The sequence below is a fragment of the Phocoena phocoena genome, chromosome 9, assembly GCF_963924675.1.
Source record: "Phocoena phocoena chromosome 9, mPhoPho1.1, whole genome shotgun sequence".
Lineage (NCBI taxonomy): Eukaryota > Metazoa > Chordata > Mammalia > Artiodactyla > Phocoenidae > Phocoena > Phocoena phocoena.
In genome coordinates this window covers 54,926,500-55,052,326 of record NC_089227.1, presented here as the reverse complement: position 1 = coordinate 55,052,326, position 125,827 = coordinate 54,926,500, and the positions used below count along the sequence as shown (strand labels likewise).

General features: G+C 37.1%; 1 protein-coding gene and 1 pseudogene across 1 annotated transcript; one reads left to right on the top strand and one right to left on the bottom strand.

Moving 5' to 3' along the window:
- Positions 1-9,606: 9,606 nt before the first annotated feature.
- On the bottom strand, positions 9,607-111,812 carry PALS2 (protein associated with LIN7 2, MAGUK p55 family member). The gene is made up of 12 exons (XM_065883743.1): positions 111,713-111,812; positions 59,068-59,186; positions 43,670-43,822; positions 39,818-39,970; positions 38,564-38,791; positions 27,318-27,449; positions 25,362-25,461; positions 24,957-25,025; positions 22,631-22,792; positions 17,180-17,382; positions 16,083-16,211; positions 9,607-9,783 (listed from the first exon to the last, which is right to left on the bottom strand). Exons 2-12 carry the CDS (start codon positions 59,182-59,184, stop codon positions 9,607-9,609), a joined length of 1,623 nt encoding a protein of 540 aa, XP_065739815.1. The 5' UTR covers positions 59,185-59,186; positions 111,713-111,812.
- Positions 62,779-63,867, top strand: LOC136127913 (protein C1orf43 homolog pseudogene; annotated as a pseudogene).
- Positions 111,813-125,827: the final 14,015 nt, after the last annotated feature.

The window sequence follows — 125,827 nt, the reverse complement described above, 5'->3', positions numbered from 1 at the left end:
AAATGGGACTGAGTTAAACTTAAAAGCTTTTGCACAGCAAATGAAAACCATCAACAAAACAAAAAGGCAGCCTATGGAATGGGAGAAAATATTTGCAAATGAGGCTGCCGACAAGGGGTTAATATCCAAAATATACAAACAGCTCATACAACTCAATCATAGAAAAAAACCAATCAAAAAATGGACAGAAGACTTGAATAGATATTTTCCCAAAGAAGATATAGGGATGGCCAACAGGCACATGAAAAGATGCTCAACACTGCTAGTTATTAGAAAAATGCAAATCAAACCCACAATGAAGTATCACCTCAAACTGGTCAGAATGGCTATTATCAAAAAGCCTACAGTAACAAATGTTGGAGAGGATGTGGAGAAAAGGGAACCTTTGTATACTGCTGGTGGGAATGTATATCAGTACAGCCACTACAGAAAACGGTATGGCAGTTCCTCAAAAACTAAAAATAGAACTAACGTGATCCAGCAATCCCACTATCTGGAAAAAATGAAACCATTAATTTGAAAAGATACATGCACCCCAATGTTCACAGCATCATTACTTACAATAGCAAAGACATGGAAGCAACCTGAGTCCCCATCAAGAGATTGCATTAAGATGATGTGGTGTACAGATGGAGAGATATACTATGTTCTTGGATTGGAAGAATCAATATTGTGAAAATGACTCTACTACCCAAAGCAATCTACAGATTCAATGCAATCCCTATCAAATTACCAGTGGCATTTTCTACAGAACTAGAACAAAAAATCTTAAAATTTGTATGGAGACGCAAAAGACCCCAAATAGCCAAAGCAGTCTTGAGGAAAAAAAACGGAGCTGGAGGAATCAGACTCCCTGACTTCAGACTATACTACAGAGCTACAGTAATCAAGACAATATGGTACTGGCACAAAAACAGAAATACAGATCAATGGAACAGGATAGAAAGCCCAGAAATAAACCCACGCTCCTATGGTCAACTAATTTATGACAAAGGAGGCAAGGATATACAATGGAGAAAAGACAGTCTCTTCAATAAGTGGTGCTAGGAAAACTGGACAGCCACATGTAAAAGAATAAAACTAGAACACTCCCTAACACCATACACAAAAATAAACTCAAAATGGATTAGAGACCTATATGTAAGACCAGACACTGTAAAACTCTTAGAGGAAAACATAGGAAGAACACTCTTTGACATAAATCACAGCAAGATCCTTTTTGACCCACCTCCTAGAGTAATGGAAATAAAAACAAAAATAACAAATGGGACCTAATGAAACTTAAAAGCTTTGGCAAAGCAAAGGAAACCATAAACAAGATGGAAACACAATCCTCAGAATGGGAGAAAAGATTTGCAAACGAAGCAAACGGACAAAGGATTAATCTCCAAAGTATATAAACAGCTCATGCACCTCAATATTAAAAAAACAAGCCAATCCAAAAATGGGCAGAAGACCTAAATAGACATTTCTCCAAAGAAGACATACAGATGGCCAAGAAGCACATGAAAAGCTGCTCAACATCACTAATTATTAGAGAAATGCAAATCAAAACTACAATGAGGTAGAATGAGGTACCTCACAACAGGTAGAATGGCCATCATCAGAAAAATCTACAGACAGCAAATGCTGGAGAAGGTGTGGAGAAAAGGGAACCCTCTTGCACTGTTGGTGGGAATGTAAATTGATACAGCCACTATGGAGAACAGTATGGAGGTTCCTTAAAAAATTACAAATAGAATTACCATTATGACCAGCAATCCCACTACTGGGCACATACCCAGAGAAAACCATAACTCAAAAAGACACATGCACCCCAGTTTTCACTGCAGCACTATTTAGAATAGCCAGGTCATGGAAGCAACCTAAATGCCCATCGACAGACAAATGGATAAAGAAGATGTGGTACATATATATAATGGAATATTACTCGGCCATAAAAGGAATGAAATTGGGTCACTTGTAGAGACGTGGATGGATCTAGAGACTGTCATACAGAGTGAAGTAAGTCAGAGAAAAACAAATACCATATATTAACGCATATATGTGGAACCTAGAAAAATGGTCCAGATGAACCAGTTTGCAGAGACACAGATGTAGAGAACAAACGTACAGACACCAAGGAGGGAAAGTGGCAAGGGGTGGTGGTGGTGGTGTGATGAATTGGGAGGTTGGGATTGACATGTATATGTTCATGTGTATACAACAGATAATAAAAACCTGTATAAAAAAATAAAATTCAAAAATTCAAAAAAAAGATGTGTATATATATATGTAATGGAATATTACTCAGTTATAAAAAAGAATGAAATACTGCCATTTGTAACAATGTGGATGGATCTAGAGAGTACTATGCCTAGTGAAATAAGAAGGACAAATGCTATATGATATCACTTACATGTGGAATCTAAAAAATACCAATGAATGTATATACAAAACAGAAACAGGCTCACAGACATAGAAAATAAACTTGTGGTTACTAAAAGGGGGAGGGGGAGGGACAAATTAGGGATATGAGATTAACAGATACTAACTACTATATGGAAAATAGATAAGCAGTGAGGATTTACTGTATGGCATAGTGAATTATACCCATGATCTTGTAATAACCTATAATGGAATATAATTTGTAAAAATACAGAATCACTATGCTATACACTTGAAACTAACAATATTGTAAAGCAGCTATATTTCATTTAAAAGACTAAATGAGAAATACCAGAAATACACTAGACTAGCAATTTCTGAAGTATGAGGTATAGAATCCTGGAAACTAGCTTGGGAAAGAGTTGCCAAAGTACCTTTTCTGGAAACAGGCTTCCTGCACTCACCCACATTCACGCCTCCATCCCTTGGCCAGTCTGGTGGGTCCACCTCCCTTTCTCACCGAAGGCTTCAGGGCTGAGCTGTGTGCCACAGCAGGCATTGTCTTTCCCACCAGGGTTTCTCTTTCTTGGCTAGCTGGGAAATGGTCCTAGTATTCCATGCCATCTAAGCTTAGAGGTCTTTTCTTGATCCTGTATTTTAACCTTCCCTGTCTCTGGAAATCTTTCCTTGAAGAAGTCATCTTTGAAAGCCACGGAATCTTTGGGCTGGGATAGATGAAACAATAATTAGGATTTCCTTGTGAAAAAAGGGAGGCAGGTGAAAAATTGATCTATTTTGGTGGGAAAATCTAAAATAACATTCGAGGCTTTTAACAAAGACTATTAGCGTTTAAAAGAAATTGGTGAAGCTAATCTGATACTCTCTGTATTTTATTATCTCCAAGCCTTAGTTCTACCTATAAATGAAACACTACATTTTCCCAATATTAAATATTTATTTCTTTACATATACAAAAATATTTTACCAGGAGTATGCAATCTCACAGATTGGACATTTCAGTAACTTTCACTTTGGACAACATATGGAAATAATGTGAAAAGAAAAATTTATAGGGACAGTTTCTGAGAAATCAATAATTGTACTGCAGGAAAATTTTATTTATACAAGGACAGCAATAATGTTTCTTTTATACAGGAACGAGTAATACAGTTACTTGGAAAGCAGTAGCAATTTTATTTTTAAACTTTTTCACCAGAAACTTACTTTGGCAGCTTGTTCAGCTTTGATTTTTTGGTTGCTAACAAGCATTTTGCCCTCCATTAAAAAACAAACAAAACCAAAAAGGTCTCTTCTACAATCATTTCAAAGACCAGAGGTTAAAAGAAGCATGCACATGTGTTCAAAATAAATATATACCAAGAGAGATGGAAAAAAAGTCCCCCAAGGTCTTCACATCAGTTTCTCATCATGGGCTCTAACAGAGCTAACAACGTGGAAGTTATAGCAGCTGCTGAACCCCAGTGCTCATTCTTCTATAGCAAAATCCAAGACACCACTTTCTTAAAAATCAATGTTACTGAAAAAACAGGAGTCAGCAGCTGTTTTTTAAAGTGGACACACAGCCAAAGGAAATATTTATCTTGTATTTCAGTTACAGTTGGAGATCAGCTATTCCTCGAATCAGGTTTTACTGAAAAGACTTAAGGCATCTCTCAGTTGGACCATGTTTACCAGAACAAGGTTTATGTCTCCAAAGTAAGGTGACTCATACCACTGCCTGCCTCTCCTATTTAAGAGTAAGATGAGAACCACACATTTTAACTGGTAATGACTTCTGGGTTAGTAATACATAGCAGAGGAGTCTCCCTCTTCCTCCAAGCTCCCAGGCCACCTTGACTGATGTGAGGAAGGTCAAATTTCAGACATGGCTTGTCATATTTGTATGTCTCTACCCCTGGCATGCTATTGCTGAAGTGCAGTAAAGACATCTATCTCCAACTTTTAAAATAAGACCTTTTGGCTTCTACTCTGTGGTAGTGACAATACCTGTTCAATGGGACTCAAGACAAGTCCCATTGTCTTGAGTTGCAAGACACTGCAAGCACTGAGGCATTTAATCTGCCAAGTTGTAAATGGCATTTACATTACCTGTAGATGTGTTCATTCAGTTTGTGCCAGAGATTAGAAACAGTAAAAGCTGGTAGGGAAAAAAAAATTGTCACTTCTGACCGACTTTGGCATGTGGAGGCAAGTCAGGTTTATCTTAGCACTACAGTATCAGCCAATGGCCCTGAAGCAATTAGAGAACAAATCTAAAATGCATTCATGTTATGTTGGATTCAAGGTCCCCTAACTGGACCTAACAATGTGTTTCCCCTTTTAAAGAAACAGATGCCTTTTAAACTTACACTAAACAATAGGGCTGCAGTGATAAACTTCAGGCATAAGGTAGGGCAGCTTTAAGGGGCAAACATCAGAGTGTCTTTGGATGCTTACTTAAATTGTGGACTGCCTACTTAAATTTTGTTTGACTTGTGAGTGGTCAAGGTAGCAAGGATTTGCTAAAGGTTTGGACTTAGAGTAGGATTCTGAACTCAAGACCTCCTGACCAGGACCACTAAGAAAGCAGAACACATCCTCTTCCAGGCTGGAACTATCAATGCATCCTCAGAGCTGTTTTAAAACTGAAGGTAGAATTTCTGAATGGTGTGCACCAATCACTATGTTACCTCCAAAAGAGGTACATTTTAAAAGAACTAAAAGATAAGCAACCTCAGGGTAAGTGAATAAACAGATAAAGTAGCTTAATAAGGATTTTCCAATTTAGCATTTATCACATCAGTTATAAATTACTTCTTGTAATTTAAGGTGAAGACAAATATTAAGTTAGCCTTATTTAAAAAGTATAATATTAAAACTAAAGGGAGATATAAATTTTATCAACAGTCACATGGTCAGGAGTCAGAATTAGGATCTCAACCAGTAGAAGTACACCAGCTCTATTTTTATCAAAAGAGAGACTATTTTAAAGAAAGCAGTACAGTGTATTGCAGAAGTAGTGCAAACCGTGCTTTTAAATTCTTACCTTAGAAATGAGATATCATTCCTTCACTTTCTAGTGTTTTTAAAGACTCATTTTTGATTCTGTGCATTAAATCATTCCATGAACACACAAAGTAACATGACAAACTATGGGAAATATTAAAAATGAATAAAACTTGAAGCTAACAAAAATGGAGTTAAAAAATAATCTTACCTTAAAAAAAATCATAATTGTTATCTTCCGCAGATACACAATGTATACGTAAAAACTCATGAATTAGTCGACTGTATTCTTAAAAGTCTGTGAATAATATTAACTTGTACTATATACAATAATCCTATTATTTAAAATTCTGAATTTCTCCCAAGAACTCCAAATCTATTACAGATGTTATTACATGAATTCTCACAACAAATCCAATGAAACAAGAGGAGGGCAGGTACCATAATCTCTTAAGCCTGAACCATATCACAAACTCATTTGAAGGTTTAAGTAAGTATTTCCCAAGAGGCTTCCATCTAGGACTCTGTCCTTTTTCCCTAAGGAAACTAAGTTATAATAACTTTTTGAGCTTAATTCCAAATATATTTTTCAGAAAGGGGATTAGTATCTGCCTCAAGGTAAAGCCACAGCCTATGAAAACAATGTGAAAAAAGTTTCATAATGTCTAAGAATTGGGAGTAATTAAAAATGTAAAAGCACTAGTTATAATTACATGGGTGAACAGATTTAATTTTACTATTCATGTATCTTGGGAGAATTTTTACATATTATACACATAGCTGTGTATATATAATATATATATTATATATGGTGACTCAAACTTTTAAAAAATGACCTGCTATCTATATACATAAAACTTCAGGATTGCTTTTTCCATTTTTAGTATAAAGATTCATTACTATAAAATTATTGGCTCCCTAGCCTGTGATTTCTGGAAAACGGGGTGTTTCAGAAGCCGCGTAAGTACAATGTTAAGTAGATCATTATTTTGACCAATTTTCAAAACTTTTATGTTCAGTGTTTACAAATTTAAAATAATTGTACCTAACTCCATGGCTATCCATCATAAAAATCAACCCCAATTACTGGATCATGACACTTACTGTTATCCATAAAAATAAGTACAAATTTAAATGAATCTTTAAAGCCACGATCATCCTCTACTGTCATTGGGATATTACGGTCAAAGCAGTTAGTATCTGGCCAGTCTATAATGCTACACTAACATATTTTATTGCTAATTTACATTATTTTCTAAATTTGTGTTAATATCCAATTTGCTCTTTTAAAGAAAACTTGTCCTTATAAGCTATTATATTAAATTTACTAGATTCTAGAATCTAGGGTTCAGGCTACTATTGCTGTACTGGGTTTATGACATGATTTCTACTTTAGAAAGCTATCTTCAGCAATGGTATGGTTAGACTTGGCAAAAGTAAACAAAGTTCTGATGTACTGGATAGTATTTTATTTGATACTATCCAAATAAACAGAAATTGAGACTGCATAATCGAGGCATGGCTGTAATAAAAGTAAAATTCTACTTGAGCGCATCACATATATTCTACTACTTACGGTTAAATGATTCATCCAGGGACATCAACTCTATGGATATGGGGTATTTGTATATTTAAAAATAAAAAATATATATACTATTTAGCTGTATATAAACAGTCATGCCCTGAATGCTGAATGTGGATACTCACCTGTCCGCAAGGAGTCCTCAGGTGCGTTAGTGTACTGGCACATTGTTTCCCAAAAGCATATGCACGTGCATGTATATTTTAACTATTACCAGTTGTTCAACATCACTTTTAAACTATTTTCTCATTAGTAAAGCTAATTATCTTAGACCTTTCCTACAAGAGAGGTTCACATTTCGTTGATCACAACTCTACTCTCATTGCCTTGGGAGAATCCCAGCACCGCTGGGACTCCTTGCCCCAGCAGAGCTCTGCTGGTTCCTGCAGACCCAGATGGGACTTGAGTTTCAAGTTCAATGACTCTTTACTGAGATAAACGAACTTTTCTAAATTTATTCTCTTCAGCTCTGGTGTCTCGACTGAAATGAAATCAACTGCACTGTTCCATTTTATATTAGGAGGCATCTCATATTAACTAAGTAGTTAGTCATGAATACCATTTATAATAGAAATAATTCCTTTAAGTGTAGTCTGTTTTCTAAATAATGTGCATTTTATACCATATGATAAGGCTTAAGATATATATGATGTAAAAATCATCTCTGTTGTGTCAAGATGGGTAATATATTTTGTGTATAAACTTCTTGAGCTGCTACAATGATTCCAAAGAGGCTCCACACAGCAGCATGAAGGCACACCGCAGAAGACAGCACATTTCCTGAGAATGTGGAAATAAAATTTCTCTTAAAGCTTACAGTGTGTTGAGACACTAAGTCATGGGACATCATCTCGACACTGTGCTTTGATTCATGTTGCTTTGAGAAGCCAAGAATTTGATGTAAATATATGTGGTTTAAAAGTTACCAAAGTTATTAAAAGGGTGTGATCCATTCTGACACCAATTTCCTATCCTAGGACAAAGAACATGAATTTGTGTTCTGGATATGAAATGCTGGATGAAAAAAAACACCTATGGATTTCCAATCTTAACCATACAGCAACTTGGGTGTTCGGTCTCATTGTGAAGAACAGTTGTGTGCATGCTGCTTAATGCCATGTATTTTCTCTTCCCTCTGAGTCCTCCCGGCCGCATTCCATGTGACAGCTTTGGTGAGGGGAAAACAAATTCAGCAGCCAGGTGTCTGGTGCCTAGCACCAGACAAAGATGACCACCAGTATTTAAGCACCTAACCCTTTAAGTGTGAATACTGTTTATGTGAAAAGCTAGCAGCAATATAAAATATGGCTAACTTAGTTTAATGATGACCTGCATCTCTGAATATGTTTTAGGAAGAATTTATACCATCTAAGAATCCTAAAAGAATATACTAACTGAGATTAATTTTGGAAATTTGTATATGTTAATGCATCTAAAGACGGAGAACTGTTTTCCTAATCATTAAACAAAAAACTACATTTCCTAACAGAAATGTAAAAAATATATATAATACATTATTTAATATATATTATATAATACATACAATGTACATATTATATAATGTATATATTATATTGAGATAAAACAGCTGACAATTATTTCCAAATTTCATAAATCGTTCAATGGATTTGGTTCACAACATAACAAACCGAAAAAATACCCTAATGATCACATCACACTTCAAAAGCACACTGTTCACAAAACCCCCCAATTGCAAACTTGGAGGCATTTTTCAGTATCACAGAAATTTTCAGAGGTGTGATACATTTGCTGACTATATCCTAATAAAAAAACTGTATAAAGCAATAGGTTTATTTTTGTTAGTTAAACTTTTACATGTACAAATAAATCAACTTTCAGAGTCATTTTGCTGTAAGGTTTTGCAGGATAAGGCACTCTCTCAGCCGGCACGGCCTTGCTTGCTGTGTACATGTTAACGAAGCATCAGCCTGTCACTGCAACAAATGAGAGTGCAAAGTATTGCTCTTCATATTTTCACGAGAGAAAGAATGAAGGGAAAAAACTAATATAGCTGCGTAAATTAAAGTGGACAGCCATACATCTCTGTAATAATGAAACTACGTAGCATTGAGCAGACTTCTGATGTCAGTATTGGATGGTAGTAGACTAGCTGTAGCACTGACATTAAAATTCTGCTTCTGTAAGAAATTATACATATTAGGAAAGAAGGCCAATAAACCATTATTTTCTCCTAATAAGAGTAGCTGACCCTTCACTAAATACTGAACTCAATGACAGCTTTACAAAACTATTTCAAGTATTCATTATCACAGTGAAAATATGAGACCAATGTTAGAGTGAATGATTTGAAAATTCCTTTGATGAAAAAGGCAAGGGTACTAAATCAAAACATATACAAAATGCTTCAACGCATTTCTTTATGTGATATGAATAGAAAGATTATTCATAAAAAGTTAGAAAAATTAAGATAAATTATATTTTAGTACACCTTCCCAACCACATTTTTCTATAAAAATCCAGAATAGTGTACTGGTACTTCAATCTACACAATAAAAATGCCTGGACTTGGCAGATAACTTCTATCTGTGCATGTATTTTCTCAGTAGAAGGTTTATTTGTTGCAGTCACTTTTTGAAAGTTTTATTTTAATTGTGAACCTTATTGAATCATCAGTAAACCCAGCTGATTGGGACCCACTGTGGCTCCATTCTCAGTTTCTCTATGGCAGTTTGTAGTTTCTCAAAGGCTTTGTCTAGATTGTCATTTACAATGATCAGATCAAAATAGTGGTTGTATGCTCTTTGAATCCGTGCACTTTCATCCACTGTTTTCTTCAAGTCAGAGTCCTGTCAAAGAGTTTTAAAAGGAAAAGTTTATATAATGTATATTTAATTGCTCAAAACCAACTCAAAGTGAAATAAGTAGGTTGGATATTTGTTTGTTGTGATTCTGATACTAATCCTCAAAATCTAATCTATATAGATTGTTAAAAAAGACATTACCATCTGCTCATATCCTAGTCTTTCCAGCTGGCACTCATGTTTGAATTTATGAGTATTCTGTATCTTCTGTTTCACTGATACTAAGGTAAGATTCCTGATTAAAAGACTGCTGACAATATCTTGGGGTGACACCCAAAGTAATAAAAGAATTCTTGTAGGTGACTGGTCTCTAGCCCAACTGCATCACCCTTTTCAAAACATTTTTATCGTATGGATTCTGTAACTCATGGAACCCAATCTGCAGCGGCTGTTAAGCTCAAAGCCAAATTTGCTGCCTTTCTCTAAGAAAAAGAATCTCAGAAATGTAATTTGAAGGCTGCCTGTCCATGCTCCCCACCCCCAACAACACACACACACTTTTATCTATCTTTTTAGCTAGTACTGTTTGTATTTCATAAAGTATTTCTAGTCATTTTGGAACAATGTGGGGGAATAAATAAGTAATGGGTTTTGCATGAGCAAGTAAAGCTTTTCATTAAATTGCAAGTGTTATGAAATTTCATAATGCTTCTACATGTTCTTCAAATACTGAGTTCCTATTAAACCGTCTACTATATTTCATAATTTGTGGCTATAAAAATGAATAAGAGAGAATGGGCTCCTACCCTCCAGTGTAGGAGACAAATAAAGGGCAAATAAACAAAAACCTGCAAGTTGTAACAAGTACTATGAAAGAAACCAACCAGGAACAAAGAATTTTAAGAGATCTACTTTAGACAGAGTGCTTACAAATACTCTACAAATGAAGAAATGATATTTAAACTGAGGAAATGACATTTAAACTGAGAACTACAGTGGGAGAAAGACCATTCCAGGCAGAGGAAATAGGAATGTAAAGTTCAGGAGGAAAATGACCCAGATGTGTTTAAGATACTGAAAGACCAAGATGGATGGAGGCTTAGGGAGGGTGGGTAGTAAGTTGAGATAGCCCAGGCTAGGTGATGGAGGACCTAGATGCAATGGAAAGACATCTCTGGATTATGATGGTGGCAGAGGAGATGGAAATGACACCAGACTAGAAATATACTTTGGTGATAAAATCATCAGGATTAACTGATGGGCTGGATATGAAAAGTGAGAAATATGAATGAATCAAAAATAGCTCGAGGGGCTTCCCTGGTGGCGCAGTGGTTGAGAGTCCGCCTGCCGATGCAGGGGACACAGGTTTGTGCCCCAGTCCGGGAAGAGCCCACATGCCGCGGAGCGGCTAGGCCCGTGAGCCATGGCCGCTGGGCCTGCGCGTCCGGAGCCTGTGCTCCGCAACGGGAGAGGCCACAACAGTGAGAGGCCTGCATACGGCAAAAAAAAAAAAAAAAAGAAAAAGAAATAGCTCGAGTTTCTAGCTTGAATAAATGGGTGGTTGCAGAAGATGCAGAGTTGAGGGGGTGGGAGTGTGAAAAACAGGATATTGGTGAGAGGAAACAAAACATTCTACTTTGTTTGTACATGTTAAGTTTAACACGTCTGTGAGACATCCAAGTGCAGATGTAATGTTAAGTAGGTAATGGTTATATAAGTTGGAGCTCTGAGGTCTGGGTTATCTACATATAAATTAGGAATCATCAGCATAACAACGATATGTAAGTCAGTGGATTTGGTGAAAACACCTAAAGGAAAGTATATAGAGAGAAATGGGTTCCCAACTAAGCCTGAGGGATACTAGTACTATAGTTAATATTTTCACTAAGATTTCGAAATCAATTTGAAACAACTATCTTTTATTATAGATGTATAAACAGGCCCCAATTCAACTTGTAAACAAATCTTACCTAATACAGTCATTAGCAATTTGTCTTGTTAAAAAAAAAAAAAGTTCTTTTCTGACAATAACAATCCTGTAACAATAATGGAGTATACCATATAGATGGAAAAATGAATTTAAAAATTTCTATGTATGGCTCTAGAATGATCTCCAGAATATATTAGTAAGTGAAAAACGCAGGCAGACTACTGTATGTAGTAAGTTACCTTTTATGTAAGAAATGAGGGAGGGAGGATACACATACATACTTGCTTATATTAAAAAAAAAATTGTAAAAATGACTATGTGGGTAGGAGGTAACAGAGTAGAGAGAATAGGGAAAGGCTAGATTTTTGTGTGTTTGTTTTTTGCGGTATGAGGGCCTCCCACTGCTGTGGCCTCTCCCGTTGCGGAGCACAGGCTCCGGATGCGCAGGCTCAGCGGCCATGGCTCACGGGCCCAGCCGCTCCGCGGCATGTGGGATCTTCCCAGACCGGGGCACAAACCCGTGTCCCCTGCACCGGCAGGCGGACTTTCAACCACTGCGCCACAAACAGGGAAGCCCCTGTTTGTTTGTTTTTAAGATTTACTTTGAAACTATGAAAATGTATAGAATTATATTACAATAAAATCAAATTCAAATAAAAATAAAAAGAGCAATACCTAAAAAGCAAAATGAAACAAATCTGTGTTTCAAGTTGATGCCTTAACCACAGAAAAGAATTATTTTAGCGACTTTAAAATAATACTCAAGGGATATATCATAAGAACAATTTTTTTAAAAAGTTTAAGTCTGAAACTTAGAACTTTTCAATAATCATACTGTTAATGTTAATATTGTTACTCAGAAATTATATATATAGTATGTGCTTAGTTTACACATGTAAAGTCAGAAACTATGTTAATGTCATCAGGAACCAAGACTTTCAGCATAGGAGGAAAAAAAGATAAACATAGTCCAGGAAGTAAAAATGTAAAATGTGAGTTGGAACTATCCAACTGAATTAATGATGTATATTTTCCAAAAGGGGAAAATATATTTCCTTCATCTGGCCACTGAGAAGACCTAGAAACAATGACAAACTAAGTTGAATGCACACCTTTAGCTTCTAATATTATCTCTAAATACCATTTCCCACTAAAAGGAACCAGGGCTTTTGGAAGGCTGGTTCCAGATCTGGGCCAAGAAATGTGTAAGGATAACCTGGAGCAGCTTGTCATACCAGGAAGCACATCAAAGTTTATGGGGTTGTGTTAAAAAGACTCAGAAAACAAGATGAATAGGCTCTTCTTAGCTGAAGACAGGACAATTTAAACATCAGAGAGTAATAGCTGACCTAAGTACACAGAGTATTCCAAGTGATTTTAAAACACGGCGATTTGATTTGACTGTATATACTTAGTGAGATAAACCCTAAGGATAAAGGAGAAAGAGACAGTTCACAGTAATCATACCTGGTAGTATTTGTACACTTATTTTCAGACTGTTGTATGTGTACTGTGAGATGAATCAAATGAGCAATTATGTGCTATATTCTAACATTCCTGGTGTTTTTGAGAACTGGGATACTCAGCCTAGGAGAATGGAGTTATATATATGAAAGAGGTTAAATAAAACCCTGTAATCCTGAATTTGATTGGGAAGTATCAATATATATTCATGATTTAGTTTCCTTCAAACATACAAACAGAAAAGCACATAACCAAACTAGTTCTGTCTACCTAAAAGGTGCATTTAGCTAGAAACAATGATCAATCTTGGGACAATGTGCACCCCTAGTATTACGGTCCTAAAATACCATTTACTCTAAAAGGAACCAGAGCTTCTTGGAGAAGTAACTGATTCCTGGCCTGGAATAGAAAATGTACAAGATGACCCTGGAGCATTTGTCATATAGCTAGGAAGCTATCTCAGACGATTAGGCTCATGAAATAGGTCTCAAGGGCCAACTTAAATAAGCCCCTGTTGGTCAAAGATGGGGCGATTTGAACATCAATAAGAATAATAATTGCAAAAGAGTAATAAAACACATCAAGTAAGTTTAAATCCATGTGCTCATGATGAAACTAAAAAACCCACAAACCTTATTTGGTCACCTGTCGCCTCTGGAGACTGTTACTGAACAAACCCATTATTCTGAAAACTGACCCTTAAAGGGGAAGTATCAAGCATTATGTTCTGACTTTCCTATATATACTCTACTTCAGAGTCATCAACTAGTTGATAAGGAAAAATTATTTAGAAGAATTCTAGTTTATAAATGCAGAACAAATGACAAACTTGGAATAACACCACTTCACAATTCCTAAAAAATTAACTGAGCCAGGCAAAGATCAATAAAAATTGCTAAAATCATTAGGTGAAGAGCTACTGAGGAACTTTACAGATCAGGCCCCAGTTTTTCTATGACCCAGTTTTTTTAAACAACTAAGTTAGAAGGTTAAAAGAGAGGGAAGGGAGGCAGTGAAGATTTACAGATTAAAACAGTCTAAAGGGAGAGGGTCTGCTTCCAGCTAATATGCAATCACAGATATCAGACTAACCTTCCTGCCTGACAACTAAGACAGACCAAATGTATGGAACACTTTTTAAGACACTGTACATCAGGTAATGGAAGACAGGGATTCCAGAGAGACAGGAAGCAAATGAGACGAGCCCTACGATTACCCCAGGTTACTGGCTTGAAAGAGTTTCCAAGCTGCAACACAGTGAGGTGGAGCCCAGGAGGACACTACTGGACTCTAAGTTGGGACAGAGCTGAGAGCCCAGGGAGAACAAAGTAGCAGGAGTTTGCAGGACAGAATACTGGATAGAATAGCAGTATGGAGAGAGAACTCTCGAGATTTGTAAAGGTCCCCCTCCAGCATTCAGCTGAATACCAATCTGTGCACGTTACCACTACCCAGGGTCGCCAAAGAACCACCAGAAAGGATGAGAGGTATTCTTTCTGAGCCAGAAATAGTACCCATGCCCACCAGGCAGAACAGAAAACCTCACGTCACATGGGCCATCTGGGAGAGTGCTCAAATGGGTCTTGCCTCAGTAGTGAAGAATAATTGCCCCTAGAATGAGAACTGCTCTGGTTCTACCAAACAAATTTTTAAAGCAAGATCTGAAAGGAACAAACTGTTTCCACATTACTGCATCCTAGGACAAAGCTCACAATGTCTGGTATCCAATAAAAAATTACCAGGATTGCAAAGAAGCAAGAAAATAAGACCCATGAGGAGCAAAGTCATTCAGTCAAAACCAATCCAGAAGTGATGCAAACGTTAGAATTCGTTGACAGTGATATAAAAACATTGATAACTATATTTCAGATATTCATAAAGTTCAGTAGACACATGGAGCAACCTGCAAAAGAACAAAGAGGATTAAAACTACCTGATCTCAAGGCTTATCACCTATAGTGTAGAAGAGGTAGAAGAAGGAGGGAGGGACTCTGAAGGGGCACAAGGAAACTTATGAAGACGAGGGACATGCCTGTTATCTTGACTGCAGTAGCTTCATGCATGTATACATATACCCAAGCTTATCAAGTTGTATACTTTCAACGTGTACAGTTTATTGTGTATCGATTATACCTCAAGCTGGGGGAAAAAAAAGAGATTTAGAAGACATCAGGTAAATGCAACATGTTAATCTTGCTTGGATCCTGATTTGAACAAACTGTCAAAAAAAAAGATAAATACTGAGGAAATTCAAATACAGACTGTATATTGATGATATTGAGAAAAAGTTGCTCTTTCTAATGTTTGATATGCTAATGGTGTTATGGTTATGTCCAAAAAGTCTGTCTTTTAGAGATAAATACTAAAGTACTTATGGTTGATATGATATCAAAGATTTACTTCAAAATAATTCATGGTAAGGGAGGAAGTGAAGAGAGGTCTAAGTGAAACAAAAATGGCCATGTGTTATTGAAGCTAAGTGATGGGTACCTGGGAGTTCATTTCTTCCCTCTTTTGTACATATTTAAAATTTTCCGTAACATGAGAAAAGAGAGGAAGAACAAGAGAAAAAGACATGTAACAACTAAAAGTCAGAACACCTAACTCTACCAATAGTAAACCTTATGATGAACATACTTGTTATTGGTCTTCGGGACCAGTTTCCACATTAGTAAAATGAGGGAGTTAGATTAATATGCACTTTTTAACATTGGTCCATTTCATTTACATAGGGGGAGTAAACTTGTTTTAAAATAGAGTGAACAATGGTTTCTAAGTAAAAGCAATATGGTTCCAAATCCTAACTACATCTAGGGAACAAATTTTTATTCTCCAATACCCTATACAGTGTGTTTATTTCATAAATATGGATGGAATTAAACATGCCCAAAAGAAAAAGGAAAAATTTTAGGAGGAAAATAGTATTGTTAGCCTGAAAAGAACTGCTTACCGTCAAAAGCTTAGTAGTGATACCAGCATCCACTACAGCCTTGTGCATGGCACGTAACGTCTCTAGTTCGGGAGCAGCAATAAACACAACGTAGGGCATGAACTCGGATGTCCTCAGCACTTTCAGGGCCTGTGTAGAAGAACAATTACAAACCAGTTTATACAGGATTAGAATTTGAATTATATTACCCTTTAGTTTATACTAAATAATCAAAGTCCATCTGCCCTCTTCCTCAAGATAAAGGACATAATTTAATACTTGCTATCTGCCCCCCCTCCCTTCTATCCTTTTGATTCCATACAGTACTTTCCTAAAATGGTGATCCATTAAATTTTGTTCTGACCTCAATCTCACTACTTTCTGGTACCCTTGAACCAAGGAAAGTATTAAACTTAATGATCCCCAAATCATCAAGAATGATGTAAATGCTTTCCATGTTAATTGTAGAATTCTGTTAATATTGAAAAAGCAGAAGTAATTTCAGTGTCCATTAATTGGAGTGGTTATATAAATAAATATATATCTGCACTATGAAATACCATGCAGCAATTACAAAGAACAAAAAAATCTCTACAGTACCTAACATGAAAAGATCTTCAAGAAATACTGTTTAATGAAAAAAGGTTAAAGAATCTGTATAAAATTTTTCCATTTATGTATAAGAGAAACAACAAAAATAGAAAACCCACTGGGTTGAGTGTAGAATGGTGAGAAGGGGTCAATAAGGGAGACATGGAATGAGAATGAAATGAATGGTGAGTGGGTGGGTGTGTGCTGGGTGGAAGGGGTATGACTTTAATTTTTATTCCTCATGTTTCAGCCTTGTTCAAATTTTAAATTTAACATTTCCTAACACATGCATTTATATATTACTTAAGCATGTAAATAAATACTAAACTTCTATCAAGCTTCTATAGCTATCCATGCCTCTGTTGGCTAACAGATCAGAGATTTATTTAACTAGTTGTTGATGCATAATAAGGTTCTCTATTGTCACAAGTAACAGAGGGAAAGAGCCACCCTCATAATCTGAAGAAGAAACAAAAACTCCACAGGAAATAAAACTTAAAAAATATCTTTGGAATCATGCAGCTTACTTGTGGGTTGACATCCAAGATGCAAGTTCGTCCAGTTTGGACAACTTCAAGAATAGAGTCAATCTTGGTTCCATAGAGATTTCCTTCATATTCCCCATGTTCCAAATATTTTCCAGCTTTAATATCTGCTTCCATCTCAGATCGTGACACAAATTTATATGCCTGGCCATCTTTTTCATCTTCCCTTGGTTTCCGTGAAGTAACTAAATAAAATAGCGTTGAGAATTTGTACAGAGACAGTGCAGGGTATTAAAAAACAAACTAAAAGGCACAGGGTAGCCTAAGTCTTTTCCATTTAGTGCAGGGGTTGGCAAACTATGGCCTATGACCAAACCTGGCCTGCTTCCTATTTTTGTAAATAAAGTTTTATGGACCACAGCCATGTTCATTCATTTTATGGCCTATGGTTTCATTCGTTTTACAATGGCGGAATAGTTGTGACACAGACTAGATGGCCTGCAAAGCCTAAAATATTTACTATACGTGGCTCTTGAATAAAATTGTTTGCAGACCCCTGATTAGTAATGTTTTAAGAGGTAGTCTCCAATATACAACTTATATCCAAAAAATGTGCTTTATAAAGTCAGTTTGAAACTCAAAATATATTTATTTACCTAGAAGCAGAGCCCTAAAGTTAAATTCTTAACTATGGTGAGAGCTAATAAGTGTGAGGTATATTGCAAGTGAACATCTTTTCCAGCTGACCAGCACTCCCCTTCTCCTTAAGGAATATCAATTACAGCCTTTCTTCACACTTCTCTGAACATTTCCTAATTGAGTGTCCAACAGATGAGCAAAATTCTATTCTTAGTTGGTATTATCAATTTTCTGAAGTGTAGTTTTACCCATAAATTATCTATCCTTTATCTTGCCCCAGCACCAAACTTTTCTTCTAGCTTCCTTCTAATTAACATTCCCAAATGCTAATTGTTTTGTGTTGCAACTCGGTGGATCTAGCCACCTGGATGTTATTATGGTCTAGTAACTTTCTCTACTCTGACCTGAAGTATTCTGAGAGAATGAGAGAGAAGAGACCAAGTCAAAAACTTAAAACATCCTTTTGTCAGGTATTTTAGAGACATACAACTCCTTTGCAACTTGGCTGTGCTAGGAATGGACGATTATCACTTTTCAAACTGTTGCAAAGGTGCAGAGTTAGGTATTCTCTGCCAACTTGCTAGCACTCCCTAAGAAGAAAAGTAATTTGTGTATGTGTGTGTGTTATTTTCAAGTTTAGCAACTTCATCTGAGTTTGCCTAGATCAGATATAAAACAGTATTCTACTTCTATTAATCAAGTACTTATACATGCAGAATATCTGCCAAAATCATTAACCACACGCAATTAAAGTTACAAAGTAATCAGATGAAAAACTGACAGAATTTTGACTATTTGAAATAAGCACAACACATCAAGAAAACTTTTATAAGAAAAAAACTTTAAGTTCAAGCTCAATAATAAGGGCCTAATTCATAAATAAGATTATTATGTACAAGAGGATTCCCTTTTTCCCCTGCTGTTTTCTGGCTCATTCCAGACCACTGTGGAGAGATTTATAGTCACTTAAAGAGCTTCAAGATGCTATGATGGCTTTTCATATTCAAAAATGTGTGATCTCTAAGGTTTCTGGGATTATTCACCAAAGGTGGTATGATAAAACTCCTAAGGCAATTTTAAACTCCCCAAATACATACATACTAGGACTTGGCTTAATATCCATAAAGATAATTTTAGAAGAGCACGACTTTTGGGGACGCACTACAGTGAAACCATTTATGGAAACGTGCTGCTTGAAATAAATATGTACAGGCACACACACTGCCCCCCCCAACACTACCTCCAACATGTGGAGGGAATCTCAAATTCTTGGTGAAATGTTTTTCGTTTACAAGCGAATTTTAACCGCAATACCATTCTCTAGTGAAGACTCAAAAAAGAAATCTACATTGGCACATAATTAAGCCCCTTTCCATTTCTAGAACAGAGAAATTAGAACAGGGTGGATTGACTACAGCTGATTCCTTAGGCTTATATGCTAAGCAACTAAGTAATGCGATTGCTTAGAATTTAAGTTCTGTGATTGACAGGCAAAATTCTAATCTTTAGTAGCTCTTCAAATAGTTAGGAAATAATCAACAAAGTAACATTTTATTTAACTATCCCAAGATGTATTAAAGGGAAAACATGATTCATAAGGTAGCTTGTCCACCTGGATTAATAATTTTTTATATTTTATTTTAGGACCATTTCACAATATAAAGAGAAAACTAAGTCAATTTAATCCAACACCAGCATTTACGTCCTTCACTATGAGACTTCCCCAACCAGCCCACCAATGTGTAGCACAAGACTGTGTATCAAAAATTAGGCAAACTTGTCACATTTCATCAGTATTATTTTTGTGTGTGTTGATTCTGAGGCTTCAAACAAACAAACAAACTAAACACTATATAAACATGAATGATTTAAGGAAAAGTAAAACACCACCTACATTATATGAAGAAGTGATACTTGACAATGTATGGATATACATAAATCTTTTATATATAAAAATTCAGACTTGAATCTTTACTAAAAATAAGTCTTGAAAGGTAAAATAGTACATCTTCTGGAAATTAATTTGGCATGAAGAAATATAGAAGTTGAAATAAATATATGTAATACTTCTATATTTATAAATCTCTCTATACATCCTTTGGTCTAATAATTTTACATCTGAGATTTATGTATACACATTTTATCATCTCTTTATTTATAACAAAAAAGCCACCCAAACCATATAAGTGGGTGATAACAGTAAAGCATGGTGTACTTATATGCTGGAATATAAAGAAGCTAACACAATTAACTTTTTTAGTGTTTTTAATCAGGATAAAATATACATAACATAAAATTTATCATTTTAACCATTATTAAGTGCACAATTCAGTGGCATTAAGTACAGTAACACTGTTGTGCAACCATCACCATTATTCATCTCCAGAACCCTTTTATCATCCTATAGAAAATAAAAAATCACACTCACTGCTTAATATTCTTAGAGATACAGAAGAGATAGCGCCCACAAACAGATGATGCTGTGGGAAAAAACAGGAAACAGAAAATAATCCTAAAATGAAAAATATGACTACTTATGATAAAACATTGATGAGATAGAAGGCAAAGAACTCAAGGTAATCTTTTAAAGAGTAGAATAAAAAGAGAAAGGGTTGGACAACATGATTTTAAAAAGTAAGAGACTGAGGAGATGAATCCAGGATGTTCAACATCCAGCTAATAGAAATTCTAGAAAAAGTGAATAGAGAAAACAGGGAGAAATCATCCAAGAAATAGTAATTCCCCAGAATTGAATGACATGCATCTCTAGTCTGAAAAGCTCACTAATCATCAGCACAATAAATAAAAATAGATGCGCACAAAGGCACCTCATTATTAAATTATAAAATAATGAAAACCAACGAAATAAAAAGACTGAAGGAAACATCAGGTCATGTATGAGAGGACAAAAATTAGAATGACATTAGACTTCTTAACAAAACTGGGTTAAAGAGTAACATCTTTTGGGTTTTACAATCTAGACTTTCTATTCCCAGATAATCAAATAGGAGACAAAAAAATACACAACTTCAAATACAAAGATGCAGAAATTACATCCCATACAGCAGTTTTTTTGTCAAGTTACAAGGCATGTGCCGTAGCAAAACAAGGCAATAAACCAAGAAAGAAAAAGAATGGGACCCAGGAACAATAGCTTCAACCCAGGACAGCAACAAAGGGAAACATCCCTATGTGAACGTGTGGCAGCCAGAGTGGAGAGTGTGTAGCCCTCACTGAAGCAGGAAGGCTGAGGGTTGTGGGACAGAGGTCTCCAAGAAAAAAGCATGACTTACTAAATAAGAGGTTCTTTGGTTTAATACAAAACTATACGCATGAACACATGAGACAAGATAAAGAGGGGAAGAAAAAAACGAACTCTAGAAATTGCTGGGTTGGGGGAGAGGAAGAGGCTGTTCAAGAAAGTGAAACTGAATTAACTGAAACTAGAGCTATCTTTATGCTGGGAGGATACTCAGGAAGTCAGGAGGTAAGGCCTACACTGGACAGAACAAGAAATAGCAGAATGAAGACATTATTAAGAAATATGGAAGACTAACAAAATAAATAGCAGAAAGACTGAAAAGTGACTGTTTCTGGTAAGTAGGCCAGAGGTGGGGTAGAGGAAAATGGAGTTATTTTTCACTACATATTTTTAAGAACTACTTGATTAAAATATGCTACATGTATTAATTTGATAAAAATCAAAAATACTTTAAAATACTTTGATCACAGTGAGATTTTTATTTTGTTAACTACTTAACTATGATTTGTCTGATTTAGTGATTTACAGTGCCTACAACGGAACTCAAAGTCTTACCCTGAAGGGATTACAAACAGCACATGAGGACAATGACAGCGTTGTTGGCCCAATACACCCCTATACATGTTAGCAATAAGATTACTCAATGAGAACTAAATGTCAAAGCATACTGGATGAAAGCAGAGAAACTCTAAAACTCATCCAAAAGAGATGGAGTGATGTTAGGCTAGGATTTGACATGGAAAGCTTAAAGGCATTAAAATACCTACAGAAATTCTGTGTTAATCAAAAGGGGGTTTGGTCAGCAATGGAGGCACAGAAAGGGGACTTAATAAAGGCAACATTGACTTGTGTTCAGGGGAGAGCGCATGTAAGTTCCCACAAGTAAAGGCTCATATATCTCCAAAATGAATGCTATCACTGCCTTATTATAAGGACTAATACACCTTTGTATTTAACTCCTTGCTCTAACTCCATTCTCATCAAGCATGCTTCTGACATTATTTAACTTTCCTTGTAAATGTGCAAATAGAGAAAGAACACAAAGATCATAAAATGAGTGTCTGGTTCATCTAATGGTTATATTTCCCATCAGTATTATTGTATTTTGTATATAAATAAATGTGACCTTCATTAATGCTGCCTGCTCTGGAAGAGGAATCTCTCTTGATGTGCTATCAAAAATCAGGTTTAGGACCTTACAGGACTGAAAGCGACAAGCCAGATCACGAGTGTCAGAGGATCCAGCAGGTTTCCCCTGCTGGATGAAAATGGGTGAAAATACAACTTTTCAGATACACATCAACTGTACAAGAAAATGCAAGGTTAATGCTGATTTTGCCACAACTCTTAATACTTGCATTTAACGAACACTTCTGGATTGAAGAGTTTGGAGAAGCGATTGCCACCAGGCAGCCAGGTGACAGGGCCCACAATGCTATTTCAAGACAGCTGTAGAGTCGCCAAGTTTTTCAGTATCATCTGCTTGTTCATTTTCATTGGCATAATTAGAAATTACTTGGGAATAAAATAATAATAATCTGCCCCACCCCCACTCCTTTCCAATTAAATAGTAAAGGAAACGGAAAACTTACATGGCACTGTGGTTCCAAATCTAGTGGGATTCAACACTATGAACCTGTTTTTCAAGCTTCTTCGTCCCACACCTTGAGCTCCTATCAATACTAATGTCTTTCTCTGGAAGGGAGGCATTTTGGCTACCTCCTCATATATCTGGATTTCATGACGATCAAATTCTAAAAGTAAGGGAATGGGAAAACATCATATTCAGTTATCTTTTATTATTATTTTAAAATTAATTAATTTTTGGCTGCATTTGGTCTTCGTTGCTGCGCGCAGGCTTTCTCTAGTTGAGGCGAGCGGGGACTACTCTTTGTTGCGCTGCACGGGCTTCTCACTGTAGTGTCTTCTTTTGTTGCGGAGCACAGTCTCTAGGTGTGCGGGTTTCAGTAGTTGTGGCACGTGGGCTCAGTAGTTGTGACTCGCGGGCTCTAGAGCACAGGCTCAGTAGTTGTGGCACACAGGCTTAGTTGCTTCGCAGCATGTGGGACCTTCCTGGACCAAGGCTCGAACCCGTGTCCCCTGCATTGGCAGGCGGATTCTTAACCACTGCGCCACATGGGAAGTCCCTCAGTTATCTTTTATATGGGTGAAAAACCTCTGCTATTCTGTTCAGTAATGGCTTAGTTGTCTTGATAGTTAAGTATCACTTTAATTGTACTGACTTAGTACAGATTTTTAAAAATAAATTTGGTAAAGTACAATAAATTATTTTGTACCCTGATTTAAACACCTGCTTTTATTCATTTGCCTTAAAAAATTGTCTAACAAAACCAGAAAAATACCCTTACTTTATCCTTATCAGATAATCTATCCCTTAAAACCTGTTTCTTATTAATTCATCAGTAGAAATAATTACTTAATATAATCAAATTGCAAATTAGTTTATGTAATCTATTCCACTAAAAAGTGAGTATCACATATGGAGGATAGCAGTACACTTAGAGTGGCTGCTTAAATAAGTTTCATAGAATGAGTATCCCCTTCCAATGATATAAATGAATAAATACTGTGTGGTGAACTCTGCAAATATTAGTTTGATTAATAAAATGCATATAGACAACATACTAACATTTAAATATTAAGATTCTAAATTTATGTATAAAATAAAATGTTGGATCTTAACTATTTTCAGTAGAAACACATTCCAAAATTATGATCAATGGGAAAATTAGAAATTTTCCATTTTGCAAGAAAGCTTTAAGAATATATATTTAATGAACAATAAAGCCAGAGGATTTGAAATATTATATTACCTATTATTATGGCTATAACTTTCAATCTATAGTAATAACACTTCTTCCTTAGGTTATTATCTTAACAGCAACACTTTCTTTGCACAATTTCTCCACAATAGATTAAGGGAGAGTCTAATTTCCCCTTATTATATTATTATTATAGTACATTATTAGATTATTTCCTTTCTAATGTGCTATTTAGTTTATTACCAATATAGAGGTAGCTCCGAAGTCAAGAAAGCACTTTAAAATTATCAATTCTTTTGAGTAAGCCTCCAGAGCCTTCTGATTCTAAGAGCTGCATTTCACTCCTATCAGCCTTTATAACTGAAAAGAATAACTGTGGTAGGTGTCATATTTATCTTTATTTAAGTCTAAAAGATTTAAGAAAGAATCCTACTAGATCAGGCTAAGATTTGTTTGGTCCAGTATTATTTTTCCAAAAGTATCATGGACAATGTTATGGCAGAATACAGTTGCCCTTAATCACAACTCTTTCTTTTATTATCTTTAAAAAAGACATTCCAGGGGCTTCCCTGGTGGCGCAGTGGTTGAGAGTCCGCCTGCCGATGCAGGGGACACGGGTTCGTGCCCCGGTCTGGGAGGATCCCACATGCCGTGGAGCGGCTGGGCCCGTGAGCCATGGCCGCTGAGCCTGCGCGTCCGGAGCCTGTCCTCCGCAACGGGAGAGGCCACAACAGTGAGAGGCCCGCGTAACGCATAAAAAAAAAAAAAAAAAAAAAAAAAAGACATTCTGTTCTGTAGAAATGACACAAGTTTCTATCAAAGTTCTTGAACAAATAGTTTCAATTGTCACATTGTTCCTTCATTAATACAAGCATAAATCCTAACCAATTCATTTTCTTATAAACTATGAGTATAAAATAAAGCACACTAGTGATAGTGCAAGTATATATATCAGGATTTAAATAATGCCTGTATATTATTGTACCAAGTGTTCACATGGCAGTCCCTTGCAGCTGGGTACTAATCTGAATTAATTCATTTAAAATTATACATTTAGAGTGTATGCCACATTGAGAACGATATAAAGCTATTTCATACTACACTTGGATTTCTCAAAAATGTATTTAAAACATACCTGCATTTCTGGTTGTGAGATACATCATCTTTTTCTTTTTTTTGCTACTTATGGTTCCACAAAAAGGTCCTGAAGGATGACAAGGCAAATATAACTTAAACAGTATGTCAGACTATATACACTGCCCTGTGGTGTTCTATAGGGGTGGGAGAATTATCTTCCCAGTGTTGCATCCTACAAAGCAGAAGCAGGCAGGGGTGAGTTGAGCCACTGAATTCTGATACAATACCAGCAGGTGGCAGAAAGGGAACAAAAAGTTTACTTTTGAGAGCAGTACACTAAAGCAGATGAGAGGGATTAATTCCAGATATATTTTAAATAAATTCATCAGCTAATTCAGATGAAAGAGGCAAAGAAAGGTGGCCACAAAGGACTACCTGTTACTTATTGTATCGAGTTCATCACCTGAATTGTCCCAGTCTCTTCTAACAAATGCCTTTCTCTTCTCTTCCAGGAACTGGCTTGGAATGAGACCAGCGCTTCCTCCCTCTTTTACATGGCTAGCCTAGAATCAAATTAATGAATTGTATATCTCAGTGATCAAAATTTGAGACCACATTCTAATAAGTAGGACAAGCAATAGTCAGTTAAAAAAAAATCACGTTTGATCTTAAGAAACTGACCTTGATATTTAAATGCACGGCATTGTCAGGATATTGAAACACTTTAGTACTGAGGAATCAATGGGTACCTAACCAGTGTGCTATTTGGTAGTGAATTTTTAGACCAAAATACAAAGGTATAAGGCTCTTTAAATTACTAAAACTTTTTATTTATAATACTAAACTAATGAGAATGGAAAGGAATAAATGCTGTTATGTGTTGGCACCTAGTTAGGTGTTTGTTATCCAATAATCCTACTACGTTGGTATTTCCTGAGGCCAAATCAATGGGAAAAAAAAAAAAAGAGACAGCACTGGGAGAACAGAGTGGAGAGTTTAGTTCATGCTACCAGGAATCTGAATATCCTGAGGGGGAGTAAGTTTAAAATAGGTAAAACCTCACCTACTGTCAACAAACTAACTTAAAATGAAACCCAAAGAAGTGCTATTTCAAAATAGTGGCTGGAGAACTGGCTGCTAATGGCTTATCCCACAACATTAGTGACTTTATCCTTACAGCTAGCACAGAAAAATCCAGTATCATTTTTAGCAATTAAAATCCTGAAAAATACAATTAGAGTAATAGATGACAAACATGCAGGAAGAGATTGAGATAGATAATGGTGACAGGTGATAGAGAAAACTGAGAGATGGCATTCACAGAGAAGGGAAAAAAGAGAAAACTGGGAAAGTTTAAAAAAGGACACTGTCACAGAAAGATTTTTTTTAGATGAGTTCTAAGAAGTTCAGTGGAAACCTCTTGAAATCATGGATTCCATTTAAACTACTCATTTCTTAGTTCTCTCACCACACTGTGCCCTTATACATCATAATGTCTTAATTTAAATTTAAGGACATATTAGCAAGACTGTTCTTATTCTTGTAATTCATTCCCCCTTAGAAGTCAATATAACTTATTAGAGGTAATGTGAGTTACTAATGTCTCCATTTAATTCAGAACTTAGTGCTAGGTACCAGGTCCTTTTCTTTCACACTTTGTTCCTTAATGAGACTCTCTTTTGCTTTTACAGTTTAAGCGATTTTAGACTTTGTTTCTACAGTTCTGAATACTGTGGTTGCTAGTCAATGTAAACAAGTACAAAACCGGACTTATTACTTATGCTAGAGTTTTCTGAAAACTGTATTAATGGAAAGGAAAAGGAAGACCATCGCACACATCTTCTGGAAAATGGAGGGCGGAAAGACAGTGATAACACACATCCCTTTCCATACAAACAGATTTCAATCCAAGACCAAACAACACGGATGATAAAGCAAGCCTTCATTTCTCAATTACTGAGAAGAGGTGGGCAAATGGATTTAAGACCTTAAGAAATTACGTTTTATTTGTCATGAATGTATACATAGAGGAGACAAGAGGAAGATTACTCTACCTACAGTAAAAGACTCCTAGTTAAGAGGAACAAACACTAAAAAGGGATGACCCCCAAGTGAGTTGTTCCTACCCAATACTATATTTTACTGCAATCACATGTGGAAGAACTGACTGGTCTAGTCTCTAAACCAAGGGAAGAGAACCACAGGCTAGTTAATTCTGCATTTATTAACAGCTACTCACAAATTCCCTCTCAATTTGGTCTTCTGTCCACAAAATTAGCAGCCATGAAGCAGGAGCTGTTCATGCAGGAAAAATCATTGGAACAAATGCTAATACCTTCTTCCTGAATATTCAGATATTGGCCAGATCTAAGATTAAAAATAAAAAGGCAGTTGAAGAGATTTTGAGAAGCATACTAACCTGCCACCAGTTTGGGTCTTCTCTGTTTACAATCTGAAGAATTTCTCCTTTTGAAAACTTCAATCCTGCTTCTTTGCAGGGTATCAGGTTATCATTGTATGGATTATAATCAAAATGACATTTCACAAATACCTAAAACACAGCACAATTAAAAATACTAGAGATGTATCATTTGTCACGGGATTTCTGAAATCTTTTTCAAAGCACTGTGATTTAATTGTAACTGACAATGTATTTAGTACTTCAACTAAGGAACTTGTTTTCCTTAAATAAGTATATAATTATTAGAACATTAATAATTTGGTATCAGAGAAGAAAATAAGAAATAAATGTTAGTACTACATTAAGTTTTTGTTTCTATTTTTAACTCCTAATTGTAAATCAACGGAGTTTGACAACTGTTTTCTCCCACCATTCTTACACTTTCTCTCAATCTTTTCACGTGATTTTCCAACCAACACTGCGTAATTTTTACGCAAGTAAATACTACTTTTTAATTAACATTCTGAATTAATATATGCAGCTGATTTAAGGCATGTATTTCAGATATAATAGGACTGACTTAAGTTTCCTGAAGCAAAAATTAAATACTAAAAGTTCATATTGAAAACAGACCTGAAATATATTTATTAAACTTAAAAAACAAAATACAACCCACTTTCATCCCTGGTAATAACATATATTTTTAATCACACAGATTCACACTAGCCAAAATTAGTGCGGAAAATACTTTTCTGGAATCATCTTGCTTTGATGTAAACGATCAGCATTAAATTAATTGTAAAACAAATACTGAAAAAGCCTTGAAACTATTTTCCAATTTAAATTCATTTAACCACACAAATTTCCTTTAAATCTGTTTTATTAATAAAAGTATGTCAATTATCACTATTAGTTATGATCTCCAATATCCAAAATATTGTTTATTAATTTTAATTTTAATTAAGTTAAGCATTTTCAGTATTTGATGGCAAGTTCAGAGCAATTACTTTCTTAATACAGACTTTTTTCAGGCATATTTATAGAAATTCAAATTTTATCTGCTAAGGAACTGACTTAGTATTAATCAGCAGGTAAACTAGCAGGAAAGCACATAATTAGTCAAATAACAATGTTATTTTTCTATTTATCATACTTCTATAAATATAACCAAACAAGATATTCAAATAACACAAGCAGATATATTACATTATTAGTGTACTAAAATGTAATGTGATGGATGCACATTAAAATAATTTAAAAATAAATTTGGGAACATGACAAAATTTTAGTTACTTACAATTAGATGATTTTGACACAAAGCATTCAGAATATTTTCAATAACTTTTGAAAGGCTAAATATTAATGCTTAAAAAAATCAGTAAGCCAATAATTTTTTTCCTGATATAGAATTTTAGAAATATCTCAAAGGCAAGCATACAAACAGTATTAAGATTGCTAAAATGTGACAAGTGGCTAACTTGACAATGGCATGCAGCTCAATGTTTTGGCAATGGAAAATACCCAAAATGATTAAGTGTAATTAAGGTAAATTTATCTGGCTGATAAGACAGAAAAACAGAGTACAAGAGAATCTCCTGGAATGACATCATACCTGATGGACGTGTGATGGATGCCTCTCCATATTGATGCAACTCTAAAAATATATTTTTCATTGCATAAATAAAGCCAAACTTTAAACTGATAATAAATTAAAAAAATACAAACTACTGGCCCATATTTACTTCACTCATTTTGGTAAAGCAACTACTTCCCTAATTAATTGTCCACAGGCTATAACACCTGAAAATGATACACGCAAAAGTTAGAGGTGTTTGAGGCAAAGAAGGATATGGATGTGCAAAGTTGTAAAAATACTTGGATACTCCTTACTTCTCGAGAAAGCTGCACTGAATTAATAGTAAGAGGATCCTGTCATCTAATCATGAATGTGTTTATTATTCTTATCTGTGGGACAGAATATATCTTATAACAAAAGGCTCAGACTTTCTGAGTTAGTCCAAGTTTCAAATATTCATTTCCCTACTCTCATCAAATTGTTCTGGAAATGTCATTATTTGTCAAACAAACCACATCTCTCCAATATAAAAGATTTCTGGAAGAAGCAATTCTATTTTTTCATTAACCAAATTAGTTTTGGAACATTACTCTCAAGCTCAAAAACTCAAATTAAACTAGTTTTGCTCTGAACTTTGAAAATTTGTCTGAAAAATCAATGAACCCAACCTTTGATCTAAACATTTTGTAATGACCTTTAAATCACAGAGTTTTGACTAGATTTAGTATAATTGTATTTTGTTAAGTACATTTTAAAGTGTTTCATTAATAGGCTATGAATGTTAACTGTTCATTGGTTATTAAGAAGTTACTAAATACAACTGGCTAATATATTTCAATCTCATATTCTTCTTATCTCTAACAGAACTGAATAACCAACAATCTAAAGTAGAAGGAAGAGAAAAAAGAAAGTACAAATGGCTTTTAAACACAGGAGGAGATGTTAACCTCACTCAGAGTAGAAATACAAATTAAAACTATACTATAATAACATTTCCTTCCTGTCATATTAGCAGGAATCCAAATATTTGATAACATTCTGTAGATAGGAAAATGCCTATTGGCCCATAGTCCTAACAGGTTGGTGGAAGAACTGGTTTAATCCCTTGGGAGGACAATTCAGCAAAGCTATCAAAATTATAAATGCAAAAAACCTCTGACCTAGTAATCCACCTCTGGGAATGTGTTCAACGGCAGTGTTACTTAGATATATGCAAAATGACTTATGTAGAAGACTATTAACGATTGAATATGTCCTAATCACAAAAGATTGGAAGCAATCTTAACTGTTTAACAATAGGGAGTGAGGACTAGACTGGTAGTAGATTAGGAGGGAGATTTCAGCTGAATACATATTCCTATTTCTTGACTTCTAGAACCATGGGAATGACTCACCTATTCAAAAATTAAATTCTTATGGTAATGAAAGTAGAGATAAAATGACTCCCACTGACTAAGAGAAGTAACAAGGACCCACCCTCTAAACTGAAACAACTAAAATACTGGACAAAACATATGAAATGTTGTCAAGACATCAGACAACGAAGACAGTGATCCCTAAAAACTGGAAATAAACAAGATGAACTATACAATTGCCCCAATTAACTGCACAGAAAAAGTTTCCAGGCTGTAACCCAGGAAGGGGGACGCTAGGTAGAGCCTGGTGGTCTACAAGTTGAGGAGATGAGCTGAGAGACAGGGAGATCAAGGGGGTTACAGTGCACAGAACAGAGTGACAGTGAGGAAAGGGTTACACAGAGAAAGGGCTCAAGAACTAGAGGACTCCCTCCAGCGTTCAGCTGAATACTGGTCAGTGCATGTCATGAGTACGATCAGGTAAAGAATCAGCATTATGGGGAACAATATCAGGAGGTCATGCAGGGTCAGAAATAGTTTCTGTTATCACCAGTGTGAGTGGAAAAACCTCATAATTCATGAAGCATTCAGTATTCGGAAGGGTTTTGCCCTAGATTTAATCCTACTCTGGTTGCACCTAACAAAGCTTAAGCACAATCTGAAAGGATCTAACTGCTCCCACATAATGTAACTATCCTAGAACAAAACCTGAGAGTATTTCTAAGAATACAAAAGTATCTAGCACTCAGCAAGGTAAAATTCATATCTGGCAGCCAATCAAAAATAACCAGACATGCAAATAAGCAGGAAAATACAACCTAAAATATGGAGAAAAATGAACCAATTAAGAGTGACCCGGAAATGACAAATGGGACTGATTTAGTAGGCAAGGACATTAATATAGTTATTTTTAACTTTACATATTGTAGTCATATGTTCAAGAAGCTGGAGGAAGGATTCGGCATGTTAGGTAGAAACACAACAGATATAAAAAGGTTCCATTCAAATTTCTAGAGATGAAAACAAAAATATCTGAGATGAAAAGTACACTGGATATGATAAACAGACATTTTAGAAAAAAAATAATAAATGTGAAGACAAAGCAATAGAAACTGTCCGACATGAAAAAGTGGGAGAAAACAAGACTGAATAAATGAAGAGAGTGTCAGTGAGCTATAGGACAACTTCAAGGAGCCTAATACGCATAACTGGTGTCACCAAAGGACAGGAGTAACAGAGGAACAGAAAAAATATTCCAAGTAATAACAATCAAAAAATTTCCAAATCTAATGAAAGAGTCTTTTTAACAACTGAAAAGAAACTGGAAAAATTGGATACCTACATGCAAAAACAAAAACCCCAAACCAACGCTTTGATCCATATCTTATACCCTATATAAAAACGCAGTGTAAATGGATCACAGAGCCAGATGTAGAGTGTACAATTATAAAACTTTTAGAAGAAAACATAGGAAAAAATCTTTATAACCATGTGTTGTACAAAGATTTTTTCACACAGGACAAAAGCATGATCCATTTTAAAAAATGGACAAATTAGACTTCATCAAAATTAAGAATGTCTGCTCTTTGTATTACAGTGTTAAAAGAATGAAGACAAGCCCCTTCTCACTTGGAGAAAATCTTTGTAAATCATAATTTCGATAAAGTACTTGTATAAAGACATAAAGAACTCTCAAAGCCAAATAATAAGGAAAAAAACAACTCAATAAAAAATGGATGAAAGATTTGAAGACATCACCAAAGTAGTCATAAGCATGGCAAATAAGCACATGAAAAGATGCTCAATATTAGCAGTCATTAGGGAAATGCAAATTAAAATCATGATGAGACACCATGACACACCTATTAGAATGGCTAAAATTATGAAGACTGACCATACCAAATGCTGGTGAAGATGTACAGTAATTGCAACTTTCCTATAGTGCTGGTGGGAATGTAATTAGTACAACCACTTTTGAAAACAGTATGGCCATTTCTTTACAAGTTCAACATATACCTACCAAATGACCCAGTACTTCAACTCTTAGGTATTTACCTGAGGGACTTACATGTAAATGTCCATAGCATCTTTATTTATAATAGCCCCAAACTGGAAACAACAAAAATGTTCATTAGCCAGTTAATGGATAATCAAACTGTGGTACAGCCATGCAATGGAATACTACTTGTTAATAAAAAGGAATCAACTACTGATACACATAAAAACATGGATAAATCCCCAAATAATTAATGCTGAGTGAAAGAAGTCAGATTAAAAAAAAAGCAAAATCAAAGGATTCATGTTGTACGAATCCATTTATATAAAAATATATAAAATGTAAGCTAATTTATAGTGACAGAAAGCAGAGCAGTACTTGCCTGGCATGAAGGTTGGGCTGGGGGTAAGGAGCAGGCGGGGAGGATTACAGTGGACCCAAGAAAACTTCTGGGGGTGATAGATACGGTCACTGTCACGACTGTGTTGAGGGTTTCATGGGTACATAATAGATATGTCCACATTTATTAACTGTATGCTTTAAGTATATGCTATTTATACAAACTTTATCTCAAAGATACCTTTAAAAAGTAAAGCTAAAAATAGTCAAAGTACTGACAAAATCAAATATTGCACAGGAGTATGCTGTGCCTATGCAAAGGATAATAATTAGCAGCAGAAGAAAAATCATCAAATGGATAAAAGGCTGGAGAAACATCTCCAATCATGATCTTTGTCGTAAATCAGAAGGAGGCTGGTAATTTGTTTGGGAATGTGCTGGCTGAACATGGTACGAGTGCTCCGTACACACTCTCAGTCTGAAACCATAGTTTCAGGTCCACCTGAGTTTACACATCAGAGTAAGTGACAAGGTAGTGAATACAGTGATCAGAGTTGCTAAGAAGTTCTCTACAATAATAACAGATAATTAAGGGAGAATGTTATTTTTCTAAAGATTTTCAAAGTGTATGAACTCAGCCTATTCAAATGCACACACACAAACAACATATTTTGAGATCAGCAAGGAAACTAGATTATATATTTGGTTTAAAAAGCTTTCAGGGGCAATTCACACTTCTGTATGGTAAATAACCATACATGGGCCACAAATTTAAGCTTCTGTTAGTTAAAAAAATATATTTTTTAAAATTTATTAACCTGGCTGCTCTGAAATCATACTACAAATAATTCTTAATTTACATTACACTTGAGTCATTAGTTCATGCAAGGCCTGCTTTTATTTTTTTATTTTGTTAGTTTTAACAATATAATAAAAGCCATGAACTTGCCACTCAAAGCAGAGGCTAGAAACCTACATGGTCCTCCTGCCCACATTCCATCCCACCACCCTCGCTTCCCCAACAATGAAGGTAACCCTCATCCTGAATCTTGTGTCCACAAACTCCTTGCTTTCTTTTTTGTATAGTTTTATTAAACCTATATGTAATCTGTTAAAGTATATATATTTAGTTATTTAAAACAAAATAGATAGTATCATGCTCTGTGCATGTACTCTTTTGGGGAACTGACATGCTTGTTAACATGTTTCTAGCTGTACATATTGCTCTAAGAAATTATGTGTCTTAGTATGTGTAAACACTCAACCCTAATAATGCTAAACCTTTTTCCTCCCAACGTGGTTATACCAATTTGCACTGCCACCAGCAATGTAGAAGAAATACTCTATATTCACAGCTACATTTTTTGCCAACTGAATGTTATAAAATGGTATCTCACATTGTGACTTTTAATATCTCTTCATATGTTTACTGATCATGTATCCCCTTTTACTTGATTTGTGTATGTAGAGTTTCATATATTATCCCTGTGAATAACCAGTTTCATTCACTGAATAGTCTTTCTCACTGAAAGACATATCTCTGTCAGATATCAAAGAAATGTATGTGTGTAGGTCTCTTTCTGAACTCTCTCTTCCATTGTTCATTCTATCTAGTCCTAAGCCAATAATACCATATATCTTAATTCCTACACATTAATAATAAGCCCCTCTTCCTGCTTTTCTGCCTCAAAAGTGTCTTGGCTATGCATCTTATCAAATACCATGAAAAAACTTATTGAAATTTTCACTGGAATTTAACTGAATCTACAAGTCAATTTAAGGAAAACTGATATCTTCATAATATTGTCTTCCTGTCCATGAACATGATATATCTGTTTACTAAGATCTTACTAATTTTTTGTGCATGGAGGTCTTGAATATTTTTGTCAGATTTATTCCTAGACATAAATGTGACATTCTCTGACTCTATTATAAATGTCCTAGTTAATTTCTAGATGTTTACTTATGGCATATAGAAATGCAACTGACTTTTGTATATTAATCTTATTTTCAAGTATCTTGCTAAATGATTTCTAATAATTTATACTTTGGGGGGGTTTCAAATAAAAAATCTTACTATTTGAAAATAATATTTTATTTTCTCCTTTCCAAGTCTTTTGCTTCCATAATTAATTTATTTTTGTCTTCATGCGCTTATGGAACTTTCCATAAAATATTGAACGTAAGTGGCGCTAATGAACATCCTTCTCTAGTTCTGAATTCTTTTAACGATGCAATGACTTTATTAATCCTTGTTTTAAAACTTTATGTTCTGGCTTCTTTGGCTTAATGAACTGCAAATAAGTAACTGTATAAACAATAATTTATAAAGCAGCAGTGTCCAAGAGCCTCAAAATTTAAAATATTACAGGTTTCGATATTTCACTATATCCTAAATAAGATTTTTTAGGAGTCAAAATTCTTGAAGTTTCATTTTTGTTTTTTTTTTTTTTTTTTAAAGAAGTGGTCAATTCCCTTTGCTTCACTGTTGGAAGCCTCATCAAAATTCTGAACAAGATCACCCTCCTCCCCAATAGCAAGTGGAGCTTTTCCATCCAGCTTATGCCAGGATCTTGAAAGCTTGTTGACACCAAGCTGGTCTAAGATTGGGGTGACCTTTCTGTCAAGGGCTTTGTCTCAGCATGGCTGGTAATGGTGAAAGTGTTTGCTGCCAGAGACCTCTGAGCGTCAGGACTGTTAAGGTGGATCATCACTCCCTGGTTTGCAAATACATTTACCTATTTAAAAGTCAGAGATACTGTTTATTCCTAGTTTCTTTAAGGAGAACTGAAGATTTTTTATCATCTGTGGTAACAGATATTTGTAATATCATCTGTTACTCTATATATCATCTGAGGGTGGTTCCTTTTTATCCTCACAATTATGCCTGAAGTTTGGCAAGGTTTCTCTTGGTTTATGGTGGGTTTTTCTCATCTTAGGGTGGAAACTGGGCTTCACAGGGGCCTGGGGTTGGCACTCAAGTAGTCTCAGGCAGACCAGCTTAGACTCCAGTTTCTGATTTTAAAGAGAAATGCTTCTAACAGTCAACTATTGAGAATGTTTTAGGTTTTTTTAATTAAAAAAAAAAAAAAAGATTAAGGAGGTTCTTTCCTGTTCCTAATTTACTAATCTTTTTTAAAAACATCGTAAGTATTGAATTTTATCAAATTCTCTACTGATATTTTTCTCCTTTAATCTGTTAATGTGTTTGGTTACATATATGGATTTTCTAACATGAAACCATCCTAGCATACATAAATCCAACTTGGACATGTTGTAGTATCTTTTTAATATATTGTTAAATTTCATTTGCTAATATATTACTGAGAATTCTTACATGTATATCCTTGAGTGAAAAAAAACTGTAATTTCTTTTCATAACATTTTTGGCACCTGGGTCATAATGGCCTCAAAGAGAGAATTCCCATCAATTTGGCCTTAAAGAAATGGAATTTTAAACAGCTTTGGAAACCCAACATACATGTAAATTGGAGAACTTCAGAATTAGCTGCAACTTCTAACCCATTCTGATCTTCAAATTAAAAATATAGATTCTTAGGTCTCATGAAAGATTTTGGAGTTTTAGTAAGCACCTCAAATGTTACTGATAAAGATGATCCACTGACCATGCTTTGAAAAACAGCACCCTGATATGGAGACTTCCTGGCTTCCATCTGCTCTCACGGCAATAAGAGAAAGAGTTAAGACAGGCCCAACAGGACTACATGGTGGAGCTTCCAGTGAGTGAAAGAGGGGCAGAGTTGGAAAGGCTGGAAGCCCTTGATTCCCATTAGTGTCTCTTAGTAAGAGGACCACAGTGTGCCCAGGACAGTCATATTCCAGCATAATTAGTAATCATTCCCCCTCTCACTTTAAAAATGTCCCGGTTTGGCTGTGTTTTCTCTCTCCTGTTGGAAGGCTCCATGTTAGAGTCTTCTTTTTTATGGTAAGATAGGTCTGAGACTGCCTCAGGCTTGGATGGAAGCCCTCTCCTTTCCCCATTTCAATGCCCTCTCCCAGTTCTGAAGGCTAAATAAAAAGCAGAGTTTGAGAAGGCACAGGACGGACAAAAATGTATGCCTAAGATAAGGCTAAATACCCTTGCATTTCACATCATTCAGACCATTCACCAGGTGCACAATCTACAAAGGAATTTGGGCCAAAGCCCTAGCTACTAATATCACAAAAATTACTTTTTCCCATAAGAGTCCATCATAGCCATGGTGAGCTGGTAGGATTTCTGAAGTGTGAACCACAGGGGAAAAAGAAAATCTTTCTATCACAACTAACATATAATTTAAAAATAAATACATAAATCTTAAGTTCTACTTTTCCAATCTACTCAGGTGCCAACTGAGGAAAAAAGTAGTCTGAGAGGTACTAGTTATTTAAAATGTCTAATCTCTAACACCAGTTCTTTCATGATTCTTTTCCTTGAAGACAAGGTTTCTACCCTTCATTTGAACCAAAGTTCACTATAAGCCTCTGTATTTTCAGAAATCCAATTTACATACTAAAATTCATGACTGACTATTCTTTTTTTTTTTTTTTGCGGTACGCGGGCCTCTCACTGTTGTGGCCTCTCCCGTTGCAGAGCACAGGCTCCGGACGCTCAGGTTCAGCGGCCATGGCTCACAGGCCCAGCCGCTCAGCGACATGTGGGATCTTCCCGGACCAGGGCACGAACCCGTGTCCCCTCATTGGCAGGCGGACTCTCAACCACTGCGCCACCAGGGAAGCCCCATGACTGACTATTCTTATCCTCCAAAGAATATAAAGCAGGTATTCAACACACATTATTTCAAAGAATTGTATGTAAATATAAACACTAGTCTTTTAAATTATATTATCAATATTAAAATAAAATATACCGGCAGTATCTTATGTAAAAGACCTATAATTTTATTCACACATGAAACAATAAATTTATGGAATAAACCTGAATAATTAAAGGCATCTAAAACACTGATAGATATTTCCTATGTCTTCAGTATCTAGATTCAACAACCCTCTCTCTCCTCAGTTCCAACATGCTTACCATAATTGTCAACTGTTCCTTCGCCATTACTTTATTACTTTTTCCTTCTTTACCACTTCTTTACAATCACAACACCACCACCTCATCACCACCATCACAACAATAGCAGCAACTACTTGCTGAGCACTCAGGATGTGCCAGGTGCTGCTGTGAGACCTTAATGTGAATTAACTCATTTGATCCTTACAACAGTCTTTTAAGAAAAGAAATATCCCAACTATATAGATTAGAAAACAAAAGCACAGAGAGAATAATCTAGTAAGCAGTGGCACAGGTATCTGAGCCAAAGCAGTCGTCACAGCCTTCCATTAGAGTTGCCTTTCACAAATTACCCCACACCTTCAAAAATCTGCTTCCTGACTACATGATCTCATCTCTCTCCTTTCTGAAATTCACTCAACATAATGAGGTTAGATGATCACTGTCATTAAAACATTCCTCTGCTTAATAATCTATTTTACCTAAAAATTAGTTACAAAATGTAGACCAAATGCGTACAAATCAGGTGTTCAAGATTCTTTTCATTCTGGACCTATCCTCTCTCTATGGCCTCATTCTCTATTTAGCCCATCAGAGGAACACTAAGCTAGAAGTGATCAGGACTACATGCTTATTTTCTCACACAGCCTGGAACATAACAGGTGTCAAAAACATTTGCTAGATTAATGACTAAAAGGGTTTATGGTTTTTCTCATACCTAGCTGTAGGTTACTGAAATGTTAGGGTTCATGGTATTCACAAAGAGATTTCTTTCCTAATTCCTTTTGAATAGTAAGATGATATTGTTTAAAAATCCAAAAATTCACCCATGACGAAATAAGGCACTTCAGAACAATTAAACCAGATAGTTTTTTCTCTTCTCTTCTCTTTAGCAAAAAAGTAGCAACTGGTGGCTCTACCCAACAGTGTGATTAAAGAAATAAAAGCATTCTTAATATTACCAAGAACTTTATTACTAACCTGTTGAGGAATAATGGTATCTCTATAGCTTGGTAAAATTTTCAGGGTGACACTTCCACTAATATTTTTCAGTAATTCTTGTAATTCCTTTGGGTTGTTTCCAACCTCATGGCCATTGACTTCTTTAATGATATCTCCCACATGAAGCAGACCCTGTCGATCTATCATCCCTCCGTGAAGGATTCGGGCAATTACCAGATCATTATTTTCAACCCTAAATGTTACACCCTAAAGGAAACAAGGAATGGAATTATTGATTTTAGGTTGTTAGGAAGAAATCTTAAATAGTCATGAACATGTATGTGTAAGAAAATAATTCCAAAAGTAGGTAAGTGAATCATTCCTACTTTTCCCACGTTCTCTCCTGACTCAATACTCTAATCTCATTAAACCATGTGCAACTGTGATAACATATACCAGGGGTCCGTGGCCTGTTAGGAACCAGGCCGCTCAGCAGGAGGTGAGTGGCGGGTGAGGGAGCAAAGTTTCATCTGCCGCTCCCCATCGCTCCCATTACCGCCTGAACCATCCCCCCCAACCCCATGGAAACACTGTCTTCCACAAAACCGGTCCCTGGTGCCCCAGCGGTTGGGGACCGCTGACATACCATCCCTTAAAAAAGGACTTCCATGGCAAGGGTAACTGAAAATGAAACGTATCTTAGCTTGCATTCCACAGGATGAAAGGAAGCTTGAAGGAGCAAGAAAACATATTTGTGCATTCTGATGGCCTTGCTCCCAGCTTTTCTCATTTTTCCACTTCACTGTTCTTATAGTCAGAGCCCAGAAATAAGCATGTCAACAGGAAATTGTAAACTTCATTACTTACAGAGTCCTACCAATGTTTTCAATTTTTGTTAATTAATTTTTATTGGAGTATAGTATAGTCACTTCAATTTTTCATAACAACCTTCTTCTGTGTTTTGATACTATAATTAGCAAGCAACCTGAGTTTATTTCTTCAAAGGGTATAGGAAAAAAATAGTTATCTTTTGAAATTTTTGCTACTCGTCGGCAAACTTCTTCTCGCCTCTATTTCAGTTTAACTTTTAATTTTGGTTTAATTTTGCATGCTAAATCAAGTTGAGAGAGCATCAGCTGTGTATTTTATACACAGGCCAAAAAAGACTGATAAAACAAACATGAATGAAGTTTTTATAATGATACAAATTATGAAAGAGAAAAAAAATGAGATAGAGTAGAGACTCAGCCACAAGTATGTCAGATTTAAGAGGGCACTGACTTATCAACTCACCAGTGGTTCCCCAGCTCTTTTGTGAATACCAAGAATACGAATGGCATCTACTGGTAATAACTGATTATTCATAGAAGAATTATTCATTTCTGGGCTTGATGGAGGTGACTCATAACACTTTGATGCCACAATATCATGGGCCTCCAAGAGTGACTAGAAGGATTCAAAACAGCCTGTGGTTATTAATTACAGATGGAATAAGTTATTAAAAATAACTTAGTTCATTATCCCAGTAGAGTACTAAAAATTTCCAAGGCACAATTATTAAATTCCCAAATATGAGTTAAATCAAGTATATACAGGATCTTTTTATGACATATAAGCATGTATCATTTTATTTATTATCAAACAATACTGCATTCCTTGTTTTAAAAGATCTGAAGAGACTGACAGTTTTGTGACTTTTTTAGAGACTGATAGTTCTGTGACTTTTTTTTAAAGCCTTATGTTTAATGGAAACTGAACCTAGATGTCCAAGTGTGATGCAATAGAGGCAATGAATTTCATTGCCACCACTGTCATCACCATCACTCAATATTTATCAATTCCTATTTGTTAGCTATCATACAAATTCAAATGGCAAGGACCGTAAGTTTTATCCTAAGCCTGTTGTTAGCAACACCACGTATTTTTCACATGTACAAAATGTCTGGATATCTTAAAAAGATATCCAGTGAATAAAAATTAGCATCTTATATCAGTGATAAGAAATTTCATATTACTAATAAAGGTATAAAATTTACATTTTTTGGGGGGAAAAAAGAGCCAGTAATGGTCCTGAATATAGTACACTTTTACCTCCTACATTTACTGTATATGTGCTATCTTCATGGATGACTTTGCTCTAGCTTTCTAGGAATTTCTTATAATTTGGGGGGTTATATTTTATTTATACTGTAATTGTGTATACTCAGCTTAAACCTAAATTAAAAAAATTTTTTTGAATGGTGGGAGTGCAAATTCAAACAAAAAAAAGATAAAAATAAAAGGGGGAAAATGTCAACAGGTTCAGAACAGAAGCAATCAGTATACGGGCTTAATTGCTAATTTTTGGTCATTTCATGAAAATAGTATAAGAGACTGAAGAAAAATATTCACAAATCCATATATAAGTATTATTCCTATACATGCTGGAAGTTACTCAAATCACTAATCTGGGCTGCTTAGTTTTTACCGTATATACTCTTCTTAGGCAATATTATCTACTCCTGTGACTTGAACCACTGCTTATACACTGAGAACTCCTTTGGTCCAGAACTCTCATGAGCTTCAGATTCATATACTAAAAATCTGCCCACAACTGGCCAAAGTCATGATAATTTGACAAATCAAAACAAAACTAAGGATTGTAGAGGATTGAAACATACTGAATTAATGAAAACTCCGTAAGTCCACAATGCTATTTAAAAAACAGGACTGAAAAAACCTCCTTTGTTACCATTTGAGATTGCTATTTTCAACAATTCTTTACTTTGAAAGTTGGTAAAGAAAAGAATCTGGCATTTCCCTAACTTTTCAGTAGGAAATGCATTATAGGTTAACTAAAACAGCTCAGTTGATGAGGAAAAGCTCTACTTTATATAAGAACACCAGCTAATAAATGTAGAATGAGAGAATTTGAAAAATGTCATGTTGCAACCTCTAATGAAAATATTGATTCAGGCAAGGATTATTAATTTATGTTTGTCAGTAGGTAAATGGTTGAAAGGAAACAGCATTTGTATAATGCTAGAATAATAACATACTAGATTACTTCCTAGTGGAAAGGCTTTCAAGGGTAGGATCAGGCTGTCATTGCTCTTAATCAAGGACTAATCTCAGCAACAAGAGTGATGGACCAACCAGGTATTATACGTTGTCTGATGTAGATTAATTTATGTTGTATCACCTTACTTAAGATGCATTCTAGTTCCAAATAATTAATTTGAATCATCTTTTAGGTAAAACTTCTGTTTATAAGAAATAGAAGGGATAAATAAACAACACAGCAGGAAAGCAACCAGCTAAATCCAGGGAGTGGATTCTGCAGGAAAATGGCCTGGTCTCTTCCATGGGTCAACATCATAATCAAGGGAAAAAGGGATGGTCCACCCAGATGCCTCACATGGACCTAGGTTGAAAACTCATATGCACAAAGCACCTATAAAGAATATTTTGGGGGAAATGGAGATGTGTGAATACAGAATGTGTACTAAATGAGACAGAGGTCCACTGAAATGAAAAAGTGGAAATCAACAACTGAAAAAAAGGGTAAGTTACAAAATAGCTTGTGCAAAATGATTGCAATCAGTAAAGGAAAAAATATGTATGTACATTTATGCCTAGAAAAAATATGGAGGAATATGCACTATGGTAGTACAGTAGTGGATTGGGTAGTAAAAATGCAATGTCTTAATTTTTACTTGTTGCCATTTCATAATTTTATGTATTTATTAAACTTTATATAAATTTATGCATTAAATTTTAAATACTTATATAAAAAATATAGCGTGCTTGAAAAGCTCTACCAGATGCTTCTAAGGTATTGCAAACTTAATATGGCCTGTTACCTTAACATTAACATGTCCAAAACAGTTCTCCTAGAGTGGATGCCATCAATTGTCTGTCAGAAATCCTGTCCTTATCAACTTCCCACATTTCTCTTCTGCAGCTGTCACATGTAACCACTCACTAAGCCCTATTGATTTTGCTGCTTAGAACTTGAAAATCCTCACATTTCCCACTATCTGCACTGCTGTCACAACTTCTTGCCTTGGTACAAAACCATCTGGCTCCACAATCTGACCTCTCCCTGTTTAATAACCACCACCACCCACCCACCCCCGCAATCCCGAGCCAAAGCTTCCCAATGTCCTCAGGATAAAGTCCAAATAACTTAGTATGCCTTATAAGGCCTCAACTAACTGGCCTCTTCACAAAGGTGTCTTTGACATGTGTTTGTATTTTTTGTACCTAAGATACAGATTTACGTAGGAACCACCTCACTATAAATGTACATAATTTTTGCAGTAACATTGTTAGAGAGTCACAGAAAGTCTCTGAGAAAAAGCAAAGGGGTGTTGCCATTTGATTTTTAATGCTAAGATTTGCAATGGCAAGCAGGTGACACTTTATCCCAGGACCATTTATTGAACAGTCCATTCTTTCTCCACTAAAATGTACTATCTCGGTCATAAATCAAGTTGCCATTTGTCTGTGGATGTATTTCTGGGGTTTCTATTTTTCTAATACTGCCCCAATACCACACTGCCTTAATTACAGGTTTATAAGAAGTCTCCTCGACCGCCTTTTCTTCTGAAACTGATTCTTCTTTGGTAAACTGGTAAACATGGACAAATGCTTAAATTGCATTTATTATTATTTTTTTTTACCTATGGAAAGTATGCTATGTCATAGTTTCTATCATCATACAGCTAGCTCTCTTTTGTTCCAGGGTCATCAACTGCACTCCAGTCTTAGAAGCAATACTGAAAATGTATACAGCTAGTCACAAGGAGGGCTGGGAAACAGTGGTAGTGAGGAAGAAAAATGCACTATCACAGGGAGAAAAACGTCCCCAGCATGTGGTGTGATGGTGAAGCAGGGTTGTTGTTGTTGTTTTTTTTTAATTACACAAAGAAAAATCCATTCTGATGTATTTCTGTGACAGACCCTATACATCTGTATAGTATGTGTGTCTGTTTATGTAGTCCCAGCAGAATGGGATATTAAAATATCTAAGCTGGCATTTGCAAAATATGGCCCTAAATAATCTTTAAAAAAAACATCATCTTAAACTGAAACTTAACTACTAAAGGAGAATATCTGGGGAATATAGGGGACTTGGAAAGAAGAGCAATAGGGAAAGTTTACCTGGAAGTGAGGCTCCTTGAGTATACCAACCAGTTCTGCCACATTTTCATCCACATTTATTAGAGGAGTGATATCTTCAAGAATTTCATTGACTAATTCCAAGTTATTATCACTGACAGCTTCTAGTTTTGAATCTTCTAGCCTCTCGTGAGCCTGAAAAGACAACAGTATATTAATAACACACACTGTTTTGCTCCAGACCGCGGTTTTCTTCTTGATTTGTTTCCTTTTTATAAAGAAAGTTTTAAAAGATATTACTTGAAAGTTTGATTCATTGCAACCAAATCTTTCAATGAGAGGTAATATATAGATTTCAGAGTAAATGTTATCATGCAATATAATAAATCTTGGCCTCTATTCCTACCCTAAAAGTAATGGAAAACTCATTTTTATAACTAAACCATGAAAAAACTGAATAGGCCAATGATAATTTTAAAAATGTATTAAATTTCCTACCTGACAGAATTTCCTAATGACTTTCTAGTCTAGACTCAAACTCTAAATGATACTGTTTATGCTTTATTAAATGATTAAGCATAATAAAAATAAAAAATAGGAATGTAATCGTTATATGGATTATCATTAAAAAATAATGAAAATCATTTTGAGAACCCCAAATGATAATGCTAAAGCTACCACTTTCCAATTTTGAAAATTCAGCAGAAAAAGGCAATTCAGGGAAGGCAAGTCTTGAACTGAGCCTTGAAGAACCATATGATCTCATTAGGGGAATGATCCCCTTATGTCTCCATATCTTAAGCTGATCTGTTTTTTTTAATCTCACAACATTTTCCACAGAAAATGAACCATGAATCATACTGTCACAGGAAATACGTACTCCTAACTAAATCCTTTAATAGTGGGAGTAAAGCAGAGTTTTAAATTCAAACTTAGAATGAACACTAAGCAGTCTCTATCTTTTAAGTGTTGTTTTTCTGATAAATGGTTGCTGTCCGATTTTGAAGAACAGGTAGAGCATAACTATAAAGATTTAGTTTATAAATGAAAACATGCAAGATGACAAATCTCACACTTAACATTTTAAGATTCAATTCTGTAAGTGACGAAAAATCCAAATTTCAAGCGGCAACAGTATCAAACTTTAACTTATCCCTATAATCCTTTAGATGTTATTTCTACCATACGGAGTAGATCCTTCAGAGTTCTAACACATCTTCTAATTTTTTTAATTTTTAAATTATAGTTTATTTAAACAAAAGTATCATTTCACATGTATCAATGTAAAATTGTTAATGAGCTAACAATCTTGGTTTTTGTATGTCATCTTCTAAATGATACACTTTCTAATTTTAAAAATGCATTTTTACATTTAAATGTATTTTTCCAGGTAATTCACAAGACTGAAATAAGTTTAAGTAGAAGAGAGGGGCTATACATTAGCAACATTTTAAAGAAACACCTCTGAAGAAGAAATTTTAAGTCATATGAAATAAACTGATACAGAAGAAATTGTAACTGTTATAAAACAAAGAAAAATGTCAAAAGACCAAATATAATTTAAACAGAGGAATGAGTTTCTATTAGATTTAGATAAGAAAAAAATTAAGAAGACTAGAGAATGCCACAAAGAGTGAGAATAGGTAAATTTATAATTTTCTTAAAGTGTAATACAAGCCTAATAAAGACAGGATGATGAAGACATTCAACATGTATCACGGAACAATTATCACCATTGGGAAAAAAAGTAATGTACACAAATACTTAACTCTTATAAAACAAGCTAGAATTGCTAATTGTTTTAATACAAATATTCGTTGTTAATAAATCTAATGTAGCATTGTTAACCTTGCAAATACTTTTAATACTCTTATGGTAGCATAAGAAATCTTTAAAATTAGGAAGAAAAGTACTTTAACATTTACTGAGGGCTTTTGTTTTGTGCCAGGAACTATATTCTCAGCACATTACGAGATTGTGTGTGTGTACTCAGCAAAGGTAGGTGTGTTATTATCATCTTCACCTTATAGACACAGACACTGATGATGCAAAATGAGATACAGTGATTGCTTGAGTTCACACTACTAGTAAGTGGCTAAGTCAGGTAGCCCAACATCAAGGCTTGAGCTCTTACATACTAAAGCTTATTCGACTTTTATCACTATACAGCCAGCTACTCTATCATCATCTTGCAGTTAATTATTTAATCTAAAACATTATGCATTACTCTCACTCATTTAAATGTCTGATATATGCTCTCATTGACTGCTAGTTGAGTTGTTGCTTCTTAACATGGCTCTTCCAGTCTAGATGTGTTAAGTTATACTCTTATGGTTCAAGAATACCACTCACCCTTTCAACCTTCACCTGTTTGCTCAAAGAGCTATAAAGATCACCTGTTTCTCCAGGGAACAGATAATGACTGGCTTAAAATTTTCAGGTACTAAGCCAATATAGTTTCTACAATATCCTATGTTACTTTACATATTGGTAGACTTTGATTAAATTCAAGTCTTTGGGAAAAGTAAAGGAACAGAAACGATCATTGACTTGAAAACTCTTAATACACTTCCCCTCCTTTCTATGTCCACTTACCTTATTGCTCCCAAATTCGGAGAGGACAGGAGGGAATGTGGAAAGACTGATGGCAAGAGAGAAAGAGGAAGTCAAGTGGAGGGCAGAATTATGCTATAAAAATAAATATACCTGAAGGTTTTTGCACATCAAAAACCTGGTACAGGCTGGTTTTATGGTAGGAAAAAAAATCTCACTACACAATACATAAATTCTCAGAGGAAGAGAAAGTTTTTAAGTGAAACTGCAGCTATAATTATATTAATACAGAAAATTAATTTCTGAGATATAGTTGAGTTCAATCAAGATCAATTTTAGTTTTTCCAAGAAAGCAAATACAGGTCCATATTTGTTAATATGTAACTTTTTAAGTTCTAGGATAATGTGAAAGAAGTTGAGACCTTTATTCACTTTTTAAAGTCAGAATTTCTTTAGTAGCTCTCAAGAGGCAAGTACCAAGCTGAATTTAACTAACCAAACAAAAAAGACAAAGGAAATACTGAAAACGGACCAGAGAAACAGATATGAATCACATGCTATCTGAATAAATGGGTCTTGCTTCCTTTAAGAAAAAGCATTATTAGAAAGCTAGCAGAACTCAATAAAAATATATGTCACCTGCCACAAGTGCTTGGAAGAACATGCCATGACTGGCTTTCTAGACTTGGAGTTGATACAAATATAGCCTAAGCCCTCTTATATGTCCAGTTCTGAGAATCCTTCACCACTGCACTTTAGAAAAATGAACTGCAGAGAAGAAAAGTTCTTTCAAAACTTCTGGGTATTTTACCCAAGCACAGTCCATCTATGCTTGCAAACAAACAAACAAAAAATTTTAACAAAAGTTATGCACTATAAGTGACAAATACCTGGTAATGATAACGGTATTGCGATTATGTGTAGTAACCTTATCTTTCTCCCTTAAAAACAAAAGTATCATAAATTTTGTTTCTGTCTTCTTAGAACATGGCCAAGTATATTGTAGTTGCTCAGTAAGTATTTCTTGAAAAAGCTAAGTAAATAGGAGATAAGATTGACTGTGGTCAAGAGACATCCTCTTCTTTTATTCTAGAGACTTTTGAACAAAAAAGATAAAGAGAAGTTCACGAGTAACCAAAAAATAAGAATTTGAGCTGAAAGTAGAAATGAGACAGAGAGAACGGAGAATTCAATTTTTATTTTGCTTCTGCATACATGATATAAAAAAGGATGAGATCTGTTCTGTTGAAAAAAATGGATGAAATAAGTGTAACTAAATTAAAACTGAATTCTCTAATGAGTAAAGAACTTGTCATCTAGTTAACCAAAAAAAGTTCAAATTCTTAGATTAGATAAACTATGTCTCAAGGCATTCAGGGAGCTGAGCCACTCTTAGAGATACCTGTAGAATTAGGAGACCCACACAGATGTCAAAAAACTAAAAATGGGAATCTTATACTTTTTAAAAGGAGAAAGGGCTTTTTAAAAAGCTTGGCTTTAATAGTATTCAGAGAATATATAAAAGAATGTTTTTATAATCACTGAGTGGGAAAGACATAACTATGATGCCAAATCCAGAAGCTATAATTTAAACAAACAAAAACAAGCCCAATAAAATAAATGGCATTGAACATTTAAAATTGAACATTTAAAATTTCCTGTCAAAAATCAGCAAAGTCAAAATGCAAATGACAAACTAGGGTCAAAATACTTATGAATCATATTGCACACCAAAGGTTAATTTCCATTTATATATATATATATATATACATATATATATATATATATACACACACACACACACACACACACATACAGAGAGAGAGAGGGAGGATTTCTATAAACCAGTAAGAAAAAGATCAGCAACACATTAAGAAAAAGGGGAAAAGAATATGAAAAATTCACAAAGAAGGAAATTCAAATACTTCTTAAACGTATGAAAAGATATACAACCTCCTTCATGATAAGAGAAGTGCAAACTAAAACTACACTGAAATACTTTTTTTTAAAATGAGATTGGCAAGGATAAAATTCTGGTAACATACCATGTTGGTGAGAATATGGCAGAAGACAGGCATTCTCGCACATTCTTTTCTGGTGGGAACACACTAGTGAGCAGTTTGACTATATCTACCAAAATTACAACAATTCTTTTAAGATTTATCCTAGAGATATACATACATATGCAAAATAACATGTAGCAAGACTGCATATTACAGCATGACTTGTAAGTGAAAAAGTCACCTAAATATCTATCAGAAGTTTGACTAAAAAATTTTTGTTATATTCATGCAATGGAATATTATGCCACTTTTACAGAGAACGAAGGTTCTCTGTAGGTACTGATATGGAATCATATACAAAAAAAATCAGAATTTAGAACAGAAAGTATAAACCCACAGCTACTATTATATTTAGTAGTGAATAATATTATATTTAACACATGCTTTTCCCCTAAGATTGTGAACAAGATAGGGATGTCTGCTCTCATCATTCTGTTGAACATTTGTACTGAATCTTCTAGCCAGGACAACTAGTCAAGAAAAAAACAAATAATATAAAAAAGAATGTATATGTACAACTGAGTCTCTTTGCTATACAGCAGAAATTAACACAAAATTGTAAATCAACTATACTTCAATTAAAATAAATAAAAAAGAACCAATGAAGAAAGTTTCAAAGAAAAAATAAATAAATAAATAAAAGGCATTCAGATAGGAAAGAAGTGTAGAAAGAAGAAAACTTACCAACCTAGAATTATATCTAAACAGTCAAATTATCCTTCAAAAGTGAAAGAGAAATAAAGACTTTTTGTCAGACAAACAAAAATTGAGGGAATTTGTTGCTAGTAGACCTGCCTTAAAACAATGTTAGAAGAGGTTCTTCAGAGAGAGGAATATAGGTTCAAAACTCAGATCTTCATAAAGAAAAGAGCATTAGAGAAAAAATAAATGAAAGTAATAAAATCTTCTTTAAAATTCTTAATTAATCTAGTATATTAACTCTTCAAAAATAACAGCAACAGTGTATTTGATGATTACAGCTTATGGATAAATGAAATGACTGACAGCCTGCTCTAACGGAGAGATTGGAAATACTCTGTTATGAGGTAGTTACTTCAAGTAACTACTGTATTGTTTTACTACAGTGAAGTAATATAGTGTTATTTGAAAGTGGACTTCGATTAGCTGTAAATGTGCACTGCAAAATCAAGGGGAAACCACTAAAATCTTTAAAAAATATAACTGATATAAGTTAAAAGAGGAGAAAAAAATGAAGTCATATAAAATGCTCAATTAAAACAGAGATGGCAGAAAATGAATAGAAGACCAAACAATAAGAAAATAAGACTCAAGTACATGTTCTCTACAAAAAACCCACTTTAAATATAAAGACACGGGTAGATTAAAAGTAAAGATAATGAGGAAGACATACCATGCTAACATTAATCAAAAGAAAGCTGGAGTAGCTATATTAATTTCAGACACAGCAGTCTTCAGAGCAAGGAAAATTATCAGGAACGAAGAGAAACATCACATAATAAAGAAGACATAACAATCTATAACGTAAATGATCCTAACAACAGAGCATCTAAATATGTGAAGAAAAATTTCATAGAACTTCAAAGAGAGACAGATTAATCCACTACTGTAGTTGGAGGCCTCAACACTCCTCTATCAGCAACTGACAGATCCAGCACGCAGAAAAATCAGTAAGGACAGAGTTAAACTGAACAGCACCATCAATCAACTTCATCCAACAACAGCAGAGTGCACATTCTTCTTAATCTCACATGGAACATTCACCAAGATTAACCACAGTATGGGCTATAAAACACACCTTAACAAGTTTATAAGAATAAAGATTATAAAAAGTATAATAAAAATCCCAGCTACATTTGTTGGAGACAAATCAACACACTTGTAAATAAGACATGAGTCAAAGAAGAAATCTCAAGAGAAATTTTGAAAAAATCTGAACTAAATGAAAATGAAAATACAACTTATGAAATTTTGTGGGATGCAGTGAATGCAGTATTTAAAGGGAAATTTATAGCACTGAATGCATATTTAGAAAAGAATAAAGATCTAAAATCAATAATCTAAATTTCAGCTTAGGAAACTCAAGATAGAAGATCAAATTAAATCCAAATTAAATAAAATAATAAAATTTAGAGCAGAAATTAATGAAACTGAAAACATGAAATCAAAGAACCAAAAGCAGGTTCTTTGAAAAGATCAATAAAATTGATAAACTTCTTACCAGCTTAACTAAGAAAAAAGGATAAGACATGAATTTACTAATATCAGAAATTAAAGAGGCCATCACTACTGATGTCCTGGATAATAAAGGAATGGTATGAACAATTCCATGCACATAAATTTGATAACCTAGATGAAATGGACCAATTCCTTGAAAAACACAATCCACCAAAACTCATAAAAGGAGATACAGATAATCTGAGTAGCCCTATATCTGTTAAAAACATTACATCAATAATTAATAACCTTCCAAAATGGAAAGCACCAGGTCCAGATGGGTTCACTGGTAAATTCTACCAAACATTTAAAGAAGAAATTATACCATTTCTTTACAGTCTCTTCTAGAAGGCAAAGGAAACACTTCCTAACTCAATCTATAAAGGCCAGCATTACTCTAATACCAAAACCAGAAAAAAGACATTACATGTTATTATACATGCATCAAAACCCATCAAATGTACAACACAAAGAGTGAACCCTAATGTAAACTATGGACTGTAGCCAATAAGGCTTTAGATTTATAGAAAAACTCAGCAGAAAATACAGAGAATTCCCATATATCTGCTCCCCTACCCCAGGTTTCCCTTATTCGTATCTCGTATTAATGTGATAAATGTTATAATTAATGAGCCAATATTGATACACCCTTATTAACTAAAGCCTATAGTTCACATTTCCATGGATTTTGACTTTTATGTTGTACAGTTCCAATGGTTTTGACAGATGCATAATGTCACTCATACACTTTAAAAGTATCATACAGAATAGTTTCACTGCCCTAAAAATGTCCTGTGACCCACCTAGTCATCCCTCCGTTATACTCCCCAAACTGTCAACTACTGACCTTTTTGATACTGTCTCTATAGCTTTTGCTTTTTCCAGAATGTCATATAGTTGGAATCATACAATGTGTAGCCTTTTCAGACAGGCTTCTTTCACTTAGCAATAAGCATTTAAGGTTACTCCATCTCTTTTCATGGCTTTATAGCTTATTTCTTCTTATTGCTGAATGATATTCCATTTTATGGATGTACCACACTTTGTTTATCCATGCACCTATTGAAGGACATCTTGGTTGCATACAAGTTTTGGCAATTATGAATAAAGCTACTATAAACATTCATGTGTTTGTTTCTGTATGGACACAAATTATCAACTCACTTGGGCAAATGTCAAGGAGCACAATCACTGGATTGTATGGTAACACTATATTTAGCTTTGTAAGAAATTGCCAGACTGTCTTCCAAAGTAGTTGTACCATTTTGCACTGCTACTACCAATAAATGAGCAGCTTCCCTTTTAGGATATATGTTCTGCAAATGTTTTCTTCCAGTCTGTAGCTCACCTTTTCATTTTCTTAATGGTGTCTTTTGCAGAGGAAATCTAATTAATCAAATTTTTCATTAAGCCTTATGCTCTTTATGTCTTATCTAAGAAGACTTTCTCTAATCCAAAGTCACAAGGAGTTTTTCCCTTATGCGTCTTTTTAGAATTTTTTTAGTCTTAGCTCTTACATTTAGATCTATGATCTATTTTTAGCTAATTTTTGCATATAGAGTGGGGAAAAAGATAATGTTCATTTTTTTGCATATGAATATTCAATTGTTTCAGGAACATATATTGAAAAGACTATCATTTCTTCATTGAATTATCATGGCGCTATTAACAAAAATCAGTTGACCATGTAAGTGGTAGTCTCTTTCTGGACTCTATTCTGTGCCATTGATCTGTATGCTGATACTGTATTGTCTTCATTACTGTAGGACAATAGTAATCCTTGAAATCAGGTTGTGGAAGAGATCATATTTTGTTCTTTTTCAAAATTGTTTGTCTGGTCTAGGTCCTTCATCATCTTGTCAGTCTGAAATTTTGGCTGGGATTATACTGAATCTTTAGCTTGGTTTCCAGAGAATTAACATTTTAAGATTATTGAGCCTTCCAATTCCTTCATTTATGTAAGTATGTATGTATGTATGCCTTTAATTTCAGCAATGTTTTGCAGTTTTCAGTGTACAGGTCTTGCACATATTTTTAAAAATTTATTTCTTTTTCAGTAAATTACAATTTCCAATTGTTCATTGCTAGTATATAAAAATACAACGGATTTACATAGATTAATCTTTTATCTTGTGTCCTTGCTAAACTCACTAATTAGCTCTAGAGGGTTTTTTTTTTCTTCCTTCTGGTAGATTCTTAGGATTTTTGGCATAGATGATAATGTCATCCTTGAATAAAGACAGTTAATTATTTCCTCTTCAATCCGTATGCCTTTTTTTTTCCTCGCCTTTTTGCTCTAGCAAAGACTCCCAGTACAAAGTCGAAAAGAAGTGATAACAGTTGAACAGAAGTGATCTTAGAAAGCATTATCTTCCACCATGAATTACGATGTTAACTGTAGGGTTTTTATAGATGCTCTTCATTAGGTTGAGGCAATTTTCTTCTATTCTTAGTTTGCTGAGTTTTTAGCAGGAATGGATATTCAATTTTGTAAAATGCTTTTCCCACAACTATGAACATCATCAAATGATTTTGCTTATCAATGTCATTAAAATGGTGACAAACATTTGGTTTTCAAATGTTAAGAAGCTTGTATATTTAAGACAAAACTCACTTGGTAATGAGGTATTATCCTTTTTGTATGTTGCGAGATTTGATTTGCTAATATTTTCTTAAGAACTTGAAGTCTATGTTCATGAGGGATATTATTCTGTAATTCTCTTTAACTGAACTGTTTTTAGCTGGTTTTGTTATCAGGGTAACACCAAGACTAGCAAAACAAAATTGGAAATGTTCCCTTCTCTTTCTTTTTTCTAGAAGAAATCATGTAAAATTGATATTATTTCTTCCTTAAATGTTTGATAGAATTTTCTTTTGAGGCCGTCTAGGCTGGAGCTTCAGGGTTTTTTTTTTAATTAATTAATTAATTTATTTATTTTTGGCTGTGTTGGGTCTTCGTTCCCGTGCGAGGGCTTTCTCTAGTTGCGGGCAGCAGGGGCCACTCTTCATCGCGGTGTGCAGGCCTCTCACTGTTGCGGCCTCTCTTGTTGCGGAGCACAAGCTCCAGAGGCGCAGGCTCCATAGTTGTGGCTCATGGGCCTAGTTGCTCCACGGCATGTGGGATCTCCCCAGACCAGGGCTCGAACCCATGTCCCCTGTATTGGCAGGCAGATTCTCAACCACTGCGCCACCAGGGAAGCCCGTGGAGCTTCAAGTTTTAAACTGCAAATGTTCAATTATAAAAAACAGATATAGTGCTAGTCAGGTTATCTACTCTTATCTAGGTTTTAGTCATTTGCATCTGTCAAGAAATTAGCTTCATCTAGTTACCATATTTATTGCCATAAAGTTGTTCACATTATTTCTTATTATTCTTGCAATGTCTGTTGGATTTGTAGCAACGTCCTCTCCTTCATTTCTGATACTGATAATTTGTGTCTAGCTAGAGGTTTACCAATTGTATTAATATACTGAGTTATACTGATTTTTTCTATTTGTCTTTTTTATATTCACTCAACTTTATTATTTACTACTTTCTGCTTATTTTGAGTTTAATGTGTTCTTTTTCTATTTGCTCAAGGTGTACACATGATCATTGATTTAAATACTGTTCTTTTCTAATGTAGGCATTTCCCTCTAAGCGCTGCTTTGCTGCACCCCACAAGTTCTGACATGTATTTTCATTTCATTCAATTCAAAATTTTTTTTTTTTTTTTTTTTTTTTTTTTGCGGAACGCGGGCCTCTCACTGCTGTGGCCTCTCCCGTTGCGGGGCACAGGCTCCGGGCGCGCAGGCTCAGCGGCCATGGCTCACGGGCCCAGCCGCTCCGCGGCACGTGGGATCTTCCCAGACCGGGGCACAAACCCGTGTCCCCTGCATCGGCAGGCGGACTCTCAACCACTGCGCCACCAGGGAAGCCCTCAAAATATTTTTTATGTTTCTTTGTGATTTCTCCTTTGACCCATGGCTGTTTCAAAGTATGCCGTTTAATTTCCATATATTTATGGAATATATTCCATATATTTATATATATTCCATATATTTATGGATTTGGGGAATAACTCTTAGTTTGATTTTGCTGTAATCTGTACTAGTTTCCTAGGTCTGTTATAACAAACTGAGTGTGAGCTCTGCCCAATGTCCCGCATGTTATGAGGACTTTCCACTCAGGGTGGTGGGAATGCCAACTAAGCTATTCCCCATCCCTTCTGAGCCCTGGAAATTGTTTGGCCTACTGTGCTTTCCAGTGGGTCTTTCCTTGGACTCTAGAGCTGTGCTTCACATATGCACAATCAGCACTCAGCCAGAGATTTGAGGGCACCCCTAAGCAAATCTCTTTAGCTTCCTCCTCCCTGATACTCTGCTACACAAATACCAGTCACCTCCACCTCCCCAAATGCCAAGCTCTACTAAGACTGCTGGGCTGTTTGTGCTTCTTCTTTCTGCTCTGCAGCACGGAAACTACCCTCAGACAGTTTCATAATGCTCACCTCCTTTCCTTCCTCTCAGGCATCACGATCCTGTGCTGCCTGTTGTCCCATGTCTGAAGATGGTCACCCTCCTCCACCTTTGTGCTAACTTTTCTAGTTTCTGGAGTGAGGGTAAATTCAAGTCTATTTTCTCTCCCTTACAGCTTGGGTGGAATTTATTCATTCTTATAATTTTACTTTTGGTGGCTACGCTAGAGATCTCAATATGCATCCGTGACTTTTTTTTTTTATTTATTTTTGGCTGTGTTGGGTCTTCGTTGCTGCACGTGGGCTTTCTCTCATTGCGGCGAGCGGGGGCTAATCTTGGTTGCAGTGCGCAGGCTTCCCATTGTGGCGGCTTCTTGCTGCAGAGCACAGGCTACAGGTGCACGGGCTTCAGTAGTTGTGGCACACAGGCTCAGTAGTTGTGGCACGTGGGCTTAGTTGCTCTGTGGCATGCGGGATCTTCCCAGACCAGGGCTCAAACCCATGTCCCCTGCATTGGCAGGTGGATTCTTAACCACTGCGTCACCAGGGAAGCCCCGCATCCCTGACTTTTTATACAACCTTAAGACATTACTTTTACCACTTCCTGAATAATGAGAGTATCTGACAATTGTCTGAATCACTAAGTCCTTCCTTTTGGGCTATCATCTGCACATATTTCATTTATACACATGCTATAAATGCCACAAGACACTACTATTATTTCATCTTAAAAATCAGTATTATTTTATATTTACTCACTAATGTTCCCTTTATTTTGTCATTCTTTCTGCCTGAAGAACTTCCTTTTGCATTTATTGTTGGGTAAATAGAGACAATATTTCTCAGATTTTGTTTGTCTGAAAAGAAAATCCTCATTTTGCTTTCATTTCTGAAAGTTGCTTTTGCTGAATTTTTTTTTTTTTTTTTGTGGTACGCGGGCCTTCACTGTTGTGGCCTCTCGCGTTGTGGAGCACAGGCTCCGGACATGCAGGCTCAATGGCCATGGCTCACAGGCCCAGCCACTCTGCGGCATGTGGGATCTTCCTGGACCAGGGCACGAACCCGTGTCCCCTGCATTGGCAGGCAGACTCTCAACCACTGCGCCACCAGGGAAGCCCTGAAAAGGGAACTTGAGGTTGGCAGTATTTTTCTTTGAGCACTTTAAGGATCTCAATCCACTCTGTTATGACTTCCATAGTTCCTGCTTTATTGCTAACCATTAGTATTAGTGTTTCTCCTTAATGTGTCTTTCTTCTCCAGTTGCTTTACAAAATTTCGCTTTATCTTTGATTTTCAGGAGTTTGTGATGTTCTGAGGAATGTTTTGCTTTGTATTTTCCCTGACGGGGGGTTCACTTGCCTTCTTGAATCTATCAGTTGATGTTGTTGTTCATTAGGTTTGAAAATTCTCGGCCATCGTGTCTTGAACTATTTCTTCTGTCCCATTCCCCCTCTCCCTCTTTCTGGGATATTAATTACATGTGTATTTGATCTTTTTGAGAATGCCTCACATATTGTCTTTTCCAGACATACTTTTCTATGAATTTTGGTTTAGATATTTTCTGTTGACCTGTCTTCAAATTCACTAATCTTCTTTTCTGCTGTGTTTAGTCTTCTACTGGCTTGGCCAAAAAGTTCATTCGGTTAACAAATATGTTGTTCAATAAAATTCCTGGTGAAGATGAAAAATGTGTCTTTTATTTTTACTTAAAACCGAATGAACTTTTTTGCCAACCCAATATTAAACCCATCAAATGAGCTCTTAACCAGATATTGTATTTTTGAGTCCCTGAATAACCATTTGATTGTTTTTAATTCTTATTTTCTAGTAATACTTTAAATGTCTTCATTTTTTCCCACTTTTTTCTTCTATTAAAAATATGCTATTTAGGGACTTCCCTGGTGGTCCAGTGGCTAAGACTCCAAGTTCCCAATGCAGGGGGCTGGGGGTTTGATCCCTGGTCAGGGAACTAGATTCCACAAGCCACAACTAAGAGTTCACATGCCACAACTAAAGATCCCACACACAGCAACTAAGACCCAGTGCAGCCAAATAAATAATTATTTTTTCAAGCCTCCAAAAACAAGGTATCACTTTAAAAAAATGTTATTTAAAAACCTTTGTCTATAAACTTTAATAAAAGGGTCATCTATGAGACTGCTTCTGTCGTTTTTCTCATGATTATTAGTCACATGCTCCTGCCTTTCCACAGGTCTAGCAATGTTTGGCTCGCTGTCTCCTCAGCAATTTATCCATTTTTCTCCCTACTTGTGCTGGGAGTGTTGGCCTGCTGTGACTTATTTCTCTTTCCTGGAAGAAGGTCCTCCCTTCCTCCTGGGATTTCTGTGCCTTCAATTTAAGGAATACCCAACTATTATTGCTTTTATTTTTTGAGAAGCTGCTTGAATGTTGGATACTACCTGGGTGATTCTCTTCCTAATTTCAATTTTATCATCAAAAGATTACAGTAGCACTTCAGCTGCTCAAAAGTCATCCAGCCATTTCACTTGTTAAGAACAGTGAACAAGATAATCTTCTGAAAGGCCAATATCAGTGACACAAAAGTGAATCATTTTTTACGCACAGAAATTCTTAAGAATACACACACACAGACACACAAACACAGCTTGTGCTGTGGTAGAAAGAGCACAGAATTTGAAGAAACAAGATCTGGCCTAAATACTTTTGTCATTTACTAGCTAAGTGACCCTAGGCAAATAATTTTTCTATTTTTAAAACTTAGTTTTCAATTCATAAAGTTGTTGCAAAGATGAAACAGTATATTTTAAAAACCCTTATAAACAATAAGCGCATTGTAAGATGCCTTACATAATATTATCTAGTTTTGAAATCTACATCTAAAAGCTGTAAATTAAATAAACATGGGGATGGGGTGTAATAGATACACTGGCAATAAAAACTGATAACCAACAGTAAGTATGATATCAAGGGAGAAGTAAACACTACTTTTAAAGTAGCAATAAGAGCTCAGGGCGAGCAATTTCATTAACAGGCTTAAACAGCCCTTACTTATTTCAACAGACCCTGAAACTACTACTTTATCTCAACACAGCATACTGACTGATATTTGTGACAAGAAGCTTGTATCTGAAGGAAAATCATATCCTATATATTATTATTAAAGGAATATCTAACAAAATTTTGAAAGACTACAATCAAAAATGACTAAAATAAAAATTCTAGTTGGGTGATCTGCAAGTGGATAAGTTTCTACTTAGAAACCAAAGCTTTTATGTCATATGACCTTAGAATGATTACACTGATGAATAAAATGAAGAATCTGCATCATTAACTCACTCCTACTAATAGAACACTTTATAAAAAGCATGATTTTTCAGAACTCTTAGAAGAAGACACGTAAGAGACTATGGCTAAAAAATGATCACAGGAGAGGGTGAAATCAACGTTTTAGGAATGACAAGATGGTTACATGAAGAAAAGGTCAGAGACATAAACGATAAGGTCCTACTGTATAGCAAAGGGAACTATATCCAGTCTTGTAAGAGAAATAAAAGGGAAGAAAAGAAAAACTCAGACAGGGTATATGGCACAGGTTCTTGAAAGCAAGAATCATCTGAAGAATGGAAGAGCATGGTTGTGAAACAGTTAATACACTAAGCTTTAGTGACATTTACAAAAATTATTACAGGGAAATGGTATAATTGAAATAAACTGGGCCAAAAAATGGTTGTGAAAATATATTTATGGATGAGTTAAAAAGATTACTAGAGAGTTGATTATGGAAACAGACTCAAAATGTCAGGGTTACCAAGAAAAAACAAGATTTCAAAAAGTACTATATATAGGAAGTCAAGAACTGAAATGAAAAAAACAGGTACATGGTCCAATATAAAAGAAGAAAGTCAGTACCTTGTTGTTGAAAACGGAGACACGACGAGAATCTTTTCCACAGACCTCCGTTACAATACGACTGTTCAGTTATTATTTCCCTAAAACTTTAAAGTCAGCATAGAAAAGGCAAAAGTGGTCTAACTTCTGTGTACAGTAAGATCTCATTAGCTGTTAACTGTTATTATTTGCTAACAAAGCCTAAGGTATATTAACCAGGTTCTAAAACAGTAATCTGAAAAGACCTCTGTAAAAACAATTAAAAAAATAATTTAGTTATCTTATGAATAAACCAATATACCTTAGCAAGTGATTTTACAATAGGATTCTCCATTATCCCCTTGAGGAAAATTAGGTCTATTTCTTCTGCTCCTGTAGATGAGGGCAGCTCCGTAAGGTTATCCAACACTTGCTGCATTGCTGCTGAGATAAAAGCAATAGTAAAAAAAAAAAAAAAAAAAAAGCAAACCTTAAATTCCAAGCTATTATGAAATACAACTATAAAATAATTCAAGTAAAAAGACATTATCAATTACCACTCTTTTGAAAAGTCACATTTAAAGAACTGAATTGTTGAACAGTAGAAATTTCAAATGCACTTTCCATGAATTAGCAGGATAGGTTTTTACATGCAATTTGGGGTTTACCACACTATATAAGGCATACTTAGAACCTTATACTTGTTTTTTATTTTTCAAATTTAAAAACATTACTCAAGAAGAAATATAAAATTGTAATAGAGCAATAAAAAAAAGATTAATCAAGAAACTTCCAACAAGCCCAGAACCAGATGACTTCACCAGTGAATTCAAGAACTAAAACCATTACTTCACAAAGTCTTCCAAAAAAAAGTAGAAGAGGAAGGAACGCTTCCCAACCATTCTGTGAGATCCTGATACTAAATCCAGACGAAGACATCACAAGAAGACTACAGCCAATATCTTTTACAAGTACAGAGGCAAAAATCTTTAATAAAACACTAGCAAACTGAATCCAGCAACAAATGAAAAGGATTGTACACAATGACCAAGTACAATTTATCCCAGGAGTGCAAGGGTGGTTTATCAACATATGATAATCAATCAATGTAATACACTGTATTAATAAAACAAAACCACATGGTATCTCAATAGGCACAGAGAAAGCATTTGACAAAATCCAATACCTTTCATGATAAAAAACATTCAACTAGGAATAGAAGGAAATTTCCATTTCCTCAAGGGCATCTATGAAAAACCCATAGCTAACATCATACTTAATGGTGAAAGACTGGATGCTTTCCCATAGATCAGGAACAAGGCAAGGATTTCTACTCTTGCCATTTCTACTCAACACTGTACTGGAGGGTCTAGCCATGGCAGTTAGGCAACAAAAAGAAATAAAAGGCATCCAGGTGAAAAATGAATAAGTAAAACTATCTCTTTTTGCAGATGACATGACCTCATATATAGAGAATCCTAAGGAATATATACAAAAGATTTATTAGAACGAAATAAATGAGTTCAGTAGGGTTGCAAGATAGAAGATCAAAATACAAAAATGAATTGTATTTCTATACACTAGCAATGAACAATCTGAAAATGAAATTAAGAAAACCATTCCTTTTATAATAGCATTAAAACAATAAAAATCATTAGAAATAAATGTAACAAAAGAACTGTAAGATTTTTACAGTGAAACTATAAAACATCATTGAAAGAATTAAAGAAGACTTAAATAAATAAAAAGATACCCATATTCATGGATTCTATAGAAGACTTACTGTTGTTAAGATGGCAATATTTCTCAAATTGATCTACAGGTTTAATGCAATCCCTATTAAAATCTCAGCTCCCCTCGCCCTTTCTGGTAGAAACTGCTATATAAGCTGATACAAAAATTCATGTGGGAAATACAATGAACCCAGTATAGCCAAACAATCTTCAAAAAGAACAAAGCTGGAAGACTCACACTTACTTCAAAACTGACTAAAAAGCAACAGTAATCAAGACTGTGTGGTACTAGCATAAAGACATATAACTGAGAGTCCATAAATAAATACACTTTACGGTCATTAGATTTTCAACAAGAGTGGCAAGACAATTCAAAGGAAGAAAGAACAGTCTTTTCAAAAATGAATTTGGGACAACTGGATATGCATATGAAGAAGGTACAGCTAGACCCCTACTTCATTCAATATCATAGCCTTAATTTTATCCAGATTAGTTTTATTAATTTTATTTTCCCTTGATGCTTCTTTAGAATCAGTCTACTAATAGTGGTTTGTTTTTAATATTTTTATTTTTTATTAAAATAAAACATTGTCAAAAGTCAGATTGTATTACTAAGTGGCTTATAATGAAATACAGCAGTTCTCTGTTCCATGCTGTCAGCCTCCTTCCCAACTTATCCTACTCTACAGAAGCAACTACTTTGAATTTGTTGTTTCTTTTAATCACAGCTGTATTTCTGGGTAATGTGCTAATATTGCTACTTTTTAATTTACCCATGTTATATATTATTTATTTTTGTTAGAGTAGTACTAGTGTGATGCTTTTACTTCCCCCTATCTCCACACTGGCACTTTTTATTTATTTTTATTCATTTATTTGTTTTGGCTACCCCATGCAGCATATGGGATCTTAGCTCCCTGATCAGGGATTGAACCTGCACCCCCTGCACTGCAAGTGCACAGTCTTAACCAATGGACCGCCAGGGAAGCCCCCAGACTGGCAATTTTTAAAATAAAATCTACAGTTAGTGCTTTTCATATAGGACTCCTACAAGTTTTTTCCCAAATGTTCCAACAAACTTCTCCCATTTCTATCAGTTTTTCCAAATGCTCAAATATCAGAACTATTCCCTGACTTATAACCCCGAACTCTCTCAAGTATTTTTCTCTCGCACTTTAATTGGAACAGGTTCACCTTTAGGTCTCCTTCTCAGTATGTATAAATGAGTGACAATTTTGGAAGTAAAGAGGTAAACAGGAGAAAAATGTGCATTTACAACAAGCAGAAGGAAAACTGATATTGAGGTAAGATGAAGACAGAAGACACTAGAAAATAAAGAATATAAGCAAAGTTTACTTCATAATTTTGCTTGAAGTCCAAAGTGTACTCTGGGCAGGGAACAACAGAATCAACAATCTGTAGAAGTATTCTTACCCTGTGGCTATAAACGTACTTAACTCTACTTTTCATGAGCACTTTTTTCTTTCCTTTGACATTCTATGTATGTCTTTATTTTTATTTCGGAAAATTCCAAACATACACAAACGGAGACAATAACACACCCAACAATTATCAGCTCTAACAATTAGCAACTCATGGCCAATTTTGTTTCATACCCCCACTTTCTAACCTACATAGCTTTGAGGCAAATCCCAGCGGTCGTATTTCAGTGTTTATGTCTACAAGATCAGGACTCTTTTTAAACAATGTAACAATACTGTTAGCACACCTAACAAAGTAACAGTAATTCCTTAGTATCATTAAATATATAGCTGGTGTTCAAATTTCCAGCTGTACTGAAGATTTTTTTTTAAATGTATCTTCTATATTGGTTCTCGTGGCATTTGAATTTTTATATCTCTGCTTAATTAAGTGGGAAGAAAAGTGGCAGAGATTGTGAAATATACCCTTGGTTATTTTGAAGACCTCTGTAAGTTGTTACTGATTCTTTAGTATATGAAATTTAATTATAAACTAGTAAGTCTGTCAATATCCCATGTCCTGAAAAGGGAATCTAGATTATTAAGTTGCCAAACATTCCCAAACTAATTGGTATACTTAATGGAGTTTTAATAAAAATACAGTAGACCCCCTATATAACCATGCTTTCAGGCCAAGTCTGGCTTGGTCTTCCCTCCACTAAGGAAATGGCCTGGCTGGGGAGCTCCAGGGAACTTGGGCTGAGGAGGCAGGGCAGTGGGGTAAACTGATGCAGCTCTACACAGGCTAGGGAGGCCAGTCTGGAATGAATGTTGTGCTGGTGAAGGTCAGGGGAATCTGGTATTTTTACTGCTATTTTTGTGAAGAAGTAAATCATGAGCTTCGCAATGAAATCTTGAAGGGGACCTCATGTCCCTGAGGGGAACATGCCCCCAAAATCTTCAAATAGGAGACTGATATTCTACCTTCCAGACTTTGGGATATCAAGTACAAACCCTGACTCCTTGTGGAGGATGGTCCAAGACTGCAACAGCTGGAAACCCAAGGAAGTCAGAATTGCTACAACTATCTGCATAGGATGAAACTTATGGACACCATCGATGCCTCTGAAAACCCACTTCGAGCTGAAGGCTGGCATCCCTATTCCTTAATGGGCAAGATTTTCGGCTCCTATCTGCTAGATCTTCCGAAACACTAGTAATCCTTTCAAGGGTGTCTGCAAGCCCTTCACCGATACCCTGCTGGATGGCTGAGACAGCCTGCCATGGGACATGGGTCTGTGTCCAGAGAGAGTACCTGTGCTAACAGGGGGCCCTGACTGAGCTGGCCCTGTGGTCAAAGTTCAAAGTGGGAGCTCTCAGCAACACCTCCGTCAGCAGCCAAAGACCTAACCCAGTCTCCTGAAGTCTCCCAACAGCCATCAGGTGACACACCTCCTCTACAGTCAGAAGAGTAAACATGCCAAACACTTCCTCAAACCAAAGAGCTTTAAGGACAACTACAGTGGATCCTTGAACAGCATGGATATGAACTACTCAGGTCCACGTATGTGTGGACTATTGTCAGTAAACATGTACTACAGTACTAATCATCTGCTGTTGTTTGAATCTGCCAACATGGAACTGCGAAGACGGCATAAGGGGATTTTCCACTGTGTGGAGGGTGGGTGCTGCTGTTCAAGGTTCAACTGTATAACACATTGGGGAGTACTCTGCGATGGAACTGAAGGACCTCATGGGAGACAGAGACAGACAGACTGCAGTGTGCTTGCCAGGCAGCCCACAGGTCATCTGGTTCTGCAGGCCCAGAGTGGGCTAGCTGAAGCCCCTTTGAGTCCAGAGCTCTTAGAGCTCATACCTAGAGGATCATTCCCTAGCCCTTTCTTACGGGCAGTTTCAGAACATGTGCTAAGACTTGATTTTCCCCTGGTAGCACTCTTCTGGAGTTGAATTCAGATGTTATTCTTAATGTTTACTGTCAAAAAGTCCTCACTTAGTTCACTTGCTCCGTTCTAGGCTATTTAATTCCAAAGGTGAGAGTTGGGGTGAAGGGACTTGTTATTTTCCATATCTTCCCCTTTTGAATGGAAACTACTTGGATTTAGGGAGTCGCAGAGTTGATAGGTGGGAAAAGCAGACAGGAACTGGCGAGGAGGTTAGGTGAGGGGGTGGGTGAGTGTGGAACAACCCACCCTGGTACTCCGGTTACACCAGGATGTCAAACATTAGCATAACTTCCCAGACATGCAAGGATCTGCCCTAACACCTTTACTCCATACTCCGTCATGAATAAAATTAATAACGTTAGAACACCTGGCATAATCCCAATCTCCCTCGTTTATTGGGATGTTATGGGACAGGGTGAAGAAATAATTGCCCCTCACAGGCCAACTCACTGGCTTATAAATTAGTTATCTAATAACATTAACTATCAAAAAAAATACAACAGTTCTTTTAAACTAAATTATCCTAAAAGCATATGAAAAAAATAAATATGAGAAAATTACAACAAAGAGCAGTGAGAGAGAATTAACGTCATAAAATATTAAAACATAAACTAAATCTGGGACTTGCCTGGGCGCAGTGTTTAAGAATCCGCCTGCCAATGCAGGGGACACGGGTTCGAGCCTGGGTCCAGGAAGATCCCACATGCCATGGAGCAACAAAGCCCATGTACCACAACTACTGAGCCTGCGAGCCACAACTACTGAGCCCGTGTGCCTAGAGCCCATGCTCTGCAACAAGAGAAGCCACTGCAACAATAAGCCCGCGCACTGCAGTGAAAAGTAGCCCCACTCACTGCAACTAGAGAAAGCCCGTGCGCAGCAGCGAAAACCCAATGTAGCCAAAAAATTAATTAATTAATTTAAAAAACATTAACTAAATCTATAATAACCACTCAGACACGGATTACCACAAGGCAACTCTTGTATGTGAAAGCTTAATATATGAAACAGGAAGCTCTCTGTAGTGGGAACCTTGCAAAGTTGAGCTGGAGCCAGAGAAGCAGGGAAGTGTCCCAATTTACTCAGAGATTCCAGGAAGAAAGGAAAGTCCCAAAACTCAGAAGGTAAGTTTCCTACAAGTTTCACTCCTCCTCCTTAATTACGGGAGGATGGACTCTTTAGTCAGAAGCCAGATTCAATGACATACAAATGGGGTTCCTATTTAAACTGAAGAAAATTTAATATATTTAATCTAGACCCTTCAATTACAAATATGATCACTACACATCAAGGATCACTACACATGAATACTAAAAGCGTGAATGCAACTCACCAAATTCAACAAATAAATATTAACTGCCAAAGAAACAGACTTACTATCTACCAGGGGATTAAAACAAAAGAAAAGAAAGAGCAAAAGAAAGAAAAAGATTAAATCATAGGGTGGGTTGGGGGTGGGAATATCAGGGATCAAATTGAAGAATTTTCCCACTAGAAAAGGGCAAAGTAAGAGAAACATGCTATGGATCATGAAAGAACAAAATTTACAAGGTAATGGGAAATTCAAAAATAGAAAGAATTAAAACAGAAAGCAGAAGTTAATCCAAGAAGAAAAAAGAAAAAAACCTATAGATTTGATCAATCCCTGCTGGCTGTTTCAAAGGTCCAGTAAAAAGAGACTGATACTTGGCTAGTCTGATTAAGAAAAGAGAAGACACAAATAACCTTAGGAATGCAATGAGAAAATAACTGCAGGCATGAAGAAGATTCAAAAGAAAACACAGTGAACAATGTTATTGTAAAATCCAGTCGAGTAGAGATTTTCTAGGAGAATGTCAATTACTGAAATTTAGGAAAAAGAGGTAAAAATTAAAACAGATCATAAGAAATTAAAAAGTCTTTCAAAAATCTACTATTTTAAAAAGACATTAGGCCTCATGTATGACAAACCCACAGCAAACATTATTCTCAATAGTGAAAAACTGAAAGCATTTCCTCTAAGATCAGGAACAAGACAAGGATGCCCACTCTCACCACTATCATACAACACAGTTTTAGAAGTCTTAGCCATGGCAATCAGAAGAAAAAGAAATCAAAGGAATCCAAATTGGAAAAGAAGAAGTAAAACTGTCACTGTTTGCACATGACATGATACTATATATAGAAAATCCTAAAGATGCCACCAGAAAACTACTAGAGCTAATCAATGAACTTAGTAAAGTCACAGGATACAAAATTAATACACAGAAATCTCTTGTATTCCTATATACTAACAATGAAAGATCAGAAAGAGAAGTTAAGGAAACAATCCCATTTACCACTGCAACAAAAAGAATAAAATACATAGGAATAAACCTAACTAAGGAGGAAAAAGACCTGCATGCAGAAACCTATAGGATTCTAATGGAAGAAATCAAAGATGACACAAACAAATGGAGAAATATACCATATTCTTGGATTAAAAGAATCAATATTGTGAAAATGACTATACTCCGCAAAGCAATCTACAGATTCAATGCAATCCTTATCAAATTAGTAATGGCATTTTTTACAGAACTAGAACAAAAAAATCTTAAAATTTGTATGGAGACACAAAAGACCCTGAATAGCCAAAGCAATGTTGAGGGAAAAAAATGGAGCTAGAGGAATCAGACTCACTGACTTCAGACTATACTACAAAGCTACAGTAATCAAGAAAATATGATACTGGCACAAAAACAGAAATATAGGTCAATGGAACAGGATAGAAAGCCCAGAGATAAACCCACGCACCTATGGTCAACTAATCTATGACAAAGGAGGCAAGGATATACAATGGAGAAAAGACAGTCTCTTCAATAAGTGGTGCTGGGAAAACTGGACAGCTACATGTAAAAGAATGAAATTAGAACACTTCCTAACACCATACACAAAAATAAACTCAAAATGGATTAAAGACCTAAATGTGAGACCAGACACTATAAAACTCTTAGCAGAAAACAAAGCCAGAACACTCTATGACATGAATCACAGCAAGATCTTTTTTGACCCACCTCCTAGAGTAACGAAAAAAAAAAAAGGGACCTAATTAAACTTCAAAGCTTTTGCACAGCAAAGGAAACCATAAACAAGATGAAAAGACAACCCTCAGAATGGGAGAAAATATTTGCAAATGAAGCAACTGACAAAGGATTAATCTCCAAAATATACAAACAGCTCATGCAGCTCAATATATTACAAAAAACACCCAATAAAAAAATGGGTGGGGACTTCCCTGGTGGCACAGTGGTTCAGATTCTGCCTGCCAATGCAGGGGACATAGGTTCGATCCCTGGTCCAGGAAGATCCCACATGCCACAGAGCAACTAAGCCGGTGCGCCACAACTACTGAGCCTGCACTCAAGAGCCTGCAAGACACAACTACTGAGCCTGCAAGACACAACTACTGAAGCCTGTGGGCCTAGAGCCCATGCTCTGCAACGAGAGAAGCCACCACAATGAGAAGCCCGGGCGCTGCAATGAACAGTAGCCCCACTCACTGCAACTAGAGAAAGCCCGTGCACAGTAATGAAGAACCAATGCAGGCAAAAATAAATACAAATTTAAAAAGAAAGAAAAGAAAAAAAGAAATCCCAACAGGATTTTGGGGTAATGTTTTTCTAAAATTTACTTGAAAGAGAAAATACGTAAAACCAACCAATACGTCCGGAAAAAAGCATAACTGTAAAGGAGGTGCCTGTGCTATTAAGTATAAAAACACTATAAATTAAACTGGTGCAGTACTGGCACAGCAACAGAGAAATCTTGAATAACTAAATAGGAGTTAATATATGTGAAAGGTGACATTTCAAATCAGTGGGAGGTAGGGTTCAGTTAAATATGGTAGATTGACTACTTGAGTTTACAGTCTTTCCCTTTAGAATCTCTATTAAAACAGCAGCAAAGTATTAATAAAGGTTAAAAAAAGAAAACTCACAAGAATAAAGAGAATGGCAAAAGAGGAAGAAAAACAGACCAAAAAATAGCAAAAATATTTGTAAGTATGTACGTGGTACGAATAGAAACTAACTTGGAGCAAAGAAGCAGTAGATTCTACCTCCTTAATATTTCTGGAATCAAATAACATGAGTCCTAGTCATCATCATTTCTTGCCCAGACTATACAAGAGCCTCCTACATATATACAGATTTCTTATGAGTGATATATATCTCACCCACAAGGAATTAATTAAAATGTAAATTTTATAGCCAGTGAGCCTTTAAAATACACTACTAGGTTAAACAATCTGCACCACCCTTTGTAGCTTTAGCCACACCAATCCTTCCCCTGTCCTGAAGCAAAGTCCTCCCCCCAACTTACCACCACCTTGGTGTACCGAATTCATACGCATCCTTCAGGAGCAGAATTTCTATGTCCTTAGCAGGACCAATTAGGATAAATTCTCCTAATATATACTTTTGTAGTAGTCTATGCTTTATAACTCTGATCAAACTGTAATTAAATATTTTGTTATTTATTTAATATATGATTTTCTTTCTAAACTCTTAGGTCTGATGAGTGCAGAAATCTTATCTGTCTTGTTCAAACTTATATTCCCAGCAACTAGCCCACAGTCTGGTACATCACAAGTCCTCAATAATAGAGTTTCAGTCACAAAAATGTAACATATTTCTGTTACTAAAATGAAGAATAGTTTTCAAATTATATATTGTTATTTATAAATAAAATGTCTGTATAATACTTGGAATCAGTGAAATGTGGTATGATTTATAAAGCAGTAATCTTAAAGCTATTAACTTTCCACAAATTGTAATAACCAGCAACAAAGATAGAAGTGGTATATTTCAATGCTTAGTCTACTAAAATGGCAAGCTTTTACAAAACTTCTTACATATAAATACATTTCTAACTTTCTACAATATAGATCAGTAAGAAGACAAATTTAATAAAATGACTGGTATTTACTCACATATATTCTGTTCCAAAAGCTTTCTAGAGTTGTTTTACAAAAGCATTTCTCCCCAGTTTTAGAACTATAAGTACTTAAATGAACTGTTTTTAATAAATTAGGACTAGAGTCTATTTCAGTATTAAAAATCCTTTTGTAATCACATGTGTGGTATATTCACTCCCATTTAATTCAACGAACTAAAATCCCCAATGAAAATATGACAGGCAAATTAAGTTTTCATAAGACATTAAAAATTATTTCTGCTCTTATACTTTGTAGATAGAATAACAGTTATTTTGACAGAACCATACTGCATAATTTGCAGATTCAGAAAATGAAAAACAAAACCTTATTCTGTGTGCATTTTAAGCAAAAATTTAAAGGAATTATCTAAGTCATTTGGACTACTTCTAATGTATTTTCAATACAGCAGGAAAAAAATTTTTAAATACATTTCCAGGAAATGGTACAGAAAACTAGATTGAAATTGAAATTTGGATTGACTTGCCAGCAAGACAGCAGAGTAGAAGGCTCACCCCTTCTTACAAAAACACCAAAATCACAACTAACTGCTGAACAACCACTGACAAAAACAAAAACAAAAAAAACCTCTGGAACCTACCAAAAAAGATACCCTACATCCAAAGACAAAGCAACAACAAGATGGCAGGCCACCCACCGGGTGGGCAACACATGAACTGGAAAATAATTATACCAGAGAAGTTCTCCCACAGGAGTGAAAGTCTTGAGCCCCATGTCAGTCTTCACAGCCTGGGGGACTGGCAACAAGAGAGAAGCCACCTCATCCACTAGATGAAGGCAGACAGCAGAAGCAAGAAGAACTACAATCCGGCAGGCTGCAGAACAGAAACTGCAAGCACAAGAAGTTAGACAAAATTAGACAGCAGGGGAATATGTCCCAGATGATGGAATAAGCTAAAACCCCAGAAGAACAATTAAGTGAAGCAGAGATAGGCAATCCACCAAAAAAAAGAATTCAGAGTAATGACAGTGAAGATGATCCAAGATCTTGGGAAAAGAATGAAGGCACAGATTGAGAAGATACAAGAAATGTTTAACAAGACCTAGAAGAACTAAAAAACAAACAGAGATGAACAATACAATAACTGAAATGAAAAATACACTAGAAGGAATCAATAGCAGAATAAATGAGGCAGAAGAACAGATAAGTGAGCTGGAAGACAGAATGGTGGAAATCACTGCCATGGAACAAAATAAAGAAAAAACAATGAAAAGAAAGGAAGACAGTATAAGAGGCCTTTGGGAAAACAAAGAATGCACCAACATTCACATTATAGGGGTCCCAGAATGAGAAGAGAGAGAGAAAGGACCTAAGAAAATATTTGAAGAAATAACACCTGAAAACTTCCATAACATGGGAAATAAAATAGTCATCCAAGTCCAAGAAATGCAGGGTCTCAGGCAATATACCCAACAACGAACATACCAACACACATAGTAATCACACTGACAAAAAGTAAAAGCAGAGAGAAAATATTAAAAGCAATAAGGGAAAGCCAACAAGTAACATACAAGGGAACTCCCATAAGGTTATCAGTTGATTTCTCAGCAGAAACTCTGCAGACCAAAAGAACAAGGCACAATATATTAAAGTGATGCAAGGGAAGAAGCTATAATGAAGAATACTCTACACAGCAAGGCTCTCATTCAGTTTTGATGGAGAAATCAAAAGCTTTACAGACAAGTAAAAGCTAAGAGAATTCAGCACCACCAAACCAGCTTTGCAACAAATGCTAAAGGAACTTAGCTAATCAGAAAAGAAAAGGCCACTACTAGAAACAATAAAATTAAATGGAAAAGCTCACCAGTAAAGGCAACATTAAGTAAAGGTAGGAAAACATCTGAACACAAATATGTCATCAAAACCAGTAACTGTGAGGAGAGGAGAGCACTAATGCAGACTACTGGAAATGCACTTGAAATTAAAAGATGAGCAACTTAAAAGAATCTTTTTTACATATAGACTGCTATATCAATACATCATGGTAACTGCAAACCAAAAATCTACAATGGATACACACACACAAAAAAGGAATCCAAACACAACACTAAAGTTAGTCATCAAATCACAAGAACAAAAGAGAAAGGGAAGAAAAAAGACCTACAAAAACAAATCCAAAACAATTAAGAAAATGGAAACAGGAACATACACATCGATAAATACCTTAAATGTAAATGAATTAAATGCTCCAACCAAAAGACATAGACTGATGGAATGGATACAAAAACAAGACCCATATACAGGCTGTCTACAAGAGACCCACTTCGGATCTAGGGACACATACAGACTGAAAGTGAGGGGTTGGAAAAAGGTAATCCATACAAATGGAAATCAAAAGAAAGCTGGAGTAGCAATTCTCATATCAGACAAAATAGACTTTAAAATAAAGACTGTTACAAGAGACAAAGAAGGATGCTACATAATTAGCAACGGATCAATCCAAGAAGAAGATATAACAATTGTAAATATATATGCGCCCAACATAGGAGCACCTCAATACATAAGGCAAATGCTAACAGCCACAAAGGGAGAAATCGACAGTAACACAGTAACACTGGGGGACTTTAACACCCCACTTTCATCAATGGTCAGATCATCCAGACAGAAGATCAATAAGGAAACACAGGCCTTAAATGACACATTAGACCAGATGGACTTAATTGATATTTATACAGCATTCCACCCCAAATCAGCAGTATACACCTTCTTCTCAAGTGCACATGGAACATTCTCCAGGATTGATCATATGCTGGGCCACAAAGCAAGCCTCAGTAAATTTAAGAAAACTGAAATCAGATCAAGCATCTTTTCCCAAGAAAATACTGTAAGATTAGAAATCAACTACAAGAAAAAAAACCGTAAAAAACACAAACACGTGGAGGCTAAACAATATGCTACTAAACAACTAATAGATCACTGAAGAAATCAAAGAGAAAAATAAAAAATACCTGGAGACAAATGAAAACAAAAGCACAACGATCCAAAAACCTATGGGATGCGGCAAAACCAGTTCTGAGAGGGAACTTAATAGCAATACAACCTTACCTCAGGAAACAAGAAAAATCACACGTAAACAACCTAACCTTATACGTAAAGCAACTAGAGAAAAAAGAACAAAACCAAAGGTAGTAGAAGGAAAGAAATCATAAAGATCAGAGCAGAAATAAGTGAAAGAGACAAAAACAATAGAAAAGATCAGTGAAACTGAAAGCTGGTTCTTTGAAAAGATAAACAAAATTGATAAACTTTTAACCAGACTCATCAAAAAAAAAAGGGAGAAGCCTCAAATCGAAAAAATTAGAAATGAAAAAAAGAAGTTACAACAGACACCACAGAAATACAAAGGATCATAAGAGACTACTACAAGCAACTATATGCCAATAAAATGGACAACCTGGAAGAAATGTACAAATTCTTAGAAGGGTGCAATCTCCCAATACTGAACCAGGAAGAAACAGAAAATATGAACAGACCAATCACAAGTACTGAAATTGAATCACAAGTACTGAAATTGAAACTGTGATTAAAAAACTCCCAACAAACAGAAGTTCAGGACCAGATGGCTTCATAGGCAAATTCTATCAAATATTTAGAGAAGAAGAATTACCACCTATCCTTCCAAAACTATTCCAAAATATTGCAGAGGAAGGAATACTCCTAAACTCATTCTATGAGGCCACCATCACCCTAATACCAAAACCAGACAAAGATACCACAAAAAAAGAAAATTACAGGCCAATATCACTGATGAACATAGATGAAAAAATCCTCAACTACTAGCAAATAGAATCCAACAATAGATTAAAAGGATCATACACCATGATCAAGTGCAATTTATACTAGGGATGCAAGGATTTTTCAGTATCCACAAATCAATCAGTGTGATACACCACATTAACAAATTAAAGAATAAATACCATCTGATCATCTCAATAGATGTAGAAAAAGCTTTTGACAAAATTCAACACCCATTTATGATACAAACTCTCTAGAAAGTGGGCATAGAGGGAACTTACCTAAACATAATAAAAGGCCATATATAACAAACCTACAGCTAACATCATGCTCAATGGTGAAAAGCTGAAAGCATTTCCTCTAAGGTCAGGAACAAGACAAGGATGTCCACTCTCACCACTTTTATTCAACATTGTTTTGGAAGTCCTAGCCAGAGCAATCAGAGAAGGAAAATAAAAGGAATCCAAATTGGAAAAGAAGAAGTAAAACCATCACTGTTTGCAGATGACATGATATTATACGTAGAAAATCCTAAGGACGGTACCAGAAAACTACTAGAGCTCATCAATGAATTCAGTAAAGTGGCAGGATACAAAATTAATACACAGATATCTCTTACATTTCTCTGCACTAACATCAAAAGATCAGAAAGAGAAATTAAAGAAACACTCCCATTTACCATCGCATCAAAAACAATAAAATACCTAGGAATAAACTGACCTAAGGAGGCAGAAGACCTATACTCCAAAAACTATAAGACACTGATGTAATCAAAGATGACACAAACAGATGGAAAGAGATACTATGTTCTTGGATTGGAAGAATCAATATCGTCCAAATAACCGTATTACCCAAGGCAATCTACAGATTCAATGCAACACCTATCAAATTACCAATGGCATTTTTCACAGAACTAGAACAAAAAATTTTTTAATTTGTATGGAGACACAAAAGTCCCCGCACAGCCAAAGCAATATTGAGTAAGAAAAACAGAGTTGGAGCAATTACGCTCCGTAATGTCGGACTATACCACAAAGCTACAGTAATCAAGACAGTATGGTACTGGCACAAAACCAGAAATATAGATCAATGGAATTGGATAGAAAGCCCAGAAATAAACCCATGCACCTATGCTCAATTAACCTACGACAAAGGAGGCAAGACTATACAACAGACGACAGTCTCTTCAATAAATGGTGCTGGGAAAACTGGACAGCTAAATGTAAAAAAATGAAATTAGAACATTCTTTAACACCATACACAAAAATAAACTCAAAATGGATTAAAGACCAAAATGTAAGACTGGATACTATAACCCTCTTAGAGAAAAACACAGGCAAAACACTCTTCGATGTAAATCACGGCAATATCTTTTGTGAGCTGTCTCTTAAAGTAATGGAAATAAAAATAAACAAATGGGACCTAATTAAGCTCAAAAGCTTTTACACAGCAAAGGAAACTATAAATAAGACAAATAGACCACCCTCAGAATGGGAGAAAATATTTGCCAACAATGCTACCAACAAGGGATAAGTCTTCAAAATTTACAAACAGCTCATGCAGCTCTATATCAAAAAAACAAACAACCCAATCAAAAGATGGGCAGAAGACCTAAACAGATATTTCTCCAAAGATGACATACAGATGGCCAACAGGCACATGAAAAGATGCTCAACATCACTAATTATTAGAGAAATGCAAATCAAAACTACAATGAGGTTATCACCTCACATCAGTCACACCGGCCATCATCAAAATGTCTACAAACAATAAATGCTGGAGAGGGTGTGGAGAAAAGGGAATCCTCTTGCACTGTCGGTGGGAATGCAAATTGGTACAGCTGCTATGGAGAATAGTATGAAGATTCCTTAAAAAACTAAAAATAGAACTACCATATGATCCAGCAATCCCACTTCTGGGCATATATCCAGAGGAAAACTGTTTTGAAAGGATACATGCACCCCAATGTTTATTGCAGCACTGTTTACAATAGCCAAGACATGGAAGCAATCTAACTGTCCACTGACAGATGAATGGATAAAGAAGATGTGGTACACATATACTATGGAATATTATTCAGCCACTAAAAAGAATGAAATAATGCCATTTGCAGCAACATGGATGGACCTGGAGATTATTTTACTAAGTGAAGTAAGTCAGACAGAGAAAGACAAATATCATATGATATCACTTATATGCGAAATCTTAAAAAAAATGATACAAGTGAATTTATTCACAAAACAGACAGACTCATAGACTTAGAGAACAAATTTATGGTTACCAGGGCAGAACGGTGAGATTGGGAGTTTAGGATTGACATGTACACACTACTGTATTTAAAATAACCAACAAGGACCTACTGAATAGCACAGGGAACTCTGCTCAATATTCTGTAATAACCTAAATGGGAAAAGAATTTGACAAAGAATAGATATATGTATAACTGAATCACTTTGCTGTACGCCTGAGACTAACACAACACTGTTAATCAACTATGCTTCAATATAAAATAAAAAATAAAAAAAATTTGGACCAAGTTAGGTTTTTTAATAATTTTTTTTTTTTGTGGTACACGGGCCTCTCACTGTTGTGGCCTCTCCCATTGTGGAGCACAGGCTCCAGATGCGCAGGCTCAGCGGCCATGGCTCACGGGCCCAGCCGCTCCGCGGCATGTGGGATCTTCCCAGACCGGCGCACGAACCCATGTCCCCTGCATCGGCAGGCGGACTCTCAACCACTGCGCCACCAGGAAAGCCCTATGATTAAATTTTGACACATGACTCGCGCGAATGATTTGACAGCAAGAGTTCATCTAAATCGTTAGGTCAATAAAAACACTTGTTTTCTATAAAAGGACAATATGCAGTCAATTACCTTAGTTCTCAAAATAGTATCTCGAAATTCTAGTTTAGTTATATTGAATCAAAGAAGAAAGTTAAACTTTAAATGTGCTCAGCTAACTTACTCAACATTAGCCGAGTGCTTATAGGCCAGGCATGATGGTTGATGTGGAAGAAAATAGAGACACACTATCTTTCCTCCAAAAACTACATCTAGCAGAGTAGACCAAAATGTGTAAACAAATGAATAAAGCATGATGATAAGAACACTACGAAGGAATCAGAGAATTAAATGATATAGCATAGTGGTTAAAAGCCTGGACACTACCACTTAACTAGTCCTGAAAACCTGAGCATATGACAACCTCTCCAATTCAGTTTCTTTCATCTGTTAAATGGGGAACGGCAATAGTTACCTATTCTTACAGGGTTGTTGCAACTAAAGAATACATGGCAACTCCTGCAACAATACCTTCTAGTGCATTATTAACACTGAGTGAATACTGGAAAGGAGTAAAAGGTTAACTGTTTCTTTGATGGGAGCGGTGGGACGATAAAATGGGAGACACCCAGTGGAAGGCAATCCAGTGCAAAGAACCAAACAGTTCACCCTACTGAAAATCTTGAATTTATGATCAATGTTTAAAACCTTGAAACAAAACATGGAGTTGTATTTCTCAAAGCAGTCTTAGAGAAAATCTAAGCCTGGAGCCAACAAAAGAAAAGGGCAGGCACAGTGAGTGGATGGGCAGCCACTCATAGCAATTAAGGAATCCCATACACAAGGGCACACTTTTTGGCCTAAGTGCCACAGACTTCTTTCCAGAGACAGTGGGCGCATGGGAAGGGTTCCTTACATGGATGTGGGGCCTAAACAAAGAGCAGAGAGGCTGAGGTGCATCTGGTTCTTCACAAAAGACACTAGATGAGGAGGGGAGGGGGAAGGGAGACTATCCCACAGTGAATGCTCTAAAGCAGTGTCTCTCAAACAGGAGACTATTGGCATAATCCTTTTTGCATAGGACTGTTCTCCACCAAATGCCTGCAGTGTTCCTCAGGTATTCTGATAACCAAAAAATTCCCCTCACCACACTGCCTAACACTTCTAGGGGTGGCCCCGCCTTCTCCCCTTCTGTTCTTCCAACTTACAGCCTTGTACCAATATGTTCCAATGCCAGGGTAGATTCCTCCTCCTTCTTAATTTAGTAGCTATTTGAGGGTTCCCAACTTGCTCACTAGGTGTCTGCTTAGATATCTGAAGGAGAAGCCCGCCATTCCAGACAGAGGGCTGGGGGGTGGGGGGACAGCCTATACAACTACAGAGGAAGTCCTCACAGAGGTATATTCTGGATTAATCAACCTAGTCCTTCATTTATAAATATAAACCAACCATTACTGATTGCCAGACATCTGAAGAAAAACATCAGTGACAAGGGACAAAGTTGAACAAACTAAACTACGGGGGAAACAGATGGTGCTGAGAATAGAACTTTAATTTTTATTAGCATTCTCAAAGATATGTGAGAGGCTACTGAATTCATAAAGGGACAGGTCGCTAAGAGGGAGATAATGGAGCAACCAGAGAAGAAAAAGTTACTGACAGTTAAAAACAATACTGTCAAATTAAAAAAGAATCAAACAGCAGACTAAGTAAGTAAATACTAAGAGTAGAATTGCTAGACCAAAGGATATGTGATTTTTCAATCGTCAGATAGTGTCAAACTGTCCTTTATAAACAGGTTGTATCAATTACATCTCCATTAAGAGGTCCTCATTTCATTGTTTGTTATAATAATAATGAATTGCCTCATAAAGACATATCAATATAAATGCTGAGAACATGTACAGCAAAAAGTGATTAAAACAGAGCTAAATTCTGAATTTTAATCTTTTTCTCCAGTATAGCATTAAAGAAAAATTTAACTACACACTTATTTCCTTATCTGTAAAAAAGAAATGAGATTGATATAACTCCTGAGGTTATACAATAAATTTAAACGACTGATCTACTAAAAACATAAATCCTAAATATTCTGCTTTACCTAACATTCTGCAGTTCAATCTCTTCAACCATCTCTCATCGTGACTACTGTTAATTATTTAAAGTCTCAGTGAAAAATGAATCTCGAAAACAGCAATTTATTACAATTTTCCTACCTTAAAAACAATGGTTTTTTTTAATGAACATAGTTGGGTTTTCCCCCTAATTTAATGTTAACTGACCCACTCTGTACTGTCATCCTCTGATGACAAGTTTAATTCAGAAAGGAAAGTGAACTACCATTTTAAATGAACTTATCAATCTTCCTACTATGAACTAAGTAAATGCCTTGCAAAAGCAGCTAGTGTAACTTCCTGGCACTCTTACTTAGAAACAATTTTCTATTATGTGCAATGCTTTCAGAGAGAAGTCCTCTCCAAAAAAAAAAAAAAAACAAAAGCAGCAGGTTCTTGGAGAATACTTTCAGTGGATTTACACCCACCCCTGGTATGTTTAAAATATTGTTTCACTTCCTTCTGGCCTCTATGGTCTCTGATGAGACATCCACATTCATTCAAATAGTTACTCTATTACTAGTTTTCTGTTTTCTGTATTTTTTTCTTTGTCTTGTTTTCAGCAATTCCATTATGTTGTTTCTGGGCATGACTTCACTGGACTTATGCCACTTAAGGTTCAATGAACCTCTTGAGTCTACAAGACAAATTTATGTCTTGCACTAAGTTTGGGAAGTTTTCAGCCACTACTTCTTCAAACACTTGTTTCTGTACCATATTCTTTCTTTTTTCCTTCTCGGTGTCTGATGAAACATAATGTTAGACCTGGTATCATCCCATAGGTCTCTCGAGCTCTTCTCATTATTTTTTTTTTCAACTATTTTTTCTCTGTTTTTCAATTTGGATAAATTTCTACTGATCTTCTTTCAAGTTCATGGACTGTCATCTCCATCCTGCTATTGTGCTTGTCCAGTGAATTTTCTGGTACCGTATTTTTCAGTTCCAAATTTCCCACTTGGTTTCTCTTTTCCCTATTTCTTTTTTTTTTTTTTTCCCTATTTCTTTACTGAAACATTCTATTTTGCCATTTGTTTCAAGAGAGCTCACCCTTAATTGTTGTAGCATACTTATAAACCTGCTTTAAATCTTTCTCAGATGATTCCCACATCTCTGTCATCTCAGTATTGGTGTCTCATGATTATCTTTGCCCATCTGAGTTAAGGTTTCCCAGGTTCTCCATATGCCAAGGAATTTTGGACTGTATGTTGTACATTTTTAATAATATAAGATTCTGCTGGACTTCCCTGGTGGCGCAGTGGTTAAGAATCTGTCTGCCGATGCAGGGGACGTGGGTTCAAGCCCTGGTCCAGGAAGATCCCACATACCACGGAGCAACTAAGCCCGTGCGCCACAACTACTGAGCCTGCGCTCTAGAGCCTGTGGGGCACAACTACTGAAGCCCGCGAGCCTAGAGCCCATGCTCCACGACAACAGAAGCCACCACAATGAGAAGCCCACGCACCGCAACGAAGAGTAGCCTCCGCTCACCGCAACTAGAGAAAGCCCGCGCACAGCAATGAAGACCCAACGCAGCCAAATAAATAAATAAATACTGTCTTGCTGAAATCTTAGGAAGAGTGTTGATATTTTTGTTTCAGCAAGCAATTGACTCAGCTAAATTCTGACCCTCTAAGGTACCAATGCCATTTTAGTTTAGTTGTCCATGCTTATCTGCTCCCTTATTTGTAAACTTGTTTTCATTTCTCTTAGGTAAATACCTATGGTAAGTGTATATTTAACTTTATAAGAAATCAGTAAACTTCAAAATTTCCACAGTGTTATTTGGATCAGTCCCATATATGTACCACCCACTAGCCAGTCTGGGACTTAGTTGGTGGTCTATTGGTATTTCAGTACTAAACATCTATATGTGTTCTTTAGGGTCAGATCCACATATGCACCTCTCAAGGATGAGCCTAGGGGTGCATAACAACTTTAAGAAGTCTCTTTCCAAAGCTCCTCTGCAATCTGCCTGGCATTTTGGGTTCTCTGGGATGTTCTTTACTGACCCTCCAGAAATCTGGGGCATAATTTAACCCATTCTGCAGTGTACTTTCTATAAATGGGCTCATGACCTGGTTCAGGCAGCCAGAGAACAGAGGAAAAAAAAAAAAAAACCCCACAAAAAAACGACAGGAACTACAATCCTCCAATTGAAGAGGAAGGTTTCTTGTTTTGGAGTTTTAGTTATGCTCCTGTTAGCTCTTGTAGCTGCTTCAACACTGCTGCCAAAGGACTTCCTGGGGGCTGGGGAGGGGGGAGGGGGGAGGGGGGAGGGGGGGGAGGGGGGGAGAGGGAGAGAGAGAGAGAGAGAGACAGAGACAGAGACAGACTGATTGATCTCTGCACTCCTGTTGAGCATCTTGCTCTTTAAACCAGAACCAACAGGTTTTTGGAGTTCTAGCTGTCCATTCTGATGCTCTAGGTTTGGGGTTAGGTCCAAGGATAACAAAGCAAAACAAAACAAAAGAACAGTAAACTCACCGTTGATTCAATGGTACTTAAATTTCTGGTTGTCTTCTCTAACCCGCCTGATACTACTGACTTTTCAGAGTCTGCAAATAGCTACTCCTGTATGCTGTCCAGTTTATGGCCGCATTCAGTGGAAGAGACGGGGTATTGTGTGCTTACTCCATCTTACTGGAACCCTTTTTATTATTTTCCACCAAATCTGGGGGTGTGGTGCCACTATTTCTTCAAATATTTTTTCTGTCCCTTCTCTCCTTCCTTTCTCTCTGGAACTCTCATTACATCTATGTTGAAATGTCTGACATTGTCCCACAGGTCTCTGAGGCTCTGTCCACTTTTCACAATATTTTTTTTCTCGCTCTCTTCTTTGGAGTGAGTACTTTTCATTGATCTTCAAGTTTTCTCTGACATCTCAAATCTGTTATTGAGCCTACCCAATAACAGATTTATTGGATAAATAAATCCTATCCTATTCATTTCAATAATTGTACTTTGAAATCTTAAATTTCTATTTCATTCTTCTTTTCTAATTTGTTTCTCTATTGGGACTCTCTATTAAGTGTTGCTAATATACTGTCCTTTAATTCTTTGAACATATTAAAAACAGCCAATTCAGTCTCTGTTAAATCCTACATCAAGCCCACTCACAGTCAGTTTCCACTGACTCTCGTGATTATGTCACGTTTTCCTAGGTTTTATTATTTTTTTTCCCACGGCCAGCAATTTCTGTTTGAAAATTGAACCTTTAATATATTATGGTAATTCAATTTACTTTATTTTTCAGAGATGCTGGGTCGTTTTTGTAATTTAAATGGACTTGAACTGAAGAATCCGTTTCCCTACATGGTATGCAGTTGGGACGTCTCTGTTCAGTTTTTTAATTCTTACTTTTATATTTTAGCCTGGCTTCCCAGTGGGTGTGCCTATGTCTGTACAGCTTAATGGTCAGCCAATGACCTGGGCAATGGTTGTGGTCAAACATCTCAAGCCTGTAAGACGTCCAGCCTCTGCCAGTTGATTTGTGTATAGACTGGGGAATGCACTCAACACTGCAGCCAGTTCTCTAGTCTCCTTTGGGTTGAACTTTTTGGGTCTCCCCTTCACATATGTAGCTTCCAGTCAACCAGAGCTGTATGGAGAACTTACGTCAGCCCTTCTATGGTTCTCTCATTTCTGGGATTTCTCTATTAAATTTCTTCTGGTCCACTGCTCACCCTAAACCAGGTCCACAGCATTGAGCTAGCAAGGCAGCAGGTTTTCTCCCTCTCTTTCCATCTGAACCCACCACTCTGTACTTGCAAAGCCACAGGTTTTTGCGTCCCCTCTCACTCCTCCCTTCCCTGAATCAAGTTACTCCCCCACGGCCACCTCTTTGGCAGCAAAGCTGCTGGGTCTCTCAGCTAGTCCCAAGCTGGTAAAGCTTCAGTTTTCATCAGCTGAGGGGGGTGGGGACAGCAGGGCATGCCTGAGGAGGTATCTGGGAAGGGCCCAGGCCAGAAGGCCACAGACTCACACTGTTCTCACCCCAAGCCCTAACAGTTGTGCAAGATCAAGTTTTTTTTTAACTACCTTTGGTCAATTTCCAATACCCCTAAATGGATGTTTTTGACAATTCTGTCCGGTTTTCTATTTACTTTCTGCAGAGGGGAACTGCCAGCCTCTTCATGCCACCATTACCAGAATTCAAGTAATGTTTCTAATTAAAAAGAAAAATCAGTTTTAACTCTATTAACCTTCATCATCACAACTTATCATCAAGTGAAAGATCATCATGATAACTGGTAATATTGCTTCTAATGAGGCAACTTTTTAGGATGCTCATTGTGATGTTACTGGAAAACATGGGAAAAACAGAAATAGCCTCAATGTTCCTCATCAGGGGACTGCCTAAATCCCCATCCTATGAATAATCTGCAACCGTTAAAAGAGCGTGATTTTGGGCTTCCCTGGTGGCACAGTGGTTGAGAGTCCGCCTGCCGATGCAGGGGACGTGGGTTCGTGCCCCGGTCTGGGAAGATCCCACATGCCGCGGAGCAGCTGGGCCCGTGAGCCATGGCCGCTGAGCCTGCGTGTCCGGAGCCTGTGCTCCGCAATGGGAGAGGCCACAACAGTGAGAGGCGCACGTACCGAAAAAAAAAGAAGAGTGTGATTTTATATGCACTAACATGTAAAACCCTCCAAAACACGTTTTTCTGTGGAAAACAGCAAGTGTCATAAAGATAGTATTGTGTCATATAGAGAGAAATGAAGCACACAAAACTTTATCTTTTCCACAGGTACAAATATGCAAATATACAGGAATCGGTCTGGAAAGATATAAAGCAAAGTATAACAGGTATTACCCCTGGGGAAGGAGCAGAGATTGAAAGAAGGGTTAGTTAAAAGGGCTCTTGGCTCTCTCTGGTAATATCTTAAAATTGTTACCAAATTAATATATTTATGCATACCTGTGTAACAAAACAATGACTGAACAAATGAGCTGCTCAAACTATGAACTGTATATCTGGAAAGTCAATATCATGAAGGTTCCTAGAGGTTTCTGTACAGACTTATAAGGATTAAAGAAAACCACCTTACCTAATAAAATTAAGTAGCCTTATATACAAGATTTTATTAGGCAAAAATGCTTAGCCTCATTTCTCAAGTCATGGATTTGTCTCTCCAAAGATAAGCTCCTTATATAGAACACTTCATCCCTTAAATACCTCATGCCTTATGTATTAGTTTGTATTTTTTATCATGGATTTCTTTCCTAGTAAGCCATTTCAGTCCATGGCTTCAGTCCATTATTCAGTCCACATTAAATAATACCTTTTCATAATTTTAACAAGAGCACTTTAAGTGATGAGGCTATTTTAATGCCTAGAGTTAAGCATTACAATGAATGAAACTCACTAACAGTTGCTCTTAATCTTTTACATGTTCATTCTGCAAATCAGATATTTTTTTTCCCATTTTTACCTTAATCACGACCTTTATAAATTTCAAAACAAAGCCTCCAAGCCACTGGGGGAATAAATGAAAACAACTTACCTTCCACTGTTAGCCATGCACACACACAATGAAAACTGTAGTTTCTGCATGTAGCTCCAGGGTATTTGGTATAAGATGACTAAGAATTTCTACATTGATTCTTGATAAATATTTATCAGGCTAGAGAACTCTTCTCTCTTATAATACTGTATTACTCTCACAACTGTAAAATAACAAAATAGACCATCTTTTCTATTTGTACTAAGTGACTGAGCAAGAATTTCTTACTATTGCTGCTTTAAGGAGCCCCTTTTGTAAAAGCTCTTTTAGGCTTTTCTGCTCGTATAACACACCCACACATGCTAATTTAATCAAAGCCATCAAGTGGTGTCAGTATAAAAGTCTTAAATCCCTTACTCTTTACAACTCCTCCATCACTGAATCAAGCCTGCATACCACTGTCATTACATTTTCCTACATTTTCTATCCCATTTCAGTGTCAAAAAATTGCCATAAGCTGAAGGGTATAAGTTTTATACCCTCTTATACATCTTAAAGATGAGAAAAAATGAGGCCCCAAAATTTAAGAGACTGACCAGTGGTAAGCCAATAGTTTAAAAAAATATGTACATCATATTTACATATAATAAACGTAAATGATTGGCTCCAAACCATGCTCATCTTTCCCAGCTGTAATCACAGATTATTTCCCATATATGATCCCTCTACAAAACACTCTCAATATTTTCCCTAAACAGAAAGAAGGAAAATGTCCAAGCGACTGAAAGGGTAACAAATCAGAACATTTTGCAAGGGACTGTCCAAAAGCACAGGGATATGATGACATGAGTTCTGTCACTGAGGGCCTGCATTTCAACAAGTGGCAGATATGAAGAAAACTCATGAAACGATTCAGTTTGGTCACTGGAGAGAACACTGGGCATGAGAAAACGCAATTCCTAGTCCCAGTCTTGCCACTCTGCAGTATGACTTTATTATGATTTTAGCCCTGAAAGAGTAGCCACAAATTTCTACTGGTCAACACCAGCCATCTCTCATCATTTCTACTGCCATGCCAAGCGTTCAGACACGGTAATGGAATCAGAAATATCCTTGTGAAACTTGGAAGCAGCTGCAAAGTTCAGGAAGATGGAAGAAAATAAGTTGCCAGTACTAACATGCTCAGGAGCAGCAGATGACTAAAATAAATGCCTAAAATAAATGCCTGCAAGAACAAAAGACAACTGAAATCAAACTCCAGATTAATAGTCAGAAATGGCCATTAGAAACTCTTTGAAGTCAGGGATGCTGGATGCTACAGATCAACGGTGGGTTAAGATACTTCTCTCACCACTCTATTTTATTCTCTCTTTCTCCCTGAACGGTGAAAGATCAAACAGTCATGGAATCAAATGTACGTACTGAAATCTGAAGAAAAAAAATACATTAAATATAAAACATTTCTTTTTTTTGCAAATTACTGACCTTCTTTTTTCTCTCATATTCTTTGCTTAAAGTAATCTTTTAGGGATAAAAACAATTATCAAGAATTCAAGAAATACTGAAGTAAGAGTGATAACAGGTACAGATTTTAATTATGTCGCTCTAGATTATGTAATTCCAAAAAAAGATTATTATAATGTCTAACAAACGAAGTCAAGATCCAAAGGGAATACATACATTCATAATTAATTTTCCTAATTATTTTTAAATACTAACATCTAGTTAAACAAGCAGAAAGAATGGTTTTCCAGCATTCATTAAGTATTTCATACTTGTTCCCTGTTTCTCCTTGTTAAATGATAACCTCTCCAAGGACAAGAGCTTTCTCTTCCGTTATAGCTCCCAGTAGAGAGCCTTGTATACAATAGGTACTCAACACATGTTTTAATAAGTGTTTAACTAACGCTCTGAATTATTTTTCCTTTATATTACCTAGCTTTCAGCTCTGATTGGGGATAAAAGTTTGTATAATCAACAACTTGACACATACCAAAGTAAAATACAAAGTCACCTGGGGATTAGTTTGAGTTTGAAATAGCACCAGTATGCCAAAGGAACCAACTCTTGTTAATTTCTTGTGTTAACTATGAAGAGGTCTAAAGAAAAATTCAAATTGAAAAATTGAAGTAAAGCATGGATGGCTGTAGTGGCTCTTAGAGCAAACAATCTTCTTTCGGAAGGGAAAGCTGAAGGGTGTTCATCACAGACCCTTTTACCCAAGGTATAATTAAAAATTAAAAATAAACATGGTTAGAAAGCAGAAACCCTTCTCTCTGACAGGCTCCAACATTTTGGCATATTTGGATTTGACAAATTTAAGTGTCAAGCTCGAAAGAATATTAAATACAAAAACAAAAGTAAAATGAACAAATATTTTTATTCAAGAGGACAAATATCAGTATTTCCAGGTTAAAATAAACTGAATTCATCTATTTTTGCTCTCACCTAAAATCGCTCTAAAATGTAACAAAGATGTGTGTGTGTAATTTTATTTTATTTTTAAAGGCACAAAGATGTGGAGAATTAGAGATAAATTGACTTTGGAAGCTGTAAAACATAGGGATAAAGGATTAACTGATTTAGCAGACCCAAGAGGTCAGACTCTAAACAAGCTACAGGAAAAGCAGAAAATCATTTCATTTACAAAACAAAATCTTCCAAAGACTGAGGAATTAGCAGCCCAAGGTACATGAAGTAAGGGGAACTACAATGAGGAGACTCAGATAATATTAGGTCAGCATTCATTAGCTGATCCCTTAATAAACCGTAGTTACCTTTCTCCATTCCTGTATTTTTATTTTCTTGAAGTTAATATTTATTTGCTTAGTTTTTCATATATACTACTTATCAATAATTCAACCCCACCCTCCTTGCAGGGTACTTGCTGCCCCTCACCCTCACCCATGCAGGACTGAAAACTAGGGGTTGATCTGGAGAGAGTAAGGTAAGAAGTGTCGCTGGACAAAGGACAATGAAATCATATGGAAAACAGGATTACTGAATGATGAGACAAACCTTCCACCGGCTTCTCCCTCTTGACTATCAAAAGCCTTTACCCTTCACATCTTTACCTTCCAGGCAGATATGAAGAGTCTTCTCTGGAGAATATGACCAGCCTAAGTGGAAAGACATAGACATCAAGATCAGGTATTACCCCCAAACAATCCAGTCACAGAATGGCTACAGTGAAGCTCATACATGCAAACAGAGTTCCATGGTTTTAGTTCTCTGCTGTTAAGAATGAGCTACTGGGACTTCCCTGGTGGCGCAGTGGTTAAGAATCCGCCTGCCAATGCAGGGGACACGGGTTCGAGCCCTGGTCCGGGAAGATCCCATATGCTGCAGAGCAACTAAGCCCGTGCGCCACAACTACTGAGTCTCCGCACTGCAACCACTGGAGCCTGTGCTCCGCAACAAGAGAAGCCACAGCAATGAGAAGCCTGCGCACCACAACAAAGAGTAGCCCCCGCTCGCCACAACTAGAGAAAGGCTGAGCGCAACAAGGAAGACCCAATGCAGCCAAAAATAAATAAATAAAATTAAAAAAAAAAATGAGCTACTGCACTTTGTGGCTTTGTGTTGCATTTTGGTAATTGCAAAATTTCAAACTTTTTCATTATCTGTTACAAATATAAAACTTTAATGGATGAGGAGTTGCTCCTTAAGGATGAGCAAAGAAAGTGGCTTCTTAAGATGGAATCTGCTCCCGGTGAAGATTCTGTAAAGGCTGTTGAAATGACAACAAAGGGTTTAAAATATTATATAAACTTAGTTGATAAAGCAGCGGCAGGGATTGAGAGGACTGACTCCAATTGTGAAAGCACTTCTACTGTGGGTAAACTGCTGTCAAATGCACTGCATGCTACAGAGAAATGGTTCATGAAAGGCAGAGTCCATCAATGGGGCAAACTTCATGGCTGTCTTATTTTAAGAAACTGCCATGGCCACCGTGATCAGTCAGCAGCCATCAACATCGAGGCAAGACTCTCCACCAGCAAGAAAATTACACCTTGCTGAAGGCTCAGATGATGGTTAGCATGTTTTAGCAATAAAATATTTCTTTATTAAGATATGCAGGCATAATGCCATTGCACACTTACTAGACTACAGTATAGTGTAAACCTAACTTTTATATGCACTGGGAAACCAAAAAATCCATGTGACTCACCTTGTGATATTTGCTTTATTGTGATGATCTGGAACCAAATCCACAATATCTCCAAGGTCTGTGATGGATTTATATACTGAGAGCATAACTATATTGTGCTGGTCAATCTGTCATTAAGGCAATCTAAAATGTTGTCCTAAAAATTTATTTTTTATTTATATTATTTGTTTTCAGCCGCATTGGGTCTTCGTTGCTGCACATGGGCTTTCTCTAGTTGCAGGTAGCGGGGGCTACTCTTTGTGGTGGTGCGCAGGCTTCTCATTGCTGTGGCTTCTCTTGTTGCAGAGCACGGGCTCTAGGCGTGTGGGCTTCAGTGGTTGTGGCACGCAGGCTCAGTAGTTATGGCTCATGGGCTCTAGAGCGCAGGCTCAGTGGTTGTGGCGCACAGGCTTAGCTGCTCCGCGGCATGTGGGATCTTCCCGGAGCAGGGCTCGAACCCGTGTCACCTGCATTGGCAGGCGGATTCTTAACCACTGTGCCACCAGGGAAGTCCTAAAAATATTTTTTAAATGACCCTTTTATAGAGAAATATAAGGAGACTGAACCTATCAGACATTAAAATATATTTTAAGGCTGTGTTCATTAAAACAGGGTAGTACTCATTCAGGTAGAAATGGGAAGATCAGTGGAACTAAACAGAGGATGGCTAATCAAAATAAAAGTGAAATACTAATGTTAACCAAAGAGAAATGCAGAGGTCAAAAACTCTGTTTGGTAACAGAGTTGGGGGTACACACTGGGGCAGCTTCTACATAAATTAAAAAGTATGTATCTTCAAGGATTTTCAATGCTACATTGTTTATAAAAGCAAAAGATGAGAAATAATCTGGTTAAATAAGTCATAATATATATACTCATAGTATGTATGCTCAGTTATAATATATATACCTGTGGAAAGAATGGGCTGTATTCATGTTTACAGAAATGAAACGTCTACAGTTTAAAAAAAAAAAAGTGAGTATACCGAGCTCCCATTTGTTTAAGAAAATAAGGTGGGGAAGGAGTAATACACACACTTACATATTTGTATATGCTTTTGTGTGTTTATATTTATGTAAGAACATATAATAAAATACTAATAGTGCTTGATGTGGGAAACAGACCTGAAGTAGAAAATTTGACTTCTCATTATATATCTCTTTCTACTTTTACTTGCTTTTAACTGGGTTTTTTTTTTTTTTTTTTTTGGTTAAAATTCTTTTAAGGAAAGGAAAAAAACAAACCTGATTCTTTATGTTCCTAAGGGTACATAAATGTTAAATGCATTAAAAGTCATGCTTATTTAGAAAAAAGAATGAGCTACTGATATTAACCTTGGGATCTCAGACGCTGAGTGACAGAAACCAGACTAAACAAAAAGGTAAAATCTACTTGTAATAATAAAACTATTTAAGGCTGAAGGAAACAATCATTAAAATCCTCAGAGGAATATGAAAACACTGTATTCATCAAACTAGAGCAAGACTGCTGTAGGAGAGGAACATCCAGGGGAAACAAAAGAGCTTCTAAAATAAAAATGCAAAAGTAGAAATAAAAAATGCAATATAAGTCATGGAAGATAAATTTGGGGAAATACCAAAAAGAGTAGAAAAGTACAGAGGTAGAAAGACAGAAGAGAAAAAAGTCAGAGGACTAACAGAGGGCATCTAAATAAGAGGAATTATTTAGAAAGAAGAATATACAAAACAGAAGGGAGAAAAACATTAATGAAACACTTAATATTTTCCAGAACTGAAAGCAGTAAGTTGCTAGACTAAATGGGGCATACAGCACACAGTGAAACAGATGAAAACAGAGGTATACTAAGACACATCATTGTGAAATTTCAGAACACTAGAGACAAAGGAAAAAAACCACAATCACATGTCAAGAATTAGGAATCAAAGTCCTTTTGAACTTTTCAATGATGACATCTAAAAATAAAAGACGATGAAATGATGCATCTAAAAACATTTCCACCCTAAAATTCTTTACCCTGCCAAACTATCAATCAAGTGTGAGGACAGTTAAAATTAATTTTCAGACTTGTTTATAAGGTTTCATAAAACTAATCTACCACAAACACTTTTTCTTAGAAAGATTAAAAAAAAAAAAAGGACATGCTGCCCTCTGAGCATGTAACAAAGGGGCAAAATAGAAAAGGGGAAGATATGAGATAAAGGAACTAGAAGACGCAATCCATAAGAAAGGCAAAAGTGACTCTCAGGAAGATGGTGACAAGTGTGTATCAGGTATGGAGAATAATGAGTCTATCCTGGACAGTGAGAAGGTCCCAGGAGCAACCTCTTCAAGAAAATCAAGTTGATAAACTTGGATAAACATACTGAAAGGTGAATTAAAAAACTAGTAGAGACTTTGGGGGTTGAATTATTGATAAGCAGTATATATGGAAAACTCAGCAAACAATTATTACCTCCAAGAAAATAAAAACAGAGGAATGGAAAAGGTAACTACAATTTACTAATGGGTCAATTAATACTGATTTAATAAAAATATTAATATAATTATGTTGGGAGAATTGAGGGATCAGAAGTGTGTGTACATATATATAGAGAGAGAGAAAGTAGGGGTAGAGTGGAAAAAAGAGCTAAATCCTCATCTTCCATAACAGTTAAAACTGAACAATCAAGAAATCAGCCACATAAGCATACCATAAATGATATGGAGCTCAGTGACAAAAGAAATCAGCTAAAAAGTTCAAAGTTGTAGCCTCTAGGCATCAAGAAATAGAGATAAAGAGGAAGACAGTCTTTGATCTGTACATGCACTAACAATTTTATATGAAAACCTACCAAAAAATATGCCTCTTGTGTATAAAGAGTAACCAATTTGAACACAGAAATATCAGAATTACAAACTGTTCTTGCAGAGTTAAAAACAAACAGGACTTTTTCTTTGAAGGTGAAAAAGCCTGGAAACACCAAGTCATCTTTGGATGATACGCTTCATTAAATTCTTCTTTGTATATATTATGATATGAAATGTATTTTAGTAAAACATTCCATTAAAATATAACATTTAAAATCAATATTTAAAAAACCTATAAAGAATATTTTTAATTTTCAAAAGATATGTATTTTCTCTGCATTCATAAGTGTACAGATATAACTAACAAAAGGAAACTTTTTAATCAATCTTATTTAATTCATCATAAAACTGCTTCTTCTATTTACTGGCATGTTTATCTAGTTTTAACCCAAATCATTTTCCTTAATTCACATACCACTAATTCCACTCCAACTAGGAACTGGGGCTCAAAAATCACTGATTTGTAATCAAATACAATTTAGATTATAGTACTGTTATACTAAAATGACACAGATCTCTCAATGTAAAAATATTTTATAAGCTACTAGAATTAGCTATCAATTTCAAATATTCTTATTTCACTCAACACTCTCAGGCTGTTGTTCACTTCTACTTATATCAGCCTTTAAAGCACTCAGCAAAACATTATATAAAAGTAAGTACAAGGCACTGCATTAAAAATAAGCACAATAATATATTACTGACAGTGAAAAAGAAGGAAACATTCTCTTCTCCAAGGTATAATGCCACTCAACTAGGTCTCCTGGGCAGGAATGCTCAGGTTAAGAAGACAGGGGAACACAGTCTCCCCACATAGGAAGTCCATGTATGGAATGTCAAATATAATCTACAATATTAGAAAACTTCATTCTGTATGTCCAGATGGAAACCCTGCATAGAATAGCCTTACTAATTATTTTAAAAGTTTTAGAAATTTAGAAAGCCCAAAGAGGTCCTACCTCGGTGAGAGCAGCTATATCCTATCCAAAATGAAGAGATTATTTTAGGCTTTAACCTCACATTTCTTATTTGGAAGACTTTCTGGTTGTAAGAAGCTTGAGGAACACGCAATATGTTCAAAGTGGTGAAAGAACATTCTAAATACATAAAATGACAACTGAATCCTGGTACTATTTTAGTCTTTTTCTCATTGCAATTTTCCTTATGGCAAGCATAAACACTAGACACAACTGGATATCCTTGCCAGCCCTTCAGTTCTAGCAGTTCAGGAGCTGGATACCATGTTTTGAGAACACTGGTAACAAAATGAACTAGAAATATGGTAATTTGTGTCTCTCATAAATGTTTAAAAGGTTACATAAAAATATTGTTTCAAATATTGCAGAAAGTTTTTACAAGTCCTTTTCTGTAATGACAGTTTTCTGCTTTAACAGAATTTCCTTCATATGCTTTGGTTTGACAAAATTGCATTAATGGTGTAGTTACATTAAGACTTAGTGAAAAGATTCACCCACTAGCCTGGCTACAGCTCATCTGCACTCATTTCAATAAATGTAGCCCTAGACAAAATTATCTGGGAATCAAGTTTGTCTTCATCTCCCCTCACTTCTGATTTCCACAGCTCTTTCCTTCCTTTCAGTGCCCTCCTTCCTATTCTTATCCCCAGCTTTTTCAATATGCTCAAACTTCCTTATTTCCCCCCAAATCAGCAAAGTCCCAAATACTGCTTCACACTTCTATTACTTGCCCCTTGGTTCTCTCACATTCTCTATTTCAAACATTTACTACCCTAGTCAGCAGATGATTTTGTCAGAAGGGAAAGAAAAAGAGGCTATCATTTATGATTTACTGAAATTCCCCTCCACTTGTAGAATCAACTGTATCAGCACCATTCCTTACCTTTTTCTCCTCAAATCTCACAAGAAAATATGCCCCTAGTCCTCTACAAAGCTGCTGTCTGTGTGATGAATCAAGTCCCTCCCACCCACTGTAGGACCATGACCCACGGGTTATCCCTCTCCTGTAACTTCAGTATTTTTTCATTTGTAACTCCCACATTTTTAAGTTTTAATATCTTCCTCATCTTTCAGTAATGATATTTTAAACCTCCATTTTGAACCCCATTTCACTTTTTAAAATTTATTTATTTAATTAATTTATTTTTGGCTGCATTGGGTCTTTGTTGCTGCACGCAGGCTTTTCTCTAGTTGCGGCGAGCGGGGGCTACTCTTCACTGCGGTGCGCGGGCTTCTCATTGCGGTGGCTTCTCTTGTTGCGGAGCACGGGCTCTAGGTGCGTGGGCTTCAGTAGTTGTGGCTCATGAGCTCTAGAGCTCAGCCTCAGTAGTTGTGGTGCACGGGCTTAGTTGCTCGGTGGCATGTGGGATCTTCCCGGACCAGGGCTAGAACCCCGTGTCCCCTGCACTGCCAGGGGGATTCTTAACCACTTGTGCCACCAGGAAAGCCCCCCATTTCACTTTTAAGTCATACCCTCCTCTCTCTCCTTTTGCCCATCACAGCTACTAAGCTTCTTTAAAGAGTAGTTCACCCTGGGCATCTTTTCTTCAGTTCTCCACCTTCCCATTCACCTCCGCTATCTGGCTTCCCTAGCCACCACTCTCCTCAAACTTCCTAACTATGTTTAGGAACAAGCTAACTGAAAAATCAAGCACATATTCTGTCCACATTCTGCCTGAGGGCAGGCTGTCACTCCTGTTGGTGTTCCTCAGATCTTCACTCTTTCCTTGAATGATATTTACTTCTAGGGCTTCAACCAGTTTCTATCTGAATATGATTTTCAAATCTTAGTTATAGCAGTCACTTTTCCCCAACTGCCTTCTTAATGTATTGTACTTTCCCCGGGAACCCCAAATATGGTGCCTTTAATTTACCATTTTCAAAACTAGTCACTCACCCTAACTAGAGATTCTAGCTCTTGTTATCATGACATCACCACCCACCCTTTCTCCAAAGCTTAAAATCTCAGAATCATCTGATTTTTTAAAATTCTCCCTAACCTAGACATCAAATTCTCCTCCAAATCCTTCTCATTCTACTACAGAAAAGTCTCAAAAATTCATCCTCATCACAATTTCCAGCCTCTGACCTTTGGTTTCGAGTTTTTATCTTCTCTTGTCTAGACTATTTTAAAAGCCTCTTAACTGGTCTACTGATCTCTAATCTTTCCCCACCCTGGTCCTGGCTCCATGCTGTGTCCAGAAGCATCCTTGTTAAAGTACAGAGCTCATCCTGAGAAAAGCTAGATCTACAGAGTTTTTTTTTTTTAAACAGCTCAAATAGTGCTGTTCCTAATTTGCTCTCACAATGCAGTAGCCCTGCTTTTAGTAATTTTTACTGACCTAAGCACTAATTAATAAAGCAGTTTAAGGCTCCAATGGTTTTTTAATAAGAAAATACGTAGTATTATAATTGAACCAACAGAATTGTCTGAAAGTGTTTTTATACAATAAGCACTAATAAACATGAAATATAACTATAGCGTCACTGCCAGATTGTATTAAATATGCAAATTTGAATCTTTTTTAGTATCCCCCAAACTAGATTATTTTAGAGTAAATTTCATTGGTAGTTTTTTCAAGATAACACTTTTTACATGCACTTAGAAAAATACGTAGAATTCAAAACAGATCCAATGGTAAAGTGGTTTTTAAATTCAGCCATGATGGTGGTAATAGAAGAAAAGTACATAATCTTAAGTAACTGACTCAAAATCCAACTCTTGTACCCCTGGCGGCTATCATTTTACTCTAAGCCACCACCATCTCTTGCTCATTTACTTCAGTAGTCACTCAGTTGCTCCCCTGCTTTCACTCTAGTTCTCAACAATATTCTCCAGATTGGCTAGAACCATCATTTAAAACATAAACAGATTTTGTTACTCTTGCGCTAAAACCGTCCAAAGGCTTCCCACTGCACTTAGAAAAACATCCGAACTCCTGACCATGACCTACAGAGCCTTCATGACTTGGCACCCTGTGCGTCCCTCTGAGTTCATCTGCTACAACTCTCTCCCCGTGGTCCGCTCTGGTCACACTGGCCTTCCTTCTGTTCTTCAAACATGCCCAGTTTATTTCCCATTTCTCATCTCCCATCTTTACCATCTTCTGTTCTCTCTGCTTGAAATGATCTTCCCAGATACCCACATGCATATCCTTAATCTCTTTATTTTTGCTTCAGTATAAATGTCACCGCCCCAGAAAGTGAACCCTAACACCCAGTCTAAAGAAGCTCCTCTCCCTCACACACATCCTCAGTCATTCTCCCTCCTATCAGTTTTGTTTTCATCCTAGGGCTCATCTGAAAGTATCTTTGCTTGTTGTCTGTCTCCCTTGCTAGAAATTCACTCATTGTTCTGTCTCCTCCAGCACTGGACAGTGCCTTGACACACAGACGGCATTCAGATATTCATCAACCAATTAACAAATATATGCTAATGTCTCTCAAAACTCTATCAAATAAGATGATATTTTCTTGCCTAATCTCTGTAAAGATATCCCACGGACACAATGAACTCAACATGCCCAAAACTCATCAAATTACTTCTTAAAGCTGGTCACCTTCCAGTATTCCCTATCTCAATTAATGGCACCCAGATATACCTGTTCAATTTCCTTTATTCCTGCTACCTAATCTGCCACCAAGACCTTTCAATCTGTTGTCTTGCATATCTTACAAACACATCCCTTTTTCTTTATCTCCACTGTCACTTCCTTAGTTCATACTCTCATCCTCTCTCACCTTAACTTCTAACACCTTTTACTTATTTTTCTTACTTTATCTACCCCCAATACCACCATCAGAGTGAGCTTTCCAAAATACAAATATGACCATGTTTCCTCCTGGTTAAAATCATTCACCGGCTCCCCACCACCTATAAAATTCCAATTACTTAACATGGCATAAGGGCCATATGAGGCATAAGGACCTTATATTCCCCCCTTTAACTGTTCAAACATCCTCTCTTGCTCCCCCTTAAAGGGGCCCTTTTAATTCCAGCCACACCAAGCCATTTGCTATCCATAAACCTATTGCTTCATACTGCTGTGACTTCATCTTGATGGTCTCAAATGAAGCCTTTCCTGACTCATCCTAGAAGATATAGAACATACAGCACTTACTGAATAGTACAGTTGATCCTCATTATTCACGGATTCTGTATTTATGAATTCACCCACTTGTTAAATTTTACCTTAAGCCTCAAAGTCAATACTCACAGTGCTTTTGTTGTCATATGCAGACACAGAGCAGCAAAAACAACATGCCCAGTGTGTGCATCCCCAGCTTAGGTCCAATTAGGCAACACTGCGCCTTGTTGTTTCAGCTCTCACACCAAAAACAAGTATCCTTTTCATAGTTTATTTAGTGTCACATTTTTCAAATTTTTGTGCTTTTTCATGGTGATTTCACTGTGTGAAATGTCCCCCAAGCATAGTGCTTACCTGCTGTCCATTGTTCCTAAGCACAAAGTAGGGTGATGTGCCTTACAGAGAAAATACAAGTGTCTGATGAGCTTCCTTCAGGCATGATATTATAGTGCTGCTGGCCATTCAATGTTAATGAATCAACTATATATATATATAGATATATATACACACACACACATATATCAAGGTGTCTTTAAACAGAAACACACATAAAGCAAGGTTAAGTATTGACCAGTTAATGAAAATGTGATCAGAGGCTTGTAGGAACCTAACCCTCTTTTAGCCTAGAAACAATGACTCAGTACTGCCTAATTCAGTGTTCACAGAGAACTTACAGAACAAAACTACCACAAAAAATGAATAATGAGAAGTGACTGTATTTGCATTTACATGTCTATCTCTACCACAAAATTAGTGGGTTCTCTGAGGGCAGAAATGGCATCTTATTTATCTTTGAACTCTAATTTTTATTATTATGCCAAACATACTGCAGTTAACATTTATTGCATGTAATTAAAAAAACTGTAGTTTCTCATTGTTGTAATGTAATTTTGCCCTATATATTTACACTTCATGGTAAGATCCCCACACTGCTCCCCACACCAGGAAGGCCTTGCTCAACTGCACAGTTAATGGCCGGAACTCCATCCTCCATCCCGATTCCTTCACCTCTTTTATAGCCAAACATCAAGCTCTTTAAGTTCAAACTTAAAAAAAAAAAAAAAGTCACAGTTAAATGAAAAGGCATTTACAGAGATTTATTTTTCTTCAGGTCAGTTAGCATCGATGGGCTTAGAGCTAAAAACTATGTGACAAGCTTCCAGACACAATGGAAGGCTGAGCACACATGCCTACACTGTCTCCCTTCTGAGGTCCCACTGACGTGACAAAATCATGCTTTTTAAAAAGAACAGAACACCAACAGTACTAGAGGTGAGATGGGAGAGAAATGAAAGATTAGAAACCAGAAATTTTAGGAAATACTAGAAGTCAGAAAGCTGGTGAAGAGGCTTGCATGTCTAGCAAAAAGATGGACTTGAAAATCTAAAGTAATTCTCTCACAAAATGCCTAGAAATGCTAAGCAAAGTACCAAAAACATCCTCTCAAGTACAAGAGTAAGTCCTCAAGAAACTCCTCATGTGCCAACATGAAGAGGATAAAAACAAACTGGTAAGCATGTGCTTGAGTCATGGCTGCATGGAGTGTTTGCAGATTTCAGTACCCAGTTCAGAAGCAGCAGTTTAGGCCTTGGTCTGTTCAAAAAGAAGAAATGCCAATTAGACCCCTCCATATAGATCAGGGATGTTACAGGACTAAGCTCCACCTGGTAAAAGAATGGCCTGGCAAAGTTGTCCCTGTTGGCAAAGGAAGACAGCGAGGAAATGAACCTTTTTCAGCTTGAACTCTGTATTAGGGGACAAATACCACCTGAGAATTTGTAACCACAGCCTACTCTCACGGCTTCAGGGCTCCAATACACCTACCTAGTTCAGAAAACCCCAAGCTGAGAAATTACACAGGTGCCAAAGAAAACCTTTAGCAAATCTTCCCTGGAGGAATGTGTCCCCTAACCAGGCTGCACAGAATCCCTTGAATAAAACCCTGCCAAGCATGAGCTCACAATTCGAAAATAACAAAAAAAGCTCATGAGAAAAAAAAAAAAAAAAAAAAAGATAGGTAATTGAAAACACAAGAGTAATACTATCATAAAGGAATGCAGGTAAGATTGAATAAATGTTGTAATCTAAGCCATCAGAGGTAAGCGCAGTTCTTCCCAAGTGGATTTTTTTCTGGGCCTCCCTTGAGAAGTGCATGTTTGCTCAAATATTCTTCTTTTATAGTAGAGTCAATAGTTACTGGGTAAAGTTGAAAAAATAGACGCATGTTTTCTAAGACACACAGCATAATTTTAAAATTTACAAAACTCTCACCCAGGGTAAGTACCACTCCCCTCCCCAGGAGCACTTGGAAATGTGTGAGGGCATCTTTGATGCTCCAACGGCTGTGGTAGAGAACAGGGGCGCTAAACTTTAAGTGGTGCTCAGCACAATCCCACAAGACAAAGCACAGTACTGCCAAAAATGCCAAAGAGCAATTGTTGAGAAACACTTTACTGATATGACTAAATCTGAAGCTATTATCAACGAATAACGCTATGAAGTAAAACTGGGAACAGAAAATTTGAAACTTTCATTGTACATTCATCCTTCTGTACTATTTTAACTGTTTATCATTAATATTTTTTAAAAATTAAAAATAAATGTATATAAACAAGTAATGGGAGGGACAGCTGTCCTGCTCATCAGTCAACATAGATCTCTCCTTTTAGATAAACTAGGTTGCTCAGCACACCAAGGATAAAAGCAGTGCATCAGACTACCCTACAATTCCTAGACTCAGAAGAGCAGTCTCTTCCAGCATTTAAATATTTCTTAGCCAAAGTATCTCCTGAATTAAAACAGACTTACTGACGCTGGTTGTGTGCTCATGCAGTGAGGATCCGAAACCTCTTTTGGGAGGCAGCAGCTGCAACTGCAGTGCTCTCCATGGCTGACAGAAGCCCAAGGAAGGAGTCAAGACTCAAAACAATAACTACGCACATTTGAAGTGGTGGGGTAGGATGGTTCTGTTGTGCAGTTCCAGAATATGTCGCTTAACAAGCCAATGAAATCCTCTTTTTAACAAGTGATCTATCAGTGAGGCAGATCAGTTTTAGACTGACGGAAGGTCAATTAATGAAACATTTGCACAGATGAAAATGGAAGATTAAGATATAAGTGATGTGTACTACAAGGAGACAGAAAATATTTACTACAGAAAACCCCCCCTACACTTACTCCAGAACTTTGCTTCTCAAAGATGACAAATTTTCAACACACACACACACACACACACAATATGGATCCATCACATCCTGACTACTACATAATTTCTTTATACTTTTGCTTCCCCTCCCTATTCCTTTCCTGTACACAGAGTAGCTAGTACAGCTGACCCTTGAGCAATGGGGGTTTGAACTGTGTGGGTCCACTTACACGTGGATATTTTTCAATAGTAAATACTACAGTACTACACGATCCATGGTTGGTTGAACCCACAGGTGTCAAGGAACCACAGATACAGAGGACCAATGATAAATATCCAGACTATCAGCCCCTACACCCCACCACCCACCATGTTATTCAAGGGTCAACTGTACACACAGGCATACTGCACTTATATTTTACTAAATGGCCAATACGTTTAGATGAACATCAAACTGAGGTATGTTAAGGAAAAAAACCCGGTTCCTAATGTTTTTCACTTATCATTATGAAACCATTCTAATACCTTTTAAAATACCTTCTCATATGCAACTGTTTTATGTAGGGTAATCTTTATCTATAAGCAGGGATAAAATTATTCTAAAAGAAATAACTCCTAGATGGTTTTTCTAGGAGTTAAACATTTCATTTAAATGAACTTGTATAATAGAAAGATTACAACAGTTTCAAATATTGTCAGAAAAAAAATTACCTTGCACGAAAATATTAGAATGGATACAAATATCATCAGAAAAAAAAAACACCTGGACTCAAGAACTAGCTCAACCCAGAGCTGGGACTTGAAGCACGTGAAAAAGCCTTCATACAAAAGAAAGTACTTAAGAAATCACATCAAGAGGCCCTCAGAATTTGAAAATAGTGTGATCCCTCAAGAATTAAATTAGTAAAAGGAAACACAAGATACATAGTCCTAGCAGAAAAATGTCACCCTAAGAGAAGACAGATCGAAGTATTTGGAAATATTTGTCTAATCAAAGTATCCAAGATATAGCCGTAGGATAAGAACACAATAAAGAAAACAGTGACAATCAAGTGTATTGTAAGCTGTGGGAAGAAAGTGCATTAACAGAAGGCAACACCTGGTCAAATCTAGAAAAAAGGAAATAATAAATTGACCAGGTCTCTAAAATTCCCCGCGAAGAACTTGCCTACTCCATATTCCAAGGTTTCTCAATCTTGGCATTACTGGCATTTTGGTCCCTTGTTATGGGGGGCCGTCCTATGAATTGTTTAGTAGCATCCTTGGCCTCTAAGCACTAGATGCTAATAAGCACCTTTATCCAAATTGTGACAACCAAAAATCTTCAGATATTACCAAATATCCCATGGGAAGCAAAACTGCCCCCCTTAAAGAATCAGTGGTATATTTTAGGATATACATTGATTACACTGAAATACAATATACACAATTACACAATATACACTGAAATACAATGCAAACCAAGCTAATAAAGTTTGACGTTTCTAGCATCAAAATCGCCTCACTTTTCTTGATCACCCAGTAAGTGTCTCATAATAATTGGCTTTCTAGAGAAAGTATCATCATGGTTGCAAGAGGTATTTACTATATGGTTTTCTGATAAATTAAAAAAAAGAAAGTCAGAGAGAAAGGCCCATGACCATTCTTTATATATGCCTTCTGATAATAAAAATCAAATCACATCTCATATTTCCCCACAACTTCTAACACTGTTTTGTTTTTCAGGCATTTGAATGCTTTTAAAATTTAATATTCCTGTTTTAATATTCTTATCATCTTCATCAGTACTATGAGCGTCTTGCTTTTCTAAGTTTCCCTTTTTCCTAATTTTTAGTTTCTCTGTCCCTCCCCTCCAGGACAACACGCACACAGCGCCTCCATCATCATTATGGTAAATACCCTTCCTTTGAAAGTTAACAGTATATCATGCTGGTCCAAATATAATTTGACTTACTAGTTAATACCCAGGTAAGTGGTCTCAAAAGAACTTTTCTATCCTTTAATAATAATAAAAAGGGTCAAATATAGTTGAGAACAGCCTGTTTAAATCTAAGGAATGTAACAATTTACTTAAAAATAAGAACCTAAATGAACCTTTAAAACAAGAACAGGGCTTATCTTGGGAAAAGATCCCTAAACCCTGAAAATCCAGGGACTGTCCTGTGCCTAGGAATCCCTTGAAAACTACCTTGAAAAATACCTCTATATTCCATTTGATCAGCCACAGTGAATTCACAATTTCCCTGTATTCATCTTATACTCCCCATTCTCTCTGCCACCTGTCTTCCAAGCTCTCGCAGCTTCACCTTTAAATTACCACTGCCAAGTCTTCTACCACTATTCTCTTCTTAGCTGTAATCCACTCAGCATAAGACTATCACACAGATCACGTTAAAACATCATTTTAATGACAATACTGTATTAGAAAAAGAGGGCTTTCTGCCATCTGGAAATGCTTAAATTTCTCTTTTAAAAATCTAGCCTGGGGCTTCCCTGGTGGCACAGTGGTTGAGAGTCCGCCTGCCGATGCAGGGGACGCGGGTTCGTGCGCAGGTCTGGGAAGATCCCACATGCCGCGGAGCGGCTGGGCCCGTGAGCCAAGGCCGCTGAGCCTGAGCGTCCGGAGCCTGTGCTCCGCAACGGGAGAGACCACCACAACAGTGAGAGGCCCGCATACCGCAAAAAAAAAAAATCTAGCCTTCCATCTATTCAACTGAACTCCTCTATTCTCTAATACAAACTCTGTCCTGACTACATTGATCTTTTTACTTCCTATACCTACAACCACATTATCTCATTCCCACCCAAATGCCTTCATTCATGTTACCTCACCCAACAATATTCTTTTTTTCTTGGCTATTCAATACCTAATCAATTGATGGCCCCCTTCTTGCTTTTTGTTTTTGAGCGGGTACGCGAGCCTCTCACTGTTGTGGCCTCTCCCGTTGCGGATCACGGGCCCAGCCGCTCTGCGGCATGTGGGATCCTCCCGGACCGGGGCACAAACCCGTGTGCCCTGCACTGTCAGGCGGACTCTCAACCACTGTGCCACCAGGGAAGCCCCCCCTTCTTGCTTTTTTACAATCAAAGTTTTAGAGCTAAAAGCATCTTAGGACATATCTCAAAAATTAATCCAATCAAATGAGCAGCAAGTCCCTCCCTACAGGTAAGAATTTCTTTTCTTAAACTACCTCAAAACTTACAGTCTGCTGCACATGATAAACCACTACTTATATGCTAATTTCTGAGGTTTCCTAATTTGCTTAATAATAAATATCAAGCATTGCCTAAAATCATGGGACAATGCTTGGCTGAGGGGACACAAAGACCATTTCTTCCCTCAAACAGCGATATAAAGTAACCTTCATATTATGTGAAATTCCAGTATATACATATATACACAGATTTACTTTTGGTAAAGATTTCTACTTGAGTGTAACAAATTCTAAGCTGTTGTTTCTGGAGATATTTTGGAAGAGAGGGAACTGCAGGTTTGGAAGGGAAATAAAGAGATGGCAGAGTAGAAGATATTTGCCGGGCACTCCTAAGAGAGATAGAAACAGAGACAAAACAAATTTCCAGCCTTTGATCTAGAATCACAGTCTGTTGGGAAGGAGAGAACAGAGATGAGAATGGAAGGACAATCAGAGCCAAGTCAGTGTCCCACTATGTCACGTTCTGACATGAACTGGCATGAAGTTACCACGGACCGAAAGGAAATATAAATACCCACTTGGCTATAGCGAGCTGAGTTAAATAAAGGTTACTAAAAGCTTATTCTTTTACCTCAAATATCCAAGTTATGCTATCTCTAAAACAACACTTAGAAACAGAAGTTGAAGTTAGTAACCTTTAAATGAAATTAAGAAAGGCTCTGAATAAGATGTCCTAAAAACTGCTTCTTAGGATTTATGAAGCATTTCCTGTCCCCCGCTACCCCAAGACTGGAAATCCTGAAACACTTCTTTCAAGGAAGTAGTGGTAAATGGAAACTAGTTGTATAGTACCCGGGATCTCCAAACAGAATTGCATAAAATGTCATCGATAATTTGATATATTTAATGTTTTAACTGGGAGGATATTAAAAGTTTATAAGGTTTTTAAGGGTTCATTCACAGTCTCAGGATCCTTAATCCTATTTCCCCCACAACAGTTTAAATTCCTTCAGGGAAAATTTCTCTACCTTGGGTTTCTCAAGAACCCAGTGCTAAGGATGGCAAGCACATACTGTGATGGCTTTGCCCATGTGCCTCCCAGGGTGTTCCAACCTTCTTAAAAACGTGGTTTAGGGCTTCCCTGGTGGCGCAGTGGTTGAGAGTCCACCTGCCGATGCAGGGAACACGGGTTCGTGACCCAGTCCGGGAAGATCCCACATGCCGCAGAGCGGCTAGGCCCGTGAGCCATGGCCGCTGAGCCTGCGCGTCCGGAGCCTGCACTCCGCAACGGGAGAGGCCACAACAGTGAGAGGCCCACGTACCGCAAAAAAAACAAAACAAAAAAAAACACAAAAAAAACCATCTGAATCAACTTATATAAAATTACGCATGACCATCATTTACTTTCTAAAATAAGCAACTCCAATGAATTAAATTTCTTTAACTCAGCTACCCAAGTTTCTTATACCAAAGTCCCAGACAGGATATTTAATAGATGAATAAAAAGGCAAATAGTTTTATGTAAAATGAAACTTCCCGTAAAACATTTTATTGTATGCATATAAAAATACATATTCAAGGTAAAATAAAAAGACAAATCCACTTGAAGACAGCAACATTCATTCCAAATACTAAAGAATTCCTATTATATGATAAATGGACCATTACGAACATATTATAAGTATGGTCATTCTCTTCATTCCAAGCAAAGTGCTACATTTTCAAACACTACTTACTTCTTTAGATTTTAGGGAGAAAGCAGGAGGAAAACTCAGGATTGTGTGAATTTTATAAAAATTTTAGATTACGCTGGAAGGAATTTTTGAGGTTACATAGTCATCTTTCCACCCAATATTTAACTTGCCTTTGTAAACACACTGAAATGTCATATAAAAATAAGACTTATTAATTTTAGTCAATAGCACATAACTTACTAGACTACTTTAAAAGCAAAGTTCTTTTAAAAAAATATTTACTAACAGACATAGCTCTTATACTGGAAAGAAAAAAGTGAAAGTATGAATCAAGCAAAGGCACTGAAGACATATTTGTTCAACAAATATTATCCACTGTACACGTAACACTGTACCAAACAGTAAGAGAAGAAAAGGATACTGATATTTACTGTACCAGACTCTGTGCTAGACACTTTACATATATTATCCAATTAAAATCTTACACCAACCCTATAAAGTAGATGTTATAATCCCTATTTTAGAGATAAGGTATATTGAGTTTAGTAGTAACACCAGAATCTCTGCCAGCAAGTGTATTGTTTATACCACACAGAGCTCTGTGTCCTGAACAAAGTAAAAGAGCTGGAAGTTGGTAAAACTGGAATTACAACCCATATCGCTAACTATCTTGCCTTGCTGAGTAAAAAAATAATAAAGTACCCAGGTTCAAGAAACTGTATCATTTCACTATATAAGAAACAGTGAAAATGTTTTGCTAGTAAGCAAAACCCCAAATAATATTTGTTACAGTTAATGAAAAGTAACTCAAGCATTAAGATGGTAACAGCAATAAAGTAATTTATAAACTGTCATTATAGTATTAAAATTTTCTAAAACTTCCTAAAATCTGGAAGTAACTGTGACATTAGCTCTCACCATATCACCAGATGAGAAGCTATTTATATGAGCTACAACTGGAAGATGAACTTGCAATATCTTAGAGAGCCATTCTTTCCTGTACAAAATTGGATTTCTTTATACACGTACACATGTGCACGCACACTCACATCATATATATATATATATATATATGTTGTATTTGATACAAGACCATGAGAGTTATATTATTCTTCATATGAAAACCAAGTTGAATGCTTTGGAAAGACCCAAAGAAAGCAAGTGACAAAACAAGAAAACAAAAAATCCAAATTGTTGTATAATTAAGTGTAAGCAAGACAGCTATAAACAATCCAGGAGTCACAAAACACTACAAGGATCCTACACTCAGATTCCTTCACAAACTTTTAAGTTTTTGCTCCTAAGTTAGGATCACTGATAATATACAAGTTTATATAAGAATGTTGACCCAGAGCTCCAGTCAAAAAATATCCACGTCTTAGTCCTTGGAACCTGTGAATGTTACCTTATTTGCAAAAGGGATCTTTGAAGCTGTGATTAATGATCCTGTGATGGGGAGATTATCCTGGAACAATAGGGGGGCCTCATATGTGTCCTTATAAGAGAGAGGCAAGGAGAGAGTTCTCCTTCTCTCCCACACAGGAAAATGTGATGAGAAGAACAGAGCTGAGGGAGATTTCCAATTATGCCCTTGAAGACTGGAGTGATGCACCCACAAGCCAAGGAATTCTGGCACCACCAACAACTGTAGAAGAAGCAAGGGACATAGTCTTTTCTTGAGCTTTTGCAGGGAGCACCCTGTTTTGGCCCAATGATACTGATTTCAGACGTCTGGCCTCCAAAACTGTGAGAGAATAAACTTCTTTTGTTTTGAGCCACCAAGTTTGTGGCAATTTGTTACAGCAGCCACAGGAAACTAACTCAATCAGAAAAGGGTTTTTGATTTTTAAAAAACTGTTGATGAGCAAATGAGATAATGTGTGGAGAACACTTAGCAAAGCTCCTGAAACATAGTAAGCATTCAAATATATTGTTGATGCCATTATTGATACTAAGCCAACTCTGTCTAAGCTCCAAGCTCTTGGTAGTAAGAGGAAAAAATAAGGATGTTCAAACAGTAAAACAGGGGAGTACATACACAAGACTCAGGATGGAAAACACATGAATCAGCCCTTCATATGATGTGTACCTTCCAGCTATGTCAGTGTTACGTTATAATTTGTCCTATACTGAAAAGATAAATGGTGGACGAGGCCAGCCAAAGACAGCTTCTTGGGGGAGGCAAGCTTAAACATTTATTAGCAGAGAAGAAATAAGGGGGCAAAGAAGGGGAAAGCATGAAAGTGAGCAAAGCAATCGAAATCAAGTAGATGCTTGTAGAGCTATCAATCTGGCTAAAGTAGAGACCAAGGTGAGACAGACCTTCTGAGGTTAGTTATCTAAATGGTAAAGGACCATAAAAGCTATGCTGACTGATTCAGTCATTAAAAAGAATATTTTACAGGATGTATTATTTTACAAATATTGGCTCTTGGGGGTTTAAAAAATGTAAACATGCTCTGGCCCCACTCCAGACCTACTAAGTTAGAATCCTTTGGTGTGAGATAACTCTAAAGGATTCTGATACCCACTGAGGTAGAGAACCCCTGTATCAGAGCCAATTCATGGCAAAAGACCTACAGAATTAAAGTCTCATGAAGGATATAATGTATCCTCAAAGTATGCATTCAACTAAATCAAAAGCACTTTCCTAGGTTAAAACTTCTCCCAAGATGTAGCCCCTCTGGGTTCCACCACATACTTTCTATAAATCCCTCACTCTTTACTTTTCCTTTCCTAAGCATGTGGCCCCAATCTGCTCAGTCATCTTCCTCACGCTTTCTCACAAATTTTTCTAGAAAAGGTCCATGAATTTCAGCTGCCCTCCCCCATCTTTCCACAACATTTTTCCCACCCAACTAAGATCTAACAATACTTCATAGAACAAAGTAACCATGTAAAAGTTCCATTAATATATTATATAATAAACTTATAAAAGTGTTCTATGACCATTTATTGTAATAAAATCTGAAGTACATATATTAAGTGAAATTATAAATCACTTTTTACAAAAGATTTCCAAAAGCATAAAATTATAAAGTGGCTATAAAAAGCCAATAAGCTAAGCCCTATTCACTTCAATCTTTACGTAAGTGTTACTAAGTAGCTAACAAAGTACAAGGCTCTGAAAAGATACAAAGTATATGGAAATCTCAGTGATTTAGACACAAACTTCACCAGTACTAGAGTAGAAGAAAAGGAGATCTGGGAAGGGGAACTGAATATGATCCTTAAAAAAAAAATCTCCTTTGTGTGTGTGTTGGGGGGTGGGGGGTGGGGGGGGTGTGTGTGGAATCTTTTTTTTTTTTTTTTTTTTTTTGGCGGTACACAGGCCTCTCACTGTTGTGGCCTCTCTGGTTGTGGAGCACAGGCTCCGGACGTGCAGGCTCAGCGGCCATGACTCACGGGCCCAGCCGCTCCGCGGCATGTGGGATCTTCCCGGACCGGGGCACGAACCCGTGTCCCCTGCATCCAGGGAAGCCCTTGTTTTTTAGAATCTTGCTGGCTTTACCTTAGCCTGGGTTTATTTCATGATTAAAGCCAAAAATAAAGCAACACAAGTTAGTGTTCAGGTAAATAAGTTAGTTCTTTCCTCTCCCATAAAAAGCTACACCAATTTATACATACTCCCAGGTAGTTCTTTTTACCTTAGTAATCTTCAGAAATTTCAATCACATCAAATTCTATTGATATATACTTCCACCAGCAATGCGTGAGAACATCTGTTAGTCTCTCTCCTCTTCAAAAGTACTATCAGAGGGGCTTCCCTGGTGGCGCAGTGGTTGAGAGTCCGCCTGCCGATGCAGGGGACATGGGTTCGTGCCCCGGTCCGGGAAGATTCCACATGCAGCGGAGCGGCTGGGCCCGTGAGCCATGGCCGCTGAGGCTGCGTGGCCGGAGCCTGTGCTCCACAACAGGAGAGGCCACAACAGTGAGAGGCCCGCATACAGCAAAAAAAAAAAAAAGTACTATCAGATAACCAACAAGGACCTACTGTATAGCACAGGGAACTCTGCTCAATACTCTGTAATAACCTAAATGGGAAAAGAATTTGAAACGGGATACATGTATATGTATAACTGAATCTGTGTACACCTGAAACTAACACAACATTGTTAATCAACTATACTCCAATATAAAATAAAAAATTTTTAAATGTACTATCAAACTTTTTTGATCTGTCAATCTAATAGGTGAAAATAGTATCTCATAGTTTAAATTTTTGATATTTATATTGTGTGTGAGGTTGAATGTCTTGATATATATGTTTAAGAACGATCTGAATTTCCTTTTCTGTGAATTATCTGTTCATGATCTTTGCCCACTTTATGGTTGGTCTTTTTCTTATCAATTTGCAGGTACTCTTCATATATTAAGGAAGTTAGCTTTTTGTCTGTTATACAAGTTGCAAATATTTTCCTCAGTTCATGCCACTTTCTTTCCTTCATGTATATATTATCCTCAACCAAATGGTAAATTCCTTCCATAAAAGGACATTTCTTTTATATAAACCCAGGACAGTGCTTTTCAAATCTTCCAACTACATACAGCAGCAAAATTTAAAAGAGGGGAAACCAGCCTTTTGCGGGGGGTGGTCAAGGGTGAAAATGAATTATTACTGCGGTACCTATTTGGGTTGACTGCCCAATCCTATTTCACATGATTACAGCAAGTACAAGCAAGTTCTAGTAACATGGTATAGTTTGCTGAACAGGGGAGGGATGGGTGCTGGATGAATCTGTTTCCTGTGGTCTGGGCTGGTGCAGGGAACATTTAGGAACTGCTGGTGGCCATCTATTACGAGGACTAGGAAGTGGTCCTCTACAGCATAAGAAGACGTGAAGCAAATGCACAGTGAAGAGTAAAGAGAAGAGATGAAGTGTATCCTGCTGGCACTGGAGTCCCAGAGTCTGAACCCTTGGATTCCTTTAGGCACTCCTGCATCTTTACAGTATATCTCACTTTTTGTTCATACCAGTTAGAATGGATTTCTATTACTTACAGCCAAAAGTGGCCTACTTACTACAACTATCATCTACTCAAATCATTTCATAAAGGAACATTTTAACACCAAAGCCTCAGAAGGGATAGAACCTCAAATTTTAAAAAAAGGTTTCTGTTTAATGACAGCTGTGTGCCAGGAACAAATCTAAGTTCTTGGCATATACTGTTAAACAAGAGAAAAAAAATCACTGTTCTAATGGACCTTGCATTATAGTGAGAGTATACAGATAATGAAATAAAAATACAATTTCAGATATGATAAACAGTTTGCAGAAAAAAATTTAAGTAATGGGATACAGGGAAATGAGGATGGTGCCATTCTGACAGGGTGGTTAGATAATAATGCTCACCTGAGAACGTAATTGAACTGAAACCTGAAATGATGAGGAGCCAGCTGTGTCATGCTTTAGGATGAGAATTCCAGGCAGAGGGAACAGACCTAAGTCAGGAACAAGCCATGACATTTCTGAGGGAAAAAAAGAAGGGCAGTGTAGGTGGAATATAGCGAACAAGGGGGAATGATAAAGAAGTGGTAATGGACTAATTGATCTAAGAGGAAAAAGTGTAAGTTGGTAAAGTAAGTAGGAATCAGACCATGTATAGGAACTAGTAGGCAGAGGAAAGGATTTGAAAATAACTTCAGCTTTATGAAAAACGCACTACATTGTCTTTAATTCTCATTTTGCTTTGCATCAGTGATAACTTTACAGACCTTTAGAAACTACTACCCAAGTATTGAACACAATGTTGAGGTTAGCTAGGAATGAGCATTTCCTAAGCAGAAAATATCTCTTCTGGAGGACTATGAAATGTTTTAAGAAAAAAATGCAAAGCCATCTTAAAAAAGAAGAAACTAGGAAAGATGGTAGAAACTACTTCAAATTCTGTACTACTTATTATACTGTGAATGAATACTATGATCAAGATTGCACAAAGGTCTTAAAGAAGAACTTAAAAACTTAAGTCCTTTCTAAACTACTATAAAAATAACATCCTTTGCTGAGTTCACTGTTATTGAATTGGACGTTAACAAAGTTAAATATTGTCAGAAGAGAAAACTGGAAACTAGACTTCTTTGACTTTATTATACCTCTTGAGAATAGCTACAGCTTAATGGTCAACAAAGTTGTGGGTTTCGATCTTATCTCTATTACTATGATAAAGGAAGAACTTCCCCTATGTGATAAAAATTAGGTACAAAGGATGCTTCAATATCTTTTCCTCTGAAAGCTTTTTAAATTAGGAGAACAATCAGCTTTAAGAGGTTTGGATACAGTACAGCTCACATAAGATGGTGTTCTCTCCAGATCTTTCCGGACAACTAATATCTATATACGCAAAGCAAGTAATTAAACCTGCACTGCTTCTAAGATTAATATCAGTAAAGTCAGATCTTTGAAAGCTCTAATGTATTCATGAATCTCATCTTTCACTATGTTAGATATTTAGTTAGCTCACGTAACCAAAAAGTAGACTGTTAATAACACAATCTATAAAGAGAGGTACTTTTTGAGTGTGGTGTGAGTTAAAGAAATAAAAGTCATTTAGACACCTTGATCAAGACTTGATTCTGAGGGCATCCTCCTCAACACATCTGCAGCAGTTTGGCAGTGCTCAGGGATGATTAGTAGCGGTGTATGGGAGGGAGGGATACAGTCAACCTAAATTGTAAAGTCTCCCCCCAGTGGTCTCACATACAAATAACAGGAAGAGTTGGGAAATGATCGCAGCTTCTGTGAGACTGACCAAAAGTAATCTATGCAGAATCCGGTAACTACAATGAAGAAATCAAATCTTTAATTCAATACTAGCACCATATCAGTGAAGAGACCTCGTATGCTTTTCTGCTCTTATGATATCATAAATGTGAACACTATTTTTGGAAGGAAAGAATCTATAGGTTCTTTTTTCTCAGTACAATTTTTTAGGAATAATTTAATGATATCCTCAGACCAGTATTTGTTTTATCTAATGGGCAGGTGTTCATTCCTCCAGAAATAAATACAAGCACATCCCTTGCAAGTTAACTACATCTACCTGAAGTGATGTTCTGATACAAATTTAGTCACTTACCAAATGAACCACCTTGTTAAAGAAAAGTATAACCAGTGCTAAAAACCTAATGTCTAATTTGCAAGACACTCTTTTTAAAAAACCACCTAGAACTAGGTAATTTATAATACAGCGAGTGACATAAAAAGTACAAATGGCTCCTCTTCCCTCTTTTAATATTTATTTTCTTGGTGTTTTTATAATTAGGTAGCCTTTGACCGGCACTAACCCTGTATTATTTGTAACTTGTAATAATTTTCTGATGTTACTTTTAACAAAGCTTGGATGTCAAAAAAGTGAAGGGCATTTAATTAAAATCTCAGTTGTCTTCTGCTCACCATCTATTATTAAATGGTAAAGTATATAAAGGGATGGTAAATACTCAAACAACTTCAGTTTTAAAAGCAGAATATAGATAACATACACGGAGTCTCACAATTATGATTTTCTTGGTTATCCCAAGCTAAAAAGAGGGGGTGGGGGGAGGAGGAAGAGAAGCAGGCTGTGTAGTCTTCTGGAACAATTTCAGCCTTAAATGAGACTCAGGAAAAATGCAAACTGCTCCCATGAATGTTTAAGAAAAATATGATTCGTTTAAAAAAAAAAAGCCAACAGTTGGCCTACAGAACAACAAAAAATGACGCTTATATAGAGCTACCAGACTTGCTTAAGCCCCTAATTTTTCTAGTGTTTATTTAATTTAGAACGTGAAAAAATTCATTTTGAAATTCCAAGTGGAAAAGCAACTGAGTGGCATCAATTAGAAAATGACACACACAGACATCCCGGAATCGTTTTTGTTTTTTTGCATAAAAATATTTAGTGTGCAATCTCTATAGGACAAAAACAGGGCTATTAAAAATGTTGCCACTTGTATATTATGTAACCCTAGTCTAAACTAAAAGAAGCATAGACCTTAAAGAGTAATACATTGTGCAAACGTCTATTTAAACATGAATTTAAATACATGATAGATTTCAGATACAGATGACCCCAAAAATGACACAATCCACAAAAGTTCTTTGTTTACTGTAATCAGGCCTCAGAAGACATGACTATAATCAGGCCTAATACAATAATACCGTGAGGTCTGTTGTTACACCTGCGTACTGCAACTACCTCCGCATTGGTTAACAGCGTGTTACCTCTCCTAAAATATTCGGCATACGGAAGTTTCCCAACGACCATCTGAAAGATTTCACTGGAAGGAATGGCTGCTAAACCATACTCCCATTGAAGAGCGATTTTAACGCACCTCCACTGTTCCGAGCCATATAACAAGAAGACCAAGTCAGGAAGCACAAAGTAAAATTCCAACCATCCCCAAAGGCATGGAAAAAGAGTAAAACGTGGCTAGCTTGACCTTAACCGGCTGTTTATAAGTAATGCGGAGAATTTTCTGAGCTTCCCCATCAGTCTTCAATTACCTTCCTCGCCTGCCCCCACCCCCCTTTTACGTGCCCCAACGGATGGAAGTTGAATGGATGTAATCTCGAGCCGTAATCCAAGGAACTGGGGAGATTGAGCCTAAACTCCCAAGAAAGTGTTAAAAAGTCCTTCTGCCAAAACACCCACCAACCAATCCACATCCTGTCATCACGCCGACCGTGAGATCCCTCCATCGACTCACTCCTAGCCCTCCACCCCGCCAAAAAAGCCAAAAAAAAAAAAAAAAACCCAAAAAAAACCACAAACAAAAAAAGCCAGCACCTTTCTGGTTCCAGACCAACGTACTCAGAATCGGAAAGCACTGCCTCAGCCGCAAACGCCTCCGGAGCAGCGTATGCTCGGCCCAAAACCACTCTGGCCAAACAACTGGAGTCTCGTGCCTCGGAAGTGGCAGCAGAACTCGCCGAAAGCCTCCTCCCCCAAGAACTCGGAGCTCGAGAGGCAGCCAGAGGCCGGCGGAGTCGCCCCCACTGGGCACCGACTCCGAAGGTGTCAGTCACGGCAACCGCCGTCCCCGGCGCGGCTCCCCATTCATGCTTTAACGCCACTCTCGCCGCAGAGGGTGCAGGCGCCCGCGCCCGGCTCTCGGAGGGGGCCCCGCGCCCCCAGCCCCAGCCCTGCCCCCGCCCGGGCCGCGCCGGGGAGCGCGGGCGGAGAGCGGGGCGCGGCAGCCGGCAGCATGGGCCAGACACGTTGCCGCGCTCGGCCGGCCAGCCCGCACGCCCGCAGCCCGGGAACCTGGGGCCCCGCAGAGCGCGCACCTCCCGCACGAGACGAGCCGAACAGCCCCCGCCGCCCCCGCCGCCCGCCCGAGCCCAGGTGCCGAGGGGGCGGGGCGGGCCGGGGTCCCCGCGTGGCGCGAAGCCGCAAGCAACAGGGCGCCCCCCGGCCGGCTCGGCGCGCGGCTAGACCGTTACCCGAGAGACGTGGGGGCCCCGGCAACTCACCGGCTCGCACCTCGGCTTCCTCCGCGCCGCCGTCGCTCCCCTCCTCCCGCCGCTGCTGCTCTTCCTCAGCCGCAGACGCCGCCGAGCAGCCCCATCTACAAACTCGGGACTCGTAGTTGGGAACTGGAAATGCGGCTCTCACTCCCCTCCGCCTCCCTCTCTCTCCGCCCCCTCCGTCGCTCTCCACTCCGCCCGGCTCAGGTCGCCGGCGCCGCCGCCACCACCGCGCGCGCGGCCAGCCTCCCCTCAGCCGCCCTTCGCCTCCGCCTCCGCCAACGCCTCCTCCTCCTCCCCCTCCCGCTCCCGCCGCCGCCGCCGCCGACGCGGCGCGCTCTCTCCCGGCCTCGCGCGTGCGCCGGACGCCGGGGAGTGCGCGCTCGGGAGCGAGGAGGCGCCGCCGCCTCGGGGAAGCCGGGCCCCGCCCCTCCGGCCGCTGCGCGGCGACCAGGTGGAGCCCCCTCCGAGCGCCCGCAGACGGCGGCGTCCCGGCCAGATTCGCCGCCCGCGCCCCGCCGCCTCTTCTGGGTCTCCCCGGTCCTGGCCCCGAGCCGCGCCCGCGAGAGGGTCACCAGACCCAATCCGCGCCAGGTCTTCCAGACCGAAATTGCCGTTGTCATTCAGCATTTATTGATGAGCAAGATACTCCCCTCTGGGCGTTTTCGAAAGAGGCTCCTCCCGGCCCTTACCAAGAGTTACGTTCTAAGAGCCCACTAGTCGTGGGGCACAAAGGATAAACAGACCTCGAAAAAAAGCCTCTGAAAATCTCCCCCCTCCCCCTTCACACTCACACCCCTGGTTCTGACGTGTATTCGTCAGGTTCTATAGCTCTGACGATGTCCTTCACGAATTTTCTCCCGAAGGCCCAACCCGGCTGATTCACACGCTAGGAAATGGATGGACACTACTAGCTCTTTTCATAGCCTTGGGTCTCCCGTGGAACTCCCGGGGCCGGCTTTGCTGGACACTCCCAGGACACCAGTTGTTCAGATCCTCCCAAACATCTGGCCTTCTCATACTTCGGAAGTGGGGACTGCCATCCTTTCCACCTCGACTCTGCCGAGAGCTTGGTGACCTGGGATGAGTGACCAGGTGTATAGATGATACGTTTTGACAGGAGCGCAGATTTAATTTTTCAGTTGAAAGAAACTGAGCAATGCAGTGCAGCAGAGGCTCTGGCTAGAACACAGCAAGACAATCAGAGAACTTTTGATTCCCTTAACATCTACCTAATCCCAAGAGATCTGTGACCCCTCAGACCTGTGATGGGGGCTTTTAGCAAAGCTGTTCTTCTGAAAACTGAAGAAACTATGAATGTGTTCTTTACATTTTACAAAATGTATACTGCAGTCTTTTCAAACCGTGAATGTAGAAAGTGCAAGTAAAACTTGACATGGGAGGAACATCACGTCAGGTGGCTTCCTCTATGCAGCCTTTCCTGGCTTCTCTTGGGCACAGTTCTGCATAAACCAGGCATTTGATAAATGTTTGCAACATGGCCCTTTGGATTCAGAGACGGAGTTTCAAGCTGTACTGTGTCCGTCCCCCCCACAGCCCCCCTGGCCCCCCACAGCCCCCGGCCACCCAATCTCTGTGAGTGTGGTTAGCACAGAAGGGAGGGAGAGAATACTTTGGGTGAGGTGTATTAAGAAGGCCCAGCCCCCAGAACAGTGATTTTTCTCTTCGCCTCAACCAAGCATCAAAGATTAATTTACTTTTCCGTTAGGATCATTAATTTTGCAAACCAACATGCAGGGGGAGTTTGTAGCCTATTAATTTAGAACCTTCTTTCCTGGAACAGCAAACCTGAGGAAGGGAAATTGGAAGCATTTAAGGACACCTGAATGTACTAAGGGAAACAGTAACTGTGGACACATGTTGAGCCCCACCCCCCCTTGTAGTCAGGCCAGCTGGATGAAATGAAGTAGCGAGTGCCCCATGCCCAAGAGTGAGGCAAGGCGAATGCAGAAGGGAAGAATGACGTTTCTCCTCTCAGAGAATCAGCAAAACTTTCAGGTCTTCCTTTTCCTCCTCCTTGCTTCCCAGACCCATTGGCTTCCCACGGGAGACCCGATGGCTCATCCCTGCTGCACCCTACCCAGACCTGCCGACTTCGATTCTCTTCTTCCTTCTGACACTCAACCTCAGGACACCCCCTCCTACCCAGGGAGTGCCCTGAGCTCCTCTGAGGGAGAGGGGATGAGTGTCATTTCTGGTGTGTTCCTGATCCCTCACAGTACACTTTTATTTTCTCGAGGGTCTTCTGGAAGCAAGGTACTAACCTTCTACTCCACCCCCAGTCCCTGAAAATAGGATGAAGTTTACTGAGGAAGCTTTGGGGAGGGAGAGATAGGGGAGTCTCTGCCCCTCAAATCACAACACGTAGTCCTCCATGACTTACAGCTGGGACCAGTCCTAGCCAACTTCCTTATCCCTGTAGGTACCAGGGACCCAGCGTTTGGGGGCAGGAATATAGGAACAATTACCTTTCATTTACAGTTCCAAGTCTGTTCTTTAATTAATGACAGCTATTACATGGAGACTTACCATGCTTGTAAGACTCAGACTCATCCTCAGAGCCAGAAAAAAAATGGTATTGCTCCACACCTGCCTTCAATTGCTTGTTTTCAGGATGCTCTTGGCAGTGAAGTTTCTCTTTCAGTGCCTATATTTTATCAAATACAATATATTATAAAACACTACCTTTTATAAACAATAGTGCCACTTTATGACATTCTGCCCTTCCTCTAAACTTTAAAGGTGGGACATGCCAGAATAAATTTAAAGTGATCTAATATGAACTTTGGAATTCTCATCATTGCTTGCCAGCCCACCTTTCTGAGAGGTCATCATTTCTGAGACACTACCCATCCATTTCCCATACCTCTTACAAATTCTTTGTTCCAAGAAAGTGGAATGTTATGATTGAAAACGATGGGGAATCCTTCTTTTAGTGTCCTTAATGCTTTGGCTTTTCATTTTCTTCAAGGTTACTCTAAAAGGATCATAATTTTGCCACAGACCAATTTCTCTACTAACTGTAACTCAATTTAAAGTCTGAATTTTGATTCTTAATTCCAGAGCATCTATCATTGGCTTTATTTCTGCCTTCAAATATAAACAAAATCTTCTATCCTTTCAATACGATTTTTTTTCCTCTCTCTCTCTCTTCTGAGTTGCTTTGGCACTTCAGAAATTGAGAATTTTGCTAATAATAAAAGCCCCAAATCTTAGCAGGTCCTACCTGTTTGTTTTTCAACTAATCCATCATAATAAGATCGGCGATGCTCCTGGAATATAGCTTTATGAAAAATTGCAACTGACATGCACCACAAAGTCCAACCAAGCTTTCCTCCAGAATACTTTATTTAGCTTCACCCCTTTTATCTCTGTTCACAAAGCTAGGTCAGATACCAATTTCCAGCCTCCTTGCTAACCTTTCTAATTCTAGTCTCTCTCTTGCTTGCTTGCAGTTTTCTCTACACTTAGAGCAGTACTTCTCACTTTGGGCTGTTTATTGGAATCATCCAGAGAATTTAAACAAACAAAAAAAAAATAGAAAACATTAAAAAAAACACTGACATCCAGGTCCCAACTCTAGGTTTCACCGCTCTGCCCCATAGCCTAGGCACCAGGATTTTTCAAAGCTCTCCAGGTAATTCTAATATACAGCCAGAGCTAAAAACTACTGAAATGAGTCATCTTCAAAACAATATTTTATACCAAGTCTTCTCAGAATATTGGGGTGGCTCCAAATTACCTCAAGTAATCAAATTAAAATACCTAATCCTGTGTTATAAGACTCTTTGCCAATTGACTAGAATAGTCCCCTTTCAAAACAACTTAAATTTATCTCCTTCCTAAAGCTTCCCCAGATTAGTCTCACCTGGCTGCCTAAAGATCACTGTTTCCAATTCTCTGAGCATTCCAACTGGCACTGGTTGACAAGCCCTTGGACCACAGTTGATGGTGTATTATTGTTTTAATCTAGCTTTCACAGATATCTGTCAGAGGCTTACTTGTAATCTAAATCTCTCTGAAGTCCCACTAGGTTAACAGACAATCTCAAAATAAACAGAAATGTTATTCTTAGCAGCACTTTCTCCTACCCACCAGAAAGAACATTCCCTGACACAAGGGCAGTTCATTTTTTTTCAGTCACCACAATTAAAGCCAACAGTTGTAAGAATTTGCATGTTTGGGTTTTTTTTCTTGTTGTTGTTTCTTATAAAAATTGAAAACAGCGTGTATATCTTGGTTGATCTCCCTGTCCTTTCCACTATTCATTTACTTTAGGCATTGGAATGTGGCTTCCACACCCACCTCTCAACTGAAACTACGCTTTACTGCTGCCACAACTGACATTTTCATTCCTGTGTTTGTTCATTCATTCACTCATGTATCAGTGGTAAATGCTGGTAATAAAATAATTAACAATACCAAATTACCCTTACCTAATGGTGGAGAATAATAAACAATTAAATAATCACATGATAAATGGTATGTCAGGAGTCTTAACCAGACACGATGGAATCGTGGTGGGGTGCGTCTTGGCTTAGTGTTCAAGCAATCCAACTTCTCTGCAGTGTCTGAGGAGGTTAGCCTCTCCACCTTTTAAACCTCTCCTTTCCTTCTATTTCCTTGACACTTTACGACCCAGGACCGCCTTCTACTTTGATTATTCCTTCTCTGCCCTCTTAACTTGTGTCATCTTCTCCTACTTCCTAAATGAAAATGTTCCACTTAAGAATGGAAGAGATTTTTGAGGGAGAAAGTGTAGACACAGAAGAGACCACTGTTTCTCTCAAGAGTCTCGTGGACCCTTAGGGTTCTATCTTCAGTGCTTCCACATCTGTATCTACAGTTCTACTCTCCCCTGAGGCATGTTTTCAACTTCCTGTTGAATATCTCCATCTGGATAACCCATTCACAGCTCAAATTAACGTCTAAAATAAAATGTATTACTTCTACCCCCCTGCTCTATCCCTCCTGCAGGTTTCCCTTGTGCCTCTTTTACCCTCTCCCTAGCAGATACAGCCTGCACCCAGGTCCCTTGAAATTTGCCTTTTCAGTGTCATTCGTAGGAGTGGGTTCTCTTGTTCATTTCCTCTGGCCCTACAGAAAGTCTCCTTGCCCAGTCCCATGTGTATCTGAATGCCAGATGTCAGTCATATCATCCCTGCCTCCTCACTGCCTATGGGACTCTATTCACAAGGTCATTCACAACAATTTTCAAGACTCCCCTGCCCCCGTGTGGGGATATTACACATCAGTCATATCTTGCACCTTTACATTTCCACCCCTCTGTTTTGGCAGGAATGCCTTTCCCATCTCTGCTGGCCCAAATCCAAGCTTTTTTGCCCATCTCACATCCTCCTTTTCCACTACAATTTATCTGCTCCACCTTAAACAGAGGCAACTGTTTTCATTTGAATTCCAGTAACATTTTATCTCTTGCAGTCCTTTATCTATTCTGCTTCACAATAGCATCATTTGTTTTTGAATATTTATCTTAACACTCTTTTCACCACAACTGCCAGCCCCATCTCCTACTTACTTGCAGATAAGAATCCAGGGTGCTGTGTACAGGAATGCTTGGCAAAATACTACTCATAGTGGGGGCTCATTTATTGAAACAGATAAAGTTGTTAGTTGGTGGACTTCTAAAATTAAAGATAATTAAGTAGGAAAAAATGTTGCTAATTAGAAGTGAACTCTTGCTCTTGAATATACAAGCTACAGCTGAGAAGCTCTTCCAAGGGCAATCAGATTTCAGGCAGGGACCCTAATTGAGCTACTTGAGTTTAACAGACAGCAGCCAGCTGCTATATCTAATTAACCCTTTGGGAGTCTCATTTCAAACTGCCTTCCAAATTCCAGCTCTCCTATTTATATACGAGCTAAAAAAAATAATAGTTCTACTCAGGCATCAAAAGTAGATTTTAAAATATATGAAAACAATGGGGAGGGGGAAGGGTAAGCTGGGACAAATCGAGAGAGAGGCATGGACACATATACACTACCAAATGTAAAATAGATAGCTAGTGCGAAGAAGCAGCCGCATAGCACAGGAAGATCAGCTAGGTGCTTTGTGACCGCCTGGAGGCGTGGGATAGGGAGGGTGGGAGGGAGGGAGACGCAAGAGGGAAGAGATATGAGAACGTATGTATGTGTATAACTGATTCACTTTGTTACAAAGCAGAAACTAACACACCATTGTAAAGCAATTATACTCCAATAAAGATGTAAAAAATAAATAAAATATATGAAAACAGAAAAAAAGTTAAGGATTGTGAATATATATGGTGTCAATATGGTATCTAGGTTCATTGGATAGGCAGAGAGGCAAGAAGTCCTGGAGGGCAGAGGTCTTTATGAGGAGTCTTATGGCATTATAGTAAAAAAGAGTGTCTGAATAGCCATTAAGCACAGAAGCAAGGGGTAAAACTCTCTGAGTCTGATGCTCCTCCAGAATACTGGAGGGCAGACTTGAGGGCAAAACCAAGTGAAGAGAGTGCATAGTAGGCCCTTAAGACACTTTTGTTACACGAATGAAACATGATCAGCATCAGGGGACTGGGAATAAAGATGAAGTAGGGTGTGTGTGTGTGTGTGTGTGTGTGTGTGTGTGTGTGTGTGTGTGTGTGTCTCGGGGATAGTCAGGGCAAACTGTTTTGTCTGTTAAAAAAAAAAATCCAAGAACTCGATGGTCCATTCTAAAGTGATGCCATCTTCATGGTAGGGAGTAAAGGGCACTTCATTCCTCTTTAAAATATCAGCTGTTTATAAATATGAAAGACCAGGTCTTTAAAAAATCCTGCTTTGGTAATAATAATGAATAATAACAATTATCTATTGCGCTCATGCCTATGTGGCAGTGTTTTATGTCCTTTAAATCCTATTTGAGTCATTATTTCCATAGCCACTTTACAAATGAGGAAACAAGTGAAGAGGGGTTAAATTAACCTGCCCAGGGCTCCATAACTATGAAGTGTTCAAGTCAGTTCAAGTGCAAAGCTCCTGTTCATTCCCACACTTCATCCACAGAGTGCTTTGTAACTCCCAGGTCAATTCAACCGGAATGAATTATAGTGCAAGTCACCACAATTAAGGGTTCTCCATAACATGTTACTTAACTCAGACTCATCACCATGATTTTCAAACTTACTGCATATTTTAACAATGTAGGGTTTGTGGAAAAGCTATGTTTGTAGTTTTTGTTACAGTAGAACTATATTATAGAAAAGTGCACATTTTTTCTGAACTTGTCTTTCAAGAAATAAAAACGTGATAAACAAAATAGTAAATAAAAAATACATTTTAAAAGAGTAAGAAAAGAGTTTCTTTTACTCATTTAGTAGTACACGGTCATTATTTAGCTGTCAACACATTGCAGTGACATAGTTTTGTAGCACGGGGACTTACTAAGTGAAAAAGGAATAGAGAGCATCAGTTCAGCTTCACTATGTGTAAATCCACTTCCCTACCAGGAAAGAATAACATTAAGAGTAAATGAAATACTTTTAAAAGACAACTTATATAAATTATCTACAGTAGAGCATTGCAAAAATTATTACTCTAGTTTTTTTCCTCATTGTCAATTAACTTCAATTTCCTTAGAAAACATGATGGCTGTAGAGATGCGCTCCCTAAATCTGCTTTTAAGGAAAGACTTGTTGCCCCAGCTGCAGGAGAGCTGTCAGAAGAACTCCAGCTGTCAGTCCTTTGGGGATCACGTCAGCTGTAGAAAATGCACATGCCCAAAGATGTGCCCCAAGCCCTTCACAGGTTGGTCCACATTAAATGACAGATGGAGCAGGGACATGTAAAGACCCAGCCACTTCAGCCCAGGTAGCAAGTCTGAGAGGCCATTTTAGCTCCAGAGTCCACCGTGGGGACAGCTGAGGCTGTTATTCAGGCCTGTGTCCCACATTGATTTCTCCCTCTGCCAAATCTTACTTGCCTTCCTTTCACAGGTGTTCATCCAAGTATACCTACTGTACTGAACACACTGAACTGTCTCAGAGTCCACCTTTCAGAGAACCCACCAGGTGACACAGGAAAGGCTTTGATTCGTACATCATATGTTTCTTTACCTTAGGGAGAAAACATAATCAAGTCATATATGCTAATGCAATTGTTTTGGCAGAGGTTCATGGCTGACTCTGAATCTATTCAATAATTTGCATGTGTATTTTGTCTGTCTGCATTTACATTGTGTGAATGTCTTCTATCTACATGGATAACCACTTTGCGTGTTGCTATGAGGGAATACAACTAGGTGAAAGAGACTTGGTTGATTTAGAAGAGCTTACAATTGATGATGGATGCCTATTATTTTTATCTAACCAGTATTCCTTCCTCTCTCTTCCTTTGGGAAAATGTCTCCCTCACTACTCATTGCACTGGATTCTGGTGGGGCTGCTAATCATGGTACGCTTCCCACACTCTCAAATCATAGGAGTGGCCATGTGACCCAAGCCTGGCCAATCAGAGGACTTCATCCTCTCAGTGATTGGTCCAAGAAGTAGGCATATTACCTAAATCAAGAAAATTTTGGATTTAAAAAAAAAATATTACAGCAAAAAGAAAGATAATTTTTTTTCTTTCCTCAAATCAACACTTGGAGAAACTCAGAAAAGGAAGATTTAGTCATGCCTGAGGTCAGCCTTACTTCTGGGTGTTTCTGGTTACATAAATTCACGAGACACTTTTTGAGTTGGGTTTCTATTGAGAGTTCTGACATACATAATCTGTTTGTGGGAGAAGTTATGCATCTATTAAATGTTAAGGCACAATACAATCAATATATGCTTATATGGTACAGTTAAGTAAATAATTATGAAGATACTGACTAATTGTGTGTACTTAACACTTATAAGGTTAACTCATTTCAAATTTTTTAAAACTAAGAAGTGATGATTATAATTTATCTCATTCTAAGTCAATATATAATTCTCACAACATGAATACTTACTTAAAATGTATTGAAGTGTATCATTGCAACCTACACCAATTGCCCAAATATTTCCATTTACATATTTCAGAATTAAGTCATTATGCTATTTATATAATGCAGATAATATGGTACAAAAGAAGAGTTTAGAATTAGAAAGCTCTATGTTATATTTCTGAATTCACTACTTATGAGCTGGGTAAGCTTGGGTAAGTTATTCAGTAGATGAGAACTTTCCTTTCCTCTTCTGCAAAATGGGTGTAATAGGCCTAACTTGCAGGATGTTTTAAGGATTATGAATTCAACCTATGAAATGCCTGATACAGTTGCTTGCTCAGAGAAGAGAGTATTATGTATTAGAGTATTAGAGAGTATTATGACCACTATTAGTTTCACAATAGTTGTAGAAGAGCACATGGCCATTTGCTAATTATCTTTAGTGCATAATTAAGAGCTAACAATGCTTTTTTTTTTTTTGCTTTACGCAGGCCTCTCACTGTTGTAGTCTCTCCCATTGCGGAGCACAGGCTCCGGATGCGCAGGCTCAGCAGCTGTGGCTCACGGGCCCAGCCACTCCGCGGCATGTGGGATCTTCCCAGACCGGGGCACGAACCCGTGTCCCCTGCATCGGCAGGCGGACTCTCAACCATTGCGCCACCAGGGAAGCCCAAGAATGCTTTTAATTAGATTATCTTTCCCCTCAAAGAAGATAAATTTTTCCATTGTATCTACTATTGTCAAACATTTAACTGGAAGTTCTAGCCAGTGCAATGAGAAAAAAAAAAGAAAAGAGATCTGGTATTAATACAGGAAGAGAGAGACAAAGTTATCATTATTTACAGATGATGAAATTGTCTCTAAATGACCAAAGATAGGGCTTCCCTGGTGGCACAGTGGTTGAGAATCTGCCTGCCAATGCAGGGTACATGGGTTCGAGCTCTGGTCTGGGAAGATCCCACATGCCACGGAGCAACTAGGCCCGTGAGCCATAACTACGGAGCCTGCGCGTCTGGAGCCTGTGCTCTGCAGCAAGAGAGGCTGCAATAGTGAGAGGCCCGCGCACCGCGATGAAGAGTGGCCCCCACTTGCTGCAACTAGAGAAAGCCCTCGCACAAACGAAGACCCAACACAGCCAAAAATAAATAAATAAATAAATAAATTAAAAATGACCAAAGATAATCAACTAAAAGAGCTAACAGAACTAAAAGGAAAGGCTTGAAAGATAGTCAAATCTGATCAAAACTTATAAAATGCAATTGGTTTTCCACAGATATAATAACAAGATAGAAAATTAAACTGAAAAAGGGCATGTCCTGTTCATGATAGCAACAAAAATGTGTCATACCAGAAACTGAGATATAAGACCATGGTAATTTAAACATACAGCATTGGAGAAAGAATCGATAGATGAATGGAACCAAGAGTCAAGAAATAGATCCACGTATATATAGAAATTTGGGAATGCAAAAGTTATTACTTATAATTGATAAAGTTTGAAAAAAATGGTGTGAAGATAATTGGCAAAACATTTAAAAAATACCTTCCAAAAAATAAATTCCAGATGAACTGAAGATTTAAATCTAACAGAGTAAACCATATGAGGAATGAAAATAAAATACACCATTACAGCAAGACAGAAACTGTATCAAAAGACTAAAAACTGTGACTGCATGACATTATTTGGAGAAAAGGATGCCATAAAATAAGTTGAAAATCAAATGATAAATTTAGAAATAAAATTGAAAGCCATGACAAAGTCTTGAGTCCTCATATATAAAGACTATATAGAAATCAGTATAAATATAAATAACCAGACCTAGTTTAAATTAATAAATGACAAATGAAAGCTTGACTGATCCATATTCTTTAGGATTTACCTTGTACACTTGATAATTTATGAAAATTAATGAAAGTGTCAATAAAATAGGATCCAGTTGCTTAAATTATTCCTTAAATTTAATACTTTAAAAGTATCAGAGAACTTTTTTTAAGAGAGGATTATTTGAGTAAATTTGATTCTCAAAGTGTAGAGATTGTACTTGTTTAATTAAAGCATTTTACATGGTACCTAGCAGGGTGTTTCACACAGATGGGTGTTTAATGATGATGATGATGTAGTCTATAATAATGTTCACACAATGTGAAATATTTTGTAATCATGTGGACTTCTTTATGACAGCAAACATGACTGATTAGATCAATATCATTTGCATATCATTATGGGCTTCATGTGTTTTTGTTCTCTTCTTACATCTTAACGATATCTTAGTATGCTAAAAGAATATTAGCAAGAATATTAGCAGAATTATGACAATGTTTTTCATATTATATCCTTTATGGGATTCTGTGAGTAGAAATAGCAGCAAGGTCTTATGAGATGCTACTATACAAATTATGAGTACATACTGCTTTGAAAATACTGTGCTATAATTTTTTTTAACCCAACTAGAGTATAGGCTACTTGTTGGCAAAAGACTCGATTTCTACTCCTTTCCTGGTAGTTATCTGCACCAAGTAGGTGCTTACTAAATTAACCAATTCAATTAATATTTATTTCAAGTAGCTAATATTTCTGTCAGATAATATGCTGGGAACTTGAGTATGAAGGTGACTAGGAAGGCGTGGTTCTTGTCCTCATGGAGCTCATAGTCTAGACAGGGAGACAATTAAGCAAATATATTAGATTCAACACAGGTGCTCCTTAGGAAAAGTCCAGCTGCTATGGGAGCACATAATAGGAGTTCTGAGCACTCCTACTGTTATCTCAGGAGAATTAGTTTCAGTCCCTAGCAAACTATTTAAATTATTTATTGTATAGTAACTATGTTCTAAGTACTATGCTAGTCGCTTTTCATTTCATTTTCAAGATATATGTGTATTTTGAGGAATATATAATTATCTTTAGTTTATGGGCAAGGAAGCTGTAAGTCAGATTGATATAGTATAGTGGTTGAAACATGGCCTTAGATGATATAGTGTAGTGGTTGAGACATGGCCTTAGAGTGATATAGTACTCTAATTTTTAAACATGATATAGTGTAGTGGTTGAGACATGGCCTTAGAGTGAATCTTGGCTCTGCTATCAAGGCACCAAGTAGATAAGTTCCTTGATATCCTTAGGGATCAAGTGCTTCCATCTATAAAAATGGAGATAATGGTGAGCATCAATTGAGTTAATATATATATGAATAACAGCACAGGGCCAGGCACATGGCAAAGGCTAACTAACTGGTAGCAAAAAATAAAAAAGGCCACAGAGGTACTTATTAATTCACCAAAATTCTTATTCTTTATTTAATACCTAGTATGTATTGGCAGAAGTACTGTGTTGATTACGTACCATAAGAACAGTCCTTTTGGCCCACAAATTTTTCAGCAGTATGGAAATATTTGAGATCTGAAAAAGTTCACTACTGGTTCCAAAAAAATGAAAAGAAAAAACATGACAAAATGTAAAATAAGTATTTTATTAAATATCTGCAAAATATTATTGTTAATTTAGTGTTTCATTATATTTAAAAGTAATTTCTAGGTCAGATTTCCCACTTTGGGAGAATTATGATTATGCTTAATGATTGCCTAGAAATTATTGCCCTTTGAGAATTAAACCACTCATCTGTAGCTAAATAATTTTAAAAGCAAAATTATAAAATCCTTTCAAAATATCATAGCAAAAGAGTTATATTAATTGTGTGATGTGAGTTCATTTTAATATATGCAATATAAAGTGTGAGGAGGTCTAGAAGAGTTGAAGTTAATGGTTCTATTTGTTAGGTGTTGGCTCTATAAAGATACCTAGTATGTGATCTCAATTCTCAATGACCTCAGAGTCTGGAAGAAAAATGGACATATGAATAATTAAGATACTACCATGTTATAAAGGGTGTAATCACGTTTTATACGAAGTATAGTAGTGATTTAAAAGAAGGAGGTAAGATCAATTATGTAAATAATTCAGAGAAAATTTCTTAAGATGCTTAATGTGGGGCTTAAGGAATAAATAGCAAGGAGCTGTCAGGTGAACAGGGTTGGGGAAAGAGAAGGATACTTGCCATGGGGACCAGACTTGGGAAGTCAGGAAACTGCTGGGTGTGTTATGAAGAGTGTGCCCACTTCAGGAAGCATCTAGAGGGGGAAACAAAGGAGATGAGCCTGTAAAGGCAGATGGAGGACAGTGTCTGGAGCACCTCTGCTGTGGCTTTGTCCTGCCAGCAATGCTAAGACCCTAATTGCTTTAAAAAAAAATCAGATTTCTGGTTCAGGAAGGCTTCTCTGGTGATAATGTGGATGTTCTTTTGGAGAACAGGGGACCCATGAACAAACACTGATCAAAATCAAAGAACTAAAGATTGAGTAGGGAAGGAAACCCATATTTGTTGAAGACCTAGTGGGTGGAGCAGCATGTTAAGCTATCTTATTAACCCACAAGGCATGCCTGCGAGATGGAGCCGATTCCCATTTTAAAGAGGAGGAAGC

Coding starts and splice junctions, on each gene's coding strand:
- PALS2 (XM_065883743.1), bottom strand. CDS start 59,184: ATGCAGCAAGTGTTGGATAACCTTACGGAGCTGCCCTCATCTACAGGA. Junction 25,462..27,317: donor AAGACCCAAACTGGTGGCAG/GTTAGTATGCTT, acceptor ATTTGATTCTAG/GCTAGCCATGTAAAAGAGGG. Junction 16,212..17,179: donor TCTTGGATGTCAACCCACAA/GTAAGCTGCATG, acceptor TCTTCTACACAG/GCCCTGAAAGTGCTGAGGAC.